At 38.7% G+C, this 144179-nt stretch overlaps 6 protein-coding genes across 7 annotated transcripts in view; 2 read left to right on the top strand and 4 right to left on the bottom strand.

The window, feature by feature from the left end:
* The first annotated feature begins 571 nt into the window (after positions 1-571).
* ELOVL6 (ELOVL fatty acid elongase 6) lies at positions 572-41209 on the top strand. The gene is made up of 4 exons (XM_053461500.1): positions 572-771; positions 32886-33017; positions 36369-36520; positions 39039-41209. Exons 1-4 carry the CDS (start codon positions 683-685, stop codon positions 39461-39463), a joined length of 798 nt encoding a protein of 265 aa, XP_053317475.1. The 5' UTR covers positions 572-682; the 3' UTR covers positions 39464-41209.
* Positions 41210-56938: 15729 nt separating this feature from the next.
* On the bottom strand, positions 56939-108742 carry EGF (epidermal growth factor). The gene is made up of 23 exons (XM_053461499.1): positions 108680-108742; positions 103160-103752; positions 97510-97709; positions 96597-96778; positions 95138-95374; positions 93347-93564; positions 91841-91963; positions 91308-91430; positions 87954-88073; positions 87352-87477; positions 82052-82188; positions 79840-79988; positions 78198-78305; positions 77622-77845; positions 76466-76633; positions 71593-71760; positions 67344-67460; positions 65593-65718; positions 63867-63989; positions 62626-62776; positions 60150-60299; positions 59003-59097; positions 56939-57160 (listed from the first exon to the last, which is right to left on the bottom strand). Exons 2-22 carry the CDS (start codon positions 103272-103274, stop codon positions 59016-59018), a joined length of 3147 nt encoding a protein of 1048 aa, XP_053317474.1. The 5' UTR covers positions 103275-103752; positions 108680-108742; the 3' UTR covers positions 56939-57160; positions 59003-59015.
* A 1716-nt stretch (positions 108743-110458) lies between these two features.
* Positions 110459-124376, bottom strand: LRIT3 (leucine rich repeat, Ig-like and transmembrane domains 3). Its single transcript, XM_053461483.1, has 5 exons — positions 124295-124376; positions 122348-122408; positions 121459-121931; positions 113018-113323; positions 110459-112027 (listed from the first exon to the last, which is right to left on the bottom strand). Exons 1-5 carry the CDS (start codon positions 124374-124376, stop codon positions 110940-110942), a joined length of 2010 nt encoding a protein of 669 aa, XP_053317458.1. The 3' UTR covers positions 110459-110939.
* Positions 124369-132133, bottom strand: RRH (retinal pigment epithelium-derived rhodopsin homolog). The gene is made up of 7 exons (XM_053461467.1): positions 131995-132133; positions 130415-130605; positions 127133-127232; positions 126659-126812; positions 125891-126059; positions 125216-125394; positions 124369-124529 (listed from the first exon to the last, which is right to left on the bottom strand). The coding sequence occupies exons 1-7, from the start codon at positions 132131-132133 to the stop codon at positions 124427-124429; spliced, it is 1035 nt and encodes a 344-aa protein (XP_053317442.1). The 3' UTR covers positions 124369-124426.
* Positions 132134-132931: 798 nt separating this feature from the next.
* Positions 132932-136767, bottom strand: GAR1 (GAR1 ribonucleoprotein). 2 transcript variants are annotated; one of them, XM_053455580.1, is made up of 6 exons: positions 136548-136767; positions 136167-136321; positions 135425-135484; positions 134995-135148; positions 134628-134705; positions 132932-133395 (listed from the first exon to the last, which is right to left on the bottom strand). In XM_053455580.1, exons 1-6 carry the CDS (start codon positions 136765-136767, stop codon positions 133385-133387), a joined length of 678 nt encoding a protein of 225 aa, XP_053311555.1. In that variant the 3' UTR covers positions 132932-133384. The 2 variants fall into 2 exon arrangements, with proteins under 2 accessions (XP_053311555.1, XP_053311562.1); XM_053455587.1 differs by lacking the exon at positions 132932-133395 and having other exon boundaries at positions 134620-134705.
* Positions 136768-142411: 5644 nt separating this feature from the next.
* Positions 142412-144179, top strand: part of CFI (complement factor I) — a 19814-nt gene continuing 18046 nt past the window's right edge. Inside the window, exon 1 of the mRNA XM_053461489.1 lies at positions 142412-142671. Within this exon, the coding sequence (XP_053317464.1) occupies positions 142612-142671 (60 nt within the window). The 5' untranslated portion in view covers positions 142412-142611. The remainder of the gene's footprint in view (positions 142672-144179) is intronic.

Raw genomic sequence — 144179 nt, 5'->3', positions numbered from 1 at the left:
TGAAAATAATAATACCGTAATAATAATATATATTTTTTTAAATGCAACTATGTGTCCTGAAAAAAAAAAAAATGTGTGTGTGTGTATATATATATGTGTGTGTGTGTGTGTGTGTGTGTATATATGTGTGTATATATATATATATATATGTGTGTGTGTGTGTATATATATATGTATATATATATATATATATATGTGTGTGTGTGTGTTTGTGTGAGTAAAAGTGTTATTTAGGTGTTTGAGTTCATGCCTGGTTTTCTTTGTGAACATTTCTAGCCCAACAAATTATTTTCTTTTCCTCAGGTCATGCTTCCTCTGCTTCCAGGTAAAAGGCTATATAATGATTGCTTAGTGGTAGTGTGTATGTATGTATGTATGTATGTATGTATGTATGTGAGTGGGTGGGTATCAGGTGCTCCTAGTGCACGGAGTGAGGGCTTTAGGACCGCAGCGTTACACTGAGCAGTTAGGGTGGATGCAGAAGAAAGGAGGAGGCGAGTGTGTGACCCGGGAGGAGGATAGGGCGAGGAGAGAGAGCGCAATGCTAAATCAAGGGTACAGTTAGGAGACACAGAGACACCCAGGCAAGGGGATTGGAAGGAGCTGTGTGACAGCTAAGGGACAGGCGAGAGGGATATCAGGCTCATTCTCCTCCCCAGGTATCTCACAGCAGGTCGCCCCGATGAACATGTCAGTGTTGACTTTGCAAGAATACGAATTCGAGAAACAATTCAATGAGAATGAAGCGATCAAGTGGATGCAGGAGAACTGGTGAGTGCATATGAATGATTCTGTCGGTGTAATGGAAGCGATCTCCTGTAGGAGAGGCATGCACTGATGTACATGCCCCTCCATGCATTGCACGTATGGCTGTATTAAACCCTTTATCGCACACACAATCTGATCCCGGATTAGACAAAATCGGCCTATAAGAATCATTAACATTTTGCTAATCAGCGTGTTGTGCTTTACTCTCGCATTCATGCCTTTAACGTTACGGCATGGAAAGGGTAAACACTGTACAGTTACCAGCCTTTTAATGGGGGCCCCGGTGGATACAATGAATGGGAGCACTATGTACTTCAGCTCAGGGCTCGCTACGAATCTTATTCATTCCTATCTAGAAATGCTCACTTTGTGTAGTGAGGAGCACAAGGTCTTGGGGAGGGGGATATATATGTATAGATATACATGTATATACATATGTGTGTGTGTGTGTGCATGTGTGTGTGCATGTGTGTGTATGGTTCATCCATTGGCTCTGGTTTATCAGATATTAGCCTTTTCATAGAGCTAGCAAATCCCCATGCTTGAGCATCTTTGCTTGCATTTAAAGAGAGAGTAGGCCCATTTGTATAAGTTGTGTGTTCACAATACACGTAAGTAAGCGGTTTCCTTCTCATAACCTCGTGGACAGACCGACGGTGTCTCTGGTAAACCTCAGTATTGTGATTGCCATAATTAATGCCTGTTACATTCATTTAGGGATAGCTTGGGCCAGGCTGTGGCCTGCATGTAACTCATGTGCCGGGTATCAAAACAGTATGACAGTGCTTTCAATTAAACACAACACAGAAATTAACATTATTTACTGAAATAACCCCTACGCGGTGTGATTCCATTGTTGTAGTTTCCTTGATAAATGATTATTTCATCTTTTTTTTGCATAGATGAGTACAAAATATATAACGACACCTGACTTTGGATACTTCCCACGTGTTAAAATCTATAACTGATCTATGGACTGGTGGTAGTTTGGCTGGGTGATGCTCTGATGCCATTGAGGGCTATTTAACAGCCCCCTAGTCTACCATACTGTCTCGTATGTTGTGTTGTGTTACTTTGTGTTAGTTTGGCTGGGTGATGCTCTGATGCCATTGAGGGCTATTTAACAGCCCCCTAGTCTACCATACTGTCTCGTATGTTGTGTTGTGTTACTTTGCCAATGGCGCTCAAAGAGTGGCCTTTTGGTTTGGGTACATTGCTCACCTGTCTGTAAAACAAATATTTATTATTCTATCATTTAATCACCTCTTACATATAAGGCAAGTCAAAGTGTGATGGTTACAGTTTTTAATGCGGGTGGTTATTTTGTAATTCTTTCTGGCACGTTGATAGAAAATGTGTAAAATCCATACAATGTTTAAACTATGCTCCCTACAGGTTTCCCTGATGCCAAGCAGTTTGCATCTACAGGAGCTCACGCACCACATGCTAATGTTAATCTAATGGATCTTTTAGGTCTCTGACAGCAGATTTAGATGTCCAGATTTCAAGCGTAGTAGTTGAGCCCTTGTTCTGTTCTTGCTTGGCTGAGTACTGTAATCTGACTAATAGAAACCATTCTGAGATCTGATTCCTCTTTGACTGAGTTTTGCATACCCACTCACATTTTTTACATATATTTGATTTGTTTCTTTAGCAACAAATAACAATAGTAGACAGATCCTTCTTATCACAACAGAGTATTGAGACACTTTAAATATTCTACATTCTCTTTAGGAATCAGGTAGATTTTTTTAAAATAGCTGCAGGTAGAAGGTTTGGGTCAACTGTTTCTTGGAGTAGAGTGTGCCATAAGTAATCAAGTAGTTTGGAAGCCTGTAACACCATAGTGTCATATGCTAATAATGGGTGTTTAGGGGCAATTTGTTTAGTAGGGTCTCACTTTAGGTAAACTTTATTGTTTGAGCATAGTTAATTAAAAAGAGATTTTGAAAAAACGCAATATGTTTTCTTTTCCAACCATAGTTTGAACATGTTACAAAATAGATGATGCCACAGAAAGGTAATATATGTCATGTTGCAGATGTGCCATTGCCAAGTGCAACTGGGTGGATACTTCTTTTTGGAATTGGAACATGGATAGTTCCTTCTAATTACTACTTTTGACAATATTATAGGACATAGAAACAGATGTACCTCCTAGCTAGCCAAAGGATTAAAATTTGTCTTCTTATTGTCTCAGGTAAGAAGCCGATTGCATACTGTAAAGGAGCATCTTGCAATGGTCAATCTGGTTTACCTCCAAGCTCATGTGGCCTCAGTCAACATATTTCAAAATATGCTGTGGGTTCCTCCTCATAATAAATCAGTAATCTCCCCAATACAACAAGATATTTAATTGCTGCAATGTATATTTGCATGATTTCGGTAAGTTCTACTGGCTACTCTATAAACCCCCATTCGGTCAGAAGCTTCGTTGTGGTCACATAATGTCACCTCCGTAGTGAGCCATAAGACCAAATGTTAAGTTGCCGTACAGAGAAATGTAAAATCAAACAAATCATTATTGACACACCATGCCAGGCAGGATGGTTCTTAGTCTATGCGCTATAACTCACTTTTATAAATTACTTATTAATTTACTTTAGGACTGACAAATCCCAGAAGTAATGGTCCCAACATTTTATAATTTTTTCTATAATGTATACTTTTCTTATTAATCTCTATGAATGTATTCATTTTCTGACTCCTAACTTCATGATAAATTTGCTGAGTCTTTAACTTTACTTATTAATAGTAACTAGATCACTGTTATCAGCTCTGCATTATGCAGGACCAGTTCAGCCCTTCTTGCAGAAAAAGCTTAGCGGGATACACAAGTCACCTGTAACGCAAGGTTTGGGAAATAATGCCCTTTTGTGCCATATACATTATGATTAATAATAACTGGGTCTTTAAAGGTTTCAGAGCTTGGTATGCATGCCTTTGATATGTAGGTGCCACCTTTCCCCTAGCGTTTTGTGCCTGTGCCATCATGGTACACGCCAGTTTAAATACAGTGTTCAAATGTATCCTTAATCTCAAGTAAAATCCCAAGTATGTGGTGTTCCCATGCATAATATATGTACATAAACAGACCAAAGTCATACTATGCATTCACTTTTCAAGTCTTACAAAAAACAGCAAGTATACATCTATTTGTATTTCAGGCATGTTGTACAATAGGGCTGGACTGGGGATCACTAAGGAGCCCTGGCGCTTTAAGGCCAGTGGCCTTAAAATGATAAACATGCAGATAAAGCCTGGATATATTTTTATACTTTAGCAACGTGGGGCCATCAGCCCCACACCGTGGGACCCAATCTGTCACTGGCCTTGTGTGCCAAATGGCCAGTTGGGGTCTGTTGCTGAACATCCTGTTGAAACACAAGTTCTATTCTATGCCTCATAAGTGGAGAAAGACAGTAGGAAAGATCTGAACTTGTGATTAGCCTGGAATATTGCATGGACCCCAATGTATTTTACTGCATGCAAATTGGCACCAACATGGTTTTAGTTAGGAAATGAGACATAATGGATCACAGCTCCTTGTCCGCTTTTAACACATGTTGCAGTAGAAAAAGCTCCACCACCGACGCTGCAGGTGCGATTCCAATAACATATTAAGTAGCCTTTCAACTAAAAGAGAGAAACATACATTGCAATATAAAAGCTGTATGTTTTAAATTTGGTTCAACAATTTTAAAGTTGATCTCTCATTTTCCAAGCTTTTTACAAATTCTGATATACAGTACGTACAGACGCTTATTTCAGACTTCAAGAGACACTCAAGATGTCACCAATCCTAACCTACAAAAGCTACTAAATTGAAACTCTTAAATTGAAACTCTTAAAGAGGCAGTGTAGTGTCCCTGACAGCCCAGGAGTGCTTTAATATGCATTCTTTAAATAGAAACAGGGAAAGAAGCAAAATAGAACATGTGTGTAGTAGCTGCAGCTGGGGTGCATATGATGGCTGAAGTGTCCCTTTTAAGAGGCTTATTTTGGGACATTTTGTCTGCTATCTGTTAGTTTCAGAGCTATATTGCAGTTTTAATTAAACTAAGTCAATTGACTCCCTTAAATCCACCTGAGCAATTAGCGTGCTTTGGGAGTCTTAATTGGAGAATGTTGTCCCCGCTGATTATATTTACCAGCCTCCAGAGCATAATAAGTGGTAAATATCTAGAGATTTCATTGTGAAAGAGTGATGAAGTATTTCTTCCATTACTTATCATCATGATCACATTTTATCTTTCTTACAGAACCTGAGCGTTTGGTTTGCTTCCTTTTTATGTTGTATTGGCATGGTGGTCCAAGCATTATGAGCCATGTTTCTAAATAGGGAGCAGAGAAAATTATAATTGTGACATTAAATGTCCCTGAAAGGATATTGGTTTATTTTTACTATGTCATATTAGCAAATGTTCCTATGCTTAGTGTAACCAAGTATGTGGCTGCTGGATTATTTTATTTGTATTCACGAAACAGGAGTCTTAAATCGAAGTTAAATTGGGACATCAAGGGAAAAGATGCAGGGTCAAGTAAGCAAAAGTGGGCAGCTGGACCCGGGCACCTGGCAGCAAGGGGTCTCCAAACCCCTTGCAAGTACAATACAATAATATATAACTGGAAACACTGGTAACAATAATGTACCTTAAATACATTAAATATAGGAAAAACACAGGTAACAGCAATCTTTGTAACAAAAACATTTTTCCTTTAAATATTGAAAAAATTGGACCCTAGGCAATTATTTCCTTTGCACCCCATCCACGCACCCAAGCATGCAATCACTCCCTCCGCAGCACACCAAAAAAAATATTTGCCACACTGTCTTCCCTCCTTCTGACCCTACCGTGACTTTGAAAGGTTCTCTCCCACATAATCACCCCCAGAGTCCCTTTGTCACCTCATTCACTAAATCACACCTCTCTTTTCCTTCCTCCCTGTAGTTCAGGTATAGATCAAATGAACAACACATGGAAACAGCACTGCAGGTAGAGATCAACTAAATAAGATATACAAACCCAGGTATACATAACTAATGTATGGAAACATAGCAGATATAGATCAACAGCATAGCGTGAGCAGATATAGATCAACAGCCCAGCGTGAGCCCTTTTTGTCACCAAACAGTCAAGCGTGAACCATTTTTGTCCCAAAACAGCCCAGCATAAGACATCTTTGTGCCCAAACAGCCCGCCCTGTGCCATCTTTGTCCCATAAATACCCTGCCCATGCCATCTTGGTCCCCACAGCTCAAACACTCTGCCTGTGCCATCTTTGCCTTTCCCCACATTACTTATACATCTATGATGCACACAAAACACCTATATAGTCATTCATTTACACATATTCATTAATGCATTCTCACAATTCATTCTCACCATTCATCCACACATTATTTCATTCATTAATTCGCTAATTCATTCACACAATTCATCCACACATTAATTCATTAATTCTCTCTCATTCACACAATTTATCCACACATTAATTTATTCATTCTCATGCATTCACACAATTCATCCACACATTAATTCATTAATTCTCTCACCCATTCACACAATTAATCCACACATTACTTCATTCATTCTTAATCATTCTCACTCTTTCTTTCAAGATTCTTACTACCCTCCTTTCTCACGATCTCTTCCCTTCTTACTATCTTCCCCCTCCCCCCTTCTTACTATCTACCCCCTCTCTCCCTCTTTGCAGTTCACTTGCCCTGGTGAAGTCCTGTGGTGGGAGTGCGAGGCCTCAGTCAACGGGGGCTGAGTGGTTGTTGAAAACTTTTTCAGCCGCACAGCTCTCACACCCCTAAGGCCGGCCCTGATTCTTGTCCAGGGGCCAAAATGGGGTTGAACGTCTGCAGCAGGGGTATTTAGAGAGACATATAAAGACTTAATTTCTGGAATGTGATTAGTTGTGGCAAAGGTAGCTTCCCAATTACTGTGTCAGGATCAGCCAGAAAGAAGCACCTTTTCTACATACACGTTACAGCCAGTGATAGTGGAAGTCATGTGGGTCTATTTGAAAAATAGACCAAAAAAAAGAGTTGGTGTGCCAGAATACTCCAGCCAGCAGCCTCCACTCACAGTAACAGAAATGCAGGTAGAAAGCAATGTGTCTGCGTGTGTATATTTATGTTCAGTTGTATCTGTATGAATCTATATGACTATCCTGAATCTAAGACAAGACCAAAGAGCAATTAAGGTTGGAGTTTTTGCAGCATGTCTCCTGTCTTTACATGTTTCTATGTTAATACATGTGGCTGTGTGTTTTACGTGACTGTATATCCATGTATGCGTGTGTATGCGTGTATATACATTATGCCTTTGTGTTTATGTATATATGTTCACAGCATAAGGAAAGAAAGAAGCAATATTATGGCATGAATGAAGATTTATTTTTATAGTGCGTTGTCTGATATATACTTGAACATATATTTGGACATTAGCTAAGCCGAAGTTCCTGTTCGTTCAGCTTTGTTGAAACCAAAACATTTTTCACATTGCCGAGTGTAATTCAGAGGTTCCCTTCAGATTTCTCCGAATGAGTACCTGCAGTGTTATAGGGTCTTTGTACCCTATCTGTAAAACATACTATGGGAGTTGAAACCACCTACAGTACATTGAATGAGAAAGTAAGTTCCAGGGTTTATATGTGCTCAAATACCTTCTATAAAAGGTAATATGGTTGCATTTGTTGATGATGGTCCCCCGTCCTGTTTACAGGTGCCTGTTGGGTTTCTTTCCTGAACCCACCAGCAATGACATGCATAAAGAGCATGCGCACATACCTGATAGACCAGGTTTATTCGATGGTTATCTAAGTAGTGGGGTGGAGGTAAATTCCTTGCGACACTGAAAAGAATGTAACTATATTGGAAAATTAAACTTTTTACTTTTCTGTAACCTTTTTCTATTAACCCTTAAAGTGCTGCCTATGTAGGAGATACCCCCAAAAATGGGGCGCACCAGAGGTGCAAAAAGGATTGTGGATGTGTGCATTTGCTTCCTGTATAGTGTTTCTTCATGATTATCAAATTTAACCCCTTATGCGTGCCTAAACAGCATTATATTGCGTACCGTCACCTACGTGGGTTGCAAGTGTAATGCGTACAGCCACATCTGTCAGATAAACTAAACAAGATGCGTTGGAGCTTTCAATAAAATTTATTTTTTTTTTTTTTTAAATATGTGCTCTTATATATCAGACGTTTCACCTAATCGTCTCTTATAATAAAAAAAATTGCAGCATCCCTGAACAATGAACATTTGAATGAAAGCATCCCCCCCCATCCTCCTGCCCTTCCTGCATAGTATAGACTAGCAGCCCTGAATGACAGCAGCTGCAGTTGTAACGATCTGGCCAATCACGGTTATCTTCTGATGTCTGCTGACACACAGAGCACCAATAGGAAATGCAGGAACCCTGTGCTGACTGCCAGAAAATTAGCCATGGAGGCTTACGTCACAGAGGAGGGCTGTCTGCCTGAAACTTTTGACTCATCTACTCAACAGTCTGCTGAATGAATGAATGGATCATTAGTGTGCTAAAAATCTACACCACACTGCAGCGCTTGATAAATGCATGCACCAAACCCTATGTATTTAAGTGTAATTAATATCTAGACTTCTAAAATTACATTCCGTGGTAACTAAATGCAAAACCCTCTCTAGATCATATCTGAAAAAGAGATCAGCTATATCAAGAATGTTTACGCATGTGTAAACAGTAATAGGGTTATTGCGGAGATCTTTTTGTGTAATGGGGTTGTTTCGGTAAACCTAGAGTTAACTCTTGAGATGTTTCTATCGTGCAAGCTCAGACGTGTTACAAAAAAAAGAACTCTGGGATTTACTAAGGTTAAATTGAGAAATACACATAAGGTTCTAGGCATGTAATGTGTGAGTTGTTAGATAAACTTGAGATCTAAAGGGTTACATTAACCCTTGAGTTGCTGGTGAGTTAGAATAGTGTTATGGTAGACTTTACCATGAATCTTTGTAAATATCATCACGTTCTAAACGAGGAAGGGCATCCTATAGTTTTATTGGTTTAGCTGCACATGCAAATTTTTTATATATAATGCTAGACTTTAGTGTAATTTACTAATATTGTTGAATATCATCCTGTAATACATATTGGAGTCCACTGGCTGGATGCTTTTTTTTTTATACTCGGGGCCACACATATTTAGCAAGCAACTGCACACTCCAATCCAATCTGCCGTTGGCCCAATGTGCCAGATGGCCGGTCTGGGCCTGGTGCAGAACATCCTGTTAGAAGCGCATCCATTCTCAGCATCATAAGTGGAGAAAGATAGTAGGACAGCTCTGAACACACAACAAGCGCACACTTGTTATGTTGCATGCAAATTGGGACATTTATTCATTAGTTATTGGAGTTAGAAATTAGACTGCTTTCCTCCCCTGGTCATCTCCACTAAATCTAAGTATAAGCAGGAAGCATACTTAAGTACACTTCCTGCACAGGCTCTACAGCGCAGCCCATTGAAGTTATTAGGAGTACAGTATTCAGCTTCCTTCCATGTGGTTAGTTAGTTGCAGCTAATCCAACTGATTTCAAAGAGGATTGAGGTTGGGTGGATTACCGCTGAACATGTACAGGAAGCATACATGAATTCCTACTTACAGTAGAGGCAACCAGCTGAGAACAATGTCTCCAATAACCTTTAATCTGCAAGAATGCATGCACCAATTTGCATGTAGAAAAATGCATTGGTGTCCATACAAAATGGGCTCCGATATGTGTTTTGCACAGATTGGGCAGGAGTGGACCTTTTGAAGGTTTTTCTTTTGCTTAGATTAGTTTGCCATTGTATGAGTTAAGTCAATCTGATTGAAATAACAGCCCTGAAAGAAACTGGTATTATCCTTTATGTTATGCCTTGGTGAAGATGAACGCTTGAGACAGGTCTGCCATAAAGCATTAAGCATGTGGTTGCATTCATGAGTAATAGCAACAAAGCAGTTATACCGGTATTTTTTTATGTGTTTGATCAACTTTGCTTTAATACTAATATTAAACAACAAAGGTCACTCAAGGTCATGCTTTACTAATATTGTTTTATTATACCTTTTTGAGGTCTGTGCCATTTCCTAGTTGGTGTATACTGTCTTGCTAAATATGACGTAGTTAGATCTAGGTTGCATCCTTATAAAAATGGATAATTCATCTAGAGAAATAATTGGAATGGTTTTTAATTCAAAGAAGAACATGAGCGGTCAGATCAAATAGCAGTTATTTCTCACATTCTTTGATTTGACGTATTACATTATAAATTAGTTTTCTTCCCTGTGTGTTGGATTAATTGTTTAAATTATGAAAACCGTTGCATATTATCTGTGAAATGTTACAGTATGTCCGGTGGATTTCAGTCACACGCATGTTGCATTCATTTTAATAGATAAAATGTTCCTATTTTTTGTCAAAAAGTAAATCCCTCGCAAAGAGTGTACAGACACAGCAGCCCCCCTTTTTAATCGAGTTAAACCTTTTTTGCCCGTTTAATGCATATCATAGCCCAGAGATCCCCTTACATTTCTGTGGTGTCCTCCTTATGGATTTGCCCCATTGATTGCCCCCCTCCCAGCTCACTGGTAACAGTGCTGCCTCGAGTTTGGCTGAGCCCAGCATATAGTACCACGTTGATTTTAGATTTGCAGTTTTTGCCTTTATCTGCTCAAGCGCTGAAGCATATCAACTCGGCAGATTTAAAGGCTGGAGGCAAGAAGGCAGAGGACTTCCAGAAGGGTGGAAAATGGTGCTTTGCAATGCCATATGCTTCTTGATGTATTTTAGAAATTACTTAAGGGATGCGCTCTTTGATAAGAGGTCAAATGAATTATTTTGTTTAACCTTGTTCCCCCGCTACTGTGTCATATGCATGGACTGAAGGAAGGCTGGCTGTTTGGCCTTAGATAATCTTTTCTCAATTGTGGTCACCAGCCTGGGCAGTCTCATTTCACACCAATGTACAGTCCCAGAATGAGATAAATCACATGCTGAGTATGCATGTGTGCCTCTTCCAGGACAGGTATGTGTGTGTCCCCACTGGTGGCTGTCGCCATAGTCATGTTCTAGTGGCCACACATAATCATAGACTTAAACACAAATGTCTTTCTCACTAATACATTCAACCAAAAAAGGAAAATAACCCTTTGAGTTTACTTCAACTCGACTGACCTGACTCAATTCCAGTCACGTGACCTTCCATTCTAACACCCGCAAAACATTTTTTTTTTTTGCAAAGACATGCAGGCTGCATTTTCTCACCTTTAACTGGCAAAATAGTCCTCCTAGCTACCATAAAAACACGCCCAGTAAAAATAAATAAATGAAACAGGGGTCCCCAGACACCCCAGATTAACCAAGATTTTTTTGCAAGTGCTAATGAGAGTCAGCTTTTGTGAATTTGCAAATTTGCTGATGTAAACCAGTCAAATCTTATGTACTTGCACTTTAATGAATAGACCTAAGGATATATATATATATATATATATATGTGTGTGTGTGTATGTGCACGGGTTAAGCGAATCACATACATACCTAGAGATCTAGTTTAAAGCAAACCGTGCACAAAATCATGATATAGCAGTAAAAACACAACTGTCCCCAAAAAACGTCCCCATACCCTTCAGTAAATGTCTTTTTGCAGTGGTACATACATTTATATTGCACACTGAGCAAGTGAGTGAAAGTACATAATATATTGCCGGTTAGGCATGTTTGTGGTTGGCAATTAGAGGGTTAATGTCCATTTTATACCTCATTTGTCTTTAGGTACTTGTTGAGTTACGTATTTACATAATTACTCAGGCTGAACAAATACACAAAGTTCACCAAGTACATCCCTGCAACATACCCATATCTGTATAGGTAAAAAAACAATAGAACTTTGATCAAGTATTGTCCCAAAGGGGAAAGGAAAAAAAAAACTTGATTCCAAATTTAGATCTTGAAGTGTGAACTCTGCCCTTTTTTTGCATCTATGAGTTGCAACATATTTGCACACATATTCAAACACATACCCTCACACTAACACACACATGTACACATGCTAGCACACCTAAATGTACTCGTGCCAAGACACACAGACACACACTCATGCTAACACAGACATGTGCTCGTGTCATTTAAAAATATACATTACTGTACAAAAGGTTTAGGAAGGTGTGACAAATAAGAATGCTTTCAAAAATAGACATGTTAATGTTAGCTTATTTGTATAATTTAACAAAATAAAAAGTGAGTGAATAGAAGAAAAATATAAATCAAATCAATATTTGGTGTGACCACCACAGTGTTCAAACAGTTTTAATTATTTTTGCACGCAATTGTTTAAGGAACTTGTCAGGTACGGTTGGAGATCTAACCACAGATCTTCTGTGGTTTTAGGCAGCATTAGTTGCTTCTCTTTCTTGATGTAATCCCAGACATGCTCAATAACGGTGATATCAGGGCTCTGTGGGGGCCATACCATAACACCATTTATTTATATAGCGCCTTTCTCCCAGCTGGACTCAAATCGCTATTTTGCAACCAAATTACGCTACTGCCAAATATTTCAAATTTTGACTCATCAGTCCAGGGCACCTGCTGACATTTTTCTGTACCCCAGTTCCTGTGTTTTTGTTGGAGGTATCGCTTCTTGGCCTAAAGTCTTCCATGAAGACCACTTTTGACCAGACTTTTTCAGATAGTAGATGGGTATACCATGGTCCCACTGTTTCTTGCCAATGCTGAGTTGATGACACCACTAGAAATCTTCTGATTGCAAAGGGAAGTTGACCACCACATCTACTGTCATTGCACATTTCTTTGTGCTTCTTCTTTAGGACTTGGACAGACAGGGTTGTCTTTACAACATTGTCGGTCCTAGACAAAGCAATGCACTGGGGCCCCCACTGGATTAATCTGCGCAGTGGATGCCCATACATACACATATACATTGCCCTTACACATGCCTGCCCATGCACACACACATACACATTGTCCTTACACACGTCAGCCCATACACACACATTTATACTGCCCATACACGCACTTATACACATACTTTGCCCTTAACCACACCTGTCCATACACACATGTGTAAACACATCCCTTACACATGCCTGCCTATATACACACATATACATATACACTGCCCTTACACACACCGGCTTAAAACACACATATACACATACATTCCTCTTACACACACCTGCCCATACAGACACCAGCTTACAAACGCACACATATACACATTAACTCCCTTATACACACATATGCACTACTCATATTCACACAAATACAGTGCTCATACATACATACATACATATGGATGCTTGCCATTACACACAAACCTAGTGAGTCACACATTCATTTTTGTTGAATATTGAGAGCTGCATGAAAGCTGGAGGTTAGGTGGAAGTGAATTCCCGAGGTGTGGGGCAGCACATTGTGCAAAGGGATGTTGCATATCTGGCAAAATTGTTATAAATGGAGAAAAAGATAAATTGATGGAATTGAGAAGCAGTTTCCTGAGTGTGACATTTAACTAGACCTTTGTGAGAAGATGCTTTAGGCTCCAGATTTACATGAGTCAGGCGGTCAACTAAGGCAACAGTCATTGTTCATTTGGTAGACCATTTTTAATCGCCAGGGGTTATGTTTGATGACGAAAACTCTGGCCTGCATATTTTTGTGAAATCAAATAGCTGTCTTTATATAGAAATCAGCTGAATGAAGAAAACACATTTGAACCAGCTATGACTAACATGGACTTAGAGCAGACACAATGGTTGAGTAACTTGGATCATTGGTACATATGTTTATGTTAGATATCAGTTATTGCATATTGCACATGAACATAGAAGACCTGCCTAAAGGCGTAGAGTCTGATATTGAAATTACATCATATGAAAGCAAGTACGTCAGCACAAGAACATTAAAAAGCTATAATTATTTCTACGGTTTTACTTGAATAGAGTGACTTATTAGGCAAGCAGCAAGAGGAAGGCTTGAATATATATGCCCTCTATTACCCTCGGTCAAACGCAGCTTGGTCAAAAGCAGGTCTAATAGACACTAAAGTGCTGCACATCAATCCGGATCCAGGACACTAGAGAATTTTTAGATAATGGATTTCAGTAGTAACTTTTTTTCTGCGGCAGAACAGTTTGTCATATCATTGCGCTTACAAAATATGCTAATAAAAAATTCATACTTTTCAAAGTTTCAACAGATGAAGGTAATAAATGATTTAGATTAAATGTCGCTTTTTTCTGAGGGTTTTCACCTACTTAAAGGCATACGTCAGCACCTAAAATAAATTAAAAGCATATTAGAGTTTTTGCATCAACTGCATTCATGACTTCAATCCCACCTTCTTCCTCCCTTGCCTTTAGTGACTATGATCCATTCCATTTTTGTACTTCATGTGCATGCACACTCAATATCGCTCAGCTTCCATTGGAGCCAAAGACAATTGATCTTGCTTGCTGTATGGTAGTTACTCATATGGTTGTTAATGGAGTCTCATTGCCCTTCCGTTTCTTGATCCTAGGCCAAATTTAGTGAAAGACGTTTTTTTTTTAGTGATACTGTAGAGATTGTGCTAGTGATGTCTATGATATAGTGAATGCATCATATGTCTAGTGGATAGAATCCATGTATTATAATGTGATTATGTGTTGATCGGTACCCGGTAAGTGAAAATATTTTATTTGGTGCAGAATAAGTCATAAACTGCTTGCAGATGAGTTGAATATTTTGCAATAAATAAATTACGCAAGGGCCTATAGGCTTCTTCTCTGTAAGCTGCGTATTACCTTACATCAGTCAACTAGATCAGATGGCGAATAATAGGAGCCATAGAAAAACAACTCCCATCACCATCTGCAAGAAGGTCTGGGTTGATAAACCAGTGAGATTGGGATTTACGAAATCTCCCCACGTTAAGTATGTATTATGTAGGATCAATATATCCTATATGACAGGAGGAGCTTGAAAAGAAAGAAAATATCTAGTGATGAGCTCATGTGTAAGCAGCAAAAACAACATACATATTCCCCCACCTGTAGCGAGGGCTAAATTTCTCTTGCTTATACTTTCCGCAGTGGCAAAACGGGCAATACTGTCCCAATGGATTGCTCCTCAACCTCCGTTGCTTCCGCTGGTTCTGTCGCGACTGCAATTTTTGTTCCATATGGACTGGCTTGAGGCTGTCCTCCATAAGGAAAGCAAAGTTAAATATCTTTTCAGTCGCTGGTCCCCATATATCGCAACTTTAGATAACGCCACCAGGTTGTCCCTGTTTCAAACGTTCAATACCACGGAGTGGTATTGTCTTCAGGTCCTCAAAGGTTTTCGCCCCATACCGGGGTTCTGATCTAGTTACGGATCACGACATATCTGTGTTGTGGCTAGGTGTTCTGTGATTGAGGAAGTGTTTTTTTGTTTTTTTTTTACCTGCACTGTATGTGTTTTTGGAATTGTGCATTACTTGTACCCGTATGCATCTAATCTGTCACCATGTCTCTGTGTACCATTGTTTCTATATTGTATGCTTTGTCTTCTCCTTGTAATAAAGAAGTTATAAAAAAAAACAAAAAAAAAAAAACAACATACATTGCAACAAATATCCAACGCCTCCATGTCCTGCGCTATCAATGGGCTGTTCATAAAATGAAACCTCTTATATGTACAAATGATCTGTACTAAGAAATAGATAAATAATGATCAATGTCTCTCAGTAAAACATAATAAATAAGGATTGCTCATAAATTACTGCAATTTCATGTTGTTCCTGTGCAAATTGTGCAATAAATATATGAATAAATATAAAAATAAAATAGAATATACCAAAAGTACAAATAAAATAATGAATAAATAAATGCTTTAAAAAACTGCACTTTTGGTATAGTTAAATTTTTTTATATTTGTTCATATATTTATTGCACATTTTTTGTCAGGTGCATAAAAAGCACTTTTTAATCATACTGACTGTCAATATTACATGTTATGTATTGTTTTATCAACTTATTACCGTATATTAAAACTGTAATTTATATAAACTGTATTCCAGTCTCTTAGTCTGATACTTTTCACAGCGCTATCACCAGCCTGTTTTATCCTTATCAACTCTTCTTGGGGCATTAGGAACAGCTCGTTTTGGGTGATTTTAGCAGCTTATACTTTTCTACTCCTTTTCATTCCTACCCTCTTTTCTAGAATCTCACTGGCGCAGGACTACAGTGAATTTCTCAGTGCGGGTATTTATTCAAGGTGTAATCAGCAGGTCCATAGAGAATACAGCATGTGTATCCTAGCGTAATCAAATAATATGAAATTTATTATGTGTGGACTGCTACTGTTTATGTCAATATCGTTCAGATGCTGAGCATCTGTTGTGGTAGTTTTTCACTGGGTCTTAAGGTTTCTTTACCCCAGTTCCAGGCTTTTTAAAGTCACTGTTGTGGTTTTTTTCACATTTTGGGGTTGCAGAAGGTGGCTGATACGAGGGCAGGGTGGGCAGTAGGCCACTTGCCCCAGGCCCTTGTGCCTACAGGTGCCAGCTTTCCCTTGTCAGTGATGTCACTGGGGGATCCTTGTCAGTGGAAGCAAACCACAATGTGGATTTCTTAGCAGGTCTTCTGCCAACATCTGGTAGGCCTGCTGATAATCACCCCGAGTCGTATCATTTAGTTACCCTGTTTCTAGGGTCATGGGGGATCTCGGCTTGTTCCCCAATATGAATTCCAGTAAAAGTGTAATTTAACATAAGCCACTGCACACCTTGGTTGATAAACAAAAAGGGTGTTATTATTATAATTATTATTAGATATAATTTATCCTGGTTTAACTTTAAGTGTGAGCTATAAATCAACTTTACGGAGCAAGCTGCAATTAGCATTAAGGAATTCTGCCAACAAAGGACAGGGTTTATCAACATCAGCAGAATTCCAATACTGTGTTAATCACCGGCTCTCGCTAGCATTTCCAGCCATATGCTGGCATTTTTGCTTGGTAAATGACAATAAATGTGTCATCCTGATGGATTTGGTGATTTGTATATTGCTACGGGTTAGGTTTATGAATGAATACTATACCTGAAGCGTGTATTATGAAATATATATGTCGTTGCGTAAGCACATCTGAGATTCCTCGCTGACATCTGCTTACAGATGTTTTCTCATCAAAGAACAAGAGAAACTGCCAGTCTAGATGACTGTTTTTTCCTGCTGACTCAGAGAGTAGGTCAGGTTTCTGCAGAGGTAGAGTAGGTGTTACACAAATTTAACATGGTCGATTTCTTTGTTGAACTGCTCATTTACATTATTTATTGAGACATATTTGGTTTTTTTCCGATCCAGATGAAAACAAACGATGTTAACATAAAACTGCTTTCCCTGGCACTTAAGCTTGGCCTCTATTGGTGTGATTATGTCATCTCAATGTTCACGTAATACCTTATCAGCTAAATATGCACCAGACTATGACCCTGGCATGATGTAATATACATACCTGGGAACTTTCTGAATGAGCTAACCCTGAGGCTGTTACAAATATTAACCATTTAACAGCTCATCATGAAAAATCTATTGTAGGGACTTATTAAGTGTGGCAACTAAATGATTGTTATAACCTCCATGGGAAGTTCTCGAGGCAGCCTACCTGGAGCTGTCACTCTTCTGGGGCTATGGCTTCACCAGAGGGTGGGACTAGCAGGCTGTGTAGGTGGGGTCAGCCCTGTGTTTGGGCAGTAGTAGGCCCAGACTGTATTGTAATAGGAAGGGAGTGGGTGTGGCTATATAGTGCTCCACCTCCCTGAAGAAAGAGAGAAGTGACCCAGAAACACCAGAAAGCAGAACTTTACCTGAAGACTCTGTGTCAAACCCAAGATGGTTTCCAGTTATAAATTGTCATATGTATTCAAGAAGAAATTCCAGCTATTATTATATAGCAGGAAGAAAATCACAAACTAGATGCTCTGATATGATTGAGTGCTTTAAGCCATGATATTCTGCAATGCTGTAATGAGCTGTTAGGGTCTGCAAAAACCAACCTTAATGAACTGTATGATTAATAATTAATATCATTAAAATTAATGTATATATATATAATTATTATATAGTATTGCTTGTTGTTTAAATCTTGATGACTTAAAAGCAGGACCTTAACTAAGAACCACTGGTCCCCTGTGCGAAAATAACCCCGGGCCCCCCAACTTTACCAGGCAATATGTTTCACAGTGTGCCATCTTTGCCCCAAAAGCTTGTGAGCACCAGCTTTGCCCCAAGCAGCTTATCAGTGCCTTCCTAACCCCCAAACGTCCTCTCTGTACCATCTCAGTGCCTCAAACAGCTTATCTGTACCATCTTTGCCCCCACCTTGTCTGTGCCATCATTGCCTATTGCCCCATCCATTATACACTCTGACACACATATGCAAACATACTTACATCAATTTACAACACACTTATATTCACTAACAAACACATACATACTTATGCTCACACATGCAGGGGCGTAACTCAAAACCACAAGGGCATGGTGTAAATATTGCCCTGGGGCCCACCCAACTTCAGCAAGTAACACAGTGCCACCTTTTTCCCAAACAGCTTGTGAGTGCCTTTGTCCCACCCAAACAACTTATCAGTACCATCCTAATCCCTAAACAGCCTGCCTGAGCCATCTTTACCCCCATCTTGTCAGTACTTACCAACTTGTCTGTGCCTTCCTTGCCCCTTGCCCCCATCCAACATACACTCTGGTAAACATATGTAAACACACTTACACAAATTACAAATGCTAACACACACTCATGCAAACACACAAAGACATTCTTCTAACACGCACACTCCCTCTACCGCCACTCATGCTAACGCACACACCATCTCACACCATAAACACATACATACTCACACACAAACACACATCTGTGCTCACCTACACATCCATGCTCAATACATTCTTGTCTCCCCGTGCCTGTTCTAATTAGTTTAGAAGGGCCATTTCTGAACAATTTTGAACCAGTGCGAGGAGACAGGAACAGGTGGTCGCAGGCCCCTGTAGTCACGCCACTGCACACATACTTATCCATTCTCACATACACGTATACATAGCCTCCATGCTCACATACACTTATACGTAGATATCCATGCCCACATACCCTTATACATAGACATTCATGCTCACATACATACAAAAATACACATCCATGCTCACACACACTTATACATACACATTCATGCTCACATATGTACATACATACCCCCTCGGGCTCGCAGCCCCTTACCTCTCCTGCAGGTTTCAGTCCGCTGAAGGGCCCTTTCAGAACAATTTTTTAAGCGGCACAAGGAGACAAAAACAAGTGGTTACAGGGGTCACCCGGGCCCCTAGAGAGACCGGCCACTGCTTAAAAGCATATTAAATGAACTTGTAAGGTGGTTCCAGAATTCTGACGAAGATCCCATGGCTAAAATCTTTGCCAGAAATCATTATAAAAAGAGCATATTGACCCCAAAGAAAACAGGTCAAAAGGAAAACAGCGTGAGCTGTTGCAATTATTTAGCCATCACTTTATCATCTTGTCAATATATATCAAGAAATATTGAAAATATATTTTCAGGGTTTGCCATTTATAATCTTAACCTTACAGGGTTATGTATATTCCATCACACCGCGTAGTGTTTTATAACACAGATAACTGCTTGGCACAGATTTGCATTTCTCTGAATCCTGGTATACTGTTAACTGTCGAAGTAAGTGTGACATTATGTGTGACATCAGCTGTAAACTCCACAGTTCCACACTGAATGCAGTGTTAAATTGCAAGTATGATATAACTGCGAGGGAGGAGAGACAGGTCTCACCTTCTAGAACAAGAAAATCCAGTTTGCAATTTAAAAAAAGAAAACAAGCATTACAATATTTTATTTGAAAATGACCCCCTCTTGCAGCATTCACCATTTAAAAAAAAATACTATATTTTAAAGCATACCTGGGGAAAAAAGAATTGTTGCATCATTTAGATTATTATATACAAGATTAACCCCTTCATGACTAAGCCTGTACATTTATGAGCTCACAATGCATTGTCATGAATGGGTTTAAGGACAACCCATTGACCTTAAGGGGTTAAAATGTCAGTTGCAGGAAATTATTACAGGTTCAGAGGACAACAGACTATTTTTCTACCATTTGATTTTAATTCACAAATTGGTGCAGGTGTCTACAGCTTTATATATTTAAAAACATTAGCATTTTTTTGTCTTGCTGTCATTGCAATCCATCTGATTATACCCATAAAAAATAGACATTTCACTGCAATATGGATGTTTTTTCTCATTGAGTACAGCAAGGTTTGGTCTTACACGATGGCCTTTTTAAATGAAATAAAGAGTAGTCAACAATTATCCTGTTGAGTCTGGTGTAAAAGGTCTCATTTACATGATTTGCCAAAAATACAAGAAAAAGTGTCATAACCTACAGTCCATGAGGCCAAGAGAGGAATAATTTTTTTGTGCATGTCTTAAGGAAAGAAATCTCAAAAGCTTTTCTGTGCTACAGACTATATTTGACTTCTATGCATCCAATGTATTTTTATACTTGTTCCTTACTTATTGGTGAGCTCAATAGAAACACGGGCTTTGGCGTTTAAGTGATAAGACCTTTTTAAACTTTGCACCAGAATCACTTTTTATAATGAAATATGTTTGTTGAAGAATGAATGCAAAATCCAAATTGAGGATGAAAACTTTGTAAAAAAAACAGCCATTTTGTAAAATAGGAAACAAATAATTTTGTAAGATGTCTCTGGCACTCCCCACAGAAGAATGCATATGCATGTGTTCACGGGGTATTTTAATATATATTCTAACAAAACGGGGAAAAAAGCCACTTACCTGGCACAGAGCAGTCAGCCCTGGTTCTGCAGCTGCCTTCCAACTTCATGGTCCAACTATATATGCTTCTGATTGGCTGCTTAAAGCTAAACAGTGGCAAGGAAATGCTACCATAGAAATCAATTGATGTACTTTCGACACATGCAGAGGGGGGTCTAAACAGACATTCTCTCAAACACTGGTACTTACTATATGGGAATGTATCATGTTTAACATGGAAAATAGCAGGGGGCTTGGTTTGGGACACAGTTGCTTGGCGTGAATGTTTTGTTGGGTCATTTTAATCAGTGAGATTCTCTAGAACCAAATATTTGCTGATAACCTTGTTAGTTACATTTGGGATTTGGAGAGTGGTGGATAAGCCTATAGTTCTATTAATGCGAACATATAGTGAAATTTGTGGTTAGCTTACTTTTTGTATTGAAGGATGGAAGGACAACATGCAAGATTTGTGGCCTCATCTTAGTGCTATTTTTTATTTCAAAATCCAGAAACAATTGGCAGCTTGGTTTGTCTGCATTCTAGATTCTTTTGGTTTCAAAATGTTCATTTATTGAGAAAAAAAAAACACATTGTGCACACTTAAAATAATTATATAACCTATAAAGAGCTCTGCTATGCACATCTGGAAATTGTATCTCATAAAACACAGCTCTTGCTATCTTGTTTCCAAAACTTTTTACTAGACCTTTCAAGAACTATTTAATTAAACCATGCATTTCATTATGTCTACAATAGATCAGTCTTGCTGTCCTTTCCTACATATAGTTCTTGCTTTTTTTCCTTTTAAAATTAAACAAAAAAATATAATTAACTTCTTACTAATTACTAGTTGTAGCATTGTACCCATGTTTTTCTTCCTGTTTTTGGTCTACTGACACTGCAGGAGTTGAGGTACAGGTGTGATGAACAAATATTCTTTCTAGTCTAGTTCTAGAACTTGACAAGCATGTGCAATTCTTACCAAATAAATTGACATTTCTTTTAGAGTTGTTTGATAGTGTTTGCATTCAGGAATAATCTTGAAAAAACATTTTGGTCTTATATGATGGACTTTTTAAAGACAATTATCCTGTTGAGTCTGGTGTAAAAAGTCTTATTTTCATGATTTGCCAAACATACAAGAAAAAGTGGCTCAATATATCTTTACAGTAAAGAGTACACAGCACTAAAAAAACAAGACAGATAAAAAGTATCTTATTACTAAAAATGAAATAACTGAAATCTTCATAAAAGACTGGTTGATTAGAACGGATCCTTCCATGAATCCAGGCAGTGGGTTGGTTATAGTCTTTTGGTTTGACTTTTAAACAGAAAAACGTGTGTATTTGTATAGGCATTCAAAGAAAATCTTCAATGGGCTTTTGTGTCTTGTAAGATCATTTTTTACCAGCTATATTTGTTGTTTTTTTAAAATCATAGTTTAAAAGTTTTTTTTAAAAAAACCCTACTTGAAAAAATATAATTTGTGTCAGTACACTAAATGAGGGAAATATGGGTTGAATAAAGCCAACAAAAATGCCCTGGTCCTGTAGCATTAAAAAGCCCTGGTCGTTAAGGGGTTAATGAGGTTTAGGGGGGGGGAATGTCCCACATCTAAAGGCACTTAATACAGGTGTAGTGAAGACAAGTTTATCTGCTCAGTGTATCTCAACAGTGCCCAGCATGTGTACACAGCAGGTGTAGCATTGAGATACAGGAAAGAACTGCTTACGCCAACACCCAAAGCAAAGAGTTTGCAGTTATTAAATTGGTTCACTTTGCCGTTTCAGGTCAGCAGAATCTGAAAACTATTTCTTTTAAGCAGCTTGTGGTTTCATTCTCAAAGGAGAAACAAATGTTATAAATCAACTCTACGTATGCAGTCTTAATAGCCGAGTTGACATTTTTTGTTCGTTATAGATGGGAATTATGACTAGATACAAAATAACATGCTTACTTCTGTCAGGTATCGGACAAATCTGACAACTTTTTCTGAGTAACGAAGATAATTAAATTGGAATGTACACAGTTTTCTTATATGCTTGTGTAGCCAGTAGAATACTCATTGTGTGCTTAGTAGGTACACTGTAGGTGTTGGTTGAAATAGTGTTCTGGAACACTTATCTGAACTTTTTCATGGGTGTCCTTACTTCCTGGTCACCTCAGTGTGTACAGGCTGCTGTACCTTCTTCTTTATGTGCAAACAGGGATTAGAAAAAATGTCGGTGCGCTAAGCTAGTCTCAGGCTCAAATAATACAAATGTATAATACGAGGCCTACCAAACAGGTGTAAGCATGCTGCAAGAAACAGTGTATTGGCTGTACAATGTATACAAAAAACAAAAACTGTCTGCGCTTCTTACCCTAATAAAGTTGGCAACAAATATATAAACATAATATAAATGAGAGGTTTTGGTTATATGAATTGGCCAAAGCATAATTAAGCTCACCCGCCACGTCAAGGCACACTCTCAATAGGGTGAGAACCTATTCTCACCTCCTACGTAGTTGACACACAAAGCAGTTTATACTGCTACCAAAACCTTATTAATGTGTTGGGGGAGGTGCAATTAAACCTCCTCCCTATTAACCCCTGGACAGCAAGCTGCAACCAGACTGATGAGGAGCCAACAACCTCAAATATAACCAAAACCTCTCATTTATATTATGTTTATATATTTGTTGCCAACTTTATTAGGGTAAGAAGGGCAGACAGTTTTTGGTTTTTGTGTACCTTCTTCTTTCACAGTTCTCCAGCGTTGCCACACGTTTTTTTCATGTATTTTAGGTAAATGTGGGGTGAACCCAGGGATGGTAAAGCAAGGAAGATACATGTTTTACAATTTGTATTAATAAAACTGTATAAAGGAAGATAATGAGCACTAATCCCCCTCCTTAAATATAATATTTCTGTATAATCAGTTATATAGCTCTTTTGATTTTTTTTAACACTTTGTAAAATAAATAAGTTAATATAAGCAAGAAATAAAAGGAACATAAAATATCTATTCTTGTATATAATTAATGTCTAAATTCGCTGGTCATTTTTTTTCTTAATACCATTACATAGTTTTAATAAAATATACTGAACCGTGAAAAGCGGGATTTGGAAAAGTTACTATAGCATTAAGCTATCCCCTTGCCTAATAGACTGTACATAAAGCCTGCTTAGACCTCAATAAAAAATAGTATTAATATATAATTTATTCATTTGTAGACTATGTAATGCATGAACTTCCAGTAAACTATACTAAGCTTCTTCCATGGATTAGAGAAATGTAAAGCAGGAGGAACATTGCATAATGGAAGAAACAATTCTACCTAAAATAATGATACAAAAAGGATATAAAATGTATTTGTAAGGCTTCTTATAATGTATACACTTTTATGGAAGGACTTTGTTTAGCCTGTTACATATAGATGTGAGGGGATTTTTTCAATAGTCACCTATTTGACTGTAGCATAATTCAATTTTTGTATATCCCCATATTTCAGGAAACAAGTGGGCATGGATATATCATTAAAAATATATTAATATAAGACTTTCACCATTGCAAAATAAAACACTGAGTTTTGAAGACTATGAGGAAGGCTGGCAACAACCAGCCCAGGGGGTATGCCAGCCAAGTAGACGAGTAAGGATACATCCAAAAACACAAGACAAGACCCTTGACGCTTGATACAGAAAGAATATGGAAAAAACACATGCAAGCAGGAAAATAACCTGATTACCTACAACAAATACTTGTCCATCTAGACACCCTATATGTGGAATTGCAGGCAAAACACACAAAAAGGCTTCAGACGGTGGCATTAAATCTTTATGTTTTTATTATTATTATTGAATACATTTTATTTATAGAGCACCAGTGGATTATGTAGCATTAGTACATACATTAATAATAACATGAAAATGTATATGACATACTGGTACAGAAGGGAAAAAGAGCACTGCTGGTATGAGCGTGCAATTCAGAGCATCCTAGAGGGCAATTGCCTTCCTGCCAACCTTGCCAGCCTTCCACTGTTAATATAAAATCTTTCTAACCAAAAGGGTGCTTAGCAGAAACCCGTTATAAAGCTTCTAGTTTTACATCATTTCTGTTGGTCTAAGTAATTACCTATGGGATCAGAGACAGTCCTGTATTACTCCCTTGAGTTGTTGCATGTGCCATCGCTGGTTAACGGAGGACGTCCAGTGTTACGTTTGGGCATTCTCAGCTGGCCGTGTCAGTGCTGACTCTGCATGAATCAATAATCTGATGACCTCCCACACACTATAGAATCCTACTTGCTGATTAGATCACCTTTTCCCACCTTTTCTTTTCTCCATTTCCAAAAGATGTATACAAAAAAGTAAAATAAATAAAATTAGCATAAACTAATAATTATACAGAGATCAGTGGTGTCAGGATTGCATCATACAGGGTACTGTCTGGTAACAAGAAAGATCCTTAAGGTTTGAAAAGACTCCTAAGCGATCAAAACTAAAAAAAAAAAAATGAAAAAAGGTTAATTCTAAGATTTTACTAGTCTCATGACATAAAGTCATGATTTTATTAAGGACACGGAGGCGAGTATTATAGTGCATTCTCTTTCTTTATTACTACTCCCTCAGCAGCAAAAAAAACAAGGGAAGCAGTTAACTGAAGAGAAAAAACATATATAAAGTGCCAGAACATATCAACCAATCAGCATAGATCCAACATATCAAAAGGTGAGAGACACTGCTGCACTTCCTCTTTTCTTGCGAACATAATCAGCCCAGAAGCGACTCCACACGAAGAAACATGGACATCGGAAACCTTGGACAACGGGTCAGGAGAGTCCAGAAGACATCACACTAGAACAGAAGAAAAAGAATAACGGTAGAAACCAAGGTCTAAATTGGAATGGTGAACAGTAAATGAGGTAAGACAATGCCAACCGAAAGACAATAGTGCCACATAAACATACGAGCAGAAAAACATATAAAATATCCGAGATGAATCAATAAATAAACAGTATTATAAATACAGCACAACAAACAATGAAAATAATAATAGTCAAGAAAACCCAAATGAAGGGAAGGGAACGGGAGGGAATAATACTCGCCTCCGTGTCCTTAATAAAATCATGACTTTATGTCATGAGACTAGTAAAATCTTAGAATTTTATTAAGGACACGGAGGCTCCTATTATAGTGCAAGTTCAAAGCTGGTCAACCAAACGCTCAGAAAAATGCTGCACCGGACGAAGATAGAATTCCCGAAATGTGGAATCCGAAGACCAGTCTGCCGCCTTTAAAATATCCTCCATGCGACAACCAACCGCCATGGCCTTGGACGCCGAAGCACTCCTAACAGAATGCGGGGAGAAAATGGACATATCAATACCTGCCTGCTGCAAGATCCACCGCAGCCACCTGGAAAGAGTAGGAGAAGAGACTGGACCATGAGGTCGCCTAAAAGAGATGAACAACGGGAGAACGGAAGGATTCCGAAGAACTCTAGTGCGAGACTCATATTCACGGAGGCAAAGGACTGGGCAGAGAAGAGGCCTGAGCGGGAAGGACGGATAGAAGACCGACTTTATATTGGTCTTCGTCCTCCTAGATATATCAAACAAGACACCATCCGGACGGTAGACCTTAGCAGAAAAATCCAAAGCCCTGACATCGGAAACCCGTTTACAGGAAAGTATGCAAAGAAGAAGTAATAGTTTGGCAGAAAGCTCCTTGAGAGAAAGGTCTTGATTAGGGGACCAAGCCTCCAAAAAGCGAAGAACAACATCAATATCCCATGTAGAAGAATAACGTGGGAGAGAAGGTCTAGAGAAACGGATACCCTTAAGTAACCTACAAACCATAGGATGCTGGCCAATAGGAACCCCGTCAAGAGGGACATGGCCAGCCGAGATGGCGGAGCGATATAAATTGACCGTACGATAGGCCTTGTTGCCATGAAAGAGGTCCGTAAGAAAGGACAGAACCATATTCAGAGGGGCCGAAACGGGATCCAATGACCTGCCCAGGCACCAGCAAGACCAAGATCGCCATGCAGAGGCATAGGCTCTTCTGGTTCCCGGAGCCCAAGCATCGGCCAAGAGGAGGAGAGTCTGTTGTGAAACACCCTCGACAGACCAAGGTCCCCGGAAACACGCCAAGCCACCAACCGAAGCTTGCCCAGCAGAATCAGGTCGTGAGGATGAAGGTCCGGATCGAGGAGAAGATCCCTGAAGGACGGAATGATCCTGGGAAAATCTGACGACGTCTCCAACAGTCTGGGAAACCAATGCTGGGACTTCCAAAGAGGTGTTATCAGTACAAGAGATGACTTGCAACGAATCATGTGTAGGATCGTCCGGGCAATCATGCTGAACGGAGGAAACGCGTAAAGAAGCGTTGGTGGCCAGTGTTGAAGGAACGCATCCGTGGCTATCGCCTCCGGGTCTGGTCTCCAGCTGAAAAAGGTCGGGAGGTGCGTGTTCAGGCGAGACGCGAATAAGTCTATTTCCATCGGACCCCATAGGCGCTGAAGCTGCTGAAAGACAGAAGGGTGAAGTCGCCAATCCCCGGAGTCCCGGAGAAAACGAGAGTTCCAATCCGCCGTGAAATTGGAGAGACCTGGGATGTGTACAGCGGTAACGGAGATCCCATGAAGAAGGCAATATCTCCAGAAGTCTCTTGCGAGACATGCCAACAGTCTGGATTTCGTGCCCCCGAGGTGGTTGATATAACGCACCGCAGCTACGTTGTCGAGCTTCAGAAGAATGGAACAACGGGCATCGGAAGGTGCTAGACTCCGGATGGCGAACGAACCCGCCAAGAGCTCCAGACAGTTGATGTGGAGGTAAGATTCCTCCAAGGACCACCTGCCGCCTGTAGATACAGTCCCGTAACGCGCTCCCCAACCATGTAAGCTTGCGTCCGACTCGATAACTACGTCGGGAGTGGTACCGAAGATGGCCCTGCCGTTCCAGGCCTCCATGTGGGACAACCACCACATCAGTTCGTCTTTGGATTCGTCGTCTAGAGATACACAGCTTTCGTAAGAGGGAACGGAAGACAACGAAGAAGTTCTTAGTCTTTGCAGTGCCCTGTAATGGAGAGGGCCTGGAAATATGGCCTGAATGGACGAGGACAACAGACCTATCATTCGTGCAATCTGACGCACGGTAACCACTGGAGTGCGCAGCAATCTCCTGATCTCTTTCTGGATAGCCGAGATCTTGGCCTGAGGAAGGAACAGGGACTGCTGAACGGAGTCTACCTGAAACCCCAGAAATTCTATCGTCTGCGAAGGCACGAAACAGGATTTCTCTCCATTTATGAGAAAACCCAAGGACTGGAGAAGGTGGAGAGACCAATCGAGATGTAGACGGAGAAGAGAAGGGGACTGAGCCATAATAAGGATGTCGTCCAAATATATTATTAGCCGTACCCCCCGAGACCGAAGGAAAGCTACCACCGGCTTCATCACCTTCGTGAAACACCACGGGGCTGACGAGAGACCGAAAGGAAGGCAGGTGAACCTCCATTTCTGATCGTCCCATAGGAACTGAAGAAAATCCTGATGGGAGGACGCGATTGGGATCGTGAAGTAAGCATCTTGAAGGTCCAATTTCACCATCCAATCCCCTGGTAACAAGAGGTCTCTGAGGCAATGGATTCCTTCCATTTTGAAGTGGTGATACACCACAAAAGCATTGAGGGGACGTAAATTGATGACCGGACGGACACCTCCTCCCTTCTTTGGAACCAGAAATAGAGAGCTGACAAACCCGGGAGAAGACATGGGGATAGGAACAATAGCCCCTTTGCGGCAGAGTGATCTTACCTCTTCTGAAATTAGACGCCTTTGAAGGGTTGGAAACTGGGGGGAAGGCGGAAGCCGAGCCTGTCGAGGAAAAACGGTCAGTTCTAAATGATAGCCTTGGACAGTATTTAACACCCAAGCGTCCGAGGTAATCTGAGCCCAGACGTGGACAAAATGCGCCAGACGACCACCCACAGTCGCGAGAGGAAGGGAAAAAGGACTTACCGTAAGGGCGTCTGGATGGGAAGTAACCTCTGGGACCTCTTGTGGATGCAGGACGACCTCTGGAAGGAAAGAAGGGTGTCGAACGTTGCTCGGGGAACTGGCGCTGAGAGAAGGAGCCTCTATAGTTTCCAATGAATCTGGAACCACGGCCGGACGAACGGCCCCTGCTTCGCCCAGCCCCTGCAAAAACCTTGGGGGCGAAAACTTTTTTCATGGAAGACTGGGCCTTATCAAGGGCAGTAAAGGTCTTAACGAAGGAACCGACGTTCTTAACGAATGAGTCACCAAACAAGAGCCCCTTGGCCGAAGGGCCCGGTTCCTGAGTAGCCATGTTGACGAGCTTGGGCTCGATTTTAATCAATATGGATTTGCGCCTCTCGGCACAGAGGGCGGCATTCGCATTGCCCGTTAAACAGACCAGACGTTGTAGCCAGCCGAGGGCTTCGTCAAAATCAAAGGTATCAGGGGAGGCCTTGCCCGCCTCAAGCAGCTCAAAAAGTTTGGTAATGGGGCCTAAACTGTCCAGGAGTTTGTCTTGACAGTGACGGAGTGAGAACTCCAAGCCCTTTCTGGGTTTCCAACCGGTCTTAGAAAGGAACTGAATAATTTGAGGGTCCACCTCGGGGGTCTTACAAACCTCATCAGGAACGATAGGCCGAGGGCATTCAGCCCTAAGCTTACGCCTACTCTCTTTAGAGAGAGGCTTGCGCACTCGGAGTGCGAGATACTGCGCAATGTGAGCCGGTGGATCCCACTCGGCTGACCTCGGGTGACGCAAGGCATCCGGATCAAAAAGGGGGTTGCCGTGAGGGTCTGTGACATTATCATCAGTGTCCCCAGGAGGAATAAGGGTATGGGCCACATCACCCTCAGCAGAACCCATGGCCAACCCAGGGGAGTCATCCCCATCAGACAAATCAGAACCCGGGTCTTTATATGAATCAAGATCATCACCACTCTCATCAGACTCAGATGAATCTATTTGAGCCTTAGCTCTTTTCCAATGTCTGGCCGCTTTTGTCCGGTCAGGGACTCTTTTGCGCGGTACACCAGCGCACTCAGGGACAGGAGCAGTAGCATTGTCCATCATGACAGAAACATGGCTGTCAGTCACGAGTGGGGATAAATGTTTAGTCTTAGAAAGGGCCTTTTTGCCCAAGGGAGGAGGGATGGGCACAGCTACAGGAGCTGAGGAAACAGGCACCTGGAGTAAGGCCTGCTGGATAGATTGTGAAATCGAATGGGACATAACACCCATGGCAGAAGACAATGCCTTAGTGATAGAGTGAGACATGGTGGCATCTAATAATGATTGAAAATCCTCTGAGGATAGAGGATGGGAATCATCATCATGATTCCTACTAGAGGAGCCAGTAGCACCAGCAGGGGCAGCCTGATCGTTTAAACGATCCATGATAATAAATTAGAGCCACAGAGATGTCAGTAATCAATCAAAGGAAACCTGTGAAGGGTTGAGTAACCCGTAGGGAAGCAAAACGAGGAACCGTAGCGCCAAACGAGACGAAACACGCCGGCAGAACTGAGGAGAAATCTGAAGACACGCGCCAACAGAAAATGGCCGCCGCGCGAGACACGGCGCATGCGCGAGACGCAGCCGCTGGCCGAAAGGCCGATGACGCGGCAGCAAAGAAACCCGAGATACGCTCCAAGGAAAGAGGCCGCTCTGCAGAAGGGCAGAGCGGCGGTGCGAACGAACGCACCCGCCGACAAAACCGGCCGAAGACGCGGCAGCTCAAAGAAAGAGCACCGCGACACGGAAAAGTAACGGAGGAAACCAAAAAGGTAAGGGGACCTACAAGGGAGAAAAAACGGCAGGCACAATAACCAATAAAGGGAAGATATAAGGTATACGGAGAAAACAACAATGAAGGCAGTAAATAAGGCGGTAAGAAATCAATATGAAATTAATATATGAAATAAAGGAATTAATAATAATCAACAATAAAATCAAATCACACAGAGAGCAAATATACTTAACTGTCCGCTGAGGGAGCAGCAAGAAAAGAGAAAGTGCAGCAGTGTCTCTCACCTTTTGATATGTTGGATCTATGCTGATTGGTTGATATGTTCTGGCACTTTATATATGTTTTTTCTCTTCAGTTAACTGCTTCCCTTGTTTTTTTTGCTGCTGAGGGAGTAGTAATAAAGAAAGAGAATGCACTATAATAGGAGCCTCCGTGTCCTTAATAAAATTAAAAAATAAGTGCCCAAACACATTGTAACTCTCCCACTAGTAATACATTCACACCTTTCCTGGCCCCACCTGAAAGTTAAAAATGTATTTTTTTATAATGGCCTGTACATATAACATCCGATTGAACAAACATATATGGTAATAAAACTGGCAGAAGGCATTGGCCACTAGGGTGGGAAAAAACCCAGTCATTAAGAGGTTAAATGTTTGTCATTCCACTTAGATATGGTGTATCATAAATAAATGATATTCATAATAAATTAGGAATCTTCATTGGTGTTTGATCAAACAATATTTGCCATATCTTTTGATGATGATGTGATCACTGGTGGGAAATAGGTCACACTGATAGACTTTTGACGGACCTTAATTATACAAACACTCTTCAAGAAGATTGCGGCAAAATATATTGAAATTTATTGAAGTATGAAACACTGAGTTCATTAAAAAGAAGAAGTGTCCCATTTTGTTTTGCAGAATATCTTATCTAACATCCCCTGTATAACAGTTTCTGTGTATGTAATAATCCAATGTTCCATGAAGATATTTGCATAATGACCTTTCCATCAAGCAACGGAGTACGAGACATTTCCAGAGTTCTTGTTTTGGCTTTGTTGACCTTTTTTAACTTATAAGCCATTAAATCAGATATTTTCCAAAGATAACGCTGCAAGAAATGCTTAATTAATTAGCAGAAATAATACTTGCGTACAAGTAGCCTGTAGTGCATGTCAGGGTAAACGGCTAAGCGAGCTGCTGCTTCATTGATTTGACAAGTCTGTTTACTAATCCTTTCTGGGCAGCCAGGGCAGCAAAATGTTATTTTGTGGAATCGCTTGCTAAGTTTTGTGCGTACTGAATGATGAAGACCCATGTGAAGCCCTAGAAAAAGAGTTAATTTAAAACCTTCTGTGCAGAGAGGCCAAGTGAAAGAACTGTATGGAATACATAAATGGGAAAATTAAAAAAAATCCAAAGTTGATCTTGAGTTTGATCCAACTCCCAAAATACATGAATCCGCTTCTAACGTTCGAGAGAAGTATTTTCAACAACTGACTTTACTCCATTATGAAGAGCCAGTCCTACATGATGAGTATTGGGTACAGTTCTGGAGACCCCATCTCCAGAAGGATATTGACATTTTCGAGAGTTCTGAGTAGGGCTACTAAAATGGTTTGCTGTATGAAAAGTAAAGACTAAGGGATCTCGATATGTATAGCTTGGAGGAAACAAGAGAGAAGGGAGGTATAATAGAAACATGTAAATACTTAACTCCTTAACAACCAATGATGTGCCAGACACGTTCATGGAAAAACGTACAGTTATGGACCAATGTCATGCGTAGCACATCATGGGGTTACATGAGCTTTGAAAGCAATCAATGATCTCTTTTTTTCTCTCAAATGGTGTTGCTGCAATGCCTCGATATTGAGGCATTCAGCAACAGTAAAAAAAACTTGCAGGGGGCCTGTGTGATCGATCTCAGGCTCACATTCAACATTTTTAATATGGCAGCGGCCAGCTGCTTAAAAACAGCTTAGAAAGACATCAGTGCTCCCTCTTATAACCTTATAACTTGCACAGAAAAGCAAAAAAAACATAAAAATAATGGCTACTTCTAAACTCAAGACAAATAACAGAATCTATTTAGCAGTTTTTTCAATGCAAGTGGGTCGCTAGTAGCGCAGCAGCTCATCCTGCTAGTGTGGTATGTTAGTGTGCGTGACTGTGCGTGTCTGCTGTTAAATGTTTCTATGTAAATGCTTTGGAATCACACCATATATATATATATATATATATATATATATATATATATCACAAGTCAGCTTGACTTTTATACTGTTCACACTGTTATATTGACAGCAGAAATGGGATTGTCAAAAAATGCAGTATGTTAGCTTAAGATTTAAGACAAGAGCCATTTATCATTATGAATTCATTTACTAATACATTTGTTGTGTGTTTTTTCTCTTTCCAGGAAGAAATCCTTTCTGTTTTCAGCTTTGTATGCTGCATTTATATTTGGCGGTCGGCACTTAATGAAACAGCGAGAGAAGTTTGAGTTAAGGAAGCCCCTTGTCATGTGGTCCCTCGGCCTTGCAGTTTTCAGGTACACTCTGCCCCGGGTCCTTCATGAGTAGTTTGGCCAGTTTACGGGAAGTCTAGACAATGGTCTGTATTACGATAACACAACCCATTTTAAGACACCGCAAACTAGTTTCCTTTTAGCATTTCATAGAATACTGTATTAAGTAATGCATTTTGCTAATAAATCGGTTTTATTTGAGATTGTTTCAGTAAACCTTGTACACCTGTAGACCATCAGCTTGTGAATATGTGAAATTTGGGTGCCATACTCAAAAACCCTTTTTGAGTCATTTTCTCAGATCTTCATCAGTCAGGGTGTTCTTCTGGGCTGTATAACAACGACTTGGTTTGTTAGTTTAGATGATTGGACTATGATAACAGAACTAGAACGCTTTCATAAAACAGATAATGTACCTTTCAATTACCTGTATATGTCTTAATTTAATGTGCAAACGTAATTACACGTGTAGTCCGCTGAACTTTGAAAAGGTATTCAGATGCTGTGTTGAATGGTTTCTTGCTTGAGTGACCATTTTCCAGATCTTAATCTGAGATCACTGCATCATTATAACCACTTCAGGAGCTCGTGCTATCAGTGGCCTATAGGTACATGACATATGCTACATGTCATATTATTACTGGTTAGTGGACTTAATATTTCAATGACTGGTGTTTGTCACCAGGCCTGAAAAGGCCGTTGGGGAAACCAGGCAATAGCCTAGTAACCCCTCATACCTATTATAAATATCGAGCTTCTGAGATCAGTAAAAGCTCCCAGGGAAGCACCACCACTGGTTGTGTGCTACCACCAGTATCAAACAGGCAGTCACAAGCAGTGCTGTGGGCCCTAAAGTGCATGGGCCCCCATTTTCGTACCAAGTCTGGTCCTGGCCACCTTAGCAAATTAGGGTATTTCTAGTCTTCATTTCCACTAGTCATAATCAGACAGATGACTAGCCATTTTATATGCTTGTGATTCCCGGCAAATAATAGCAAGCAGTGGTTACTGTAATATAGGGTGCTTTTTGTGTGTGTTTATGAGTCTCACACTACATGCTCTTTCATCAGGAAATAAAATCTGTATGATATAAAAATGGAATGTGCTGTAAAATTCTGAATTATATACTCCATAAATTATTTTGCGTGTGCTTGGCAATAAAAACAAATATTGTATCCACATAAATGGCTGGCAAATCTTAAGCACCAGCTGAAAAAAAAATAAAATAAAAGCCATTGCTACTTGGCTGTTATAGTTTTGTGCTTCTGTATGTTGATGTCTATGCTTATTGGCCTTATTATCCATCTCATTCGTAAATTGTACATAAATTTGCCCTGTCCTGTGCATACTCTATATGCAGATAGACAGCTGTGTGAGCGTTTCTGAGATGGTACATTGACAGAAGTTCAAAGCTTAATGAAAAATTATCCCATGAAAATTTAATAAGCTGGATTGTTATCAAGTCAAAATGTCTAAATGGAAAATAATGTTTAAGAGCATTTTGTACCAGAGCTTTGTAATCAATGTAGTATATGAGCGTTGTAACATTAATGGGCTACTGAAATGCTGCCAGATATGGAGCTGTCCCCAGGTAACTAAGCGCTATTCTTTACTCCCGGCATAAAATAATATATTTAACATTGGGTTACCCACAAAAACATGCACCCTGTATTAGACCACTGAAGAAGAAGCTGTAGTTCCAGAAAAAACCCTAAGGTTAAGCTGATTTAACATGCATGATTTACCTGTAAGAAAGGAAGAAGGTACATAATGTGCAATCTGCACCGATGGCGCTGTATGGGACATTAGACTATAATGTGTGTGGACAGCTGCATATTACCCATTTGCACATTTTTTAGCTCTGTTAAGGTAGCCCAGTGTACTAAACAAACACCCTGACTACATATCATGCTGTCTGTTTTAAAAAAAATAGAATGGATCTGTCTTAATCTCACACTCAGACTCCCTGACAAATGAAAGTCTATGGAGGAGAAGACCTCATTAACCTTGCCATAAGTAATATGCTTATTGGGGTGTTTGATCTGAGAATGTCACCAAACATATCACATGACTTACAATTGCAGCACCCAGGTCTACAGGTAATGCAAGCTTATTGGGCAAAATTAAATAAACCCGAGTGTCTATTAATGTAAGTCACTCCCCCCATAAACCTTAAACAGAACATTTCAAAGTGTTTTAATCAGAATAAAATAAACCTTGTATATTCAGCTTAATTTCATGTTTCAGTAGAAAGCGGGTTTGCTGTGAAATTCAAGGAAAGTAAGAAATACATTTGCCACTAGTCCAGTGGTACATTAGGAATATTGTAGGCTTGCGAACATTTACTTAATGTATCAGTTTGTCATATTCTTTGAATCTGCGTATTGCATAAATTGTTGCCACTATATAAAGTCAAGATAATAATAATACGTTTGCGAACTGATTAGCAGCTTCCATTTAGCTAATAGACACATTTTCCAAATAATCTTCTTAGCCTTCCCCAAAAACTATTTTTGCACGATTACTGTTCTGAAAACAAAAGCCATGTCTGCTAAGGATTTCTTTTATAATGTTGTTAATGTAATATTTGATTGATCTATCAGATGTTCAATCTTAAACTGTCATCAGACCTTTTATAAGTAGAGTGCTTTCTTTAGAGAGATTCAAGTGGATGGCTTGTATAGACACGAGAGTAGTCCCACCCAAAATGCTAGGATTAAGGATCAATAAAATATTCTAAAACAATAGTCTTGGTATCTATATTTGCTCCATTACCAGACAATATGACAATGACATAGCCTTAAAGGAGCAGTTCCAAGGGCTACTATATGAGTTCCGTGAGAACTGTTCCACTGAAGAGTGAGTCCGCTGTACATGAATGAAATAATAAAAAATTAAAAACAAAAGCGACAAAGATGTTCTGGATAATTGTCAGGATCCAGACCAAAATGAACCATATGTAAGGCAATCATACACATACGTACATTACATTCTCAATAAATTGTTTATCTGATTGTCTTGTTGCTCCATACAGTCAGCAACGTGTTCTTTCTTTTGATATCTGATCCTCCCATGGAAGCAATCAATTTCCTTTTAATGTTCTATTATAAATTGTGCGACCATTCCATTGAACGATTGAAAAAATGGGGCCCCAGCCGTGGATTATTTTTTTTTAATGCTACCACATGGCTTTTGTTATTCGTTCCATTTAAAATCATTGAAAATTACTTAGAAAAGCAAGTCATTATAGAAGCACATATTGATGGATATGTTCAGCAGAGAAGCAGTTGTATAGTCCAACTATTTTGTGACCTTTTATTACACTTTAATGTAGATTTCACATCTAATTAAATAATATCACTTTTCATTTCAAAGTATATTTGGTGCTGTTCGGACGGGTGCCTACATGTTGTACATCCTGATGACCAAAGGGCTGAAGCAGTCAGTATGTGACCAGAGCTTCTATTATGGACCAGTCAGCAAGTTCTGGGCTTACGCTTTTGTTCTTAGCAAAGCACCAGAGTTGGGTAAGTGAACTTATGTTTTTCATTACAGATTGTCCTAAAACATGTAACAGTTATAATCATTTACATTTTTATTTTATTTATTCAGTCCTGTTGGGCAGAGGAATACTGCAGTCCTCAGCAGGTTCAGGGGGCAGAAGCTGCATTTCACATTACAGGAGGCTGATGCTATTGGGCAATAAGGCTCCCAATGCACTGCTTATTCAATAGGATGGTTTGGGGTGTCAGAGGCAAAATGGTAGAAACACGGGTAGCCAATGACAGCAAGATAACCTCCATTTTTTTTAAATACATTAAATAATGGCAAAAAGTTAAAGGAAGTTGTTGGTTCTTGGAATCTTAAATTGGAAAGTTGGTAGAAGGGAAGGCGCAAGTTTAAAATATTTTATATATAAATATTTACCAATAAAATCATTTCTTGCAGGTTTATTAATTAGTACCACAAAAGTTGTAGCAACACGATCGGCTGACAAATGAATAAAACAATTAAATAAAGCTAAGATAGATGAAGTCCTTGAGAGATGCAATTAGGCCACATTTTTGATATCCCAGCTTGAACACAGGCATCTGAATTAAAAGAAAATTAGGTAATTCAGTCTGGTTTTTTTTTTCCACTGCAAAGGAATTTGGCCAAATTGGAGGACCTGGCAGTCAAGTGGCAGATGAGATTTAATATGGACTAATGTAAAGTTATTCATGTTGGGAGAAAAAAATAAATGTAAAAATAACACATTCACCCATCAAATGGGTGTACATTAGGGAAATCATTAAACGAGCATGGTATGTCAACATTTGTTCAATGTTAGGCACAAGAGCCAGTAAGATATTGTCATGTATAAAAAGGGGTATTGAGGAAAACATAATTTTGCCTCTTCATAAGTCAAGGGTAAAACCCCACCTTAAACATTATGAAGCTGCTGTCTACAAAATTAATAATGGGAAGGGAACGTCTTCGTTATGAAGAAAAAAGCTATGACGGGTGCATTTTTGACACCAGACGTAAGACTTCTATAGGGGCATATAATAACATTATACAAAAACCTGTGCATTCAAGGACAATACAAGCAGCTCTCTGATCACCTGTTACTTAATAGGAGCGTACAGGATGGCACTCAATGGTCTTTTAACTGAGCAGGTAGAAGAATCCATAGATCAACAACTATGATGTGTGCTTACCAACCAGAAATTTCACTTTTTTACGCCTCACACATTTCACACTACTACGCTTAACCATAGGCACGCCCCAGTTGAACAATAAACTTTTGCAGATGTTGGTAATAAACATAAATACACTTACACTGAACGAAGTCAAAACCTGAAAAGCAACAGATTCCCAGGTTGCCGCTAAAATAATAATGACCTATAAATACAGAAAGCAAGAATTCAGCAAATGCAATTCAAAAAATTGCGCACTGCCCTTTTTGTATATTTTTGTGCTGTGCATAGTTGCAGGTTCTGACTAAGTCTTAGGGTTGAAAAGCCTCACCTGCCACACAGATGCCTCATTAATGGTGTCCAGAGAAGGGTTTAAATTGCATGAGAGTCCCAGTGGGTTAAAATTCAGGGGTCCCACTGACTCAGCTTCTTGGTAAGCAATATAGCCAGATTGGACTCATCAAACTTGGGGTACTTTGACGTAGTGGCGGGCTAAGCAATATATGGCTACAGAGTGTGACGGAATCATCAAAATTTATGCCTTAGACAGGTGTTTTTTGAATCGTATTTACTGGATATGCGCTGATTTTGTGCTTTATTAAACAGGTTAATGTTTTAAATTGGCATTGCTACCAGTATTTCTAAGTTGATGGCTTAGACCATGGCTTTTTCACTTTCTTGCTGTTCCGTGAAATACAACGAGGACAGTGTATTTAGTCATTTTTTTTTTAATATAATAAATTATTAATTATGATTTATATTTTCCATCAGTCATTTTAAAATCAAAATGATATGTGTGTTTAATGACGATCATGCTCCTTGTTATGTCTCTGATCAAGTACGTTTAGAGGTTGTATTATTTCTGTTGAACTGCTGACAAGCCATAGTCCGATCTTTATGAGCTATAAATGACTTAATCTGGGCTAAGCCTAGGTATGATTGTATCAACTCTGGATCTGTTTTATCCAATGCTAATTAAGCATCACAAAAGCGTCTAGCGCAATATTTTTAGTAGCACTGATTCTTTTTAAATTTCTTTTTATATTATTTTTAATTATTGATAGAGCTTCCGAAACATTGAAACATGCTTTGCATATGGTCCAAAAATGTTTTCATTTCGCTTTGGCCTGGGTACAACTCATTGTTCAGTGATGAGTATGTTTCCAAGTAATTTGGAGCTATTTGTATCAGAATTCCAAATAAGAGTTTCTCTTATCAGAAAAAAGGGGATATGGTAAGAAAGCCCTTCCATAGGCAGGATATATCAACTTTATTCAGATCATATTTTTTCACTATTTGATTTAGAAATTAACTTAACTTTTAACAAATTATTATGTTTCACATTTTTTTCAATTTTCTTTTCCAGGAGACACAATTTTTATTATCCTTAGGAAGCAGAAGCTCATCTTCCTTCACTGGTACCACCATATAACAGTTTTGCTGTATTCGTGGTATTCTTATAAGGACATGGTTGCTGGAGGTGGCTGGTTCATGACCATGAACTATGGAGTCCATGCGGTTATGTATTCTTACTATGCCTTGCGGGCAGCTGGCTTTAGGGTTTCACGGAAGTTTGCTATGCTGATCACGCTGTCCCAGATCACTCAAATGCTTATTGGCTGCGTGGTGAATTACCTAGTCTTTTCCTGGATGCAACAGGGACAATGTCCATCCCATGTCCAAAACATTGTTTGGTCCTCTATCATGTACCTCAGCTATTTTGTGCTTTTCTGTCACTTCTTCTTCGAAGCCTATATCACCAAAACCAGAAAAGCTGCCAAGGCCGAATAACGATGGATTCCAATGACAAATCATAGCTCAGGGTCATCAAATGGTTAAAATAAAAATAAAAAAAATAGGAGTAAACCAATTTTTTTAAAAAAGGCACAAAGAAAACCATAGCTCAGTCACTTATACGGCTGATATTGTGCTGAAAGAAAATAGTGAGGTTGAATTTATAAATGTAATTACTGTCTTAAAAATGGGTGAACATATGCGTTCCTGACTATACTAAAGTGATGAACTCCAATGCATACTACTCAGCTGTCCTACTTAATTAAAATGAAAAGTCCAGTTTTTAAGTTTGACCTTTCCCCGGCACCCCGTATAAATCATCAACCAATAAAAACATTTAAAAATTCTATAGATAAGTTATTTCTCCTCTTTAAGCTTGCCTGTCGTGGCTTTAGTGTCATGGCAAGTTGGATTCAAATAAAGACAAACCCAGCCTCAAAACCAATATTCTCCCCAGGTTTCTATGTGTCCAAGTTTGGTTCTTTTTAATATGCAAATGAAACCACTTTGCCAAGATGATTGATACAGTATTAACTCAAGACTTCTATTGTTCCACATATCTGCAAGCTCTTGCGTCAAATGCTGTTTAACATGGACTTGCACAGCTGGACTGGACCAACAAGCTGATATGGACCACACTCGCATATCAAAGCCTCATTAGTCGCTATGGAACTACCTGTGGACTCTACTAATGGCCTGTGTGAAGATTTAAAGAAAAAAGGGACAGGCTTTGATCATCAGATTGCTCATTGAGAGACATGGAGAAAGCCCGGAATATAAATATATAATTATGAAAAGCCTAAAACGTAATGTTTTCTATTTTTGTGAACTGTTTCTTTATCAGATTACTAATGCAGGGCTGTGCGTGAGAGTTGGTTACGGTAACACTGTGCTTTTTTTCGTATTTGCTTTTCAAGAGAGATAATTAAAGTGCCCTCTTCTGGAACCAGTAGAAAATACAACTCACTAAACTTTTTTTGGCCTGATTTTCCAGTTTTTTTGTTTTTCTCTCTCCTAAACAGTAATATTTACCTACAGCGAGCTATAGTCAAATTGGCTTGCCTTACCTCCGGTCTCCCAAACTTTTGTATGTCTGTGGATGGTACAAACAGAGATTATTGTATCCAGGTATAAAAGCAAGAACTCAAGTCATAGCAAGCCATATTCTTATAAAGGTCATGATGTGTTTTGTCTGTAATACTGAAGTCCAGATAAGCCAAATACAATGTGTACAATTTCCTAGTATTTCAAGGAAGCACTTAATGTATCTCGTTGTTAAATGTTTTAATGTAGTCTTCTTAATTGTATTAGGTTAATATATTAGCAGATTATAGGGGTACAGTAAAAGACAAGGTCTGTAGGCTGCTATTGTGTGTAGCAACACAGTAGGAAATACTGTAATGTTGGAAACCTACAGTCATCATTGTAGAACTCTGTGATAAATAGAAGCACATTTACTGGCTCCTAAAAAAATGTCTTTAATGTTTGGAAAAATACAACACATTATTTTTTTTTTCTTTTAGCTTTAATGGTGCTGCCATTCATGCTGCTTTTATTTTTTTTTATTTTTTATTTAATCATTATCCAGGTAGAAATGCAGAGGCTTACTTAGTGTCTCGGTAAGAGAGAAAGAATCCTGAAAATGTAGTGTTATGATGCATCGGTTCGTTCAGAAAATGAGGCAAGAGCGACTCACAGAACGTTATTGTAATGAACAATAAAGTTTACATTTCTGTTAACATATTTTAAGTGTTTCAATACCGTGTATTTTGTTTTTTTAAGAGACGGAATTCAATTCAGAGTTGGATTTTAAAGAAAATATTACTGTTTAATTTACCAAGAAACAACATTGGCGTAAGTATCTCACGGGGCCAAGGCTAGGGTCACTGATGCCTGAGTGCAAAAAAAAATGTTAACTCTGCCTCTTAACAAACATAACCACACCCATTTTCTACTCCACCTCTTTGGGCCCCCCGACTTCACCATGTAACAGGTCACTCACTCCCCACAGTGCCAGCTTTGTCCCCAAATAGCTTGTCAGTGCCGTTTTGGGCCAAACCGGTTGTTAGTGCCATTTTGGGCCCAAACAGGTTGTCAGTGATATCTTTGCCCTCCCCAAACAGCATTACACTAAATGTGTCAGTGACATCCTTCGCTCTGACTTTAAAGAAGCAGCTGAGTTAGAGGGGCAAAGCCGTAGTTAGCTCTTTTTGCGCTTGAGGCAAGAACAGAACATTGTGCCCCCACTATATCTATACAGAAGTTATTTTGAGGAAACTAAATAAATAACAAGGAAATTCTTGATATTAAAACTGCAGCGTAAAAAAAATAATAATAGTAAAACAAATTTTCCCAAACCCAGTGATTTATTCACATTTTGACACTGAGGGTGGTACAGTATAACTCCCATCAATATATATATATAGTCTGGCAGTGGTATACCACAATTTCCATCACCACAACCCGAACAGTATACCTCCTATCATTATATAATGATCCAGACACTGATGGGGGTACAGTGTATCTCTTATCATTATAGCAAGATAGACACAGAGGGTGGTACAGCATAACTCCCAATATCACACTAGCACATTAATATCACTTTTATGTGCTGTGCCATCGGTTCAAGTTTTCCTAGTTTTTTACACCAAGTAGCTGTATTGTGTCCAATAATGATACATTATTAAGGGTCAGTTTAGGTATATATATGGACCAGCTAGAGGAAACTATGAAAGGTTGGCACCTCAGAATGCACAATTAAGAATATGAACATTGATTCATCGCAGATCAACAAATTACATTTGGCACCTAGATTGCATCCACATAACTTGCCCCAGCACCCACATTGCACTCACAGGACTTGCCCGGCACCCAGATTGTACTCAGATTGCATCCACTGGACTTGCTTAGCACCCAGATTGCCCACCATACGATCTACCACAGCACCCAGAATTCACTCAAAGAACTTGCCCCAGCACTTAGGTTGCACTCAGGGGACTTGCCCCAGCACCCAGGTTGCACTCAGAGAACTTGCCCAGCACCCAGATTGCACACATGGGAGCTGGCACCTTTTTTTCTCCTTATTAGCTCTCCCTTATATGTTTCTCTTTATTTATTTCGATATTATCACTACTTCCCCCTTTCTCACTATCTACCTCTCCCCACTTCTACACTATCTATCTCCCAAGCTTTCTCACTATCCCCTGCTGAAGTCCTGTGGTGGGAGCGCAAGGCCTTTTGCTGCTCTACCAAGGTGCGTGCCGCTTCACTCCTGAGCGCCAGAATATGACGTCATATTCCGGCGCTCAGCATGAAGAGTCGGCACAGAGATAGAGGCACCAAGCTTTTGCTGAAATCTTATCCATGTTTTCATGAGCAACAGCTCGTTGCCCCCTCTCTGTCCTCCGCTCTCTGGCGCCTGTGTGCCGTCTCGGCATGGCCCTGGTATCACATATACACACAAAATTGTGGCATCACTAATCATAGGATCATATCCTGTTTAATTGATCTATTCCACGTAGACAAAACATTAAGAGCACTCTCTAGTACATTAAACACATAAACCTTAGCAGGTGTGTTATTTTATTCTTTTCTTTGAAGGGTTTATTGCAAAAACCAAGATATAGACATAGGAAGGATTTTAGTTTCTATAGCAACAACACATTACAAGACATTACCATTTTTTGGAATGGAAAAAAATAAAGCTCATACCTGACATGACCTGGCTATTTTGTCACTGATTGGCTTCTTGAAGCTATCAATCAGTGGGTGGGGAAATGTGTTTATTGCATTTTTGTGCTACAGTATGTGCTACAGTATTTTTAAAGATTGGGTCTCACAAACCAGATTTCTTCTTTGCTCCTTTTGAGTATTGATATATTGCATATATAGATACATATAAGCGGGGGCAGCATAAAATGTAAAAGCGACCAAACAACTACCAAATGCATTAATGTGCATTTGGTGGCTGGAGTGTCCTTTTTAAGAGACAATGAGTGTATATTTGAAAAATAAAAAATGTATATTCTGACACGGTGAAAAGGCAGTTTATAATATCATACAGACCCAGCACACAGCTTGGAGGTGACACACGATTAATTGCTCTGGGAAAGGGGTCATTTTGGGAAACATTGATAATTCTGCCAGGTGAGATTGAAGAAACTAAAGATGAACACGAGACCTGCACTTGAAGCCTCGGTAGCTTGCTATTTTCTGTCACATTAACTTTTTCATATATTGCATCTGTCTCAGATCGTGACTGCTTAGTTTTCCAAATCCGCGTTCTTTGGAGGGGTCAATACATAACTTCGATATCTGCTAACTTTAGATCTGCTTACTTGAATGATCACAAATGATTACAAATGCCAATGTCTATTCGAACCCTTGAGGTGCAAAACTTGCGGGTAAAGTGGTTACCTGGAGAAGAACATCTAGTGTTCAGACACCAATAGATGTTGCAATGAGTCGGTTTCCTACCCAGCCGTGCACACATGCTAAATCTGGTAGTGTTTAATTCCTTTGCTTTTGAGTAGATTTGCCAAACCTTTTATCCTATTCTGAACGGCATGTTCTTTACATCCTGCTACCTTCAGTGAAGATTTTCTCACTCATCATCCTTTTCTTTGTTGCCAAAATTTGTTGTTCTTTCCAAAAATGTACTTACTCGTCTTTATTTCCACAACAGTTCATCTTTTTTATCTTTTTTTATCTTTTTTTTTAGTCACTGGGTTTTCTGCCATGAATATTGTGTAAAGTTTGTGTACCTCTTATTACCTTATTTAGTTATTTCTGCATGAGAGTATATTTTAGAGCATATGTGCTAATACAAACATATTAATTAACATATTTAAGTGTCAGAGCATCTTTTAAAAAAAACAATCATTTTGAAGACCCATGGGTCATGTATATATGGTGAGTATTTCCCTTCAAGGCTAAGGATCCTGTTTGTTGAAGGTTGCCCAAGTTACATATGGAACTCTGTGTAATGTTGCCATACCAGCATTTTTTTTTCAAGACAGTTGTAACGTGGGATGAAATTATTTCATCAAGTTTATATATTTCCATGATTCTGAGAAGCACTTTACAGGCGGTGGACAGAAACATGTACAAATTAGAAATGTCTAAAAAATTGGCCAATATGGCAGCCGCTATGACGATTTGGAGCCAAATGTTCCATCGCTTCTGCTATGTTAGTATATAATGAATCTTCTATCAGTGTCAGAGAAACATCTTGCTCCTAGGCATGTGTTTGCTCTAACCCAAAGGTCCTGGAGCAGCAGGTGAAAGATTAGCTACCCATTCAGGGAAATTCTTATCAACATCTTAGGCCTTGAAATGTGCTAGGAAAAGTCTAACCAAGCGTCCATTACCTTTCTATGATTCCATTTATTCAGTGCACTGAAAAGTATAAGGGTCTATTATATACTTTAGTATGACATTTTGCCATCTTGTCATATAATCCCAGTAAACAGCCTGCATGGGTGGATGATGGTAAATATTTCAAGTGAACCCTTACAACACTTGGTTCTCACTGTTCAGCCCCTGTATGCATTCAAATGAAAGTGAGTTAGACGGCCAAAAATAAAATTTCTCTTCCATTTGACGAGATTTCTTAACATTCCACATAATAATCAGTCTCTTGTCTTTATGTTATGTTGGGCAAGTCTTGGGCATTATGGGTAAATACTCTATCAAGCTCATAGTGTTTTGGCATGTTTACAATTTGTTCCAGTAAAACCGTTATCTTACTTCACAATCTTCAGCGTTTGTACCTGGCAAGAAAAATTCCATCTAGCCCTCTGCAGTCTTACTTTACAGATGTTTATATGTCTCCAAGCCTGATTTTATCAATTACTACATTACTGGACAATGGAACCCCAGTCAGACCCAGCTAACAGAAGACAAAAACGTTTCACCAAGACCTTTCAAAAAAGTCTTTGTCCTTCACGTGATTGGCTTTTTTGTGATTCCACATGCCACCAGGGATACAATATATACATAGTTTCCTGTGCAATTGGTAAGTTGCTCAAAATCGTCCCTACCGTGCATAAAATTGCATTGCTTGCATTCACTGGCATACTAGAGATGTTAGTTTCGTTCCTGTCTATTTAAAATAAACTGCAATAAGACAAGCGACTCTGCTGTCACATAGCGGCTGCACACACCATAGCAGTACAGGTTGTATGGCTGTCAGCCAGCGGCTCACTGGATATTTGCCCGGTGTGCCAGATTGGTCTGGTATCCGCTAATGGTGTATGTGTTTGTTTTAGTTTAAATAAGACTGTAAAACCAGTAATTAACTAATTTAGGTAAAAAATGTTGTGGCTCTAGTAAACTAATCCCAACTAATTAAGGTAAAACTTTATAAGTTTTCATTGGAATGCACAACACCCTTAAAATGCTCACCTCCTCTCGTTCTAATGTATGTCTGTTTGTGAGGTGAAATGTGTTGGCTCCTATTCTAACAATAATTAAAATAAAGGCGTCAACTCAACATCTACATCCTGAACATGCAACACTGATAAGTGAATTTACTATCTGAGCAGCAGAGCCCTCTTCTGGACAAACAACAGACTGCACTTGTCTTCCAAACTTCTCAATTTTAAGCTTGGTTTACAGATCTTTGAAGTTATCCTGTTTATCCCACCAATAACTTTACTTACATTGTAACCATCATTTTTATCATTCCTGGTAAAATCTTGTTTACGAGCAAGACATTTTGAAAAATGATTAGAAATTATAAGAAATTATGTTCCTTTATTTCCCTATAGCTAACTTCTGATGCCCCTAATCAAAACATAGTGTTCTAGATAGCTAGTGCTAGATTACTGCTTTTACCATTAAAGTACTAACACTAAACTTTCTTGCTGTGCAATGTTGCAGTATGTTGAAATGCAGGGTGGATAATGCCCAAAACCAATATAAAATAATATGGAGATTAACAGAATTAAATATCCCCTTCTCAATCATCAAATGAGAAACATAATCATAGATTAGTGTTTAAATATTTTTCCATCCTTATTTTGGAAGAATCAAGTTAATTTCTTTCCTAGATGTCATTATCTCCTAAGTCATATATGATGCGTAAATCCCTTGCATTACCTAAACAATCATTTCTAGATACTTGTCTGGATGGTCAGCTGGGTGGTAACATCTAGGAGATATGATCACATCTTCACTAAATTATGTCAACCGAATGTACACAAAATATACCTGTAATTTCCATACTTGTCTAAGCTGTGTGATCATAGGCCATTTCGGCATATCAGAGCATTTCACTTGCAGCAAAGATCTTGCAAGTCTCACGTGGCTACCTTGCGACATATTAAAGCAGAGCGTTGCAGTATGACATCACATCTCACCATTCTACTTCAATATATCGTAAGGACTGGATGCATAAGGTAGGTGGATGGTTCTGCTCTTGGACTTGCGTCTAACCATGCCCCACTCCACCTCCAACCACGTTCCTAAAAAAGATGTCACCTGAACTGTTGGAGCTGGGTGGGGAGGTTATGCATCATACTCAATATTTTTAAGAGGACCTATTATCTGAAAAGAAAAAAAAATCCAAAATGTGGTTTCATACGTATTTTACAACAGTTGTCTTCTGCTCTTTAAATAATTGCTCTAGGAGTACAACATATGGGCCCATCTGCTTCACAATGGGCTGCCGTGCATGCTGGGGAAATAAATGAATGTATCTATACCTCTTTCACAGCGTATGAATTCTTTACCTTTAAATGCAGAGAAGTATGTATCTTACAGTATGGAGTACAATGTTCCCTTTCAAGATATCAGTAACAGTTTAATGTAAAATATAAGCCTCTTCATTAATAAGGAACTTGTATGTGGAATCAGAATACAATTGTATAATCTCTTAATAATCCATTTGTAATTGCAATTTTCAGTGAAAATGTCAGCATGCAGTGAAAAGAAAAGACTTGTTCCTTGATCCAAGACCCACAGTAGATTTCTGCTCCTTTCTCCTTGCTCTTGCCACGTGTTGAATGACCTTCATGATCTCTGGGTCAAATCCCAACATTTGTAAATTACTTAGTGCAAAATGAATGCTACCCTTAGGGAAAGTGTGGATGTTCTTTTTATTGTAAAGGTTGAATAAACAAATAATTCATTGTGCTCTCAGCTGATGTTCATTGTTCACTGACCCCACCAGCTTTCTGTGTCAGTGCATCCTAGTGAATACTGGCGCGTCTTCCATTCGTACAATGCTGTTCACTATACACAATTTCCTCATCTTTAGCATTTTCGGATTAGTTCTTGGCTCTTCAACTGAATGTCTCCATTGCAGAAAAGATCGCAGTGCATCATTCCGTTTGCTCAATAGTTATAGCTTGAAGAAGCCAGAAGGGGTGTGATTATTATCATTATTTTATAATATAATGTGATAAACACATTTAAGTATATGAAGTGATGTACCAAAGTACAGGAGTGCGATTTATTTCAAATCAAAGAGGAATATTTTACACCAAAAACTCTTTTGTTTTTTGTGCAGCTACTTACACCTAAAATCTTTTTAAAAATGTCATTGTTTTTGTTTGTTCTTTTTATTTGCATGTCTTGTCTAGCTGTAGTGCAATCTTTGTATATTTTAATGTGCTCTGTGGATATGTAATATTTTACTCTATAAGATTGTTATGAAAAATAGGATAGCCAACTCTCTCAGCTGGACCACTCAAAATTTCACACGGTTTACAATCCGCGGTTTTCAGGACACATATACATTTCACCGTCTTCACGTGTTACTGATCAGCACATGCAACGTAGCCATGTGTGAAGTATAACCATGCTTGGGAGATATACCACAAACTGTTTAATCTAGATCATTTTGTAGGCTTAATTCACGTAGCCTTAAACTTCAGTACTCTAAAAGATATGTTTATTAGGAGACAGACAGTGCTGCTGATTCACTGTAAGATATTATAAGGAATCCGTAATGAAAAAGATGATTAGGAAAAGACATAAGTATGACATTATTCAATGATTTATGTTTTAGCCTGTAAATAAAAAAAAAAACCTATAATAATATATATAATATATATATATATAATAATATAATAATATAATAATATTTTTTATACAATGATTGGAACAATTCATATTCTGTAAGACAATTATAACCAATAGAATTAAGCAAACTTGAACTAGTCTGTTGTGTAATCACATGATTTTTTTTAATTACAAGCCTGGACTAAATAAGGAAACCAAGCTATTAAAAAACTGCATGTAAAAACTCTATTTAGTCATGTATTGTGTTATATATATATACCGATACTTGGATGGGAAAATGAGTGTAAAAATTCTGGAATATGATCAAAGAAAAAAATATTACATTTATAAATAAAAATTTGAGCCTATCACTCTGTCCAGGGTGGACCATATGTCCTCCTGTGTTCTATGAGAATTCCACTGAAAGGCACTCACTGTTTTTTATATCATATTTTTTAAAAAAAAAAATCAAAATCCCTAAACCACGTGGATCTCTCTGTAACCTGAAGTCAAGGTCCAATCCTTGAGGTTTCCTTTGAGTATTTATTTATTGAATGGAATTTATGGGTTGGAGTTGCCAAATGTATCTGTGGCAGCAGAGGGGTTAAATAAAGTGGAAGCATCATAATAAAGTTTTGAGTATTAAACAGAAGTTCACTTGAGGCTTTATTAAGGTCATTAGAGGAGGTTAAAGATCCCCCATCTGTATGGCAAAGTCCCAAGGTTCAAACTTATTTCCCCTGGCCAAATGTTGCTCATTAACAGTATTAGCCACGAGTCTCATTCTGGTTCAGGTGCAGGGCATTACGATAAAGATATATAGGGATAAAGGTTAATCTACCTAGAGAGAGAGAAGGAACACGGGGATTGGCCAAGATTAGAGAGCCATTCCCTCATTTCTTTCAGACACCAGCATTTGGTATTCCCTCTGTACAAACCTCACAGATGAGGGGCTAAAGAAGGAATTAACTGCCCCACTCAAAGGCTTTATGATTATCCTTAAGGTCACAGCACAACCTTTCTGGCTTTTGACCCAGGAGAACATTATGTATGTCCAGGCAGCCAAAGATGTACTCAAAGACAATAAATGTATTTTAGAGGTATTAACACATATGGCAAACCTAATCCCTCTGCGTGGACATGGGGGTACATTAAGACTAATCAAACCTTCATTAGCCAACACACAGCGCTATACATTTTCCATAACACAAGGTATAATGCTAATATACTATAAGTCATTCAATATATAGCCGAATTTCCATTAATATTAAATTCTGGACAAATTCTGGAGTATAAAGCGTTATAAAGAAAAGCATTTGGTAACAATATCAATTATACTGTATCTATACACATATAAAATACATGTTTCAAAATAATTTGTAGGCAAGGGATTTCTCCTCTGCACAACCAATTTCTTGATGCACAAGAAATAGGTCCAAATAGATCTACAAGAAAGAGATCCCTATTCCCAGTCTACTCACATGTAACATACACCATATAAAATTTCTACAATTACATATGGGGTATGGCAGTTATTATTAAGTTAGGGGAATTCTAGCTGCTATTAAATAACTTTATTCCATTAGAAATTATTAGCTATATTTTGAAAGAGCCAACATTGCCGCATTGTACATTATGCATTTAAAAAAATCTGTTTTCAAAACTCTGTATCTAATGATAGCAGAGCCATGCTAATTCACAAACGTATTTTAAGTAGTTGCTCACAATAGAATGAATTGTTGGACCCTTCTCAATCAAGTAGGACTAAACTTTCCATGTGGTACTCATAAGATAATATAGTGTTATTTTGCCCCAAATTAGAGGCCCCATAGATGAGTCATCTGGCATTGCGTTCTCACTATACCATCACACCTCCCAACCTATTACACATCACACCTTACTCCCTCACATCTTTTACACGTCACTGTGTCACATCTATTGCATGTAACATCTCACACCTATCACATATCACATACCTCACACCTATCACATACCTCACACCAATCCCACCTCAATCCTTTACATCACACATCACTCCCTCACACAAAACACATATACAGTAACATACTTACACACACAGTGACATACTTACACATACAAACATACTAACACACATACACACTAATATACCCATACACACAGTATAACACACACAGTGACATACTTTGTTATCCTAACTTACCCAAATGTACTAACATACAGCAACTACTTACACACATTTACTGACTTTTGTTGGCCCCCCAGACGTGCTGAGAGAACTCGGTCACCGACCTAGCAGTATGTCTGGGGCGGGGGGCGCTGTCAAGTGTGGGTGCCCCAACAGCAGGTCATTTAACCTTTATCACACCTGGTCCTCCGACATACCGCTAGGCCAGCATGCTACGCTCCCTCAGTCTGAACACATCATCATGTCCCGCAATGTGAGGGCCTCCATTACGGCGGTTCGGGACCCATGCACAAAATAGGTATAACTAATAGCTTACTGTATGACACATGGAGGCCGTAAAAGGTAGGTAATGGTTTATTCATGAATTCATGGGAAATAAAGGGTGATTTTATTGGGGCATGGAGTCAACTAGCTAGTTTTGCATGCATCAGTACTGTAACACTTTTTAGAAAGTTTCTTGATGACTCTACAATCTGGGTAGCTGGTAGACCTCTGTGAGGGCCCCACTTTTAAAACAGAATTGAACCTGGTGAGGGATATACACAGTTTTGAATTAAATCAAGCTGCACTATACTGAATCCAGCCACACAGCTTTAAAAATCCTCTGAAGAAGCCCCTTGAGGGCGAAACGCATCAGGTCACTGGCATTTGTGCAAATTGTGTATGATATCAATTGTTTTTTATATGTTCAATTATGTATTTTAAATATTTATGCAATAAGCATATATTAAATATATTTTTATACTCTGTAACCTGTTTATTTGTTGTGGAGCTAGCGCATACACCAGAATTTATAGATTTTGTAAATCCTTCCTTTCGGTATTTAGGGAACACTACCAACTGGTAGTATTGCAGCAGCTCCTCTATTATATATTTTTTTTTCTCTCTCTTGATTCTTTCTTTGTTTTTGTTTTTTATATGGTATTTTTTATTTATTATTTTTTTATATTTTTTTTTACTTGACATATATTAAGGCACAGGCCAATACACTGTTGAATAGCAAAAGAGTATCTGAAGTAGCCTATGGAATGACTACCAAAGTTGTTTACAGGAATACTGTAGTCATCATATGCAGTTGAATGCATGATATCTCAGTATCCCCTGTACATTAACATTTGTGGCCCTTTGCAAATGTATCGGGGGATTTAACTGACTGCCCCTACGCATTTGCACCAGGCTCCCATGGGTCAAATCCGGGGGGGGGGCACCTGGCCCCACCTGGTCCCACGAGGGACCGGAACAAAAAACGGAAAAGAGAGGTAATTATTACCTATTTAAGTCTGTGATTTCCCGGAGAGGACGAGGTTGCATGCCCTATGCACTTTAAGAAAACCTGTAATATTATTTTTACACATTTTTGTGTAAGATATGCCGACATGATAGTGATTCAGAAATACATCAAAAACACGTTCCACCTCATTTATAAATTTAACACAGTAACAAAAATGAAGTAATACATCCTAGGTGTTGCGCACATAAAAGTGATAATGGAGTAGATAATAGAATGAGTATTTTCCTTGCAATGGGAAATAGGAATCTTCAAATTCTTTACACTTGCGAAAGAAACAGAGAAAAAGAGGAAAATCTTAGTGCAATAACTTGAGATAAAAAAAACTCATGAAACTCTCATGATTTGGTGGTCTCCCTTGACTGTGTAATGCTGACATAGCTCACATATGTGGTATCTACGTGCTCAGGAAAAATGTGAAATTAATTGTTTGAGTTTTCTTATATTTCAGTGAGAATCATCTATCCCAAAATGCGCATGGAATGTGAAAAGGTAGAACAAAAACTTCAAACTCCTGTGTTCCCGTTAGATTGGTGGTTGCTGTGGGCCACCAAGAAAGGTAAATTTGAGGTGTCTTTGAAATCTTCAAGGGGTGTGCTGTTAGGGAATATATAGGGTTTAAATTGATATTTGATACCTCTACTGTGTCTCAAATGATCTTAAGCGATCTGTCAAAATTTCAAGTTTGAAAACTGAAATGCGCTTATTTTGACCCCACAATGTATGAAAAACATAGATGTATAATTGATTTGTGGAAAGGCAAATATAGCACAAGTAGGGTGTTTGAGCCTTGGGAACCAAGATGGCACAGGCAGGGTGTTTATGGGACAAAATTGACTCATGCTGGGCTGTTTGGGGACAAAGATGGCAAGTCATATGTGTGTTATCCGGGTGCTGATCAGGTTCTATGTGGGCAGTGTGGACGCCAGGACTGGCTTTGGGGTGTGTAACCTGTGATTTATGCCTGTAGTTTAGGGTTTTATCTATACCTTTAATGCTGAGTTTTTATGTGATTTCCAATTGATCTATACCTGCAAAGCTGGATTGTGTGTTATTCTATTGATCCATATTTGCTACGCTATGTTTCCACACATTATTATTTCCACACATACCTGCAAATACAGGGTTTGTATGTCTTATTCAGTTGATCAATACCTGCAATGCTGTTTCCATGTGTTTATTGGATCTATACCCTCAGTGCTGAGTTTACATGTGATTTCCAGTTAATCTATACCTGCAATGTTGGGCTTGTGTGTTTTGTTGATCCATACCTGCAATGCTTTGTTTCCATATATTATTATTGTATACCTGCAAATACAGGATTTGTATGTCTGATTTTATGCCTTCAGTGCTGAGTTCAGATGTGAATTTCAAATCTATACGTGCAAAGCTGGGTTTGTGTGTTAATGTGTTGATTTATACCTGCTATGTTATGTTTCCATACATTTCTTATGTATACCTGCAAATATAAGGTTTGTATGTCTTATTCAGTTGATCTATATATGCAAGTGCTTTTTTATGTGTTGTTTATTTAATCATTACCTATTTTGTGGTGTAGGAGCGGAGGGAGTGATTGCATGCTAGGCAGCGTGGAGCGGGGCCCAAGGCAATGCTTACGTAGGGTCCACTTTTTCAATATAAAATGTATAGGCAGCAGGATCTAATATTTATATATATTGTCAGCAGGGGCTAATATTTATATATATTGACAGCAGGGGCTAATATTAACATATATCGGCAGCAGGGTCTAATATTTATATATATATTGGCAGCAGGGGCTAATATTAATATACATATCAGCAGCAGGGTCTAATATTAAAGAAACTGCCAGTTCAGCTGTTATTTTGAAATCATATTTCAATTATAGTCTTTACTAGTCTTTACTTTATTTATTTTAAGTACATATTATGTAGTTAAAAATACATATCTAACGCATATATATATATATATATATATATATATATATATATATATATATTTAGGGATGCACCAAAATGAAAATGGCATACCTATATATACGTTTTCCTGTGTAAAGTGCAAATTGTTTATAAGGTTACCCCATTAATAAAACTACAGAAAAAGTGCAAGACTTAAAGGGGCCCTCTAAGGGGTACAAATATACCCTGATCCCAAACACTCAAATGGTTAAAGGAAACTTCTAATTTACTGGGTTTTTTAAACACTGTGCACTATATGATGTAATGCTGGTGTACTGTTGTTTTTCACTTTTTTATTAAATTGTGTCTTTAGTCAAAGTTGATAGCTTTTATTGGGCCAACATAGATCTGTTTGGGATCTCAGAGGTCTCTTCGCCAGATGGAATGGCAGTCCTAACTAAGTATATATAAAATAAATATTAAGAGACAGTGGTTAAGGGGACTAGCATAAAGTGATGATCGATAGGAAGCGCAAACCGATAAAACAGATGGGGACATGAGATTAATGGAGCCAAGGAAAACGCACAGAATAGGAGTGTGAACAGGATGTTATTACAAAAGTTCATAGTGTGACATAAAACCACAATCTTGGTTTGAGCTATCGCTCTTGGAGTTGAAGATGTTGATATATTTCAGTTCCCATGTTTTACAGCCAATAGTGTTAATGATGTTGTTCTTAAATATTAATACGGTGAGGTTTGATATACTGTCTCCAAACATTGAGAAATGGTGGTCAACTGGTGAATTCCTGTCTGGGTTGTTATTAACAATCACAGCAAACATGCAGTGAATAAATAAAAGGAAGAAGAAATATTGAGCTAAGAATAGTGACTAATGTAAAGACTCCTCCTGGTTTAAAATGCTTTATGGTGCCAGATGCATTCACGCCAGATTTATTGACTGAGAACCACACTTTAGCTGCTAAACTAGCTAATGTAAGGAGTTAGTTGTACATTGAGTGCTCTTCACTCTAACTTGGGTTAGACCCCTTTACAAATTCACTGTTTACTCAAGCAGCTCTAATTGTCCTTAAATAGGGTCACATTTAATTCATATTTAGCTTTTAGACCCTCTTTGGAGGGACATTCCACAGCTTTCGGGTAAATTTGAGTTTCCCTCAAGGTGTGTTAGTTGTGTGGGGCCTTGGGGGTTCTTAAGCCACTTTGTGTCACCGTCAAAGATATTGGCATCCAAAGCCCTCACAAATGTAATATCACCATGGCAGTATTTCATCTAATGAATATATCTAGATGAGGGACTAAGGGTTGAGAGAGTGGAAGCTGTCTTGGGGTAACCTCACAGGTTCTGATCGTAAGGCCTATTCATAATTTAGAACCCTACTTAGCCAACATGGACCTTAGTCAATCAGTACCATATGTCTTTGACTAAAACACAGTAGATTTTTGAGATATTTTTAACTGCACAGTAATTGCCTTTGCTCGTTATGAATCCATACATTTATCAGTGTACACAAGCAACTGTATAAACATATGCACATTCATTCACTTTGTGTATCTCTTCATGGTGCAGGGAAGAAGTGCATGTTACCACTTCACTTGTTTCCTCACATTTTGCACATAATGAGGTACAGGGATGAATGTATTTACTCTGACGAAAAAAAACCATAATGAAATCTATACTAGAATAAGATTTAATTACCACATATACTTACTGACACCAAACTGCACAAGTCAATTCTGTTCATCTAATGCACAAATAAAAGCGCATTTTGAACTGAAAGATATAAAGTCCGGGAAGGCCCAAATTTAACGCTCAGATACTGTTCTTTGGAAAACACAGTCTTCTCAAAAAGCCAAGAAGCATATGCTTTAAGTTGTAACAGTAGATTAATCTGAGTTTGGGTCACAGCTGCTGAACATTTAGGTATTTACCTTGCAATTTAATACACAAAATTCATTATACAAGACCTACCACTACTGCATGCTTAACGTTCCCCGCAAAACAGCTGTAATCTAAATAAGCAACGTCCAGATAGAAAGAAACCACATAAGACGTATGGAAAATCTGCATGTGTGCCTTTCATTATTCCTTCCTACATGGCACGATTAAAGGGCACATAGGCTCTGCTGAGCGGAGCAGAATATGCTTTGTGCCCAATTATTACAATTCCTCTTTGTCTTCCAACACAATGGCAATGAATGTGACATAGGCTTTCATTCAGCAGCTTCAGAGGAAATTAAACATTCATATTTATCCATTTTCAAAATGAAAGGTTCTGCAAAATCCACAGACAATACACAACCACCAGACTCTATGAACCAGTTCTTTCTTATGTATCATTTTTACCACATTTGTTCAATGAGATTTTGGCTGTGTTTATGTAAGCTTCCACCATCCTGTAACCAGAGAACTGTTTGGAAATTTTGGTATATGTTAACCTTGGTGTAAACATCAATAATAATAATACACATTTTTTATTTTTTTAACACTATAAGGGGCCAAATGGCTCAATATTTACAGCAAAAAAATACCAGCCAAAGCGGTAAATTGCATTAACAAATCCATTTGCAGGTTAAAATATGTCTTTCTTGAAATGAATGTTTTGATTGTGGGCCCATATGTTCAGCCATCAGTTGCATTTAGAATTTTGAGAAGTTAGTCTAGTAGTATAAATGCAACTATTTTTTATTGTTTTAACATAGTTTTAGGACACTTCTGAGAGTACTCAATCAACCTCACTCAGTACTCCCAAAACCTTGTTCTAAAAACGAAATGTTAGTTCAGTAAAAAGGTACTACCACAAACCGTCATATAATACCCAGTTCACGTTACATTTCATTCAGTATAAAAAAGGATTTCTGATGTCTACACCGAATATGAAATGTACTGTATATTAGCCACTAAAAATGTCATAGTCCTCCCTCCAAAGTGCATTACAATTAATACAGCTTACAAATAATGTACTCCATGTTCCATAATGTTCCGATAATGTTTGTTACAAAGACTAAAAAAACATCCAAACCTTTTCTTACTACTTGCGGTCTTTGGTGCATATGTGGTTAATGCCCTTGAATACATTCACCAAGCAAAGAAAAGTTACTAAACTGCATCTGTTGTAGTTTAATATTTATTTATTTAAAAGAACAAAAATATATTGTGTCACAATAGTGCTAGATTTAGCATCAATATTTTAAAAGCATGAAGATAAAAAGATACACATTTTTTTCACATTGGTAGCATCTGCTGGTCTTCTCGTTGTCCACAGTAGTAAGCTCCTCTCTTAAAATTCATTACAATCCGGTCACGTGTTCAACCTTAGGGAGTTTGACAGGACACTTAAGAACAAAAGAAGAGATGGGGTAATTTAAATACTAGTGTACTGGTCATTATTATATAGCATTTTACCTTACTATACTGTATGTATAATGTATATTTTCTTCTACATCGCCTTCTCTTTATTGCTCCCACCCAGCAATGCTTTCGAAGACCTTGATAGGCATCAAAGCTGCTGTGGCTGACTATACGTTTACCAGTGTAAGACATTGTTTTGCTCTCTCATGTCCAGATGAGGACTTAGAGATGGTAACCCAACAAAATATTCTAGACACTATGCAACACCATGTTGGTAACTGGAACATTGTGGGACACAGTCCAGTCATTGGATACAGCACCATAGGTGCCCTGCCTAAGAAGGATGCTCAAGGAAGAGATACTAGGGAGGCAATCCCAGGCTAGGCCAGAATATTCTGAGCAGATCCTGAAACCAGCACTACAGTGAGATATTCTGGCCTTTACTAGCTATACATTTATGTAAAGTTCATTCTGTTCAGGAATGTAAATGCCAGCTGAGGACTCCATCAAATGTAACATAGTAAAAATAATCAAGGGGCCAGATACATAGTGCACGGTACATAAAATTCTTAGATCCTTTGAAGACATAAAAAAAGAGTGCAATTAAAAAAGCACACCAACTGTTCCAACAGGGGTATTCTCATTACTTGAACAGTTGTGCCTATTTTTAGAAATAGACTTTCATATGCATTTTATGTCTGACTGTCTATAGAATGCAGTCCTTTCTATATATCATTACAAAATGAATTATATATAGTTTAATGGTAAACTATGAAAATGTTTGAAAGTATAATTCAAATAATATTTCAGGATGGGGAAATCTGTGTTACGTTATTTTCAACCTAAGAAACATACTATCATCGAGGTTTATGGCTTTCCACACTAATTATATTCCTCTTCTTGTCGCGTTGTTAAAATGCCCTATTTTTAAATGGAGAAGTGAAGGAAATCATGTTATTAGGAAGATACCATGATTACTTCTTACTATGTATGCTGTCTTCTCCATTCTCATTATGTTGAAGTCATACTCTACTAACCATACCTGCCACCTTCCCAGGGCAATTTGCAGGAGTGCTCCCTCTTCCAAGGCAGTGGCTTAGCATTGTGGAAATATCCATTGAGTGCCTTCTGGGATGGGGTGTGGGGTGCGGTCAGTAGGAAAGAGGGCAGAGAGTGGTCAGAACATGGGCAGGAAGTGGGCATTGCCACACTCCACAAGGCTTTACCTGGTCCAGTGAGGCACAATGTGAATTATTTAACAATGTGAGAATTATCTATTTTGAAATCCCTTGGCCTCCCTGTGTCAAGCAGTGTTTCTATATGACACACTCTGCCCACCTATAAGGCTCCTTCCCATTCCAAGCACCAACACACTACCTTCTGTGTACCAAAGTACATGTAGAGTGCCCTATGGTTCTTCCCAAGTCAAAAGCATCCATCTGGAAAGTAATCAAGTGGCCTTTTTCTAAATGAAATGTTAAGGGTTAGAGTAATATAATTTGAGTGTGGCTTACAGTCCAGTACCGTGTCATCCCTTTGCCATTTCCTTAATTTAGAATCAGTCATCCAACTGTCGTGTGCCAGAGCTAACAATAACACAGTCTAATAGCTACAATACAGCTAGGCAGCTGTGAACTTTGAAAGATAACAATGAAGTCAGATGAACTGAAGTTCAGAGCAAATCACTGGATGAGTCTGGCAGCTTTTTAATGTATAGAAGATGTGAGTTATTTCATGGATAATCTTCTGCGGATCCCTCTTGCCCTTTGATCCTATCTGCTTCTCAAACTACACAACAACATAATATTAATAAAATATGGACGTACCACGAGTTCTCAGCTACTCATTGCTAATAGGGCTCCTTGTGGCATCTGTTGCATCTTCTGGTTTGTAGGGCCGTTTCCTGTGATTCATTTGATGGCTTAGAAAAGGATTAGTGAATGCAGTTAATGAAGTGAAAGTACTTCAAAAACAACTAATAAGCATGGTTAAGGACAAGCAGACATTAAGGTAAATCTGTATTCATGTATATTTTCATTCATTTAGAAATACCAGACATACTAAGCACATTAGAGTTCACAGTATTAGATGTCCTTCCTTTACTCTCTGGTTGCTACAGGTATGTTTCATGCAATGCTACTCAAATGGTTACACCTACCCTTTCCAAGATGGATTGGGTTCTGGAGCGTGTGGCCAGCTGCTGGATATGCCCGGCCATACGCTACACAAGCAGAAAAAAAAAAGTAGCATGTGGCTGCGCATATCCAACTGTCAGCCGCACTGACGTCATCAAACCACTGCCACATTAAGTGCGAGTACGGAAGTAGGAAGTCTGACTGCTATACATTTTGGTCAGCCTTATTTTTGGCATACCAATGTGCTACCATTTTGACACTTTAGTATTAGTATCTTAGTATTCTCATTTACACGTTTTACTGGGTGGTAGGTAAAAGGAAAAAGGCATAAAGCTATCCCGAACCTAAGACAAGATCAAGGACAGATTAAGACCTGAGTCTTGCACCAGGAAAAATGGGCAGACAGGCCGAATGGTTGTTACCTGCCTTCAAATTCTGTGTTTCTATTGTGAACCAAGAATCTGTGTAAAAATACTGGTTAAGTAAATTGAATACTTTTTATATAAATGACAAAAGGAAAATGAATATAAGTGCAATATGCCACCCTGGGTATTTATCTCACATTGCGGTAAACAATAAAATGTCTCAGTCGTAATAATCGAGACAGAAACTTGTTGGGATAAGCAATGTATTCAGCTCAGTGTGGTATATTGGAATAAAATTGAAATAAACGACATTACTGTATACAACACTGTATTAAAATATTTATTGTATTAGACTTCTCTAGGACAATGGGCGGTCCCTAAACCCATTGAAAACAATGCATTTTGAGCCCGTACATGTACGGGCTTTGTCATTAAGGGGTTAAGAAGATGTATTAATGTAGCTTAAGACTCACCTGTAATAATATATTGCAAATGACGCAAGACCGAGAACTAGAAGGAGTACAATTAATGAAACAGAAATGGTCACACTGCGAATCTTCATCTGTCGAGAATATGGTTCCCACCATTCCTGGCATCTCTCTCCTATATACCCGACAACACATCTGTGATAGAACGAAAGCACCAAGTTTTACTTTTGTTAAGAATTGTTTATGATAACGGGGAGTAATAGTCAAGCAGATCCCCCAAAAAGTTAAGATATATTTTGCAGGTTCGGCATGATTACTTCTCCCCATTATGTTATCCATCTCTTTGGTAATAATAATACCGGTAATAAAATAAACATAATATATTGATGAAAAATATGCTCCTCTTGCAACGAGTTGCTGAATATCTCAGCTTCCATGAAGTTAACTTTTAAACTAGATGCCTCCAAAAGAATTACAATGATTGACAAAGAAAAAGCCCAAGTTATATGTAGTTATAATTAAAGAATTTAGCCAAAAAGCTGAGGGTAGCAGTACCTCTTTAAGTAACCATGTACGATGGGAAGATTGCATATAAAATACATATCAAATAAACCTGGTGCCAAAGGTTAGCTTTGGTGTTTAATTTCTTCTTGATCCGAAGTGAAAATAAAGTCAAAGTGTAAGTATGCAAAAATTCACTAAATATTAAATATCAAGAACCAGATGTTCTTCTAGGCTGATTATACATCACATACCCAAAGAGGCCATCAAGCTCTGTTGCTAGAGATTTCAGAAGTATAGATTTAGCCTAAATATCTATCTCATAGACAGAAGACTGCTGCGCTGGAGACCAATAAACAGCAGCCACGTGTATGCGATAACAAGAGTAACCAAGTTAAATAGAATAATAAAACATCCCCTTTACAGTTACAGTACGACATATGAAGCCCCATTTAAAAAACCCAGTGCCTCTAACTGTAACAACAAAAAAGCATCTTGTAAATTCTACATCCAGATAAATAAAAGCGGTATAATGATATGTAGTTTTTACCGATTTTTTTATTACCCAATTAATCACACTGTGTAAAAATAAATCAAAAGGGAGTGTATACAACACGCTGATACATTCAACTTACTATATTAAAGAGGGTTGTGCGTATTGCACAGTATAACTGAATATTGCCCAGTAATACTATAGGCAGCTTCTTAAATTAGAGATGCAAGAATATATATTTCTGCTTGTCAGAGGCATTTGTAAGTATGCTTTCTTAAAACTGGATTTACACTGCTGAGTTTCCGACATGTAATCAGACAATTTCCTTTATATGAATAGATCAAAGATATAGCCAATATGTTAAGTTACCATTTAATAATAATAAAAATAATATATTGTCTCATCTTGGGGAGGGGGGGGGCGGTGGTAAGACAGCTCCTTTAAGAAATCCTCTAGATTGCAAACAGGGTCCTCTTTACCTTAATGTATCGGTTTGTCTTTGTCAATTCTAGTTTTGTCATACCTCTTGAATGTATGCACCATAAGAAGCGCGGCTTAATGTGTTGGCATTATATAACTAATAATTATAATAATAATAATGCGAACAGCTGAGGTTAGCATCAAACACACACAGTACACCATAGGAGAGAATGTCTCGTTTGCTGTGAAGTATAAACAAGCCAACAGCACCATCTACTGTACTGATCAATAGCAGTGTCAACATAAATCATATTATTTCTACCCACTCCGGCAAACACCAGTAATATGTGCCTGCAGTATGAAATACTACTATTTTATTGTGTTTCCTATATGTTTTAATGTATTTCCTTTTTTATTGATATAAAGTTACATTAAGTTGAAATGCCTACTTTGTTTTAATAATGTGGGTTTGTTGTCACACAATTGTTACTGTTAGGAGGGGATCTCAAATATATACACATTCAAAATGACACACACCCCTTGACCGCTAAAGAATCTCCCATTAATAGTTGGCTCTGACTGAAATAAACAAGACAAGTATAACATTCAGGGCCACGTATAAAAAAAAATCAAGATCCTCTTTATTAATAAAACAATTATACTAGTTCATGCAGAGAGAAAGGATCTTTGGATTTGTCTGAGCAGTAAATAAAGGAGCCGTACCAAAAACAGTGCTAGACAATAGAAAGTATTTCAAAACATTTTTAAACATATTTGTAATAGTTCTAATCATTTTAACTGTGCGTGTTGGAGAATAATAGCTGTGGATATTTTGCTGACGTCTGCAACGACTGCAAAACATGTTAGCAGGGATTAAAAAGAGACAAAATGATTGGCCAATTAGGAGCGACATATGAAATCTGATGTAAAGGGGTCTTATCACCATATCAATCATGTTCCTCCAGCTTCGATTGCTGTGGTAATAGGTCTTGTTTTCAGACCCCGAACCAGAATCACTTTTTACACGTTAGTCCTTTGGGTTCCATGAAAATGGTAAAGGCATTGCTAACCCTTCTGACTCCCCAAACGGTGAACATGACAACATACCTGCAACCATAATCTTCTATCTCTACTAGATGAAAGCACTCTCCTCCGTTCAAGCAATATCCATCATGGGATGCTGGACATTCTCTGTGGTTTTTATTTCTAGATGTGTTATTCGTCGAGACCATGGAAGTGCTGGCAGAGACAGAAGACTCTGGAACAATTTAAACCAATATGTTTGCAACATTAACACAGCAAGTAAACGTTCAGTGTACTGAAAATGGGGCTTAATTGCAGTTACGCAATATGTGCTGTCCATGCTGTCACCAAAGGCTTTGCAGACCACAGCTGTAATTTCATGAAAACAGAATAATAGATTTCAGCAAGCAGCATCCCACCAGATGTGGTCTATCGGTCTAAGAGTATGTGCTGTAGCTAATAAAGACAGTTTTACAATCTGACTCTTTTAAGTGTTCTTGATTTTCCCATTAAAGAAACAGCATAAATAGACCTGAACATAATGGAAGAGCCAAATATTTTTACTGAGTACCACAAGATGTTTCCCTGGAGTAAAAGAAGCCTCTTCAGCTTCCATGTTACTCAACAAGGCATGTGTACTGAAGATAAACCTTAAGCTTCCAGATAAGGATGCTTTCCTTATTGGAAACATGGAATCCAAACTATCACCCAACAGTGCAAACTTTTTTGTGTGATTAAAAGAAAAATCTCAATATAGACAAATGTGTACCTAGGTAGAGTATAGGAAAACTTTCAAAATGCATAATACCTACTAATATATTGGGTATAGTGCAGGCCTACAAACACTATAATATATTGGGAGGCTAAGTTCCAGAATCTTTGTTGATCACAGCAGCTACACAGAGCTGCCATTTGAAATTTCAAAATGAGCCAATGGGATGCTGGAGTGTGCGAGGTGTTATTTCCATCTTAATTGAAAATAAAAGTGGTTTTATTTGAGTTAAAAATATAATTTTTTTATTTTTTATGCTGCTATGAAGCTGAATTGTAACACATTTGCAAACTATAATTATTAGGTAGCCAAGAGTGAGAAATAGACTCAATAAAAGAGATTTGTAGGAATGAGAATGCAGAGGTCCTCAAGGTTTAAAAGGGTGTAGTGGTTATGGAGATTACACAGGATTATTTGGAGATAAAAGTAGTAGACATATGAAAAGCTTATTAAATATGTAATATGTGTTGACTCCAGTATGTCTTATTTGGTTCACCAAAGTCCCTCAGCTCTCTTTGGTTTCTTGGACCAAGCTCTTTGATGAATAACTCACCAGTAGGGCTGAGTTCAGTTCCAGTAAGTGCATTAGCGCATGTGCAGGTGGAATTGCCCTCTGTATTTATGCACTGATAATTTCCTCCACAACTCTGATTGCCCAGTCTGTGTTCATCAATGTCTGCAGACAAAGGTTTCCAGTTAAAAGTAATGCATGTCTGAAACTACAAAAAGATAATTACAAACCATAGATCAACTTGCCTAGCTCAGCGGAGAAAACCAAAGGCTTGATGGATGGACTCCATTATTAATGTGATATAATGGAGTTTGTTCACAAAACTGATTTTGAGATGTCGAATTGAGACAATATGAAACATTTCTTCACACCACATCAATAATGAATTATGAAGGCCCAAACCAGTGACTTTCTGTTGCAAGAAGGATCAAATTAATCCTTCTTAATCCATTGCTGCTGTGGTCAGTGACATCCCCTGCTGCCCCCACCACTTATCTCTGCAGCCACCATCACCTATGCTGGACACCGATCCATGACATCATATCCCGTTCTCTGCTTTTAAAATACATGCAGCGTCAAGTAAAGTCCCCGTGGAGGTTGTGCTGGCTGTGCACAATGCCCCATAGTGTTTATGGGAGGGTTCTTTGATCTTCCTAACCCATAGAGTGATCTGCCCCCCCCCCCCCGGTTATGCGGCCAAGGGGCTACCACCCCTGCAGAACTGCTACCCTAGACATAGTTATTGTGGTGAGCTATTCTTTTACTGGCAACCTCATGTTGTTATCTATTACATACTTTTAATTTAAGCACTCATTTCACACTTCCTTAGGGTAGGATATACAGACAGGTTAGGAATACACAGCACTGCTTTATTCTTCCATTTTATTTTATAAATGGTGCAATGGAAATTCTATGGTTTACTTATTCTTAAATGGTTATTAAATAGCCTATTGTTGTGTCCTGAAATGTTTTTTTAAGAAAAAATAGAGTGCAGTTTATTTATTCACAGTTTTTATGCTGATATTGCATGAAATATCAAGAGTTACAACTGAGTCAATGTCCATTTAGATTTTTTTACTCGAAAGAATGATTTTCAATTAGTCTATGTACTTTTTCAATTTTTGTGTCTTTTTATTTCTCTAAAGGTAAATAGCAGAAGTTCAGAAACAAGGACTGATGATCAGAGGCTTTGGCCATTGATCCAACAGTTAGATTACCATTCTTTATACCATAAGTTATTGACAGTGGATAGAGGAAGTATCTTCTCCAAATAAGGGGAAAAAAGGCATTAATACAATTTAGATGGGTTTGATGGGGTGCTTTAGTTTTAAGCCAATGCATTTCTCTCTCCCTGATGTGATAGGATAGATTTCAATACACAATTCAGTGATGTAATAAAGAGCACATTTGTTCACATGTTAGGATGTGCCAAAACAAAAACAACTTGTACTATGTCTTACTGATACTGTGTCATTGTATTCTTACGTGTTAAATACAATCTGAACGGACCGTCTGGCCCACAGGGGCAGCATTCACAAAAAGAGAGAATTGAGCTTGATGAAAAATGTACTATTGAAAAGATCCACTCTGAATAAATGTATATCTCCATACAAGTAGGAAATACAAGGATTTCTGAAACTAAAAACGCTGCTGCTGTAAACCCCAATGGAAGCAATTTATTGGTTAATTGTAAATAACAACAAAGGCAGTGTTAGTTTATGCGATCATTGGGAATCAGTCTTTCAGTCTTACAAAGAACTTTACTTACCCAAGCATTGATCACCATTTCCAAGAAAACCAGCTCTGCACTTACAGATGTAACCACCTTCAGTATTGATACAGTCTGTGTGGTTAAGGTCACAGGAAGCAACGTGGAGGATGCACTCATCAATATCTGCCCAAAAAGTGCAAGGAGATAAAATTATGCAAATTTCTAAAAAACAACAAAATTGTTTAGTTGTCGGCACCATTCCATTCATAGCTTCAGTTAAAGATCCGCTATATACGAGATAGATAGATAGATGAATCATGCCTCAGACTGGGTATAAGACAATACTATAATAAAAAACTTGGCAGAAGAAATACAAAATATTTAAAAAAAAATACATTTATTTGGATATTTATTTTGAAAATATATTCATTTTGCAGGTTTAAAATGATTTTGTACCCCAGTTTGATCAGTTGTTTAATTGGGCCGAGCTAGCCAGCAACTATTGTCTGACACATTTTTGTATCATTTTTGTGCCCCCCCCCAGTTTATAACTTGTTAGAACACCACTGCCATGATACAAGATTAATCGCTCTCACACCTGCAGGAATTAGAGGTCATTATATTTGGCACTTAACTTTCTTAAGTGGAACAGATGACATCATCTCACATTACAAAAAAAGTATACTGCATGAAACAAAAAAATGAAATCATCTGCAATGTTAAATACTTGTTTAGCGTCGGTTTTGGTTTACAACATAATTTACCAGGAAAAATAATGTTAGTCTAGATGGATTCAACTCCCAAATATGTACGTATAAATAAAATACAAACATACTGCTAGGTTTAATAGGTTTCTATGTATCTATGCAAATAATAACACTATAAAACAGTGTGCCCTTTTTAATTTTTATAATAATTCAAAAAAGCTACATAAACAGAATTAAAAAGAAGCAGTAACTTTGATAACCTTGCAAGGAAGCGTTTTTACCTACGAAGCTTAGAAACAAAACCAGCTTGACCTTTTTTTACATGGAAAAGTAGCTAGAATTTATAATTTCCTCCCCTACAAAATTAGTTTCATTTTTTTTTTTACAGCGAAAACACAAAATCTATAAAAGCATCTATTTAGTTATCTTAAAACCCTGAATCTAAACTAATTTTGATAGTTGTGAACCTTCTATGTTTTTAAAATTTTTATATAATTAGAATCAACGCTAAAATGATTTAATAATAGCATGGTGATCTGTTGGCTTTTGATTTTCTTTATGTATTTCAAAAAATTATGAAAATCATAGCTGCAAACAATCAGAAAAGAGCACGAAAATGTACAGTATAAGGAAAAATATATCTTTATCAGCCAAAAAATGTATCCGTTTGTCTTAGTCTGTCAATTCTAGTCTTTTCATACCCTTTGAATACACGTATTGTAAAAAGCGCTGTGTAAATTGTTGGTGCTATATAAAAAAAGATAATAATAATAATAATAATTTATTACACTGATTGCAAAGTTTTTAATACCTTTTGCCTGGACACCATAATATATTTCACATAATAATTTTAATATTTTTCACCATTTAAAAAGGTTAGGGTTTTATATTTAACACATGCACAGTAACGGAAAAATTGCAGCAGAGAGAGAACCACATTAGCCTATCCAAGCCCGTCCTCCTCTGTTCGTGGCTGCAGGGTGAGTGAGAATCCATAATAGAAGGATGACAACAGGGAAAGAATTTTATTATTTAACTGCGATGATGTTCTCAGATTTTATTGTCAAACCACCTGCAGCTGAAGCAATAATTAAGGATTACCCTGACATGACTGGCCATTTCCTGTGAAACCTTCCACACATTGGCATCTTGGTCCATCTTCTGATGGGACACAATGGGCGTTGATATCACAATGACTTTCCGTGCAGCCACCCTCATCTGTTCAGACAACAAAGTGCCAGACAGAGAATTAAAAGCATAACAGGTGCGTGTGCAATGTGACCTTTTTAAATTAAAAAATCAAGTCATATGGATTATACCATGGCATTTCGACTCTATATTAAAGTACACGGTTTAGTAGAAGAGAAGGGTTGACTTGAGTTATAAAACCCATCTTGGCAGGCCAATTAAAAAAAATAACATGCAATAAAGCTTACAATATGCATAACCCCCTGTAGAGATCTTTGAATAGCACCAATAAAATGATTGTACACGTTTAACTATTATATATATATATATATATATAGAGAGAGAGAGAGAGAGGAGGCACAGGGTAGGAAAGAAGGGAAGGGGGCTTTAGGTCTTGAAGAGATATGTGATTTCTCTCAAAGACTCTAGTAATCACGTGCCGACCAATGCTGCCATTTCTTTGTGTACATTTAACGAGCTCCTCCAATAACATACTTAATGAAATATTTTAATGGAATAAATATTTTAAACCTAAAGCTAAGTAGTGCTTAGCTACTTAGCAAACAAAAAAAATAATCAATTAATAGCCTCTTAAATAATTGTAAATGAATAAAAGTAGCAAATATTTTTTTATTATTATTATGGTGCTTGACTCTAGCTGGATTTACAGTCCATTTATGGAACAAAACGGGATTACAATAAGTCAGTTGTTCATTACTTTATCTAATTAACAGTGTACACATAGTTAATTGAGATCATTACAAAAATCCATGCATTTTATTGCCCACAAAAATAACCTTTGGAAAAAGAAATAAATAAAAAAAAAATATTCAGAATTTTTAAAAAATCATTGTCGTGTTATTTTGATTTTGAGACATTTCACATGTTTTCTGCTTGTTTTTTTTTTGCATAAAGGAGCCTATAGTATCTTTTTAAATGATTGAGCAATCGGAAGAAGTTGAAATCGAAAGAAAGTTTCATTAAAAATGGAAACATTTTAGAAACTATAAATATCATAATTTCAACAATATAATACCACAGTTGTTTTGCAAAGAAAACCCGCACCAAGTATGGTTGCTGTCAAAGTTAGACTATGGTATTTACGTTTATGGGATCAGTTAACGTAAATAGATTGAAAACTAATAAATTATAAATTAGTAGAAAAGAGCATTTATTACATTTTGTTCTTATATTGGGGCATAAGTAAAAAATGGCACCAGTGAAATTTTGACATATTTCTCTATTTTGTACATAATATGTTACAACGTTTATTTCTTTAATTTGCAAATTTTGCCAAATCCTTTTTGCTTACTTAATATATTTTATCCTACTTCTATGAATGCTCTCTCTGGACCCAAATATTTAATACGGCCAGAGCCGGCCTTAGGTGTTCTGGCGCCCTGTGCGGACTACTCGTCTGGCGCCCCCCCCATCCCAAAAAAAGAAAGGAATCAAAACTTGTAACAAAACCCCAATCACTCTATACTACGCCAAACATTGATGTGGTGTAGGCCTACCACTTCATTGTCTGGCTTAGTAGTAGGGATGCACCGAAACGAATTCTGGACTGAAACCAAAAGTGCAGCATTTACCTGGCCGAAACCGAATATGACCCCCCCCCCCCACACCATAACACATAACAAAACAATTAAATAACAATATTTATATATATATATATATATATATATATATAATTAACAGCAATCACATTCTTATCATGCCCGCAGATTCCAGGATGTACTCGTAGACTACTTGGCATGATAGGAGTATGATTGCCCTATGTACCCCGTCTCACTCCATTCTCCCTATCTACCCCCTCCTAACTATCTACCCTCTCCCTCTTTGAAGTTCACTTACCTTTCAGGAGTCCTGCGGTGGGGGTGCAAGGCCTCTGTCTCCCAGCTCTGCCACTGTATGGAACAGTATAGAGTGATGGGAGTTATGATGTACTTTAGAGCATAATTATATAATGAAAAATACATTGGAAATGGTACAGCATAACACCCATCACTCTCACACCCTTACCAATCCACACACATACACCAATCCACACACATACACCAATCCACACACATACACCAATCCACACATATACACCAATCCACACACATACACCAATCCACACACATACACCAATCCACACACATACACCAATCCACACACATACACCAATCCACACACATACACCAATCCACACACATACACCAATCCACACATATACACCAATCCACACACATACACCAATCCACACACATACACCAATCCACACACATACACCAATCCACACACATACACCAATCCACACACATACACCAATCCACACACATACACCAATCCACACATATACACCAATCCACACATATACACCAATCCACACATATACACCAATCCACTCCACACACATACACCAATCCACACATATACACCATTCCACACACATACACCAATCCACACACATACACCAATCCACACATATACACCAATCCACACATATACACCAATCCAAACACATACACCAATCCACACATATACACCAATCCACACATATACACCAATCCACACACATACACCAATCCACACATATACACCAATCCACACATATACACCAATCCACACATATACACCAATCCACACATATATACCAATCCACACACATATACCAATCCACACACATATATACCAATCCACACACATACACCAATCCACACACACATACCAATCCACACATATACCAATCCACACGCATACCAATCCACACACGTATACACCAATCCACACACATACACCAAACCACACATATACACCAAACCACACATATACACCAAACCACACATACACCAAACCACACATACACCAAACCACACATATATACTAATCCACACATATATACCAAACCACACATATATACCAAACCACACATATATACTAATCCACACATATACACCAATGCACTCTCACTGTCACTCTATGCTTTCCTACCTTTCCTCTTTCAGTTTCTTTGCCTCCTCTTCGCTCTTCTTCTTAGTTCTTCTGTCTTCTCTTCTTCCGGGTCAGAGGGCACGGAGACCGGTGGGCGCGGCTTCAGTGCTGTGCGCCGGGATCTCACAGCAAACCCCGGCGCACAGCAGCTGTTGCCGCGGGGATCACAAGGGAGCGGTATCGGAGGTCTGTTAAAGACCTCCGATACTGCTCCCTTGCGAGCCTGCTCCTCCAGCGGCGGACATTACTGTCCGTCTCTGGAGGGGTGCCGGGTGCCCCCATACTGGCGGCAGCGGACCCCGCGGCGGCAGGGGCGTCGGACCGCGCTGCGGCGGACCCCACGGCGGCAGTGGCGTCGGACCGCGCTGCGGCGGCGGCGGACCCCGCGGCGGCGCCCCCTGGAGTGTGGCGCCCTGTGCGGTCGCACAGGTCGCACACCCCAAAGGCCGGCCCTGAATACGGCATGCCAGGAGGTTTTTTAACAAATTGCTCACTAATCTACATTGCGTAAATGTTAACAAGAAAAGCCCTTATCTCAAAAAGTAATACATCTATAGAACAAGGTAACTCCATATAAAGATGCTAACTTAAAACTGCAAGTACCAACAGCATGTTCAATTGATATACAAATAGTAAAAGGTAAGCAAAGTAAACAATTGGTTATACTTATAAAGACAATGCCAGAATAATTTTAGGGTAAAGAATTCACAAATTAAATATTCGTACTATGTGCTCCAGATGTAACACTTTGCTCCACAATTGCTAGAGTTGTCCAATGAACATCTGAGGTTTCCATTGGCTCCAACAAAACGTTGGGTGTCTTGTTTTTAATGGTGCATTTTATATTGCGTAACATTCACAGTCACAATTAAGGCAATAAGGAGATTTTTGAGATTAAACGTCCTGCACATATATATATATAATAATATTTATCACTATGCCAGCTACACCAAAATAGAAAAGCTGTCTAATTTGTCTTCAAAAAAGGCTCGCACATGGTGTACCATTTTTGATTATTTGATTCCTCTAGAATTCGTAGTCATTCTATTCATTATCTGTACTGTGTTCTCATTCATAAAACCCAATCGGGCAGTTTTTTCGCATAGCGGATTTGAGCAGCAGAAAATATCACACTATGGAGTCACAGGTGACACCATCTCCTTAGGTTACAAGAAGGTCCTACCTGCCACCACAATTTCTGTCACCAGTGTGTCCCCGCTCCACCTATCTCCTTTTTCTCCCGTTGCATACATGCTGGTAGAGAGCGGGCCGCGGAAAAAGGAATCAGATTTTGCCGTTTCATTGCGAACCACTTTCTTTTCTCTCGCTTGAGAGATGTCATCTAAAATAGCTGCAACACGAAAAGGAAGAGAGCGTTGTCAAACTTCGCCTTATTACAATTATATATTGACTGCATTAATCGTAGCTAAGCTGCACACTTTGGCTGTGTTTTTGAGTTACAAAAAGGAATTATCTGTATAATGGGATCAGTAGGTAAATATAGACAGAGAACAGAATCGTTATTATTGGGTTTATTATAGACGGGTGCCTCGCAGACTGTCACATAATTTGATGCATGGTTTATGATAACTGGAGAGTAAGTTTAAACTCACGGCTGAATTAAAGTGTTACCCTCCTAACAAGTGAGCACATTTTACTTTGAACATGAGCCAACACTAAAGCCGGGGTCTTCAAAGTAGATGAACAAGGACACTCCTTCCAAATACAGCCTGCGCCAAGACAGGATATCTGAACACATATCAAATATTCCTAGATTATGCTGTCAGCACAGTAAAGCTTCCATTGTGATACATCAAGACATCTAAAGCAGTCTCTCTTCTCCGTTCATTCTTTATGTCCCAGCCAGGAATACAATTCAATCCATGAAGGGTATCAAAACAAAGTGGCTTCTCTAATTCCATTCTGCTAACACTATAAAAGATTACGCCTGTAATGTAGTTACGAGTGCGTAGAAAAAACAATGACTCACTTGCGCATTATTGTCTATTTCGGGAGAACGTGCACAGAACCCTAAGCGTAGTGACATTATAAGCTCGCGAAACAAAACTCTCATAAATGATATACCTGTGTGTGCCGAAAATACATTGTAAATAAAAACATATTTGAAAGGGGATTACGTTTAATCCCGGACTACCTGCTGTTGTTTCGGTAGCATTATCAGTTTTTCCATGTCCGCATTTCACAAAGTCTTTATTGAGCAAACGATGTGTGTATGAAGTCTGTTTTCACAGCTCATCACTCTGGCACCCTTTTTGTGAATGAAAATGTGTTCTTACTTGACGAACCTATCACCATAAACTGTTAGCCGGAGGCTCAATTGTCCAGGAATCACAATTTTCCAGACAATAACATTTTGCTAACGCTCTGACCTACCGCATTACAGCAGTAACTGCTATCAGAAGCAAAAATCCCCCTAAACTGTTTTCTGGGAATATATTTGTCTTTTTTTTTTATTCTTTTCTTTTTGAGCTATTACATTCTAGAAATTCTTTGCAACTTTTTTTTTTTTTAACTCAGCTTCTTCTGAAAAGTTAAGAGGTCCATCGATGTTTTCATTTTCTCATATTATCATATTAGTGCTACATTGTAAACCTTACTGTCAAATCGGTATCAGACCTGAGGTGACATGAGCCTTGGTATTAAGTCCTAGATCCCTGTCCATCAATCATTACATTACATGGCCGAAGATTACTCGCTTCTGCACAATTTATTGAGGGACCCCATGTATCTCTCACTTACCCAAGGCTTCATCCTTCATCGCTACAGAGCATTCTTTTACACATGTGATGAGGGAAGTAAGCCTGGTTAAAGCCTATACCCTGTCTCCGCTATCCATAAGAATGGGGACACACATACATCCATGTGTAATGATGTATCCAGGCCTAGGCCTAGGAGGGAGGTAGTCTCCCTGCTACTAAACCGGGACGAGCCCCCCCATGTCCCACTGCACATCGGGCTAATGTTTGATGTCCCCAACCAACCTTCTTACAGTATGGAGGCTGGGCTGGCTTCCATACACTGCATTAAAAGTGTGATGTGCACTTTTTAATGTATTCAGCATGGGGACTGTGTTCGGAGTTTTAATGAATGTTTGTGTTTGGAGTTTAAACGAGGTGGACGGCAGATAAGAACCATTTGACCCAACTAGTTTGCCCATTTTCCCTGATATTAAGACTCAGACCTTAATCAGTTCTTAGCTGCGTCTTATATTCAGGATAGGTTCATGCCGATCCTATGCGTGTTCATATTCTCTAACTTTATTTACCTCTACCACTTCTGCTGGGAAGCTGTTCCATTTATCAACCACCCACTCAGTTCAGTAAAACCTCCTTACATTACATCTAAGCCTCTGACTCGCTATTTCTAACAGTTCTCCTCCTTTGAAGCAAACTTTTTTCTTGTACTTTAATCTTTTATTCAGTCAAATTAATAAATAAAGGTCCTTTGACCTTGAAAGGGGGCTCCATCGAAAAAAGTTTTTCACTTAATGGTGGGTTTTATTATGGCTTGCTACAGCCTTTATAGTATGTATTTATACATTTCATTCTGCTCCCTTGCTCTAAGGACAAGATGATGTTCCCCTTTTTATCTCTCGTAGCAATTCAGCCAAATATCCGCTTAATCGCTGGAATCTTGCTACGCTCACAGACCGTGCATTAGTTGAGACAATTCCTACGAGGCCCTCGGTGTAATTCGAATGGAACTCATAGAATTCCCATAGAATTTGGCGAGTTTTCAAACTCAATATTTTGCTTTGGCGAAAAGAATATAGCGCAGTATTTACTGGAGGCATCTAAAAGATATCACGGAAGGCCACAATAGGGATTTATCTTTCTCATAGGTCAGATATCACAGTGCCTTACAATAGGTTTGATGGATGGTATAAAGTGTTCCAACGGTGACTCTATACTATGAAAATAGACGACAGTCTGGCCACCATTCTTAGTAATAAGCAAGCGCTAATGCCAAGTTCCATAATGTCAATTTTGGTCAAATTAATGATGGCTTTTAGCAACTGGAGTACTGTGATTTATTGAACTTTCTCGATACTAACATATCTTTGGTTGACAGCATTTTACGTAATGTCACAAATGTTTGGCCCAAACAAAGTAGTTTGATAAAAAACCTCAAATGTTAATAGTCAATGGTAATAGTGTCTGTGTGATCGCTATAGCTCCTTGTTACTACTTAAATAGGGAACATGAATGACATGATGACAATGGGGATTAGGGTACATTGTATCATGCCATCTTTTCACCCAGCTGTTGTTAAAGCCGGAGTGCAATTCCATGGTTTTTAAAAGGACAGCGGGCTAGCGTTGAGGACAGCAGTCTGGAATTTGGAAACCTGAGAGCTTGTGTGCCGAACTCGTTATCTGTCCAAGATAATACTAAAAAAACTGCCATTTGCAAGATTTTTTTTGAATGGGGAAAAAGGCTAGAATGTACTTGCCATAGTGTATCCATGCATTTAAATGTGGTTTCTCAACCAGTTAAAAGGATATTATTATTTATATCATTAGAGGCTACACAGAACCAGGTAAAAAAGAATACATGGGGAGCGACCGGTGCAAAGTACGTAGGGCTGGGGCTAACAACTGCTTAGGACAGATGTAGGAGAGAAGTCTTGCCTACTCTTCATAAAGTCATTTTTTTCTGTTGTTTTCCTTGGTTTATTTGTATTTTGTTTTTTAAAATATGAGGCTCCAATAAATCTTCTCATTCGGGGTTCTCATAAACCTACAACCATCCCTGTAACATAACTGTTGTGGGACCTATTCCAAATTACAAATGAAATTTAAAAAAAAAAAATATATATATATATATATATATATATAAAAAAAATTAGTTGCTAAAATAGTCTTATTTTTATTAACTGCTAATTATGTTCTGCAATAGGATAAAATCATACGAGGAACCTGCTCAGAACGGCTAACAAGCCATTGGCAGTGGGGATGTAGTTAAAGAGGAGTACATCAACAGTAATCAGTCTGTTATTATGTATATATGCCTGATATACATTCACATCAATTTGAGGGTGGGTTGACGGGTATCAAGAATATGAAGGTGTAAAAGCAAATCTATTCTTAGTAATAAAGGAACTGCTGTGCAAGATGAATAAGGGCTACTTGTGACAATGTGACAGGGCTCAAGCAGAGATTCAGGGGTGAAGGTCAGGATAATATAGTTGTTGGCTATAGAATGTTTACTGTATACTCCCTACTATAGACAGCCCCTTATAGATACATATTCAAGTATAATTCGACTCATATGAGCAAGGTACCCTTGCTCACTGGTTTCCTGTACCAGAAACTAGAATGGCCACCACTATGTGGATGCTAAGCAGCACAGAGTAATAAGTTGGCGCTTAATAACTAAATAACATGACCTTAAAAATTATTTTCTCATGAGAAAACCGGTTTGGAGTTGTAAGTTTTCTCTGTCTATCAGCATTTATGAGTTTTATGTGGCTTTTTAAATAGTCTGCGAATTTGTCAAGCCATTATATTAGAAGCCAGTAGAACTGCCACAATTATTTAAAAACACAACTGACTACTTAGTTTGTTTTCTTAAGGTTTAAATACGATTGTACGTTTAGCATTAGTCCAAGCTTTGATGCATAAGTAAAGGAATCTTCGTAACATCCCCGGCAAAGTTGAATACTGAATATTTACTTGTCACTTTAAATCCAGTACAGAATGTGGTTCTGTTAAATCAATACTACATGCATTCTCCATCCCAAAGATAGGAATCCTAACGAGGTTAATTGCACACTAAGTAATCATATACTGGTACGGGCAGATATAACTATATTAACAGTCCAATCTGTAGAAAGACTCCATTGGTTGGTATGGGGATGGGCACCAATTTATTTTTGCCCTTAAAACCCTTTTTATATATAATGCCATCATTAAATAATGCTAAGTGATGGTTAAAAAGAACAGGAAGAGATGTATTCACTCCAATTAACTTTATATAGATTAACATGACATATACACAAAATAGTTACCTAACACACGGCAATGGAGAGATTACCTGGCTTGGTCAAGGGGTGGACAACCACAACTGATGTCGGCCTTTGCATATTTCCACGTAGGTGTACCACATTTTTGGTGTTTTTCTTATCCATTCTTGTTATGGATGGCTGAAGCCAGTCTGTGATCCAGATATGATCCTCAAAAACCGCAATAGCAAAGGGGTGCCCTGAAAAATAGATCCACAGCTAAACCAATGCATCAACAACACGTACATACTACTAAAAACAGACCTAACCCATTGAAATTGTTGGTTGGCAACAAAAAAATAAAACATTGTATATGCTGCCAAAAAACCCCAGACGTTTGAAGGTAATATTGGGTACAAAAAACGTGCAGACAGAGTCATTTATTCCAGGGGGTTCTGATGAACTTGAGGTATCCAAGTATCCTGATGTTTGCAGCTCTCAATGCCTAAAGTTCAATATCCCTGCCTTAAACAAACCTCTTTACAGTAAAATAAAGAGAAACCATTAAAGAAGCAGACATCGAGCATATTTGCATCAATTATTTTTTAATTATTATTTATTTATTTGTATGAAGACATAATATTCGGCAGAGCTTAGTATGGGTAAACAGGACAAAATAAGCACACATAACAATTTAAGTTTACAGAAACAAAAGGTAAGGTGGGCTCTTGTCTAATGAGCTTACAATCTAGAAGAAGGTAGGGGTATATTACAGAAGAGGTCAGCGTGCATGTTTGAGGCGGACCAGCCACACAATTGAATTTCAGTTTAAACAGTGTTTTTACTATATTACTAGACAAATGTACAGACTGAGGAGCATGAAGATGTGGTGGAAGACCCCCACCAGCAGGAGTAAGGCTAGATAAGGGGGAGCAGTGGTTTTAGGGGGGAGGGGAACTAAACTGATGGTTGATTGACTTCCATAAAGAAGTGGATCTCAATGTATTTTTTAAGGACTGAAGGGGAAAATCAAAGAAACTACAGGAGGGCATTCTAAGAGATAGGGGCAGTCTTTGAAAAGCCTTGCAGGTGAGCATGAGAGGTAGCGATTCTAACAGATGACATTGAAAATCGTCAGCAGCAGATATTTGCTGTATATAAATATATACTGTATTTGCATTTTTTTAAGATTCAAATCATTTTTTCTGTTTAAAAAAACAAAATATTAAGACTATCCCAAAACCTCACCTACTTCATTCTGGGAAATCGTGCGTCGTCCTGAGCCATCCAGATGGGACGATTCAATGACAGATCTCTTGGTGTCACACCAATACAGCCGACTGGAGAGGAACTCAACCGTAATCCCACTGGGCCACACCAGGTCGGTGCTAAATAAGACCACCCTTTCAGATCCTTCCAGATTTGAGCTTTCTATTCGGGGTGAGGTTCCTATATCAGTCCAAAACAATTTCCTAAATGAAATAAACAATGATATATAAAATACTTGATGTTTTAGGAATATGGCTGCATTCTCGAACACTGTAAAATGAATTTTAGTTTGCTTCTATGGAAGAAGTTTGGGGCCATTTTTTTCCACACATAAATTTTGCAGAGATTCTTGAATATAATAACCAAACTTTTAAGCTAACAAGTGTCGCTGGGAAACATGGTATCAGTATCAGCTTCATTTCTGCATTTGTCAATGTGATTGGGTGAAAATGCCCTTATTAACGCATAATAAGTCTGGGTTGATTAATTGCCACAAACCATACATGTTTTTGGAAACAATTAAAGTAGTATATATCTTATATAATTACTTCTTACTTAGCCATGGGATGGACAGCAATTCCTCTTGGCTGATATGATCTGTTTTCCTGAATAATGTTCTCTCTGTTTTTCCCATTCAGATCACTCCTTTCAATTGATGATTTTCTGTTTGCGTTAAATGATACAATTGATCAGTCAGTGTACACATATTATAAAACAAACATAAATAATATATAAAACCCGTATTCATTGTATGAAATACTCATGGCGGAAGAGACAGTGGCTTCAGCAAGTTACATTATGTCTATGGTTTGGGATGAACACCTTGCCATGTTCTCAGCATGTGTTAAATGTCATTAAAACATGCTAATGTGATGCTTAGTGGCCTTTTGTGGTTAATGCGATTATAACTGCATTGGCGTGTGACATTGGCAGTCCCAATTTCTCTTTATGGAATTTGTATGTCATGGGCATACTCTACTTTAGCTAAAAGGCACAATGGATCAAAAATTGGTTGCCGTCAATAGTTGGAAGTATCGATTAGTATAATTTAATATATTATTACTTTCTCACAAATAGTTAGAAGTGCCGGTTAATATAAATTATTATATTGCTACTTTCTCACAAATAGTTGGAAGTAAGCTATGATAAAAAATAATCACTACGTATTTCGGGCGCCATGTCCCGTACCTGCAATGTAAGTCTTGACACGCTTTACTGATTTTAACTTGTCAAGTGAGATATAAACATAACTTTACTCTTTCAGTGTGAACCTTGTACATGTCGTATGTGGTTGGCAAAAACGGTCAGGAATAGTGCAGTGGAGGCTACTGGCAGCCATGTTACCCCCTCCCAGTGGAAGCCTCACTCATTTAACTGTAGGCATTAGAGGAAAGCCTTGTGTTCACAGTTAAATGTGCAGGCTCCCTCTTGGAAGAAAAGATTAGTAGATTAGTCGCAGACAAATCAGTAGCTTCACCAATAGTAAAAGTTGCATGTGATAACTGCCTTTAGCGATAGTCCAATGGAGCAGGCAGCCTAATATGGCAGCTTGCTATCCTGGAAACGCATCGCGGGGAAAAACAAGTATTTAGTGTTGGCCAGATAGCTACCACTCCCTCCGGAGACCCCTCATCTACACCCTACTTAGCTTGACATGCCACACAAAAGACTGCAAAGCTTTTAATCAGCCCTGTCACTTTTTCACAATACATTATTTTTTGGCTTTCATGGTGTTCTGCTACCAACATTTCTGGCATTTTTGGCATAGAACTGCTACATATCATAACTTTGTTTCATTGCATTTCCTTCCTTAAAAACAAGAATGCGGGTAAAAGCCCGATGAACAGGTTTAAGAACATCTCACAGAAATCAACTTATTGGAAGGGTTTGGAAACATAATCTGAATATAGTGATTTAGCTTGAACACTTACGAAGAGTCATCTGCTTACATCTACTTTTATTTTATTTTATTTTCTATTTCATTATGCTTTGATGGAATGTAACAACAACTGGCAAACGGCTGACTTAATTGCAAATATTGGTTACACTCAAATTATTACATTCTTGTTTTTGATAACTAGATAATAAATAATCAAATCACATTTACAACAATCATGGCTGTCTCAGATCATATAAAATGTAAAAAGCAAATTTTACAAGATATAGCATCAACTCAAAAACAAATGCATATACATACCCCCTGTCGGTCCAGTACATTTTTCTGTTGATAGCATCAATGCAAAGACCCTCTGGCATTTCCAAAGTTTCAGAAATAATCTTTTCACGGTAACTGCCATCAATATTTGCACTCTCTATCCACTTCAGAGCTGTGTGTGCAAAGTAAATCTAAGAATAAAAATTGTGCGGATATATAACATGTGAAATTGCGCATTGTAGGTTCAACAATTAGTTGTTAATTCGCTGCATCTCATTTTGGAATATTCCTTATGACTAATTAATTGTTTACGTAAAACATGGTTGATTTGTGTGCGAAGCCATCAGATTAGTGGACACTGAGAAGCACAATTGCAACAAGTTTGGTGGCCAGAATATAAATTACCAAAGTGTTTACCAATATATTCTGATACATCATTGTTCCATTCCCATTTTTTTTTGGGATACAGAAACGTGTGTACATTTGTTATTGTATAGATGGAAATAAAGAAAATTAAAAAAAGAAAAGAATGTTTTCGACAAAAAAATACAGTCTTCCTTGTATTATATTGGCTAGTTTGATAATATCAGATAGGAGCACCCTCTTGTGGTCAGTAAACATCACTACACCGGCAGCAACAACTGATGTTTTGAGATTAAAGATATGTATGCTACATTACATTCCATATTACATTTATTTATAAAGTGCTGTCAGATTCTGCAGCGCTGTTACAGTCAGTAGAACAATTTAGAAACACATACAATAAAAAACTGGTGCAAAGGAGATGAGGGCCCTGCTCTTGCAAGGTTACAATCTAGTCTGTGGTTGAGGGGAGAAGTGAGACATAGGAGAGGACTGCTTGGATGGGGATGAGTTTTTGAGCGGTTTTGAAAGTTGCATATGAGGCAGAAAGAAAGTTTCATTACTCAAAGTATGCAGAAACCAGGTAAGGACCCCCACCTTTTGGCTTAGGGTAGGGGTCAAGCAAAGCCAAGTGCCCCCCCGGCCCCCTGCCCCTGTAGGTGTACATGTACACACACTCACAGACACACGGTGACTCAATCTTACCTACACTTATATCAAGTCTTTAGTGCTGCTGCTGTGGGGTCACGTAACACAGCATTACATGACCCCACCGTCTCCCATGGCGGGCCAGCCTGATTTGTGCCAGAACTGCGTACCAAGTTTAATCAACCAACATAAGTGCCAGACGTTATTAAAGCTCTTGTGGCTGTATAGAAGCAAATCAGCGTAGCAAGATAAGTGGAGTTATAGGGAAAAAAGAGAGGACCAACACCTTAAAAAGGGTCATCATTTTGAAATGTGATGTTTGACAAGTAGGTGCCAGTTGAATATCACTTATCAGAAAATCCTTTATCCAAAATGATTCGAATTCTGAAATTTGTTTTCAGATGAGGGAAATTCAGATAACAGATACTCACAACTGAGAGGGGGCAGGAAAGAGGTCTGACCTCTCCTGTAGTCAGTAGATCCTTTTCGCCTTCCCCCTGCTGCCCGCTCAGTTGTTCAGGCTTCTCCCAGGGGTCCCAGAGTGCTATTGGTCCATTGTACAAACACCATATGGACAAAAATATGTAGATACAGGTAGAGTATCCCTTATCTGAAATGTTTGGGACCAGAAGTATTTCAGATAAGGGATCATTTCAGATAACGGATCTGTCTTGTTGTCTGTTGGTCAGGCTTCTCCAGAGCACTTCTACTCCCTTTTCCAGACCAGAAGTGCTCTAAGGAAGCCGAGCAACAGAGAGGAAGCCTTTTGGGTATGCGTGAGAAGCCTGGACGATGGAGCGGACACATTTATCCCAAATTATCCCTTATCCAAAATACCGTACTTTTGGTCCCAAACATTTTGGATAAGGGATACTCAACTCAATAACATCATATCTCAGCAGCCTGTTTCTTAAAGGCAGGCAGCTCCTTTTATTGTACCTTGGACCCCAAGGTGACCTGGAGAAGCGGCAGTTTCCATGTATGCTGACCATGTGCAAAAAATTGTAATGACAAATGGTGTAGAAGCAGCTGGGGGAGGCATTAAATAAGATGTGAAAGTCTCATTTGCTAAATCCAATAACCAAGGAGTGTCTGCATTGATGTGCATGCAGTAAAATATATTGGAGTCCACGCACAATTGTATTTAACATGAAAAAAGAGCTGGAGTAGATCATTAATAATACATTTCCCTTTGTTAAAAGAGCTATTTATAAAGCAGAAATAATAACAAGTGATAGATTACCCTATTGTCAACGGGGTCATAGTCAAGGGCAAAGACTCTCCCCATCTGTGAATCAAAAAGACTTCTGTGTTGCGTTCCATCAAAGTTCATACGCCGAATGTCACGTAGATTTGAGTAGATCAAGTATGGCCGTGGACCTGTACTTGGGGACAGAAAATAATTGAAAAAGTATTAATAACCTGAGTCACAGACAAAGTAGCTTTTAACAAGGGCTTTATTTAGTTTACTCTGTATGCTCTCACCTGCCTACTGAATAGAGAAGGGATGTAAAAGTGACGTCCCAAGTAATCAAATAAAAATTAAACAACTAACATTGTAACATTGTACTTTGTAAATACCTTGAAAAAAAATTTTTCTAGTAATAAGTTGAAGGTGGTATAAGTTAAGGTTATAGACACAACCCCAATATCAGGAGAATTGACTCTTTAGGGTGTAAATTCTGCAGCCATGACCTGCATAATTATTTGTTACAAAGCATGTGCAAGCAATTTGTTATTATTGTGCAAAAATGGTATGTTTCATGTATTTGCTGTTTGCTAGCTGTGCCCAATGACGTACCAAAACTTAGGCACAACGTAAATACATAGGGAGTTGTAATATTGTCAAAAACTGCAGACACTCAGAGATGACTTTTAACAGCAACTTTCTTTATTTTGTTTCTTAACACCACCATATTCCTCCTTCCATGTCCCAGCTCCCAGCAAGCTAATCCCACACTTCCTGTTCCTGTCCAGAGTCCTCTTCCCTTAAAGGGAAAGAGATGCTTACTGTATGTTACATCACCCCCTTTTTTTAAAAAAAAAACAAAAAACAAAAAAAAACTTTTGAAACATAAACATTACAACATTACGATTATTGGAAGGTTAATAATCCCCAAATAGGATTTAAATTATCATTACTATGCCTCCTCAATTAATCTTGATGGGGCTCTTCTTTCCCTCACAGGATAGCGTCTTGTATGGCTGAGACCATCGTTTTCCAATGAACTATTTATGTCCTTTGGAGCATTACTGTGTGCAGTAACAGCTTCGCCGGTCTGATGTGGTTCAACAACATTTGCTGTAGGTATAGTTTTGAAGTGTGAAGCATTTCTAGTTATGGAGTGTCCATCTCGCTCCGCTGTAACCATGCTTCCTTTTCTGGCAGTTACATAGTATTCTGCTGGGTCATACACTGGAGTCGTCTTATTATGCGGCCTTTGACGTACAACAACTTTATCACCCCTGTGAAGAGAAGATGGCTGGGCATGACGTCTCTTGTCTGCATACCGTTTCATTTTCTCCTTGTTATGCATATCTGTTGATCTTACAGTAGATTTATCTGGTAGTGTATGTGTAGCCACATCAGGAATACGAATGCGAGGGGTTCTGTTAAAAAGTAGTTGTGCAGGAGCAGCATTAGTTGTTGAATGTGGTACATTTCTGTAGTTGCGCAGGAATCTGTACAGTGCCTGCTTCAATGGTATATGCTCCAAATGAGCTGCTTTAATTCTCTTCCCTAACGTGCGCATAAATCTTTCTACGATTCCATTTGCTTGTGGCCAGCAGGGTGTTATCTTTCTGTGAGTGAATCCAAGATATTCTGAAAACTGTACAAACGTATGGCTATTAAATGGAGGCCCATTATCCGTTTTGACTACTCTTGGAATGCCAAATGATGAGAAAATATTGTCTAACTCCGGTATGATACTAGAAGCTGAGGTTGACGTGATGAATGCAATCGCAGGAAATCTTGAATATTCATCAATAGTCACCAAAATGTATTGACCATTAGGCAGCGGCCCATAGATATCAACTGCAATTTCCTCCCAGACAGTTTTAGGTAGAGGAGACATTTGTAAAGGTTCCGACTTTGAGGAATGGGTAACTAGCTGACATGTGGAGCAATGTTTTATAGTGTTTTCAACCAATTGATCCATGCTTGGAAACCATACTTTTTCCCGGAGAAGTTTTTTTGTACCCACAATTCCCAGATGGCCTTCATGAGCAATTTGTATCACTAAGTGGCGTAAAGCCTTAGGAACAACCAGCTTGGTGCCTCGGAGAATGAGACGCTCCTCTGTGACTGACAGCTCTGCCCTTACATTGGAGAATGATTTCAGTTCCTTGAGATTTATTTCAGGATCTGGAAATTTTGTTCTTTGAATTTCATGCCATTTTCCGTTCTGTAAGATGTGGATTAAGGCACACAGTGTCTTATCATTTGTAGTCGCCGCCACAAACTGAGCAGCTGAAAGTGCCTTTGGTATTGCATGAGTTGTGACAAAGTTGATATAGTCTTCAGTAGACCAATGAGTAGGTTGATTCACTTCTGTGGGATGTCTTGAAATGTAGTCAGCTGGATTGCTGTATTTTCCAGGTCTATGAACAATTTTGTAATTATAGCCTTGTAGTCGCAGACCCCACCGTTCAATCCTTGCAGGCATTTTGGCTCGTGGATTTCCAAAAATGGTAAGTAAAGCCTGGTGGTCTGTTACAATGGTGAAAGGAGCTCCATAGAGAAACAGATGAAAATGCTCACATCCCCAGACAACTGCTAAGCTTTCTTTTTCAGGCTGAGAATATTTTTTTTCTGTGCTAGTTAAGCTTTTACTGGCATAGGAAATAATGAATGGATCAGACTTGTTAGCTTTATATTGCACTAGGATAGCTCCCAGTCCCACTGGACTTGCATCCACAATCAATTCAGTGCGTAAATCTGGATCAAAATAAGCCATTGTTGTTGTCGAACAGAGTTCACTTTTAATAGCATCAAAAGAGACTTGGCATTCTTGAGACCATTTGAAGTCACAGCTCTGTTTGGTGAGTTCTCGTAATGGTGCACTAATTGTGGAAAAGTTTTCAATGTATCTAGCACAGTAGCTGGACATGCCAAGAAAGGAACGAACTTCACTGACATTCTGAGGAACTGAGGCCATTTTGATTGCCTGTACCTTATTTGGATCAGGCTGCATTCCAGCTGCCGAGAAGATGTGACCATAGAACTCCAAGGAAGTTTTGTTAAATTCACATTTCTGTTTATTCAAGGTAAGACCCTGAGATGATAAACACTCAAAAACAGCACGTAATGCACAATTGTGTTCAACCTGGGTTCTACCAAATACTAGAATGTCATCACTGTAGTTGAAAACATTGGGAATATGATGAATTACATTCCTTATAGCATCTTGAAAGATTTCTGCAGCAGAACAAACCCCAAATGTTAACCGTTTATATCTTCTGAGGCCTAAATGTGTAGAGAATGTTGTCAGGTATCTGGATTCCGGGCTCAATTCCAGCTGATGGTAACCCTTATTAAGGTCCAGTCTTGAAAATACAGTTGCGCCATTTAGCAGATGGATAATGTCATGTATTGTGGGAGAGATGTGTCTTTCCCGCTGAATGGCAACGTTTGGAAGGCGCATGTCAACACAAAGTCTCACCTTGTCAGGAAATTTTGGTTTCGGAACTACCACAATTGGAGAAACCCATGGAGTGGGACCAGTGACACATTCAATGATGTCTTGCTCTTCTAAACTTTGGAGTTCTTCTTCTACTTTTTGTCTCAGATGAAATGGAATTCGCCGATGAGCTTGTGCAACTGGGCGAATGTTCTCATCCACATGAAGATGTACCTGAAAGTCTTTCAATTTTCCAAGGCCACTGAACAAAGGAGAAAATTCATTTAGCATATGTTGTACATCCTTGTCATCGGGTTCAACTATCGTATGAACGATCTGGATGAGACCCAGATTCATGGCGGTATGGTAACTAAGAAGACAGCCTCCAGATCCTTGTAAGATGTAAAAATTTGTCCTCTGACTTTTATCCTTGTAACTAATGTCAGCATCAAATTTTCCCATGGTAGGTAGTGGGGTTTGTGAACCGTATGGGAAGATTTTAGTGTGAACACTTTCCAGAACAGGCTTCAATTTCAATAGTTCATATGTGTCACTGTCTAAGATATTCACTGATGCTCCAGTGTCAATAGTAAATGCAATGTCAGTGCTGAATAAAGTGAGTGTAACACTAGGAGACTGTGCAGATTTACCAGTGGAAGTAATGAAAACATAGTCACCCGTCGTGGTGGAAATCTCCTCTGCCTCTTCATGCAACATTTGCACATTAGCTTTGTGTGCTGAGCTGAACGAAGTCTTGGTATTTGTTGATTTGCAGACAGCAGCAAAATGGTTCTCCTTCCCACATTTACTGCATGTTTGGCCTAAAGCTGGACATTTATTTATATGAGGAAAGTTCTTCCCACATCTGTAACATGTTTTATTCCGTTTTGTGCGGATGTCAGGTGTAATTTTATGTCGCATCTGATGCACATGTGAATCAGGTTCCTTTTCTATTGAAGCTGCTTGATAATCTGCAATTTCTATGGCACAAGCCATTTTAAGAAGGTCAGGCAGAGTATAGTCTTGCTGTAATGCTTTGCGGCGTATAGTAGATGATGTGCAAGATACAATAACTTGTGTGATAATTTCATCATCAACATCAGCAAAAGCACATCCTTGGGCCAGGTCTTTTAAGCGTGTGACATATGTGTCCATGGATTCTTCTGGAAGTTGCTTAGTAATCCTAAATTTGTATCTCTCATATCTGATGTTCTGTCTAGGGTTGAAATAATCTGTTAAGGCTTTGGAGCAGCCACAGTATGTATCAGTATCTGCAGCAGATAGTGTGCTGAATATGTCATATACCTCTGTGCCAGCATAGTGTAGTAATAAAGCTCTTTTTCTTTTATCATCTTTTATGTCCATAGCATCCAGAAAGTTGTCAAATCTAGTAAGCCATTTCTTCCAGTTATGAGCCAGGTTATTAACATCAGTTGTATCAAACTTTGGGAACATGTGCAGGGAATCTGCCATCTTAGCTGTGCTCACCAGTGTGCAGCAGAATAGTGTCTGTGTGCAGCAGGTCTCCAATTCTTCTCCTCGTCGCCAGTTGTAATATTGTCAAAAACTGCAGACACTCAGAGATGACTTTTAACAGCAACTTTCTTTATTTTGTTTCTTAACACCACCATATTCCTCCTTCCATGTCCCAGCTCCCAGCAAGCTAATCCCACACTTCCTGTTCCTGTCCAGAGTCCTCTTCCCTTAAAGGGAAAGAGATGCTTACTGTATGTTACAGGAGTGAGCTCAACAAAGCTTGCAGGGGGTCCTTATATTGTGTAATGCCACTGTATCTACTGGCCAATGGTAACTAATAGGTAGGTCTCCATCTTTTGGACTCCAGCAATTTCCAGCAATCATGGAAGTTATAGCTCTACAATATCCAGACATCCCTGTTGAAGCCTAAGAATAAGTTACTGACCTAACGCCAGACAGCGCTTCTTATCCGGCTGCAGCTTGTACCCAGGATAGCAGTCGCATTCCCATAGGCCAGGTCTCAATGTGACACATATCTGACTGCAGCCACCATTATCTGGCGAAGAACAGCCTGAAAAAGAATCACACATTTAGTCTACAAATACTGACACTAAGGAGTTACCATTTACCCCCTTATAGTTAAAGTTTTCCCCTTTCCTTAAGACTCCAAATGGAGGATAATTAATTAACACATTAAATTATTGTCTGCTAAACTTTGGCATAATTCACGTTGAAATCATCATGAACCATGGGTGGCACAAGCTAAAATGTCTAGAATAAGAATAAGCATCCAACACCCATTTCTTGGTTTCCACTAGTACTATTGGTTTCAAGGCTATCAGGAGCATTTTGTAAATTTTGTGGATTTTTTAAGAATAGCTGCAGCTTTGGATGAAAAGACTAATTGACAACTGCATCACCTACAGGCCTAGACTGGGCATCTGGCACACTGGGCAAATGCCAGGTTCCCTACTGTTCCCTACTAACCCAATCCAATTCCAGATATAAAAGTCATTGTTGAAGCCGTTGTAGTTGATTTCCATATACCTGTACACGTTTTTCCATCATCTGCGAGCACCGAACCTTCTGGGCAGTAGCACGTGGGCCCTCCAGATGTTTCTATGCATCCATGGCTACAGTCACTAGGATTCATGCAAGGATTGTAATCTATAAGAATAAAAACAAAACTTCTTAGAAGCCGCCACATCTATCTAAAAATGCATACGTTAGCAAAGAACTTTCAGTGCCTCGTATTAATCTCACTTCTGACATGTTTTTTATTTGAGTTAGAATTTTGTTCTTTTTTTACTGGTAAAATAATTAACAACATACCTATGAACATTACCAAAATTAAGCACAAATTTAATGTGATAAGTACTTTAAAATATCCTTGTTTTTTTTTTTTTGGGGGGGGGATTCCTTTTTGCCTAATTCAAAAAGCGTATTGCTAAAGACATTATGACCAGGTGGTAGCAGAGGTAGAAATGAACAAGAAATGTTCCACATGTGACATGGTATATCGTGACCCAACATCTACACCCATTTCATGTCTTTTTTATGAGGAGGTCGCCACTGTATTTACTAACAACAAGAGTACTACCTGAAAGCTTCTAGTCTTTAACCTGCCTAATAGATTATGAAGATGGTATCCATAGAGTACATGACTCTGGACATAGTCTAGACCAGTGGTTCTCAACCTTCCTAATGCCACCACCCTTTAATACAGTTCCTCATGTTGTGGTGACCCCCAACCATAAAATTATGTAATTATATATTGTGAAATATGTGTTTTCCGATGGTCTTAGGCGACCCTTTCACAAAGGGGTCGCGACCCACAGGTTGAGAACCGCTGGTCTAGACTAACCTAAAATCCTGAGAGGTTACCACTTATTACTCTTAAGATATCACGGGCAATTAAAAATATTTACTTGGTAAATAATGTAGGAACACCAAAAAAAGGTATTTATTTAGTTATGCAGCAACAGGTTTGTTAATGATTCAGCACAAGAAGCATTTGGACTATGGCTCCATCATCTAACGTAGAATGAAAGCAGCTCACTAATGCTGGAAACCAGCTTGCCCAGAAACGATAACTAGGAGCCAAAGATGACAGTAATTCAGTTATCATTAAACACAAGTAGACACTTCTAAGTGATTTCATTCGGATGCCTGAGGTTTTTGGTGTTTTAGTTCCAAACAAATATACGGTACTCGTACCTTCCCTGGTCTTTTTTCCCTTTTGTACATTAAGCGGCTACTTTATAACAATTCATTAGATAATGTTAGTGGTATAGTAGACATGGCTTGGAATGGCAGTGAGTTTTTTTCTGTTGCTGATGTATACACTTTAGGTTTTATTGTTGTTATTGTTTTGTCTTTGTAGTTATACGAGGCAGTTTCTAATTTATTAACAGGATGAACCTTTCAACACATCCATCTCTTTGTGCAAGACTGGCTGCTTTTGTGAGCTTCTCATTTTAGATGTGGCATCATCATATATCTGATGCTACTGTTACTAATTCATTTTCATGTAACAGACATTTAATAAAAATGAAAGGCAAATCTTTTTTTCTTGGAAATACCTTCATTTGCTATGTCTACTGCAACTACCCATTAACATTCTGATTGACAACTTTAAAATATTCCTGTACATTTAAACAAACGGCAATTAATATAACCGCCCAGTAAAAGACAATCATAATGACTCTACAGCTTTGAACTAATTTGTTAAGTAATAAAAACTACAGTTATTGGGGGAGTGCAGCTGTATACTTACGGCTATTTAAAACAAAAAGCTTAATTATGAACACAAACATGTCCGCTGAATGATTCATAATGGGGTGTTTCGCCAAAAACAAGAAACTCCAACTTACTTAAAAATATTTAAGCCTTAGGGATATGAGAGGATATTTTAACAATGGCACAGTATCCTAAATTGGGATAAACATCTACAGATCAAAGTGCTTTTTTACAAGATAGTAACTGGTACTTGGGGTCATCCTATAGTAATCCATATTAGGAACTGGATTCCCAGAATGTTATGTGCAAATTATCAGATTAAAGTATATAAACCCAATTTGTGAAAAAATGGAATTATTACTAACAATATTTATTTTTTTACAGTTGTAGATTACAGATTACTGTGGTGGCCCAAAGACCTTAAAATCACAATCGACTCCTATTATTTTGGATTCCTATAATAGCTTCAGCTAGACCTTGAGATGTATATCTTCATGTCTGGGAAGGAAGGTTGCAGAAGTGATGGTGTTAGAATGGTCTGACAGAATTCAACGAAGACAAAAAATACTCCCCCCCCCACAAAATCTGGTAATTGAACTAAATCTCCCCATTAGGACAACCCAGAAGTAATTTGCCTCCTTGCCCCCGATGTGAGTCATCAAGACATGGTGAGGATGGTGCATCAGTATCATTCACCCTATGAAGAGTAGCTAAAATATTCAGAAATAATAGCAGGCAGATACACATCAGAAAAAGTCACAAGAGGAAAGGGAAAAATAAAAATTGATCTCATATGACCCAGTACGTGAAGCACATATAACTAGCACACACTGTATAAGCAAAGAAAGGTTTAAGGAGATATAGTGGCTAGACTTGTCTATTCAGATTCAGATTTTAATGAAATTTGCAGATTTCGTCAATTTGTATGAATCTCTAAGGCCAGATCCCCACGAAATGGATGAAAACGAAGCAAAAAGCTATGAATTTTCATCTTCTCTGCAGATTGCTTTCACTTCAGTGTCTTGCAGCTTTGCTTCTGTGTCTCAAATCTTCTTGTTTTTCTCTTTTCTCTCTTCATTCTTCCGGTGACGTCCTCTCCCAAGATTGGAGGATCAGGGGAGAGGACATCACTGAAACATTTTGTGCTACTAAAACCTGGTGGGAACTTCCACCAAAATGGCAGAGCTTGCAATGATTGGAGGAGGGTGGGCAGAGGACGTCACCGGAAGCTCTGCCATTGTGCTATACAATAACCTCTTCTAAGCTTCCACCGAAATGGCAAAGCTTCCGGTGACATCCTCTCCCCTGATTGGAGGATGGGTGGGAGAGGATGTCACTGGAAGTGCCATTTTTATTTTATGCATGAGAGACTGAATGAAAACCAGAGAGTAAAAGTCTGAGAGAGAGTAAATGTGGGCGTCGGACAACAAATTTCATTCCTGAATTTAAAATGGCCCCTGATTTTTGTCTAAAGCAAAATGGGCATGTGCGAATGGGCCAAAACGAACAGGGCCCATATGCACATGTATACTAGTTGTACATGTCTATTAGTGGCCTTCATCAGGTAAAAAAAATGATTGTAAACTGTTGTTTCAGTATATTTTGTAATATAAGCAGAACACTAAAATCTTTAAATATTAACTATTGTTTTTCAATACTTACAGTGGCACGTTTTGCTGTCAGAAAGTAGGATATAACCTCTAGGACAGGTACAATAATAAGACCCTGGGATATTTTCACAGCCGAGCGTGCACCCATGGTTCCACATGGCACATTCATTAGTATCTAGAGAAGGAGAACAATAATAATCATATAATCACAGACATCACATTAGCATTCCCCATTATGTAAAAATAGCAGTGCCTCTCAGGATTATTTTTTTTCTATAAAATGTAACTCACTCTGTAAACTGTAAATATTTACCTATAACACATATTGATGAAAACAAAATTAACTCAATGATGCCTTTTTTTATCTAGTGTAGTTAATACACTTTCAACCAGTGTATTACTTCTTCCAGCAAATACCATCCTTTGAACGTCTTCACCTTAATAATCTTTATAGTTTTGATTTAGGTGCAAGCTCATGTTGCTGTTGTATATGTTTTGCTAGGTGATTACTCAGGATCATGAAATAAAAGCTTTGTCCATGACTAGCTGAATATAGCAGGAGGTGCCTGGTTTTGATCTTAATACCTTCACAGTGTTTCCCATCTGCGGAGAGTGCAAAGCCTTCCGCACACTTGCACTGCTGTCGGCCAGCAACCTTCACACAAACTGCTGAGCAAGCATTATTTGCCAAACTGCAAGACCTGGACACTGAAACCATAAAACACATAATTTTATAAAACCGAATGAAGATATTGAGAGCATGTTATTCATGGATAGCAAACCCATTAAATACAGTGTATTATGCCAGAGAGTTCAAACCTCATATCTTATCCAGTCTTTGGTCAAGTCTTTGTCAGGATAGCCATATTCCTAACCCATGTATGCTTTAGTTCCCTTATTGTATTAACCTGTAGCATGGAGTTCGCTATAGTTAGTTATCACATATTTTTTGATTGGCTTCATCTGTTCCAGTCTGTTTATTGCCTCTAGAGCGTGATTAGTCTAAATGTTCAAAAAAGCAAGGTTGACTTCCAGTAAGAAAGTTTTAGAATTTTACCTATGCATTGTGCTTCGCAAAATAACTATAGCATACACATAGCTGTGAATGCTTCTGGAACCAGTGAGCGTACATTGCAGTATAGAACCTGTGAGTGCACGTTGCAGTATAGAACCTGTGAGTGCATGTTGCAGTATAGAACCTGTGAGTGCACATTGCAGTATAGAACCTGTGAGTGCACGTTGCAGTATAGAACCTGTGAGTGCGCGTTGCAGTATAGAACCTGTGAGTGCACATTGCAGTATAGAACCTGTGAGTGCGCGTTGCAGTATAGAACCTGTGAGTGCACGTTGCAGTATAGAACCTGTGAGTGCGCGTTGCAGTATAGAACCTGTGAGTGCGCGTTGCAGTATAGAACCTGTGAGTGCACGTTGCAGTATAGAACCTGTGAGTGCGTGTTGCAGTAGAACCTGTGAGTGGGTTGTATGCACTGCAGTAGCATCTGCGAGCGTGCCTTGCAAAAGAACCTGCGATCTTACTCCTTGACCACACGGCAAGGACTACTTATAGCTAAAAAAAAAAAAGAGGAAACTTTTGTGTTCTTATGGCCCTCTTTACCACAGGGCAAAAGGGACAGCTGCCAAGGGCCTGAAGATTCTCCCAGCCCTATGAAAGTTAAATACTGCTCTGTCTAATCTTATTATATATGCAGGTGATGTATATGTGCATATAAAATATTTAAATCCCAGACGCTTTCTTGATGAGTTTTGTTGTGCTGTGTAGTGTGGAGGGATGTGTAGCAGTATAGCAGATGTTTGTGCCATGATTTGAAGGACCATTGATGTCATGATGGTCCTTCAAATCTATCACATTTGTCTTTGTAGGGGGTTAATGAAAAAGCAGGTGAAAACATGAGGTTTCTACATGAACTTCCATGGGTGCATTGCTTTACCTTTTCTCTAGCACTTTGAAGCACAATATGTTTCTCACCCTTACATCACAATTTAGCAATTAAAAGTGATTGACAGTTATTATTATGACATGACATGACATGACTACATTGAACTGTTTTTATATCCAAATTGTTGACTCACCAAAACTATCAGAGGTATCAGAAGTAGATGAATATTGTAGTGCTGGCACCACTTTTATATGCCCAATTTCTAAAACGGATGGAAATGGTTGTAAAATGATGGTAACAGTGTCCTTTCCCGTATGTTTCTCAATTCTTCGGATGGAACCAGATTTCCACTCTGAATAGTAGACATGATCAGAGAAAAGTGAAAGCCCAAAAATGCTTTGTCTTGAAGAACTAAGAAACGGAAAGGGAAATATTTACAAAATATTCAAAGTGCTTGGATTATTTGCATATATTAAATACACATTATACAGTATATAATGCTCTGTTCACACGTGGCTATCCAGAAAACTATGGTGAAAAATACTTCCCAACTTCCCAAGGAGTCATGTTGACAACATCATTAATAATTAAGCATTTTCAAGACTGTGGTAACATATCATAAACTGGACACATTTTGGGAGTTTTCACATTACAGATGAAAGCTAGCATCTCTTACAAATTTTTATCCTGAAGTTTTTTGTTTTTTATTCTTGACACAAATTATTATTTTCTGCAATTATCTGAATGAGTATGTAGCCTATTATTAGGAGCAGCTAGCATAACTGATTGGGTTTATTCACTAAGAAGCTGAGTGGTCAGTTGAGATAACTTGATTGACCAGACGAAACCGAGATAGCATGTTCTTGCATGCTAACATTAAAAAAAAAACTTGATTTTCGGGCCCACACATGAAACTTAAAAAAAATTAACATCCCCACATCATCTATTTATATATAGTCAATAAATAACTACTCATGTAAGAATAAAAATAAGACCCCTATTGACCCAGTGACGTATTCTGACCTGGGCCAACTATGCCTAGGGTGACAGGTCCAGGGGGGCGGTAGCCCCTCTTCTGCATAATAGGGAGCCTCGGGGCCAGTCATATCCCAATAGTAGTAAGGACAGGGGCACGGAGAGTGAGGCAGGGGTTGCTGCCCTGGGTTAGGCCTAGGGCATTGCCGAAGGTAAATATGTCACTTTATTGACCATCCCTCAGAGTAAGGATGGAGGAGTCCATGTCTTTTAAGTACTTTAACCACCACCCTCTCACTCCAATGGTCAGGGGGGCTGAAGGCATAGAGGTCCCAATTTTTTTTGTAAATTTTAACCTTCTTGTCCCACTGGGCACAGGGTGGGCTTGAGGAGGAGGTTCAGGACAGGCTGTTTTCCTTCCATAGTTTATATTGTTATTAATAACTTCACTTGCAGCTTAGTGAATATACCTCATTGTGGTTATAGTGAAAATTAATAATTACATTTAAAAAATGTGACTCCTGCACAATGATTGAAAAGTGGCCCCAAAAGTGGTCCAATAACCATACCAATGAATTCCATTCTATGGTGATAAGACCACTATTCAAACTTTGCAACAGAGAGAGTGAAAAACATCTAGCAGAATTTACAATTGCAATGTTTTAGCCCAAAAGTAAGGCATACAATTCCTGATGTTTATATATACATTATTGTGTAGAACGATACACTAACGATACGATACACTCACATTACGACAAACATTCTGAGCACCAACAAAAGTGGGACAAACATTCTGAGCACCTACAAAAGTGGGACTTCCATGGAGGAAAGAGGGGTGGAGGGATTCAGGATTCTCAAAGAAGGACTGTCTCTGCTAAACAAGGACACTTGAGAGAAATACAAGACCTCTGACTCAGTAATGGACCCTCATGGATGTTGTGCACTCTGTGTCTTCTTTCACATCCATTCAATGAGACATATTTTGATTTAGAAATATGACCAGACTTACTGTCCTAAATACTTTACTGTAGTTGTTGATTCTCCATTGTAAGTGCAAGACCAAATGTTTAAATCCCCAGTTTCCCTTTTAAATGTGATCCAGTAGATCTTCTTGTCCGTTAGATCCAGTGTCAGGCTCTTTATTTCACCCGCCATTTCAATAACAGATGTCACATTATTTCCACTCAGATTTGCTTTCTGTATGGTAGTCACACCCTGGGGGTCCTCAGAACACCAGAACAAACATCTGAAAAGAAGAAAATATAGTTTTACCTTTTAAGGAGTGATTCAACCTATTGCTTGGAACCTTGAACAGTGCTAGCCAAGGAGTCTAGCATTTCCTGAGTGTACACCCATTACTGTACAACGCTCATGTATGACATATCATTTAGCATGTACTGTTATTGATCATAACAACAAATACTCTAATTTAATAAAACATAGCTGAGTTTACAATTCTTTTCTCAATAATAAAATCAAACAAATGCAGCCAAGGGGGGTAGATTTAGATAAACTTATCCCTGTTATATAACAAATGACAGTCATGAGTTACAGACTATTTAAATAAAAAAATACGTCTGGAATTTATATTTGCTATTAGTTTTCTTGCTTCAAACATTCTTGGATTCTTGGATAGATATGAACCAGGGCCAGACTGGCAATCATGAGGAGACACTGACACTTTAAGGTAAGCTGATGTAAGTACGGCCAATGGCGGTATATCCATCTTAATACAAAGAGGGCAGCCGAGCATATCCAGCCACTTTTGCCCGGTGTGCCAGATGGCCAGTCCGGGTTTTATATCAACTCATTAACTATTTTCACTACCTGATACATCGATTGTCAAATAGTTAACCATGATACACGTTCTCCAATATTCAGAATGACCAGTAGGGGTCAGGTTTATTTCAAACACAGTCCGTTCAGTCATAATTTACAGTGACTTGCTATTTTACAACAAAATGTATCTATGTCTATATCTGTATTTATATATATATATAAATATAAATATATAATATATATATATTAAATGTCTTTAATTAAAGCTGACGCCTTGTATTGGGCCAACGTGAAAGCAGATGATGTTACATAAGGACCTCCGAGGTCACTTCTGAAGAATGTGATATATTTTATGTGCATGAGAGGATAGATAGACACGGTTAAATATGTAATAGTTACCTAATACCCTGCAGGAAAAATTGCGAGTGAAGCAAATTCATTAAATTGCCTGCTCACAACTTGCCACATCTTAAGACTTCATTAATTAATACCCTAGTAGCTATTCATACTTCATATATATTTATTATGTCCCTGAAAAGACAGGGATTCATCAATATGAAGAAATTGTTTTATGTATTATGACCTCCTAGCAATATTTGTTGTCTGTAAAATAAAGTAATAACCTGCAGTTAATTATAAAACAAGTTAATTGAAAATATACATAAAAGTTAATGCAAAATATAATATACCCTTCCACTGGATCAACAACAATGAAGGTGGGATTAAATAAACCTCGCAGAAGGATTCTTGATTTCTTTCTGATCATGTTCATCCATTTAATAGTTCCTCGCTGAAGGTTTGACCAAAAAATGAGATTATGAATCCAGTCCACTGCAAATCCCGCAGACCCTTTCCCTACAGCGCGCAATCTCTGGAAAAAAAGGACACAGTCAGAACCATTTTACAACCAAATTGTGTATACCGTGTTTTCACATACTTTAGAATAGTTTTGTGAGCTTTTCCTAATATGTTCCCACTTGACTAATTTCAAGTCCCTGGACCTGTCTTGGGTGCTCGTTGTATAATCAGTTTAATTATCAGGTGTTGCAGGTATGATATCTTAGCCACCAATATCAGTAACTAGGAACTGTAGATTAATGATAAACTAACTATAAGTATTATGAAAGACAGACATATCAATAACTGATACTGTAAGAAGTGGGGAAATAGTCGCAGCAAGTTCCAGGACATAATTATAATAGGGAAAAAAACATTCAAGTGTATTTCTACCTGGATCCCCTAATGCACACGATAGGTGGTCTATTACTGATTTTTGTGGACAAGATATAGACAAAAACTAAGCTAGATCTAATTGCTACCAACAGTAGATGCAAGATGCAAGGCGAGTGCTAATGCTCAAACTAATGTCTTAAATTCAACCCCTGCCCATCATTATTTTTTACTGGGACTGGACTCTGGAACGTCTCAACGCCTTATCATTTTTTTAGGTCTCTGTGAGGGATTTTCTGTCATACGGCAATAAAAGTGATAAGTATGTGATGGTCATATCTCCCTTTTAGCCATTTATGAATCCAGGTCTTATTAATAAGGTTATGAAATGAAAAGGAAAAATATAAAAAAATAATAAAAGTGCAATGTTACCTCACGCTTAGTGCCATTCAGATATATTCTTTCAATAAAACCTCTTTTACGATCAAGCCAATAAAGCCTTTGTTCCTTGCTATCAAAATCCAGCAGTACTGAAGATCCTGTTTTGGCCACTACTTTTCTGAGATGAGTCCCATCAATGTCAATGCTAAAAATGTCATTTCCATTGTTAAAGATCAAGAATGGTACAAGAGCTGAAAAAAATAGATATAATTTAATACTGAACAGATTATCTACAGAAAGCTAAATATCCCCATTAGACTTTCCCAGTAATCATTCACAAAATTGTTATATACACCCGAAGACTTGTAGCTACAGAGGGCGGCCATCTTGGCAGTACTGACATGGACATTCTTACTTTAGATGTAATAAAAGTATCCCTTACTACTACGAAGCATATTGATTATGTGTCTATTAGTGGATCTCATGCATGAACATTTTCCGTTTTAAAATAGAATTTGAACATTCTTTTGCAAAAATTATTTTAGTTTGAAGTTTATCAGTGTATTATCATCTGGCATGTTACTATTTACGTAGAATATATATATATATATATATATATATATATATATATATATATATATATATATGTGTATATAATGATTATACTATACTTCTCTGGAGACAGCTGGTGTTGCTTAAATTGTTTGTAAAGTTTGGAGAGAAGAAGCACAGCGGTGGAAGTACATTGCCACTTTTTCACACACATTTCCTACTCCATAAAGTAAAACTGTCCCTTAATTTTACATCAAATCAATACAAAATGATTACACTGACTGACGAAATAGTACAATCTCTATAGGCAGTTTTAATAAATGTATTTTGTTACAGTTTGCAAAAAGCTGTGCAGGTGACAGTCCTGATTTACATTATTATCTGATTTGTACCACTACACCGATCAATATAGTGCGAGAATATGTAACCTGCCAGCCTTTAATAAAGCTTCTCTGATGGTGCAGAGGTGCCTATGTTCACATGCAGGGGTCCATATTTTGAATGATCCATGGGCTATTTACTAGAAACCATCAGCCTTGACCAATGAGCCTACTTACCCAGAACAATCAAGCCTTGTGAAGGCTACAGAGGAATGTGCAGAAAAGGTTCTGAAGCACACCTCAAATAAGAAATATGAAAACATAGACAACGTCCACATTCCAGCTACGGACAACCATTCCTCCTGTGATATCTGGCCAACATATACCTCTTAACTCAACAGAGCAAACATTTCATTGAGTTCAGTTCATCTTGAATATTGAATTCACTTGTTATGGCCAAATTTGGCCATATGTTGAGAACATACCAGAGATAAGGCTATTCTAACTAGAAGTTGAGTCTAAGGACCACTAAAGGTATGAAGACTTGCGACACGTAGGGACTTGTGGACCGAGTACATGGACCAAATGGCTTTTATCTCCTGACAGATTTCATTGGGGTCATGTATGAGATAATCAAAAGGGAAGAAACATTTCATCGATTGCTATGGTGATAAGAATTTGCACCAAAACCATTTTGTACATAACACCCTCTGTTTCTAACATAGCTTATAAAGTAGTGTGGGTATAAGGCCTTGAACTCTATCTGCACCGAACTAGAAACTACTTAGGCTCTCCATAGATTTACATTGAGAATGACACACCATGACATTTTAGTGCCCTATGTATCCCGGCAACAGTGGCATTAGAGAGGCCGTGATCTGAAACAAACCGGCTTAGCAAATACAAAGGGACTCTGCAGCATCGCGTCAAGCTGCTGTGAATGTAAGAATGGGGAGCTCGGAGCGGCGATGAAAAGCTCCTTTATGTTACCTTACACGTAATGCGCTAGGGGAAGGAGTGAAAATAATGAACAATCTGAAATCTTGGCAGCTCTAAATGCCACTGTAGACAAACAGACAGTTTGGATTTATCTGAAAGCCTGAGAAAGACCGCGAGCTGAACATTAGTATGCCAAGCAGGAAGAGACCAAGGGGACATGAATGTTAAGTCATAGCTCCAGGAGAGATACCGACAGACAAAGAATTTGGAAAGAAAAGTTTATTTTCATGTTTTGACATTTGTGAATATCAGACATAAAAGCAAATATTAATGTATCTAACGTGTTTAAATGTTACGATTTACTAGCTATTGCCAGGAGATTCCTCAATATACACTTAGTAGCTTTTCAGCATGGGGAAAAAACCTTGACGCGTTTCTTACGTGATGTCAATGACTAACAAACAACTTTTCAACATTTCTTAACATATCTCAAGATTGTAAGCTTGCGAGCAGGGCTCTCTCCGCCTAATGTATCGGTTTGTCTTAGTCTGTCAATTCCTGGTCTTGTCATACCCCTTGAATATATGTATTGTATTAAGCGCTGCGTAAATTGTTGGCGCTATATAAATAAAAGATGAAATAATAATAATAATAATATTCATAGAACAATTCTATCTATCTCGTTGAAGGCTGTTCCGCTTACAGTATTTACCACCATCTCAGTAAAGTAAATTATGTTAACATAGTAAACGTTGCAGTGTGTTTGTTACCTGAAAATCTAGTGTGTCCACATACCTTATTTACTAAATGAAGAGGACTGCTGTAAAGCCCTACATAAAATGAGCCACATACAGAAGCTCTCAGTGGCAATTAGGAAACCCTGGTAAGTTTCTTTCTGAAAAGGGTTGAAAATGGCCTTTGATAATGAATACCAAACAACATGAGAACTGTGCGCCTCCCCAAAACCTGCATATTTGTAAAATAAATTTGTTATATGGTATATATATACTAAAAAAATAACTTTAAATTCAATATTCTTTCCTTATAGGCTACGCATAGAAATTATGGTATAGGCTTTTTAAAGATGTTTTTCCAAATCTTTTATTTTTTTAAATTCTGACATTCAAAAATGTACCTCTATTTAGACAATGTATTTCTCTCTTTGAATAAAATAAATTAAAATTCATGAGCAGGTAGAATTAAACTTAGAACATAGAATTTGACAGCAGATTAGAACCATAAAGTTGTTCCACTTTCATCCTCTCAGTGAAATCCCTGGAGTTAGACCTGGGACCAGGGATGGCCTTAGGCCAGCATACGCACAGAGATATATACTTATCAATATGGGCATAAAGTACGGTAATTCTCACACACCCTTAAACATTGGCAAACTTAAACTGACCATCAAACCCACACATACATATGTATATATATATATATATATATATATATATATATAGTACTCACTACTCAGTGAGTACAACCTAATCACAACGACCATAAGGTGCTCCCTTGTCTTGAGACCTTTAAGGCCGGCCTCACCCGACACTCTCACCCTTAAAATAGAAACCTTCATTGTAACCCTCCAAATTAAACCATTGGTGATAGACACCCTGATCACAAACTGAGCTTTAATCTGCATTAGTTGGGTACAGAGAATCTGGCCACACTATGGACTAATACTTTTGTAACAAAATGCAGCATCCAACTCACCCAAGAAATTGTTACTTATGTTATCCCTCAATCAAATGCTTTCCAGAAGCAATTGTCATTTTGACACAAAAACAGTTACCTATAGGTGGCTTATGCAATAGAAATGAAAAAAATACCTAAAAAATGTTTCTTTGTTGTTTTTATATAATTAACTTTTTTCAATGCCATCCACATATCTCCTACCTGTAGTCGAGTCATCTATTGGCTTAATCAACAACCATCTTCCCCTTCCAAGCAAAACTCTCCAAGTCCCATGGAGAAATTTATATTTTTTGACCATTTAATGTCATTCTGTATACATTATGGTAATCCTCATTGAAGAAAGTTTACTGTTATTTCATTTTGTTTAAATAAACTTATCTGCAGATGTGGGGGCTGCCATTGTTGTCAGTCATGTGATATTCTGGTTGACTTTCCCTGCTCAATCACCATACTAAGCCGATTGTTTATGCCAACGCCGTTCCTCCATAGACTCCTGCTAGTCGGGTGATTGCATTTGAGACACTCATTTTAAACTGATACAAGTATAAAATAATTTGGTGTGAGTTCCCCTTTAATTGTATATACAAGACTTCCATTAAAGCGAAAAGTCTTGCATTGCGGAGGATGTTGCTGATCAATCACAGACCGTCACCAACACTACAAATTGGAGAATTAGAATCAGAATACCAGCTGCACCCAGCTGCAACATTATCTCCTATCACCATCGGCTGCACAGAACACAAGTACAGGTTGATTCTTAAAGGAGTAACATCCAGCTTTGGAGCCATGTACTCTAGATATTGAAAGGGCTCTGGTACCATTTTGTGTTTGTGCCAGCATTGCTCTCCTCCAAGTCCTGGTTTTCCAGTGCCTATCAACATCCTTCTGTTCCTGACCCTATGCATGTTTGACCACCAATACCTCAGATCTCTTCTGACCTTTTTCTGACCACTGGTTCTGCTTCAAGCAGCCAATCAGTGATGAGAAATGCAGGATCATGGAGGAGGAGGGCAGCTGCTGCTGCAGGGCAGCCTCTTCTGTGTTAGGTAAGTGCTTTACTTGTTTTAATTTTATTTTGGAAGAATGCATATTGAAGTACTCACAGTGACAGTGACATTTCCCAGCTATTAATGTGTTGGAAGAAAAAGAGCCACTTATGGGCAGGACTTTAATATAGTCTGTCTGATCCAATTTTTTGTCATTCAAACAACATAATGTCCTGCAGTGTCCTTTAATTTCCTGAGAAGTGCACTTTACTGGCTGGTATCTGGCTGAATCATTGTTTCTACGCTGCTGTCACAAATACCATATCACAAAAACACTGTTCCACTTAAGAGCAGCATTAATTGCACTCTCAAGCATGTTAAGCAAGTAAATCTTAGTACATCTGCCTTTTTATTCTTTCTTTAAAAAAAAACTTTAATCATTTCAATGGCAACAATCATTCAGTGTCTGCTCTTGTGTCACAAGTCACAATTAAGTGCGAAAAAATCTGGGAAGGAACAACACTGATAGTGTAAATTAAGCAGAGTTGGTGGAACAATACCTTTAATGTAACTTCCCACACCAGAAATGCATGTATCATGAGAGTAACTTTCTGCCTCCAACCAAACACCAAGCATCCATAAGCAAGCAATGGATATGAACTGTGATAAATTGCCTCCACACACAATTTCATTTTGTAACACAAACCCCATTGATCTTAGTGCATGTTCAGTGTTCATCCCTGTTGCACTCCAATAGTTAAAGCTCATTGGACTTTCATGGTTTTAGGGTTTTTTTTATTACTGTTACACTCAGTCAATTAAGATCTCATAATGATTTTTTTCCCCTATTTGTTAGTTGGAATGATTTGGCTGGAGTGTCAGGCACCTGTTAAGAGTAGTCACGTTAAAAATGCATAATACATTTTGCATTGTGATAGACAGATCATTGAGATCAAGTCACCAAGGCACTATTTATCATTTTAACTTTATTTGCATTTTATAAAACACTTTTTAGTGCTTTATTGTACTAAGGTTAAATATTTCTATAATATATCTTGCATGATATCGAGCACTTATAAAATACAAAACAGCTGTTTTGTTTTAACCCTTAGGTTTTAAAGTGGCACAAGACAGAAATGAAAAAAAGAAATGCTATTTTGTTATCATTCATAAGGCTTTGGCCATGCGTGTGAATAAGTTAACACTTACCATTACAAGTAGACTGTCCGTTGCCTTCTTGACAATCCCATTGCTTTAGTCCTTTGGAGTGAAGTAATCCAACAAAAACCAAAAATGGCCATAGAACGGTTAATATAAGGTACATAATCTCCCCTTCTGCTAATCACTGTCCATAGAGCACATGTCACTTGTGCGTCAGCCCATGCAGCTCAGTGCAGGCGAGAGACTGTCTCTGTCTTGAACAGGATTTTTAAAATTCATCAACATTTTTTAACAATACCAGATTTGCTCTTACTCCTCTGTTCTTATTTACACCAATGATGCTTAGAGCATTCTCCGTTTGCAGCCCATCTAATTAGATTCTATTCTCTTTTTTTTTTCTTTTTAGAAGCAAAGTACGAAATACCAGGCACCCCAGTGACGAATTTAGCACATCCAGAAAGTACAGCTTGCGAGACTTCCAGCAAGTGTAAAAGCAAATTGCTTGTTGATAACCCTCCGTTCAGTTCTTTTTAGTAGTGTATGCCAGGGTCCTTCTTCCCAACTATAAAAAAATCATTCATTCGCCACACCTCCCTCCTTAGTGCCAGCTGACTGGAGTCTGTGTTTGGTCTCTTTTATGCCTGGGAGAAGAGAATTCAGACTATGAACAAATAAGAAAACATTCATTTTTGTGTGCACATTGTTTAGTATAGACAATATCACGATAGTTATTTGGCAAAAGCCCCGAAGTCTATGAGTGAACTATGAGTGAATGTTATCTGACTCTGATCTTTTCAGTATTCGCAGCAAGTACTTTGCAATATACGTTAATAATATTACAAAAGAAAGCAACCTGACAACCCATTTGATCTCTAGCCTACCTCTGATTTCTGTCTAGCTTCTACGAACCAAGGAAATTTAGTATTCAAACAGATCGTTTGTACAAATGTATTTACATTCCTGTATTTGAAAGGAAAAGTTGTTGCACAAATTTGCTATAAAGTTTTGTTTAGTTATATCCGTTATCTACTAAGTAGAACAAGTACTTAATATTTGTAATAGTTGCAGGACTTAATTACTCTGAATGCTGAAAGTTGCTAACACTTTCTAGTATGTGACTTAAGTGAAACATATTTGTTTTCCCTTCAGAAAATGTTCAGAAAATGTTTAAATATTTCTCTGTATGTTCATGAATATGGTTATAAGACGTCATAGATTCCATAGTCAAAGACCAACTTGACTTTCCCTTGACCCTGTGACATTGGGATTGAATGACCTGGAATCTTTCCCATACATCAGATGAAAAATGATCATCATCACCTAATATGCTGCAGTTATTTACCATTCCTTTTCACATAAAGCTAAATATCTCATAAGATGTCAAAAGACACTATAGCTTTATGTTATTTTGATAGCTTATGAAGGGATGTATTCCCTGTAAAGCAGACGCCAGTCTCCTCCTTTTGGTTTGGAATCTATTGTTAAGACTTGCAGGCCAATGAAACTAAGCGATCCTCATTCCATATCTTGAGACCCGAGCTGACCATCTGGCACACCAGCCAGCAGTGTCCCGTACATAATCTTGTCACCAGGAAGCCACAGGCCTTAAAGTGACAGGCATGCCCCATCATCACCAGTCCAGCCCCACATACCACCAAACCCAATGTCTTTATGTCTCGCAAAATCTTTAATGCAAGAAGTGTTATGGAATTGCACTTTTCTATTGTTGGACTACAGTTCCTACTAGTCAGGGCAAAGTCAGACAGTTTAAATGTTACCCCTATTATATCTATGGCAATCAATCTGCTCTGTAAAGCTTTTCATGGTATAGAAACCAGCTAACTCTATAGGTGTCTAAGTGATTTTCCAACACAGGCAAGGATTTGGCTGTTATAGTGCCTAAAGCGTTTTCCTAGACCAGTTGGTCCACATCTGTGTAAATGCAGTATAAAGAAAACAAAAGTTACAGTATACTCGATACTCTAGCATGGCAAGCAAATTTGCCTTAGGGAGTTTATATATCCCTCTGAAGGTTCAATCATATGAAAGTGTACCTACTTTTGTGTCACATGGCATATTTTTCCAGCATAGATTAAAAATAAGGCAAAATGTATATGCCAAAAGAAATGTTTCTAGGTTGGGTTTGGACACTTAACGGTGCTAAGAATGATATTTCTAGTGCCATGTGTAATTACAGAAGTGTTGAATTCGGCAAAGCAGGTGGAACAGCGTCTTTAAGGAGTAAAACAAAAAGTATGCATATACTAAATGATTTTAGCAGTTGACAAATATCACCGTTTATCCCACTTTATTACTTTTTTCCACAGCATCTTTTCATGTGTTACATAAAGATATGGATTTGTATTTACCATATTCCTAATGTAGCAACGCAGCCAATTACCAGCATCCACCACAACCAAAGTTGTTGTCTGACTTTAGTCAGTATTTGGAATACATGCAGAACTAAGCCTGGACTTGTATGGACAATGAATCATCTTTTTCCATCAAATCATTCTATTGTTAGCTGCCACTATTCGACTTTATTATTTCTTTATTTTATAATACATAAAGGTACAGGTACAATAAACAAGACAAAAGAAACCAACAGAACTTGGCCTTAAACTGTATCATTGACAGAGAATGGGAGCCCACGCTTAATCAGAAGACGCTACCATGATGTCTCTGTCAAACTGTCCTTTAATAAACAATTTCCCTAAAAAGGATATTTAAGCCTTAAATGCAGCACTGCATACATTAACAGAGTTTAGCTTTAAAGAAAATTTGGATTTATTTCATTTTATTTTAATAAACCACAGACCTGGAGGCAGTCGTGATAATTCTTTAGTAAATTGTTGGCTCTATATAAATAAAATATAATAATAATAGTGATTTTCCCCACTGAAATACAACATTGAACTGACAATTTATGGCAATGCTAATGAAATTCTGCTTGTTCCATTACATTGTTTCCTAAATAGACATTCAGTGGTCAGTGTAGTCAAGAGTGCCAATGTCTGGGTGATTAAGGCCGAGACATTCTTTTGTCTTCCACAAGGTATTATGATCAGGAGTCCAGAAAACAGAGCTAGAACACATACACGTGACAAACATGCAGCTGTCTACAATCCACAATATTATGTAAAAGCTACCATTGTTTTAAAATGGAAAACACTGCTATACATTTAAAAAGTCACTTTTAATGTTGTACTAGTAAAAAATAAATTTGGTAGGAGTTCCTTTTGTGCTTTTTGAGTTATGGCATTTTTTTAGACACTTCACCCCTACAAGTTCATCAAGTCTAGGAGAATTTACCATAGTATCATAGTATTCATGGAATCGGCCCAGATGAAGGTAAATCACAGTTGTCCCATCGGCTCCATACTTACCCACTCTAACACACACACAGTCATGCTAACACATTAACAGTGTTTTCATCCATTCTGCTCAATTAAACTTTGCACAATTTCTGGAATTTCTATTTCAATAGAAGTGTGTCTACTTCTAAGAAATTATACTATGGAGCAAATAGATAAAACATATCGGTTTTAAAACAAATTTGCAGTGGCATGATAACAAGCGCCAGGTATATACCTCTTTACCAGAAAGGGGGTGTTTAGTACCTGGTGAACTCCTAAGAGCCAAAGGCAGAGTTATAGAGGGAAAATGCAGCAAGTAAATAAGGACTGAATTTGTTTTTTCATTGGTGGGATTTCAGGTGATCAAAGTGTTTGCATCAGTGTGGTTGAGGGTGTTGGTGTGAGTGTGTGTGTGTGTGCAGGACTGTGAGTGGTCAATGTGATTGAGTTTCAAACTGTGTGGCTGGTGGCATGCCAGTGAGCAGGGGCGTAACTAGAAACCTCAGGGCCCCGGTGCGAGAATCTGTTAAGGGGCCCCCCCAACCCATCTACCCCTTTCTCACTATCTACCCTCTCCCTCCCTACCCCCTCTTCTCACTATCTCCCCTCTCCCTCCCTACCCCCCTTCTCACGATCTCCCCTCTACCTCCCTACACCCTTCTCACGATCTACCCTCTCTCTCCCTACCCCCCTTCTCACGATCTACCCACTCCCTCCCTACCCCCCTTTGTAGGTCACTTACCGTCAACTCCTGTGTTGGGAACGTGAGGCGTTTGTCTCGGGTGCCGGCGCTTCACTGCTGAGAGCCGGCATATGACGTCATATGCCGGCGCTCAATGTGAAGCACCGGCACCCGAGACAAACGCCTCACGCTCCCAACACTGCACTCTGGGCAGCGCTGAGGCAGGCGGCGGCGGGGAGCAGAGGAGTCCTGGATTTCTGTCAGTCAGGGGGGCCCAAGAGGTGCCGAGCGGTCGTTTTCAGCAACCGCTCGGCACCCCTTGGGCCCCCCTGACTGGCAGAACTCCAGGGCCCGGTCGCAGTCGCCACTGCCAGTGAGTCATTCTGACAAAATGGCCACCATGTAGAAAAAACATCCATATTAGTTAACCCAAGAAGGGCGTTCTGGGACTTTATAATCAAAAACTTGATTAGTCACAAAAGTGCCAATGTTTTGCCCCATGCAGCACCCATTATCAAGGCAAAATAAAATAGTAAAAAACACTGTCCAAGCTGTTAGCTGGTAAAGCTCATGTGTACAGCTAGTATTCCGAGTGGGAGTTCATATTTTGTTTTGGGTAAAGCTATCATTTTATTCCTGTTTTCTGTCCTTTGATTGTTTTAACCATCAGACTGGTAATAAATAATTACCAGTGAAGTGAATCCGTGAAGACCTGATACAATTCATGCCAGCTTCCAAGGGCAGGTCTAGCAACAAGAAGCGTTGTTAAATTGCATATTGAAAAGGGACCCATAAGCATTTCAGTAGCACCCTTCCGCTTTGCCTGTTTACATGGTATTAATAAAGCGTAATGTCACAGTGACAATAAAAATATATACTTTCACTTTACTTAAAAAGCAATGCTATCTCTTAAATTGCCTCTAACGTAATGTGTTTCTTCATATAAAATACTGCCTATATACTGCAGAACGGTCTTAAAAAATGTTAGCTTTGGGATTTAACAAACCAACCTTTTTTTTAAATGTCGTTGGTGCCCTTCACAAATAATACACAGTATATGAAATAGATTTCCTTTCCACGGTACCAGAACAATGAAAAGATGAAAAGTATATCAGACGTATCAATTTACAGATCAGATAGCACCGACAGTGGGCCTATGTTTGTGATTCTGGTTCAAATTGTGAAAAATATCACTATAGAAATTGCTGATATCGGTGTGGTTACCACTTTTCATAGTTTTTATCAATTACATCACCCCATTAACTATAATACTGAGGCCCATAACACTACAATATATTTAAGGAAAAAAAATAATGAGACGCCTATTTAAGAAGATGTGATTTAAAAGAACACAATACAAAGATACATTTTAATGAGACACACTTTCTTAACTCGCTAGAAGGAGAATTAGAGGATTGAGAATTTGCTTACAAAGCAGCGCATTACAAAGGGTGTGAGATTGTAAGTGGAGATGCACTGCAGTCTGATATTAAGTTTCTTCTTCAAATTAATAGAGGACATTCAGCTTACCTAGGCAGTATGAAGCCATAAACTTGAAGCAGCGCATGAAAGGCATAGTCAGCAAGCTGTGCAAGTGGAGACCTGGGCGTGTTTGCAGTTCTTAGCTAGTTGACATGCTTAGATTATGACACCAGCAGAAGAATGCGTAGGTACCTCCAACATTTCCACTTGAAAGCCTCCAGTCCAGTATGTTCTTAACGTAATGATCTCAACAGCATTTTGAAGTGCTCCTCAGTCTAGTCTAACTTATTGAAGTTCTAAAAGTACGAGCTGAACAGACTTCAAGTATTACAAAATGTAAGCAAATGACCCTAAGAACTTTAGGACGCAGCTCACCAGCTGCCACTGGCCCAAGCCAAAGAGCTTGTCCGTGACCCAAATGCCACTGTGGGAAAGAACAGGCATTCGAGAGCTTGGCATCCAGGCTTATCTGTCAAACACACCCATGTGTGGGGGGCACAGCTGCAGATTCTGTGCTTCAAAAACGGAAAGAGGGACAAGTGGAGGTTATGGATAATGTGACGCTCTATTCTGTGCTTTAACCCTGCATCGAAGAAGTCAAGAAACAAGAATGCATTTGATCATAAACTGCAGCATGCAATTGTTAAAAGGTTGCCCTTCATTATAACATAATAACATAGATGTAATATACATTTATATCATAGCTCCTGCAAATGTCTTCTACATAGCCATGTGCCACAGTGAACTACACGAGCCTGAGCATTCCACATTCCACCTACACACAGCTATCTCTCTCTCTCTCTATATATATATATATATATATAATTATGGACCAATCATCAAATGTGGATGACAACTTTATAATTACAATGTGCTAGCAAAATGTATATATATATAACATGGCTGCCTGGATTCAATTCTACAATTGTATGCTTCCAACTTTGTGGCACCAGTTTGTATGCTTCCAACTTTGTGGCACCAGTTTGGGAAAGACTTTTTCCTCGTCCAACATCACCATGACCTTATGCACAAACCTTAATTCCATTGTATCCACATATGTTTGGTTTTGGTACATGGTCCAGGAAGAAGTCCTTTAAAAAAGAACAAATTGTTCTGCACTTAACTCCCAGGAAGCTGGGTGCTAGCAGGAAAAAAGGGACAGTATAAACCCTCTTGAAGCACACGAACAAAGAAAAGGAATCCCAGTCCTTGACAGACACCACAACTAGGAACACACGAGCACTAACTGAGGTGAGAGCAGGGGCTATATAGATTGAGAGGCTGAAGATCTACACCCTTCATAGAAGTATCCACCATCAGCATAGGACCACCAATCAGGAGGCCTCAAGAGAAGAGAGGATATACCCTCCCTGCCAGCAGTAGTCATGTCATGCCACTGGATGCGATGCGCAAGCTACACGAGGCCTACTCTGAGTGCACCATCATCGTGGCTGGGATCGACCCACAGAAACTGACGTGGTGCTGGACGCGGCTGGAAGCAGGTAGGGGACCTCTGCTCCATGCAGAAGCAGGCCATGGGGCCTGACATACAGGTTCGGGACATATCTTGGCTTGAGGCAAGCAGGTGTAGATGAGCCTAGTTGCAGACTTGCAGTCTTAGACTTCTTTAGGTCCATCTACAGACACAGACATAGCAGAAGCAAGGCGTGTCGGAATATGCTGACGGCACCAGACTGGAGAACGGCAGATGGCAAGGGGGAGGGGGGAGCTGAAGTTAGGCACAAGGGATAATCCAAACAAGTAATCAAAGCCCACACCAAAGTTCAATATGGTAGGAAAGGGTGTTGGTGCTGTGGTTATGTGCAATACTTCCAATATACGTTTACATTCCCTCACTGTATTAGTCTGTTAGAATCCTTCTCCACTTATCTACCACTTTCTTGGTGAAGTTAAATTTCCTTTCATTACATATTAGGCTCAAATCAATCTACTAGACAAAAACACATACTCCCTTTCATATTGTTCACACTTTCCTGAACGTACTTCATTTTATTTCACAATAGTATTTACAAACCCCACCAAAACCAATAAATATAAATATGGAGCTACATGTCTCCACAGTTTCAGAAATAACAATTTTATGATCAATTCAACTAAAAAAATAACTTTTATTATAAAGAAAGTCTTAATCAAAACCAACAGAAAAGAAAAAACACAACCCTCATTCAACGTCAAACAACTGTATGATAACAAATTTCCAACAGTTTTTCCTCTTAATGTTCATTTCACAATAATTCCATTTTTTTAAATTTAATTAATTTTAACTCCAAGGTAAAATATTCAGAAGTCAACAGTAATATTCAGGCCTGGATCCTTCACTCTTAGAAGTCACCTGGGACTCCATACTTGACCTAGAGCACAGAAGAAGCCTTTCTGATTCTGTTGTGTCTCTTCTTGTCCATAATTCTGTTCCAGTATTTATGGAACGTGGCCTCAAGGACAAAGTTTCAAATTTTACGTAAGTCTCCTTTAAGAGATCCTCTTCGCCAGGACTCTGTGGCTTGCATTGCAGTTTCACAACTTTGTAAAGTAAAATGAAAATGACTGGTAAAATAACAACACAGGCCACACTGCTGGCCACAACTAGAATAGACACCTGCGAGCCACTTTCCGTAGTCAGTAGAGAATCGGTAGAGAATACAATACATTGGTCTTTCTTGGGTGGAGTTGATTTGGGACAAACACACGCCATGTATTTTGTGCTGGGCTGTAAACCGTCGATGGTTACTCTGTTTTTGCTGAGATCCGTGCTCAGCTTCAGCATCTCTTCATCACCATATTTTGAGTACAGGACAGTCAAAGTAGAGGTGTTTGTGGTGTTGAGGGTCTTCCAGGTTAAGGTGACCCGATCCTCCGACTCTATGCTTACTTTCAGGTTACATACCACAGAGTTCTGTTGTGTTGCTATTATTCCATTTTGCTCTCTGACCAAATCAAACTTTTTCTTGTTTCCTTGTGTATTCCCCTCACGGTTCTTCTTCATCTCTGGGTATAGTTTTTGCTGTTTCCTCTCTGGACTTTTTAATGTGGTAGATACAACAGTTGTTGGCACTAATGTGGGTGGTGCTGTTGATGTTCTTATGGATACTGATGTTACTGACGAAAATGAAAGCCAAGGAGTGATTGTTGATTTTTTTGATTCCTCTTTCCCTTCAGTTCGAACAGTATTGAGCTGTTCTGATTCTAATCTGCGCAATTCGCGTTGTGGAAATACTGTTGTGGTGACCACACCGAGTACTATGACGGTTATTGATGCTTCCGCCATACCTGCCAGATTTTTGGCATTGCATCGGTATTCTCCAGCATCTCTGTAAGAAATGCCATTCATACTTAGAATTGACCATCTGACGCCATCCGATGGGGATTCCTGGATAACTGCGACGGAAAGAAAAACAAGAAACGTAACAGCTATATTATGTATATACATATAAAATTTGCTTTATAGTCTGGCTGTACAAAAACAAATCCACTTTAATACACAACAAAGTCAAATCTAACCATCGAAATTTAATTTTTTATTTTGTGGACCAAAATATGTCCAGTTATTTTGCTTTCTATTAGACCTGTCCAGTATAAGCAAGAAAAAAATACATACTGTACAAATTAAACAGAAACATAACTTCTGCAATTTTCATATAGAAAACTATTTCAACAAACCTATTTAGCTTATTGGCAGTCTAGCCAAGTCATTGCAGTTGTTATTGAAACTAGGTTTATATCCATGTTTACAACTTTTTCATTTTTAGTCTATATACTTATATCTCTCAAAAAGTATGAGATTTTTGTTAATTGAGGAAGAGCAAAGGAGGGAGAGCATGACCAAACTGGACATAGGTGGCAGTTGCCAGCACTTCCACCCCATGAAAATATGGTACACTAGGCAGATGTTTTCCCTCAGTACTCAGGCTAGAATATCATATCCATTAAAGTGCTGGAGTGTACCTCTAAAGAACAACATTCAGGTCCAGACTGGTGATCTCAATAGTAGAGGTGGTCAGCAGCACCAAAAAATCAACAGGTGCACGAGACGGGCTCCACCAAGACCCTTAATGACAAATAAACAGATGAAGGCTCAGCAGCAGACAGGATCACCAGACTTGGTGATCTGTCAAACCACTTTGTGAAGGTGATAGGGCATAGCGCCAGGGTCGCTTTTCATACCTTGTATGGCCCTGACAGCTTTGATGCTCATGTGCATTTATAAAACATGTGCTTGTTTATTTGACTATAAAAGGTATTTAATCTCAATTTTATTATTATTTCTTAAACATAAAAATACCAGATCATTGTATTTCTGTTTTGCAGCATATATTGTGGAAACATATAAGAGAAAATACTGCACGCTTGTATAAAGAATATGTATACCTGTGTAATTTGAGGCGGTATTGTTGGTCCTGCTCCACAGTAATTGTGGGGTTGGAGAGCCTGTAGCATCGCATCTTAACAACACATTACTACCCAGTGGTGATGTAATTTTGGTAGCTGATGTCATCACTGATGGTTTCAGACACTGCTCTAGCTCTGCTCTTTGGAATAGAATGCCTGCTAGAGATTCGGGTCCATTACAGACCAAAAGAGGGTCCAGGAATACCACATGGGGATCTACAAGTTTTGAAAGCTCAATCAGTCTTGAAATGCGACAGTCACAGAACCAAGGATTGTCTTGTAGTCCTAAAAAAGAAAAGCACACGGCCTATTTGCATGAGCTGTCATTGAAGTTAAGTGCTTAACATGAAGACTATACTTTAGCAGACAGAGAATACCTCTATTTATGGTAGTATACAAAATCACAGTTAATACACAGATATTTTGGAACAATGAAATATGGGAGTTAAATACAGGAACATGTGAAAACTAAAAATTGTTGAATATATTGATTTGAACCAAGAACCTGACGTAAAGTCTATAAACTATAAAATGTAGAGTTCAAATTAAACCCTGTCATAACTTAACTTATTAAATGGAAAAAAAGGAAGCTTGCAAATAACAAGCTGTTGTATACATCTTCACCACTGGGGTTCACTCCTCTACTAATATACAGTTAAGAATACGCATTTGTTTCAGGGACTAGTTTGTGACCCGGGTTGCTGAATAGAAACTGCTGGGGTCCGAAATGAAGGACTTCTTTGTGTTATTTGTCTTTATACACATACTGTGCATGTATGTTTTATTGTTGAAGTTGACAATACAGAAAGGGATGCACAGGGAATGTATTAAAGGATCCAATCATGTTTTAAAAACTCCATACATTCATTTCAAGTAATAAATAAAAAATATTCAGGTACTGGCCCAAAATCTTAGAATCCGAGCAGATTAGGGGCAATCAACCCCATGTCCTCCTGTCCAGTTCCAGTACCTAAAACACATGCCAACTCTTCATAAATAAATGTATAAGAAAATGAGTAACTGCTTTGCCATCGCATACTGAAATCATCAGGTTTTTATTACCGGTATTTAAAAGATTTTGTATCACAAGCTTTTACCACATTGCCTGACTGAAATAATTCTAAAATTAAAAGCTTTTAAAAGAAGGGGAAATAAGGCTTGGGTATTAATAACCAAATTGCTCTCTGTATTGGCTGCCTGCTTTGAGCACATGGCTGGGATTAAATGATTTGTGAAGTACAAGGCTACTAATTGGGAAATCCCTGATAATCCTGCCTTTCGTAACACTGTATTAACTGTGTATAGGCATCAGAGAATACTACATATCCAGAGGCCACAGAAGTGTTTTAGGTGGCTTCTTGCTGGATATCAGGAAAATGACGCTCTCAAACTCAAGCAACTCTTAGGAATGGACATTATGGAGAGAGTGGTGGTGGGTTCTCTACAGGGCTAATCCATCAAGTTGTATGAGTTTTATTTGTTCCACGATAAACACAGGTCTGTAACATAAACAATATGTGTATTCTGTATTTATGTTTAAATTGGGACAATACACATGTTAAATAATAGTATATATATTTAAGGTCATTCAAAGACACAGGTGGGCCTTGGCAGAGACCCTCTGATCAGATCCACTGACAACGATACATTCAATGTCTGACAGTGGGCCCAGCTATGATAATGGTTCTTTTTTGAGCACCATATTTCGGGTTATTTCTTATTACAGATAATCATTCAGTCTGGAAGACCAGCCTTTTTACGTTAGCTCACCATATTTTTCTTACCTACCATAAAGTGACTTTATGTGGCATGTGAGCTTGTGTGCTCTGTCATGGTTACATTCATTTTGCATTTATTTGTGACAGATTGTATAAATGCACTTCATTCTATTATATTTTTAAGAAGCTTTGATTTTTTTTTAAGTATTCAGTAACTATGGATTTACTGCCACATAGTGTCAGTATGTACACAATGCTATGCAATTTGGGGGAATTCAGTTGTTGTGTATATTAGAGGAACAGATTAAAAGGTGCTACCTCCTCTACAGTACCTATAATCTGTGGTCAAATAATTTGTGGATCAAGATTTTTTTGAGAAAACCATTGTAGGCGTCTCTGTTTTTGCTCATGACTCCATACTTGCTTTGATGGACAAAGTTATCATAAATTTAATTCAATTTAAGAGTGGCACTAAGAATATTTTGCAAATATTAAGAGGAACGTTATTTTGCTTGGATCAATGAACTAAAGTATTGTGCAATATTCACATTAAGCATCATTATCAGTCATGGCAGTAAACAAGAAAATAGGAGAAAAGGGCAAAAGGTTATTTATGGTAAATGTTTACAAGAAGGTGGTTAGTTATCCATATATTTCAGATTCTAAAAAAAAACATATGTGTGGCATGAATTTTTTTAATAAGAGTCTTGATGCTTTCTATTATGGGCACATTGATGCTTTCTATAATGTACACTCTGTTTTAGTATAGAAAAAGACAGTGTCCATGAGTTCGCCCTCACTAGAACACTGTACAACAGAACCTTTGGAGTTTTTAGCAGGCTGTCAGGTTTACTTGCCAATCCAGCACCCATTAGTTTTCAGTCCCACTATCTACTTAGGTCTAGGGCCCCCACCCCATCAAAGTCCATCATGTTCATCCTTCTAGGGCCCTCTGTTCCCCTTTGGTTCATGTTACAAGTCCCTACCTTAAAAACAATGAATCTATATTTGAGGTAGGGAACTGTAAATAAGCTATACCATACTATTATTATTATGTATTCTTATTCATTATATAAGAAAAACATGATTTTATCAATTTATTAATGGCTTCTCAGTTTACCCACTTTTGGTTAAAAGAAAACATTTTCTTGATAAAGTTTTCTTATGCATTAAAGTTTATGAAATGCCACCCCCCAAAAAACATCAAACAAATCAATAACAAAACAATAAGAATCAGAATAGTGTTATTACAATTATTATATTATAATTTTAGATTCTATTCTATATTTAAAAAAATCCCTAAAATTCAGACATTGTTTCACCTATGTTTATCTTGCAGAAAGTGAATGTTCATCTCCATTAGTACACCAGACATCACCATCATCAATGACTTTAAACAATGTTTAACCCCATTTCTGTAATTCTTATTTACTGCTTGGTGAATGTGTATTTTAAAGAAATATTTGTTCATTCAGTTACCTTATTGCCAGATTAACACAGGGGCCTGTTGAGCTGGAGCTTGAGACCTATGTATTCCTAAAATGCCCATCAGCAAGTATTCCAAAGTTGGCTGCAAACATAGTACTGGGTGCAACGCACCTGGGTGCCACTAGCAGGCCGGGGCAGAGCAGAGACGGTTGAGAAGACAGAGGTCTTCCTCCAACCAGCACATGAGAGTTGTAATATGAACGTCTGGAAAGACAAAGGAATAGCTGCTTGCTGTTTGCTAAGCACATTTGAGAAGTTTTTGAGTGTAACAGAATCAAAATCAGACTTTTGGATTCGTACAAATTGTAATTTTGGCAAATTTCGTTAATTGGTAAGAATGTCTCAGAACGAGAAGTAAGCCCAACAAAACAAACAAAGCTGAAAGCTCTGAATTTCCGTTCACTTTTACTTGCTCTTTCTTGCTCTCTCTCTTCTCCGCTGACTGCTTCTGTGTCCCTCTTCCACAGCTCCAGTTCTTCTCTTGTTCTTCTGTCTTATTTCTTCGTGCCTTTCTCCCCAGTATCAGCTCTTTTGAACCAGACCTCTAGGCAGTAGCGTACCTAGCGGGGGGCGGGGGGGGCGGTCCGCACCGGGTGCCGCTCATCAGGGGGTGCCAACTTGCCGGCACCCGGCACCCCTCCAGAGACGGACAGTAATGTCCGCCGCTGGAGGAGCAGGCTCGCAAGAGAGCGGTATCGGAGGTCTTTAACAGACCTCCGGCTCCCTTGAGTGATTTTAAGCCGGTTCCCTTGAACCGGCTTAAAATCACTCAAGGGAGCCGGAGGTCTGTTAAAGACCTCCGATTCTGCTCCCTTGCGATCCGCGCGGCAACTGCTGCTGTGCAGAGGGCACTGTGGGCGCGGCTTCAGTGCTGCCGGGATCTGACAACAAACCCCGGCGGCACTGAAGCCGCGCCCACAGTGCCCTCTGACCCGGAAGAAGACAGAAGAAGAGGAGCGAAGAGGAAGACTGCTGTAAAAAGAAAAGACTGCTGTAAGAAGAAAAGAAGTAGAAAAGAAGGTAGGAAATCATTCATTAAGACTGAGTGACAGTGAGAGTGGATTGGTATGTGTGGAATCTGTGGATTGGTATATGTGTGGATTGGTATATGTGTGGATTAGTATGTGTGGAATCTGTGGATTGGTATGTGTGGAATCTGTGGATTGGTATGTGTGGTATGTGTGGAATCTGTGGATTGGTATGTGTGGTATGTGTGGAATCTGTGGATTGGTATGTGTGGAATCTGTGGATTGGTAAGTGTTGATTGGTAAATGTGTGAGAGTGATGGGTGTTATGCTGTACCATTTCCAATGTCATTATAATTATGCTCTAAAGTACATCATAACTCCCATCACTCTATACTGTTCCGTACAGTGGCAGAGCTGGGAGACAGAGGCCTGGCACCCCCACCGCAGGGTGCTGGTCAGGTTCTATGTGGGCAATGTGGACGCTGGCTTTGAGGTGTGCAATCTGTTATCTATGCCTGTAATTTAGGGTGTTTTATCTATAACTTTAATGCTGAGTTTTTATGTGAATTCCAATTGATCAATACCTGAAAAGCTGGGTTTGTGTGTTAATGTGTTGGTCTATATCTGCTATGCTATGTTTCTATACATTATTTATGTTTACCAGCAAATACAGGATTTGTATGTCTTATTCAGTTGATCAATACCTGGGGCGCTGTTTCCATGTGTTGTTTATTTGATCTATACCTTCAGTGCTGAGTGATTTCCAGTTGATCTATACCTGCAATGCTGGGTTTGTGTGTTCTGTTGATTTATACCTGCAATGCTATGTTTCCATACATTGTTTATGTATACCTGTAAATACAGGATATTTATGTCTTATTCAGTTGCGTGTGCTGTTTCCATGTGTTGTTTATTTGATCTATACCTGAACTACAGGGAGTAATTAAAAGAGAGTTGTGGTTTAGTGACGTAGGGGACAAATGGACTTTGGGGATGATTACGGGGAGAGGACCCCCCAATGTCACAGTGCAGTCAGAAGAAGGGAAGGCTGTACTGACTCTCACAGTCTTCCCCTGATCTGCAGTTGAGGGCAGTACAACATAATCCCTATCACTATACATCGATCTAGACATTTACAATAATGCAGCATAACCCCTACCACTATATACTAAGCCAGACACTGAAGTGGTAGGCCTACACCACATCAATGGCTTTGTATATAGTGATATGGGTTATGCTGCATTATTGTAAATGTCAGGCTCAATGTATAGTGATATGGATTACGCTGCCCCACCGTCAATGTGTGCTCAGTATAAAGTGATAGGTGTTATCCTGTATCACCGGCAATGTGGGCCTCAGTATATATTAACAGTTATGTTGTACCACCGTCAGCGCGTGCCTCAGTATATAATGGAAGCAGTTATGTTGTACTACTGTCAGCGCGTGTCTCAGTATATAATGATAGCAGTTGTGCTGCCTCAGTGTATAATGATAGTTATGTTGTACTACTATAAGTGTCTAGCTCAGTATATAAAGATAGCGGTTATGCTGTACCACCATCAATATCTGGCTCAGTTATAGTGATAGGTGTTATGCTGTTCCACTGTAGTATCTGGCTCAGTGTATAGTGATAGGAGTTATGCTGTTTCACTGTAATGTTTGCCTCAATATATAATGAAATTACTTAAGCTGCACCACCGTCAATGTCTGTCTCAGTATAGAGTGATAGGCATTATGCTGTACCACCGTCACTGCCTGGCTCAGTATATAGTGATAGGTGTCATGCTATACCACAGTCAGTGTCTGGTTCATATGGTATATATAATCATGAGTCGACATGGCAACACCACTATATATGCAAATGCTTAAATAAAAAGAGAACAATGTTATGGTGACTCCTGATTATAATATCAGAATTTTTTTTTAGTTTATAGTGTCTTTAGCTGCTTAGCCAGTACTTAATTTGTAATGTTTGTCACTCATTTGTTAGGTCTTCTTAGAAACTTGTTGTTTGTTGTTTTTTTGGGGGGTTATTAAAGAAAGCACTATTATATGTTCAGTAAATGTTATTTAAACATATTTATTTTACTTATAAGTTATTAATTTATTTTTTCAGATTTCTTGTTGTTTACAGTTGACATACAGTTTACAAATTGGTGCAATAAATATTCTTGCCAACATAATTTTGTAGATGTCTTTACATTTGGGGGGGGGTGCCACTTACAGGATCCGCCCCGGGTGCCAAATATTCTAGGTACGCCCCTGCCTCTAGGAATGCTTATTCAAAAGGGGGTAACCTCCGTGCACACCCTCTTCCATGATGTTAGTAGCATGGAGAAGCTGCCCACCCTTTTGCGGAAGTACTCCAAGTGGCCAGAATATTACAGATGGATTTGTGGAGAAAGACATGTTTCTGTCCCTCTCTTTCTCCAAGAATCTATCTGTATTATTCTGGCTTTTTGGAGTATGTATGCAAAAGAGCGGAGTCATGGTTGGGGAGAGGGTGTGTGCAGAGGCTCTGTCATTTTGAGGAAGGGCTCTGGGAGGCCTGGTTAACAGAGCTAATACCAGTGAGGAGCGGATAATGAAGGAAGAACAAGACGCAAGAGAAGAAGCGGAGCTGCTGAAAATCAGAAGGGCACACAAAAGTGGTCAGTGGAGAAGGTGGGGAGAAATTGAGAGAGAGCATGCGTCAGGGATATTCTTGCATGCGTCAGAGAGGCAAGCAAATCTATTGCATTTCCAGGAGACTTGGGAACTTTGTAGCTCTGGTGATCTGCAACTAGTATTATGCTTGGGTGGGTCTTAATGGTAATTGTAGTCCTGTTAGTTTACTGGCAAACAAAGCCTTACCCCATCACTATAAGTGCTGTGACTGACGCATTTCATAATTTCATAAAGCATGTTCAGCTCACTGAAATTTGTAGCATATTGCATCTTAAGTGGTGCAGTGGCTGTCACTCAAGCTGCAGTGGCATGAAAGTTCCATCCTGCACGGTGAGATATTGTTACAATAGCTGAAGCAAAAGCTTGTACCACTTCTTTTCTTTTTTGTTTTTTTTCCTGTTAATGCCTCAGTTCATTTGCCCAGACACATCTTGAGAGCTGGATTCATATGCTATACTATTCATCTGAAAGTGTAGCATTGTCCAAAATGTCTTGGTACGCGGAAGGGGACATAAGTCATTTTGGACAATGCTATGCTTCCAACTTTGTTGGAACGGTTTGGGAAAGATCCAGCATGACTGTGCCCCAGTACACAAAGCAAGGAACATAAAGACATGGTTGGATGAGTTTGGTATGGAAGAACTTGACTGTCCCGCACACTGGCCTCAACCCCATTAAACACCTTTGGGATGAACTGAAACAGAGGTTGCGAGCCAGACCTTCTCATCCAACATCAGTGCCTGACCTCACAAATGCTCTATAGGATCAATGGGCAAAAAATTCCACAGAAATATTCCAAAATCTTGTGTCCCACTACTTTTGGCTATATAGTGAATACTGGAGCACTTTTTTGAAAAAACAATATGAGCAATATGGGAAATTTACCAAACACATTTTCAGGATTTTATTATTTTTAAGTAGTTTGAAGAATTCTAGTTATTTTCAAAGAAACTGATTAAAACATGTATTTACATATAAGTAAGGAAGCTTGAATGCAAGGGATGTACATTTAACATGCTTGCAGCTATGTACTTAACTTGGGTGCTGCCCTAAGCCTAACATGGGGTAGCACCCTGAGTGGAGAAGATCAGAGATCTCTCTTCTAACCAACCCATTGAGTGGCAGCACAGCGGAGGGGCAGTTATATTGCAACCTTACCTGCCTCTAGCCCTCCAAATGTGCTTATCGTTAAGTATTGATTACCAGTGTATTCACTGAATATATGTGTAGTTTTTTTTTGGGGGGGGGGTTGGCCCAGATAATACAGTACCAGAATATCTTGGATAACCTGAAATCAATGTTCCCTTTTCCATCCTTACACACTGCATCAGTGCATCTGTATATATATATATATATATATATATATATATATATATATATATATATATATAAACTATGATAAACATTTCCTAGGCAACAGAATCTATTAAAAATGTAATTTGCCTATTACTAACATATAACACTTTTTATAATTACACTGCTAATATATAATTGTGTATTCAAAAATATTTACACTCTTCGTGGTATACATTTGTCACATTAATATCTTGATTTTCACAAAGCGCTTTTAGAAACTTACCCAGTATAACTCTCTGCGATATGGAGTCTGTCGTTTTGGCTGATGTATCGGGGTATAGAAGCCAGATGTCCATCAAATCTGAAGGCAAAGTTGTGAGTTTGTTGCTAGAGATATCTAGATAAGTGATATTTCTCAAATAACGTGCAGCATCAGCAGGGATACTTGCTATCTTGTTGTTATGCAGGTCCAATGTACGTAGACGAGGCATCTCCATTAAAGATTCCCATGGGAAAACGGATATCATATTTCCATCCAAGCGTAATTCATGAAGTTGCTTCAGATTGTAAAAACTACTTGAATCAATATTGGAAATGCTATTATAGGTAACCCAAAGGTATTTTAGATCCACCAGGTAGTAGAAGGCTTCAGTCGGAATTCTACGAATAACAGTCTTTTCTACTCGAAGCTTCACAGTGTCAACAGGAACATTAATAGGAATATCAAACATGTCAGGATCATTACAGAGAACAGACCTAATGTAAGAGAACATGCTATGTAAATAAGCGTATCCACATTTCTACGTATAAAAGTATGCATTAAGATTCTGGTATGATGCTCTTTCAGACTCTGAAATGCTTCAATTGTATAACGACATACGGATACATTTAACATTGAGGACAGAAAGACCTTTGTGATGATTGTTAACCTATTGAATTACACACAAAAAGTGTTATGATCATAGAGAGCAAACAATGCAAAATACATCAATATATACATTTCCTTAGGTACAGTTATTTTGCAATCCAAAGGTAAAAATACTACTTAATGGCTGACCATAGAGTAAAATATATTAGGAGCAATAGGGTTCCTTGTTGAAGTAAGTGTATGTATCTAAAGGCATGATAAAGGTTAGATACAAAGATAGATTGTGTAGCTACAATGCACATACCTTGCCCCTGTTCCATCGCTTCTTCCATGGAATATACAAGTGCATTGTGATGGACAAAAACCTTCCAGTTTACCAAAAAATAGTGTTACAACATAAAGAGAAAGAAAAAGACACATGGTTCCTAAACAATGAGAACTACATCAACAGTTTTTCTAAAGATCATTGTCAAAATCGTGTGAGATGCAATCTGGAGATGGGAAACCTGAACAGTGTACACTCATTTAGTAATAGAAGATTACACGGGATTAACAAAGATCTACGAGTTACTTAACCTTGGAATGTATTCTTCAAAGGATCATAGGGCCATGGTCTGAAAGAAACCATCACTGTTAGATATGTATAAATAACTCACCAGAGACCTGCCAGATGGACACAAGTGTTTGGGCGGAAGTCCTTCCACGTAAGGATCAGTGTTCAGACAATCATATTAAGACAGGTTGTTCAGAGGTAGGAAGATAAATAGAGATTTTAACGCCCTCTCTTTATTGGCATGGCAGACCTTCTGCATTGTTGCCTGTATTCTACTTCCATCTCAAGGCAGATTTGCCCCAAGAACAATACTAATTTTACTAAATCAACAACATATCTGTTGGGTTTTTTAATTGACAACCAAATAACAAGCTTTAAGCTTGAAAAACCTGTTGGAGGCAGATGAGTTAACTCTTTAAAATTTGAGTTAAAAGGTTAACTCAACAAAACGCAACACAAACTGCATGCACTTGAATGCTACAAGTTGCAGTCAAGAGAATGTGGGTTGAAAGTAGAGTTAAATTCAATTTCCGACTCACATGCCCTCTACTCCAACTAGTAAATTCACACAAGAAAAAAAAGGAAACTGTACCTGGACCTTCTGTTTGACAATGGGAACAATAAGATGCAATGTGTGGGGTGTGGGCTAATAATATTTCCATGGGAAGGGTACCGACTGTGCTCCTTCAGTCCTATCCACTATTGAGGCATTATGGTCACCAATACCCCTCCCCATTCCCTATGCTATGCGCTAAAAAATGTAATTAACCCTATGGGTCCTCTCTCCCCATTCAATATACTGTGGGGTGGTGTATTAATAAATATAATACCCCATGCATGCTTTCAATGTGTTTGCTACTTACTCATTGCTGCATACTGTACCATGTCACTTCAGCAGAGTAAGCTGTTCTTCATAACTATGCAGGTTACTTTTGATGGTTTATTGAACACAATACTGGATAACCAATTAAAAATTCAGGGCTGGATTTGGATTTCAGGGCTTGCAATATTTGCAGGTGCAAATGCAGGGGAAGAACTGGAGAACCATTACTTCAGACGGAAACACCAGACAAAGTATGGATCGTTTCCAGGTATGTGTATTGGGGAACTTTTGGAGGTTTCAGTTTGGAGATCATTCCATTTTCATAGTTTGGAGAGTTTCTTGCTACTAGCAGTAGAGACCAATTTTTAAGATGTCTTAATGAAAACAATTTCTGGGTAAGCTCTCCACAAGATTTTGGAGTGTGCCTGTGAGAATTTATGTCCATTCAGCCAAAAGAGTATTTGTGAAGTCAGGCACTGATGTTGGAAGTGGAATTTATCACTCCAGAGTCCAGGGGAGGTGTGGTTTATACTACTGAAGCCACTGCTTGACATTGCACATTGATTTTTGGCTTTGTACCTATCCGGACATGGAAATCCATTTCATGAAGTTCTCAACTAAAAGCGCTTCTGCTGAAGGTGGCATACTATGACAAAGCCATGTTTAAAGCCACTGAGCTCTTCAGTACGACTCATTCTACTACCAGTGTTTGTCTATGAAGATGGCTGCCTATCTTCCTCGATTTTATACACCTTTTTAGGTGGCTGAAATACTTAAACTCAATAATTAGGAACATACTTTTGGTCATATATATGGTAATTAATTAACATCTTGGGCAATACCTGTGATAAGCAAGTGTGGAGAGAGGAGCTTACCCTCACCCTCTTCCTGCTTGGTTCCATCCACCTCTGAGCATAAATCACAAAAATCATACACATGGAGAAGCAGGTTAAACATTGTCACTTGTTTATTGGCATATGAAGGCACAGAGTATAAGGGTGTCATCCCTATGCCAGAGTGCTTTGGGAGACACTCATTGGGAAGTGGTTATCAAGAGTTACTTCCTGTCGTGCCTTGCACTGCACCATGGATAATATTGCTCTTCTGAACCTAGAAGAAGACATCAAATAAGCATAAAATTCAGTTTTATTCTTGGTCATTTTCACATTGAAAGCCCATCTTACATACATCAACATGGAGATTTCAGAAAGTGTGTTACCTTTGGTAGGTAGCCACAGGCATTATGGTGGACATTTCACTAACTGGGAACTATTCACTGAAGGGAGAGTTGACAAAGCTTGTAAGAGAGTTGTGGTTTCCGCTCCTTGACCTTACTATATGTTATGAATGCCCAACTCAGTGAGCTTCTGCTGCAAGAAGAGCTTGGATTGCCCTGTATAATGTCTGGTTTACAGGACCAGCTGAGGCCTTCTTGCTGGAGAAACCTGCCATTGTTGGGCTTTCATAATGACTAGTGAAGTAAGGGAGATGAAATAGCAACTCTCTTGCATAATCTCCACTTGGTGAATAAAAAGTTACCTTAAATGGATACTTTGCTTACCTGTTTGGCACTGTCAATGACTATGTCAAGGTTTAGAGGGCCAAACAATAAAGGCTCTCTTTGCCTCAGTCTAATAAAAATATTAATAATAATTATAATATTATATTTATAATAAAGCCTTCAACATAAGGAAAAACAATAAAGGACACTGTAAATGTATAGAAATCAGGTGATATGTAAAAGCAGCTTGAGGAAGACAACTAATAGTAGCAGAAATCATTTCAATATTACTTACTTTTTATTTGCAATTACGTAAATGCAAGGATTGTAGAAAGTTGAGGATTTGGCAAACAGAGGTGCTATTATTGCCATGGCTGGAGAGATTTGTCTGGGATCCCCAAATGAAGACCATAAGCAAACTATAGAATAAGGAGACCAAGCCACCAGGAACATCACAATCATCACTACAGACATCTGAAATATATTAGAATATATGAAAACATGGTAATCAAACACTTATGTTTAGGTACATCAATATAGGTATATATACAATGACTTGGAGAATTGTAAAAGAAGCCAAGGTGTTGAAGCAAAAAAGTAAAGATCCTTAGCAGTCCTACAAAGCGTGTGTGTTAGTTGTAAAACCTCTCAGAAATATTAACACAGAATTATAATCTGCACTTAAGACACCTTCCAGCACTGTTTTTGACCAGAAGAAGTCTATATATACTTATCCTCATATATATCATTATTTTATTCACAGCTATTTATCTTGTAAGATCTTTGGATCAGGAGCATCTTACATTCGTAGATCTTGATTGATTTTCTTGTTATGCAGTGCTTACTATACTCTCATTAAATTGCAATGTCCGAGCAGGACACACAGCATATGGAACAAACCCATTAAGAATGGTGATAGCCTCAGCATTTTCTTTCACCCAACATCAATTCTGATTAGTTTTACCCATACCTTGGTTACATCAGCTTGATCGGACCAGTCTACGTTGGAGCCCCCAAGGCTATTTCTGCTATCATAGCCTTTCATGGTCCTGGACACATTATAATAACAGTAAAACATCACCATCAGAGGGATCACAAAATTTACTCCAACCACGGTCATGGTGTATGACACAAATGATCTGTGTGGAAAGGCATAGTGGAAAAAAAAATTAAACAGGAATTGCCTGTCCCATAAAAATCATGTCTAGAATTGGTATATATTAAATGTGTACTTCACAAAGCTGTGAGCAGCACATCTATAAATGAATCTGTGGACAAAACGGTGTGCTTCAGGCCAAAAAAATAATAATTATGGCTATAGAGAATGCTAGTTCATGAAATTTGGACTTTAATAGTCCCTCATTCAGTGGGTTGCATATGTATCCATTAACACCCACTGTGTACCTGACATGCATTGCTTTCTGGGATTGTGAACAGTGCCTTGTGGGGCAATTTGCATCATTAGGTCACAAGTATCACCGCAAGGCAGTTTGAGACACGGGTGTCTGCTACCTCACTAGGGTTGGACTGGCCTACTAGGATACCGGCAGATTTCCGGTTAGACTTCCTCCCCTGGTGCCAGTTTTGAGGCTGGTCATCTAATTATACTTATGCCCCTGTGTTAAATTGAAAATTATTGTTTGATATTAAATTAATATAATGGGTATGGAGATGATGAGGGGTTTTGTTAGGGAGCATGAAGTACTGATTTTCACTAATACTATTAAAACATTCTTACGCATCATTTTTCCTCCAGTTAATGGTACATGTAGCTCCAGTGGGATCTGGAGCGTAACTTGCCCACCCCACTATGGGCATCACTGACCAGAATACTGCATTTATCCAGGCAGCAAGGATCATAGCGGTGTAGTGACAGGCTGTAATTCTTCTTCCTATAGTTGGGAAGATATTTGGCCACAATTACCAATCATTTTCCAGTACGTTTATTGGACAGTTAGAGCTATTGCCATAAAAAAAAACATACAATAATAATAATATTAATAATAATACAACAAAATTTAAAATCTGCATGAAAATGGTCAATAATGTATACCTCTTAATAAGCTTAAAATTACAGAGAAATTTTAACTTTTACATTTCAACATAATTTTATTTTTTCAAGGTAAACAGAGCAAGTACTTTGGTAACATAAGTATGATAGTAAAACCGATTACGATCATTAAAAAATACATTATGTTGGTACATACTATACCTATGTCAGGCCTACAGATTGTCAAATATCGATCAATGGCAACAACAGTCAGAAGTCCTATACTTGCCATTCCAAAGAATATGTTCAGGCCAGCATATATCTGTAAGTAAGAAAGAAGCGTCACACTAGTAGACAATGAAATTAAGAAATCTCAAAATAAGTTTACAATATTACAAAGGAAACTGTCGCCACAGCTTTCACCGTAACTAAATGAATGTATTAACTCTGTCTAAATGTTCTGGTTTTCTGTTGCAGCTCAAGGTGGCAAGACTAGAATAGTGTAGTATATTCTTATCCTGAAGTTATCTTCACAAGGGCTGCCTGAGCCAAATAACAACAATCTGTAACTCAACAATAGCAGAGCAGCATTTTAAGGGGGAGACATAATAATCATACCTGGGAACTCTCCTTGTTTGACCCGAAGATCTCTGGGTGAAGCACCGCTTCTCGGGTTCTTCGGGTCAACACCTGAATCCTCGGGGTCGCGGGAGCGGGGTCTTGACACGCCCCGCTCCCCGCCAATTTTCCCTTTAAATGGGGGTGTTTCACGTGATGTCAGCAGGAATGTCCACTGCAATCAGCTGGAACACCCCCAGACTTCATCGGGAACGCCCGCCGGCGTCAGCAGGACTGCCCCCAACATCAGTCCTTGCCGTGTCCCGCAAGAGAAGGCTCCGGGTAGCCTCCAGATATTATAATAATGCAGATCCTGAGAACAGGACTTTAAAATGGCTGTCCCTGCAGTCAGTGGCTGTTTCAGGGGGCAGCCTCAGCTACAGAAGCAGATTGCCTTACTGGGGCGCCACTTTTACTTGGACCGGTTGGGGAGATCTCCTTGTAACCATCTTATATACATTATGGAGTACTGTGCTTAGCCAGCACAGACACATATTACAATTACTCCATGACACACGTCTTCAAAATGCAGTGCATCAGGATATGACATCATTTCCCAACACTCAGTATAGGAGACAGCGACTGCAGAGGTAAGCTGGGGGGGGGTGCTGCTTTATTTTGGGTCAGGCCTAGAGCAGCGCCTAGTCAAAATATGCCTCTCCACTGTGTATAAAAATTGTGGGTTTCTAATAGATATATATCATTGTTTTAATCTGAAAACACCATTACATAGGATTTAATTGGTGCGTTCCTACTGTTATTTGTACACATGTCCCTACAAAGATATGACCTCTTGCTAAATGCCAATTTAACTTAAAAGTTAAAGCCACGAGCACACGCGAGGTACAGCTGACTAGCGGTTGCAAAAATGAAGTGATATGAATGTCATAACACGTGACAGCAGGAAAATTGTAATGGGGCAAGAAAATGTGCGTCTCTGACATGAGGCATGGACTTTATTTCATAATATACACAACGTTTCAGTAAAAAAAAGAATGGAAACTGACAGCACTTTCCTACGTTATTGTGGAAGGGCTGAAATTGCAATGTTTTCCCTGGGGACAAAAACCCAATTTTTTCATCTAGCTGTACATCTGACAAAGAGTGCATGGGGCAATTCAGTGGAGGGAAAGGGGTAGGAAATGAGGGCATTGTATATAACTGGTGAAAGGTTTGGGCTAAAACTCTTAAAGCCTAAGTAAATACCGTAGTATTTTAGAGAGAATTGGCTTTTGTGCCTTTGGGGTTGTCTGTCACTGCCAAGCTGTCTTCTGAATGGCAATATCACCATTTTGGTCAGGTGGGATTAGGACTTAAATTGCCAGACCGAGCACTCTTTAATTAGGATATTTGACATATCGGGCCCAAATAAAGCTGAACTTTTCACTTCAACATATTTTTGAGACATTAAAGGGACCCTCCAGTCATGGTATGCACTTTAATGCATATGATAGCTCAGAGGGCCATGGTGTCCTGCCAGTGCAGGCTCAGCGAATGTTGCAGGGGGTCTAATGAGACCACGTTGTGCTCATGCATGGCAAATAGAATTGTGCAAATGGAGAAAAAAACAATTAGTACTCATTTTTCCTTGCGTTGTTTGTCCATTCGTTTTCAGACAACAAATTTTGTTTCTTGGCCTTTCAGTTCAGATAAAGTTCATTTCGGAGGGTTTTTTCCCATTTCAGAAATGAAATTCGACCTTGTTATTGAGAGGTGTATGTGAATCTCTCTTTTTTCTCTCACAAAAAGATGTACCTGTCATCTTTTACACAGCTCCACTTCTTCTCTTGCCTCTTCTTTTTCTTTTGTCTGTTCTTTCTGCATCCGTATCTTCCTGGAACCAGGTCTGTTAACTAGACCACTTCCACAAAAGGAAGTACACCAAGATGCCAAATCATGCAGATGGATCTGCAGAGAAAGAAAAGCGGCATCTTTTGCACCTCTCTTTCTCGGCAAATTAATCTGCATTATTCTGGCTTCTCGGAGTAATTCCGCAAAAGGGCGTAGCCACGTGGACAGCCTCTCTCCATTCCTCCAATTAGGGGAGAGGGTGTGCTTGGAGACTCCACCCTTTTGCAGAAGTGCTCCGAGAGGCCTGGTAACGGACCTGACACCAGTGAGAAGTGGACGAAGAAAGAAGACAGATGAAAGTTAGAAGAACAAACATGAGAAAAAGCAGAGGTGCAGAAAAGGAGACAGGGACACAGAAACGGCCAGCAGAGAAGGCAGGGATACATTGAGAGAGACCGTGAAACAGTGTGAGTGTGCAAGAGAGTTTGAGGCAGCAAGAGTGCGATTGAGAATGTGAGAGTGAAAAAATGAAATAAACAAAAAAATCAGAGCTCTCTGCTTCTTTTTAATTTCTTTTGTTGGGGTCCCTCCTCATTTTTGGACATTCATACGAATTAATGAAAAAGGCAGATTCGCTTCAATTAATTAATTAATAATGAGGATGCTTAAAGCAGCCAATCGGTGGCAAGAACCGTCAGACCATAGAGGAGGGAAGTAGCTGTTTCTACCAAAGATGTTTTCTTTCAGGTTTTTAAAGCCTGCATTTTAAAGTACTCATAAATTAGTTGAATATGCATTATTCTTTAGTGAGGCTGTCTCTTTAACAGAACGTTTAATGAGGTGTTTAATGATCCTTGTTCTCCATGCCCAATTATGCGAGCAAAGTCTTTCCAAAACAGGCTGCCAAAACCATGCAGTATCTAAAGTAGTTTTTTTGTAACACAATGTCAGAAGCTGTAAATTAAAAATAAAAAAGTAAAATCAAAGCTCAATTTATTTATTTCTTATTCAACCCATTAAAAACAAACACAAACCAAGATATCTTTTAGTAGTAAACCAGTATAGGTTTGAGAGAATAACATGTCACTACTGTACCTGGCATCCCGTGTTTCCAAATTTCCAACTTCCATGTATGTCGGAGGCAGCCGACATTGGATACCCGATCCCGCTGACACCAATGTCGGTGAAGGCCAAGTTAATGATGATCGCATTGGTTGCTGTGCGCAGTTCCTTGTATTTGACAAAGATTCCAAGTACAATAATGTTGCTCAAAAGGCTTATTACACCTTGGAAACAAACACGACAAGTATAACACTTATATGTTTATAGTTCTAGTTTTTTGGGTTTTTTTTACAAGAAGCTCCGGGGTTTTAGCCAATAATCTAAACCAATAATCTATATGTAATGATCATGTCCAAACTTGTCAAAACATTGTGGTTTCAACTCACTTCACTATTCATTATGAAGGGCCAACAGCAGCAAGTTTGTCCAGCAGAAAGGGTCGAGATGGCCCTGCATAATGTGTTAACTATACATTTTACAGGGTCAGTCAAGCTCTACCTGTTCCAGAAACTTATTAGATATTGGCATTCATAAAGTATAGTAAAGTCGCAGAGCTGAAACTTAACTATTCCTAGTGAATAGACCCCAAAGTGCTAATGATGACTTGCAAGTGCTCCATACACCAACCTCCCTTTAATCCCTGGATCAGTCTGTAATCAAACCCAGGGATGTTCTCACAGATTGCCTCACCTACCTATTTTATTTCTACTTAATATGAGTACAAAATACGCTTTCTGCTTTCATTTAAATTAATGTATTGTACAAAACTAAATTGTAATAGTTAGAAAAATAACTATACTTTAAATTAACTTAGCAATATCATGATAAATATACGTTATATATTGATATCAAAAATATATTACCACATGCTAGGAGGCCACTTAAATCAACAGGGATGCTAATCAGCTACCTTATCTTTTATAGTAGCAGCAGTCTACCTCTGTATTTTTCTTGATATTACATAAAGAAGTGTTTGCTATAAACTTTTAACATATGAGTACAAAAAAACACTAATATCCAAGTATTTTATGAATATCTCCAAGGTAAATAAATTGGGGGAAAACAACATCCAGTGAATACAGAGTGAATAATGAATGCTAGAATAGGGCTTTATGCCAAGATGATAAAAGAAAAAACTAAAAAGGTGACCTGCATTACAAAAGAGGAGAAAACCAAAGCAGCTACTTATAAAAGACAAATTCTGATGCAAAGTCTTTAAAGCGGTTTTATCACCATAGCAGTCGAGGATCAATCCTGCCGATTTCAACATACCACGGCTTTCTATAATGATAAGACCACTAAAACGCGGCAACACAATTGTTCTTTATAAGTAACCCCTGTGCTGTTTGTTGTGATTCTGCAATTGTAGGTTCATATAGAGGATTAGGGGATTTGAAGGGAAGTGTTAGGAGAGGATCACAAAGCATTAAAAAACAGGAAGACACAATATGTATGATATTTAAGTCATTGTTATAATTTCCGCAGTTCGAGTGTTTGCTTGTAGGTAAGTCATTGGCGTCAAGGTTTGTACATATCCTGAGCAACTCAAAATAACCAATTTTACAGCTACATCCTTAAAAATATAAATAATGAATTCTTGAAGCTATTCATACCTGCAGTGATCAGATAGGCTGCTACTATATTATGCTCCTTCTGGGAAAAAACAGAATGGCCTTCCGTGGAGGCGAGAGAAACGTTTGGTACGCTATATCCAAGAGGCAAGACTGTAAAATAATCTGAGGTTTTATCCATCTCAAACCTTCTGTCTTCAAGCAAGCACTGGAAGTGGGGAATACTTATTTTTTTATTTCAAGCATTAAATTGGTTGCATGTCTCAAAGAACCTCAACTTTGCGTCTGTATGCAGCTAAGCTTTTTAGCAAAACAAAGACCAGCACAGAAGCTCAGTCATTCAACAACGCAGCATTAAAACTCCATTCATAGCTAGGCGCTTAAACCAGTCACATGAACTCATTAGAGGGTAGCTCCACCATTAAACATGGATTATTTTGCTCTTCTTGGAATTAATAGTTTGTTTTCCTTTTTTCATACATTTCTGAGCCATAATTTAATACATAAAACGATAAAGTACAATGATCCAAAAATATCTTAATCAGACCGGGGAGTTTTCTTTATATAAAATATAAAAGCACCATGTGCTTTTTTTTTTTTTTTTTTTTTTTTTTTTTAACAATTGTTTTGCCATGGAGGCAACCATGGGCACCTATGGATATACTAAACGCATAATGTCTTATCTGTCACAGACCCCTTTATAATCATCAGATCAGTGATCACAATCCAACTTGAGGCCCCACATTACTATAGTCACTGTATACCCTCACATACAAAGAAACACTAGTTTATTATCATTAAAGTACAAGGCTGGTAAGAACAGCCTGCATAATGCACATTTCATTTACGGGGAGAGATTGATCGAATGTACGCGAGGCATTATTCAAGGACTCCTGTAGTTCACTGTGGAAACATACATCCCTTCGGACTTTAAAAAGAACAATGTTTTTAAAGATAAGAAATGAAAAATGCAACAACCAAGATTTGAAAATATTTTATTGGCATCACAGAGGGAATTGGTTTTCATATTTACAAACAGTTAACAGGAGGCTGTGTGAATTATTTAAAAAGTTCATTCTCTCATCTATAAACCAGAACAATTGCTAACATTTTACTTAAATGACAAAACATTTTTTTTTAGAATACTTGATTTCATGCTAAACAAGTAGCCACAGGTTAAAAACATTTTCAAGTTATAAAAAAGAAAAAACAGGCAAATATTCTGGTCCAAAAACACAGTTGAATTTATTCAACCATACAAACAGAAGATACTGAGAGGCTTCCTAAGTATCGGAAGATGTTCTGCATTTTACAGTCATGATTTAGTCCCATTTCAAAGATCATCAAAGAAAGAGGCAGCATTTCAGGTCTTCAATGTTAAAATCTGTAAACTGTGAAAAGCAGCAACCGTCTCCAAAATAAACAGCTCTCATTACCGACCTCCTTTTGAAGAAAAAAGAAAATGGATAACAGTCAAGAAAAGATGTTAAAATGAATAGGGGTAGTTTACACTAGATATTTGAAGACGTTTTAGACATGCGAATGTCTAAAGCCACATTTTTCTTTTCGAAGCACATCACCACATTTATATAAGCAGTGGATTATGAGGTTTATACTGCCACATATTACTAATCTCAAAATAAAAAGAATCCTTTAATCTACACATTATTACAATTTCAGTAACATATACATAACTCCAATGTATGAACTTTACAACTGACAAGGTAATTTATACACACACAATAATGGAATTTTTAGTAAATCAATCTGTTGCTCTCCATCTCCCCCAGATGTGAAATGCCACGCTGCACCTAAAATCCAGCACAGTTTAACCATTAACCCTGCCAGTGCAAATCATGTATACGTTATGTGGTTGTCAAAGCGGACCCTAGGAGCCAACCACGTATATCAATGTAGAGGATGCTGCCAATTGGCTCCTGAGCCAATTGGCAGCCATCTTCCCTGGTTCTAATGGAAGTTTTGCAATCTATCAGTATGAAACATACTTCCTAGGGTGGGGCAGCCACACACTGGCTTTGTTTTAAGAGCTGCAATTAAAAAGTTAGAAAAATACCAATGACGTTTCTTGATTACAACACCCATCACCATCAGTGAGAATAATGAGTGACGGGGGTTGTAACCCACAAAAGAACCAAGGGTGCAAAAGGGGTGACATTGACATTAAACCTTTCTGCCTATATTTTGTCTTTAGCATTTTGTAATTGTAACCTTTTCTAAAGGTCTGTGATATATTTTTTACTATCACTTAAATTGTCTTTTAACTTTATAAATCACTGATGTCGCATTTTACCAGACTTGGTCATTCCGGAAGGAGAACCCTGCCAAGGTTGGTCCCTAATAAGTTCCAGTTGCAATCATCCTGCAACCTCTGCTCTAGGGAATAAACCCCAAGGTTCTTTGAAAGGAAGCTTCAACACAAACCTGCGATCACTTCAGTGCCACCATGTGTATGGTTTGCATCAAAAAAATAAAAAAGCCTCAAGCTATGGAACTCGTACTACTGTCAGCAGAATTAGGATGTGGAAAGCTGGATGCCGTTTGCAGTTTTGCTAAACTACTGCCTTTGGCAATACCTGTTGGAAATCCTCAGAAAGTATCCATCATCCTCTATGCAATAGGTAGAGAACCATAAACAAGATTAAAATGTCACTTGCCTCTAAATCCGCGATTACCACCTCTTCCTCCTCTGAAACCACCACCACCACCTCCTCCTCGTCCTCCTCTGAAACCACCTGGAAACACATGAACAAAACTCATTGTACCTAGACATTATAGTCGCCTATTAGTGTATATAGACATTATGTAAAGGCTTCCCCTGGCGTCCATTAAAACCAATTGTGTACAAAATCAGTACATTCCGAAAGTAATTTTGTTAGTATAGGAATTTTGTACGGACAAGGTACTTAAATTAGGATTCATGTTTACCGCCCAGAAAGCCTGTAAAAATTGGTATGAGTTTCTTTAAGCTAATGAGATGACCCAAGAAATTGCTTCACAAAAGTATACAATAAGACAAACCACCTCCTCTACCGCCACCAAAACCTCCTCTTCCTCCGCCTCTGCCTCCAAATCCTCCTCTTCCTCCTCCACGACCACCTCTTGGAGGACCCTTCTCACCAGGAGGACGAGGAAGAAACCTCTGAAGTGGGAGTAGCTTTGCCGGATCAATATAAAACTGCAAATAAACCAGAGATATCACATACTCCGAACTTACTACATAATGCTAGATCCACTTTTGCAATGAATGCGCATCTAAACACATATGGCAGTGGACTGACTTTTAATAATGAAACTTTGCAATAATTTTACCAATACAATTGCTACAAAAATTCATAGCGCACTGCGCAAGTGACATTTTAACCTCTACCTTGGTGGCATCTGGTCATCAGTGCAAAAACAGAAAGTCTGATGCAACTAAACCTCCATCGCTACTTTGAAAATCACATCTTACCTTTTGTAACTTCTTAAATGATGATGCCTTCATATTGTCAGATAGCTTAACCGAAAAATACTGTACAATTATTAAGAAAATATCTTGAAAAAAATATGTAATACTAACACAAAAGGTTCTCACCCAAAGATACAAATAAGTATTTTTATAACTTAACAGATATACTGATATTTTAGTTGAAACAGACTCCATAGAGCGCTGACAGAACAGCAGAAGGGAGATTCAAATCTCCCTACGGCTACAGCCCTGGAGCAAAATTTCAAACAACGGTTTTGTGTACATAGATGTCTTGACTCTGCTTATGTATTTCTACAATGAACATCAAGGATAGGTTATTAATGTAATCATTTGCCTCTAAGAGATTCTGCATTACCTATTTGATCGAGAGGTATAACTTAATAGGGAATAATCATGCAGGTCCTGAGAACAGAAGCCGGGGGTAACTGTTCTCATGGTATTAATACTGCTTAGATTTACACATTTGTTATAGAAGCGTAGAATGTAATGGCTGATAAGAATCATCCGGCCCATCTAGCCTGCCTATTTTTCCGAGGTAAATACTCAAACATCTAGATTGTCTTTGTAAGTCAAATTATGTTGTACAGCGCTACAGAATTTGATGGCGCTATATGAAACCAGTTATCGATCTTTTCTTATATTCAGGATAGCTGTATGCCTATACCGTGCATGTTTAAATTGGTAACATACGTAAAGATCACATTTTTGGCGTTAGAAAGGATACAAAGTCTCTGAGCTGTCCAAATATTTCATCTACTTTTCCAATCTGTTCCTTGTTCTCTAGGTAGATGGGGGCATTGAAGTAAGGCACTTTGCTTTCATCTGTGGTGCATTTACAAACTACATCATCTTCACAAGGATGCATGAACTCCCCAGCCACTGAAAGCATACAAATTAGTTTAGAAAATAGTTAAACTCAGCATAAACAGACTAAAAAAACACTGCTTTTAAAAAGCTACTGTACTAAATCTTTAGTTTACTGCAAACCAAGGTAAAATTAACAATGTGCACCAAACTACTCTCTCATTATATATGCGTGTATAATATATATAATATGTTCCGATAGTCCTATGTGCATTAACACAAATATCATGCCCAAACATACCGACAACACTCTCAGGGGGTCCTTGGTCATATCCTCTGTTGAATCCTCCACGTCCTCCTCCTCTTCCAAAACCGCCTCTCCCACCACCGCGTCCGCCGCCGCCACCTCTTCCTCCCCAGTTGCCTCCGCCGCCTCCTCCACCTCTTCCTCCCCAGTTGCCTCCACCACCACCTCTACCTCCCCAGTTGCCACCGCTGCCACCTCTCCCTCTAAAAGACATTCTAGAACAGGGAAAAACAAACAGTGTAAATGCATAAAATATTTGCTGTAACAATTCAACAAAAAACGTATTTGGCCTAATACAACATATAGCTTATGCCACGGAAACCGAGAACGGGCAAAGACCTAAAATTTGCTGTATGTAAATCCTAAATTCTTTGGGAAAGCCCAATTTCGACACGACTTGCGTTATTGCACTCTAGCCTGTATTTTACGGCAAGGAAATGTCTATTTTATGTCAAAAAGTAGCAAGCAAACATACTTAAACTCTAAAGTATTAACGAAGTCACACTCCAAGCAGTTTAAAACCAACAGTTTTCATGAATGAAAAAGAATCATTTTCAGGTATGCTTAAACACTTATGGGACCTCTCACAAAGTGTCCTTAAAAGGGGGACAACTATATGCATATAATTACAAAATACATATATAAATATATAATATAATTATATGCATATACAGTTTACCATCTTTACTTATAAAACACCCATCCTGACAAGGAAGGGCAGCTTTGGAGTAATTGGATATTTATATGCTAAATTCATAAATTAAAAAGAAATATCTGACGTAGAAATATTAAGTAAAACAGTCTCTCATGAAGCCACATAAATAAAATAAGAATTAAGAGCACGTTTGCAAGACAAATCCAACACTGGTGACTTCCTTAGCATGTCTGATTTAGTGGAAGACTAAAACAGTACTTTATCTGCCATTATAATAAACGTAATAGCCTGGACTAAAGCAGGTTTTCGAGGGCACGTCTAAAAAGTCACCTAAAAAAACCCAATGTTAAAGTAGATTGTTAACTCACATGCAAACCGATAATCGCTAGTATGTCTGTATCCCGCTATTTCCCAGTTAAAACCCCTCACCTATAGTCTTAGGAACCGGGACCAGACGCTTCCCTTCAGAACACGTGGAGTCTTTGCGCTTCGCACGGAAACTACAGCGAGCGCACAGAGTCTACGTCATCACGCCGCGCGCACACATTGAAAAAACTTTATTGAAAGCGTTCTGACGCGCACATTCACAAGATGTTCGCGAGTGAAACTCTTGCGCTTGAACGGCAACAGAAAACACACTGGTGTCGCGGGATGTCGGGGAAACATTGTTACTCTGAGATGGCTCTGTATTATTAATTCCAATAAAAGCCCCAATGTCTTTATAGAGTACCGGTATATATTTTGTATGTACTCAAAATGCATTATTATTTACGCGTTGTGTGGTGACATCTAGATTAGATTAGAAATATGGGAACTTTCTAAGTAACCTGACCCTTAACCCCTTAAGGACAATAGGGGTTTTTACTCGTAGTATATTGTGGGACAATGGCTCTTTTAACGTTTTTCGGTGTTACTGTTTAGCTGTGATTTTCTTCTCTCTCATTTCGTGCTCCCACACATATTATATATTGTTTTTTCCAGGACAAACAGGGCTTTCTTTAGATACCATTCATTTTATCATATCATCTAATTTAGTATAAAAAAAATGATAAAATATGGGGATTTTTTGTTAAAAAATTACTTTTTCTCACTTTTTAAACAGAAAACTTTTACTTATCTGCAAAAACGAATGAAAAAACCTGCTAAATAGATTCTACTATTTGTCCTGAGTTTAGAAATACCCAATGTTTTTATGTTTTTTTGCTTTTTTCTGCACGTTATGGGGCAATAAGTACAGGTAGCGTTTTGCCATTTCAAAACCATTTTTTCCAAATCTGGTAATTCTTCCCCCCATGTGCTATTTCGGGTATCTTTGAAGCCGGATAATGCAATTTACCCCATCAAGTCATATATTTTTAAAAACTAGACACCCCAAGGCATCTGAAATGCTGGTATTTTAACCCTTTGCATGCACTAATTTTACCACCACCCTTAGTGAAACTTTATGGTAGTAATTTTTTTTTGTATTTTTTTCACACGTGTTGGACTTCAGGTATAAATCTATCGCTCCTGGTGTATGTCCGTGTCAAACAACACCCCAATATGTGTTCAGTAACATCTCCTGAGCGCAGTGATACCCCACATGCATGGGTTTGTAGGGTTATTTGGGAAGTAAAATGCCGCCTTTGTGAGGTGTGTATTTTTTGCCATTTAGACATCTGCCCCATGTCCCATATTTGGGACATCTTTGAACCCGGCCAATTCAATTTACCCCATCAAATCATATATTTTTTAATACTAGACACCCTATGGGCATTTGTAATGCCAATATTTTAACTCTTTCCATGCTGGAATTTTTGTAAAGATAAAGAATTTTAGGACTTGCTTATTAAAAACTTTTTTTTTTTTTTTTTTTTTTTTTTTTGGTGACAGTGGGGATTTTTACATGTTACCATATTTTTTTTTAAACATTTTTGACCAATTTTTTTTTTTTTTTTTATTACTAATCACTCTCAATAGTGAGCTGTACCTGCATTCAACCTGCAGGAGGAGCTCGAGAGTTCCCAAGAGGGTCTGGATAGACCCTCTGTGAACTAAGATCTATCGTTAATGCCATCCTGTGAATGACGGCAACGTCATTCACAGGATGGCACTTGTGGTTGCTCCTCGGAGCAATCACAAGGCGATCGGGGGTCGGGGGTAGTGTTGCTACATGCCTCGATACTGAGGCATGTCAGCAACACAGTTTATGCTTAGGAAGCGATTCCGATCGCTTCCTAAGCAGTTTTAGCCGGGCGCCGCCGCGATCTTTGATGATCGGTGCGGCGGCGGCCATTTTTCTTCCGGGGAGGGCTGCCGAGGGCTGCCCTCCCCGGATCCACGGTCAGCCTCACTTGTGAGGCTTCCGTGGATGCTGCAAAGCCGCCGATCGCGGCGAAAACGCCGCGATCGCGGCAATGCAGCTATTTAACGGCAGCCCGTACATGTACGGGCATTGTCGTTAACCCGTTGCACGGCAACCCCGTACATGTACGGGGATTGTCGTTAAGGGGTTAAACTCCTAATATTAGCCTCTCAAAACCTCTTTATAAAGGCCATACCTCCCAAGCGTCCTTCTAAAGAAGAAATAGTCCCTTTTGGGACCCAAAACCCTCTGTCCCTCTTTACTAACCTGATGTGCATTTTGTTTTCTAGAAACGTTTAGATTTTTCAGAATGTCTGGTATGAATATATCGCAGTGTACTACAGCCCTAAAAGATAACAATAATGTATAATAGCAGCCACCGTATAAAGAAGATATACAGTATTACCATAAGACAACCCCCCCCCCAAATTGTAATATTAATTTAGAAAAAAAAGAAAAAGCCTAAATATAAGACTACCCTATAGGGAAAACGTTTTATTAGTAAACACGAATTCACATGTAAACTATTTTTTCTTATTAAATAAAAAATATGATTGAGAAAAATGCATTTTTTGTTTTTCTTTTATTTGCCAACCTGCCCCCCAGTTATGCACATCTGCCCCATGGCTTGCTACTCTGCCTGTGATATGCCTTATATCCCCTATTTGCCAATCTGCCCCCTGATATGCCTTATACCCCCTATATGCCCCCCCTCCCCCGACCTACTGATGCATCCCTAGACTTGTCCCCTGTGCTCCATACTCCCTGGTGTCAAGTGGGGGCAGCTGGTGGATGTCTGCTCGATGACAACCTCCACTGCTACCTGGGACTTCTATGACTGATCATCAGAAGGTCACGCCGGCACGAGGCGGTTGTCTGTGAGCATCCTGGAGATGTTCACCCACTGCCATAGAGGAGGATCTAGGTCTCCTGCAGCACTGCTGGGATCCTCCTCTCTGGCAGCCGGTGAACATCTGCGCGATGCGCGTAGACAACCTCCGCTGCTGCTGGCCGGGACTTCCACCAGGCATCTATGGTGGAGCACCGGAAGGTCATGCCACATAGCGCTCCCTCATAGAACCCCGGCAGAAGTGCCGGCAGCAGCGTAGGTTGAGAGGAGGATCCAGGTCTCCTGCAGCACTGTGGTGGATCTGGATCTTAGTCTTGTAGTCTGAACTCAATTTGGTATGACCCTGAATATAAGACGAGGGGTATTTTTCAGGGGAATTTGCTCTGAAAAAAACCTTGTCTTATAATCGAGCAAATACGTTATTCCTCTTTTACATGCCTTATTCATTTATACCAATAGCCATCAATAGGTCACATTTTACTACTTACCCCCTATCCAGGGCACTATATACACCTAAATCTCCTAAAATGATACCCTGACTTTTGTGCACCTTGTCATGATTAACTCATATGACGTAGTAGATGCATGGAAGGGTAATCCAGAAGATGTGGTTTGTTTCTTTGTGTAAGCATTCAATGAGTTAATCTGATGTTGATTTAAATCAGTTTCATGTACATGCCCTCTGGCTAGAGGTGTCATCTTCCCAAAAGAACCCCTGTGGTGATTCATGGCCTAACTGATAAGGATCCTGAGTTATAGGAATTCCATTCCTAGCTTAAGTGGAGGGGTTTCCATCACCTTTACCCCGCCATAACTTATTGGCACATCAAAGATGGGAACCAATTCTTGGAAAAGGTGTTATATAATTGGTCATGTGGCCAGAGGGGCGTTTTCTTGCAAAAGAGCCTGATTTAGGGGCAATGCAAGCGACCTCAAAGCAGAACTCCAGGATATACTCTGATCGGGACAACATCATAAGAAACCATCTGGAAGTTCCCACAGGCCAGCTTATTGGAGAAACTCGTGAGTGAGGGTCCTGTGTTTAGGTCGCATTGTTTTAAGAATTGTTTGCTGTTTTGTTTTTCTTTTGTATGTCTTGTTTTTTGTAATTGTGGCACTGTGTAATATTTGTCTTTTTGTTATTAAAATAATCATATTCTCAATGTCTTTGGGCTCTAGTATTAATATCCACAAACCCTAAGAGAGGATAACACGTTACCATATTGTTATTAAGTTCTACAGGATATATATATATATATATATATATATATGTATATATGTTGTTTGCCCGGGGTGGGTTGCTATATCTATATATATAGAGCTAGATATTTTAATTCGGATTTCTCACAAGTCCGGTATCAAAATCGTGAGTGGTGGCAGACTACCTGGGGGATACAGGCAGGATTTGGGGGTTAGTTTGGTATAGCTTATGCCCTGTTAAGGGGTGAAGTTAGTAAATCCAGAGGCCTGGTGCTATTAACCCTTTCATGCCCACACCCTCCACACAGTTACGGCTCGGCCAGTAGTCCTGACCTGGCCTTACAGCTACACTACCAAAATATGTGTCCTTTCCAAATGTCTGCCATAGATATGTACTCCATACACTATGACGTAAATTGCCGCTTATTCAGATTGTTTACGAAAGTTTCTGTGTTGCTTTTGATGTAAACTTTACAGGTAACAATAAAATGACAGATCTGCGACAGAGGGTGCAATTATTGTTCTGCCCCAGCAGAGTGGTAAACGTTAGCAAAATGAGAGATGCTTGGTTGCTGTTAACATATAGACACAGTATGGCCATAGGCCACATGTTAAGACATAATGATATAGAAGCAGTAGAGGTTCTTAAATCTATTATATCGAAAACAAATCTGCGGCTTGTAATAAGAGCCACTGCCTCTCCAAGCTCCTTGTTACAAGGAAGTAGTTCTTTGTGAGTTCTGTAAATTTGGATTGGAGGCAGTTGATGAATGTTATCTTTGTTGTATCTATTTGTCTTCTAGATTAAGCTAAATCAGCATCGTTTGTGATCTAGCTCTGTGGGGTTCAGATTCCAGTGCGCTCTGAGTACATTCCTCTCAGATTTACAAACAAGACCGATTCCCACGTATTTTAACAGTGGTTAAAAATTAAACTTCCGTGATTCCCGTGTAACAAAAAAAACTTTCAAATAGATTCTGTTGAGTGAAAACAAGACAGATTGGACACCATGAAGACCCTGGTGTGTGGATGCATCCTATTCTGCTTGTTCCTGTTACCCACAGCAGAGGTAAGAAGTCATACTCTTTTCTGCATAACGCTCCAGACCCCAAACAATATCATTCTGGCTCCTCCTGGCAGATGTCTCGGTCTGCCTAAAGCTATAATATAATCCATAGCCAGCGGCAGAGGTTGCTTTGTCCTGACTTGGCTTTTTAACACGATCGATGTTGGTGCAAAACATTTGACTAAGAGGAAAGATTTATAAAGTAAAATGTACTTATGATGTATGCTCCATGTTTCTGTAAGAAAATCTACACTTTTACTTTGCTGTTTGATCTTATTTGACTGTTTTTGTGATATACGATTATTTAGCACTGCAACATGCACATCATTCTGCTAAAAAAATCAATGAAGGCACCCCTAATGTTTGTCTGTCCAAGAGGTAGCTCCCCAGCAGTTGCTGACTTTATCAGTTTAACGTTTAGCTGAGCCCAACCCAATGTCCTATCCGACAGTCAATAGGAGAGATCGTTGTCCAGAACCTTAATCAGCACCCGGGAGTTTATGTATAGAAGTCCCTGTAACAGTTTGCGTCTGACACAGTGTGTAAGATGATTAACGTCGAATTTTGCCAAAGGCTATTTAGAAAGAAATTGAAAATGTGCTCCATTGTGTGCGTTACAAGAGTTTGCTTCCTTGGGTCTTCTGATATTTGTACTGTTTTCTTCCCATGTACAAAACCATCCAGGCTGCTTTATAATGCTAATAGCATTCAGATTTGTATATAAAAAATTGGATAACACAATTTATGCTAAACCGTTACTGACGTTATGAAAACCATGGCAATATATAGGACCTTCTTCGCCTCTGTGTGCAGATCAAAGGTTCCTTTAAATTTATGTGATCTCCCCGTACTTAAAAATTGGCCCCTTTCCTCACCCCCAGCTGTTTTCTGAGCAGGAGATGTATTCTGCAGATAACCTCTTACATGATATACCTACTGTCATATCCAGCTCTGGATTTGTAAACTTTGGGAGGAGGGAGGCTGCAACAACACCCCACTCCCCCTTAGCCTAAGCTTGGAAAGTGCAAATATTTCAATGAAAGCACTTTCCTGATATTGATTGGCCCCTTAAAGCAGCCAATCAGTGGGGAGAACTGTCCGAAGCCAGAGGCGATAGGGAGCTGCAGCTTCTCCCTAAGGCTAGTGCTTTTAATTTTAACAGAATGCATAATAAATTACTCCGATAGACTATAGGTTCTTCTTTTGGTAAGGCTGTCAGGGATAATAAATTATATCTTTAAAAGACATGATGTCATAAGGCTTCCTTGATATGTGAGTTGGTGTTGCACACATTTACAAGGTTTACTGGAGATAGTTCCCAACAGAGCATAATTCATTTTTCAGTAGCTGCAGATTGACAGAGCATGAACAAATTATCAGTATAAAGAAGTTAGATAATACAGAAATGGTAAAACAATATTGGATTACCGTTCCATACACAAAGGTGTAACATTCGCAAAGACATTACTGAAAGAGCATGCGTCTGAACGCTACTGAGGCTTTCTTTCTCT

This window comes from Spea bombifrons, chromosome 1 (genome assembly GCF_027358695.1).
Source record: "Spea bombifrons isolate aSpeBom1 chromosome 1, aSpeBom1.2.pri, whole genome shotgun sequence".
NCBI lineage: Eukaryota > Metazoa > Chordata > Amphibia > Anura > Pelobatidae > Spea > Spea bombifrons.
This window is presented reverse-complemented; position numbering and strand designations above follow the sequence as displayed.

Excerpts from the sequence above, each read along its gene's own strand:
- LRIT3 (XM_053461483.1), bottom strand. The coding sequence starts at position 124,376 with ATGTTTAACCTGCTTCTCCATGTGTATGATTTTTGTGATTTATGCTCA. Across the intron at positions 121,932-122,347 it reads AGCGATGGAACAGGGGCAAG|GTCTGTTCTCTGTAATGATC; the intron begins GTATGTGCATTG and ends CTCTTACATTAG. Across the intron at positions 112,028-113,017 it reads TACCGCCTCAAATTACACAG|TTATCCAGGAATCCCCATCG; the intron begins GTATACATATTC and ends TTTCCGTCGCAG.
- ELOVL6 (XM_053461500.1), top strand. The coding sequence starts at position 683 with ATGAACATGTCAGTGTTGACTTTGCAAGAATACGAATTCGAGAAACAA. Across the intron at positions 772-32,885 it reads AAGTGGATGCAGGAGAACTG|GAAGAAATCCTTTCTGTTTT; the intron begins GTGAGTGCATAT and ends TTCTCTTTCCAG. Across the intron at positions 33,018-36,368 it reads CTCGGCCTTGCAGTTTTCAG|TATATTTGGTGCTGTTCGGA; the intron begins GTACACTCTGCC and ends TTCATTTCAAAG.
- EGF (XM_053461499.1), bottom strand. The coding sequence starts at position 103,274 with ATGTACCTTATATTAACCGTTCTATGGCCATTTTTGGTTTTTGTTGGA. Across the intron at positions 82,189-87,351 it reads GAAGCGCTGTCTGGCGTTAG|GTCCACGGCCATACTTGATC; the intron begins GTCAGTAACTTA and ends CCCCAAGTACAG. Across the intron at positions 63,990-65,592 it reads AAATGGTGATCAATGCTTGG|ACATTGATGAACACAGACTG; the intron begins GTAAGTAAAGTT and ends CTTTGTCTGCAG.
- RRH (XM_053461467.1), bottom strand. The coding sequence starts at position 132,133 with ATGGATAAAACCTCAGATTATTTTACAGTCTTGCCTCTTGGATATAGC. Across the intron at positions 130,606-131,994 it reads AGCCTATCTGATCACTGCAG|GTGTAATAAGCCTTTTGAGC; the intron begins GTATGAATAGCT and ends TTTGTTTCCAAG. Across the intron at positions 125,395-125,890 it reads ATCAAGCTGATGTAACCAAG|ATGTCTGTAGTGATGATTGT; the intron begins GTATGGGTAAAA and ends AATATATTTCAG.
- GAR1 (XM_053455580.1), bottom strand. The coding sequence starts at position 136,767 with ATGTCTTTTAGAGGGAGAGGTGGCAGCGGTGGCAACTGGGGAGGTAGA. Across the intron at positions 136,322-136,547 it reads ACCCCCTGAGAGTGTTGTCG|TGGCTGGGGAGTTCATGCAT; the intron begins GTATGTTTGGGC and ends GTATGCTTTCAG. Across the intron at positions 134,706-134,994 it reads TTTTGGTGGCGGTAGAGGAG|GTGGTTTCAGAGGAGGACGA; the intron begins GTGGTTTGTCTT and ends ATGTGTTTCCAG.